At 35.0% G+C, this 144179-nt stretch overlaps 10 protein-coding genes, 2 long non-coding RNA genes and 1 pseudogene across 18 annotated transcripts in view; 6 read left to right on the top strand and 7 right to left on the bottom strand.

Moving 5' to 3' along the window:
• LOC145975816 (uncharacterized) overlaps nucleotides 1-2463 on the bottom strand; it is a 5372-nt pseudogene extending 2909 nt beyond the window's left edge.
• LOC145975926 (uncharacterized) overlaps nucleotides 1-16252 on the top strand; it is a 27401-nt gene extending 11149 nt beyond the window's left edge. The window contains exons 6-8 of the mRNA XM_083106693.1: nucleotides 15472-15707; nucleotides 15791-15953; nucleotides 16040-16252. Of these exons, the coding sequence (XP_082962819.1) occupies nucleotides 15472-15707; nucleotides 15791-15953; nucleotides 16040-16122 (482 nt within the window). The 3' untranslated portion in view covers nucleotides 16123-16252. The remainder of the gene's footprint in view (nucleotides 1-15471; nucleotides 15708-15790; nucleotides 15954-16039) is intronic.
• LOC145975817 (uncharacterized) lies at nucleotides 7953-10386 on the top strand. The gene is made up of 3 exons (XM_083106565.1): nucleotides 7953-8224; nucleotides 8967-10024; nucleotides 10151-10386. The coding sequence occupies exons 1-3, from the start codon at nucleotides 7953-7955 to the stop codon at nucleotides 10384-10386; spliced, it is 1566 nt and encodes a 521-aa protein (XP_082962691.1).
• Nucleotides 16253-16903: 651 nt separating the features above from the next.
• LOC145975927 (uncharacterized) lies at nucleotides 16904-20821 on the bottom strand. Its single transcript, XM_083106695.1, has one exon. It carries the CDS (start codon nucleotides 20819-20821, stop codon nucleotides 16904-16906), a length of 3918 nt encoding a protein of 1305 aa, XP_082962821.1.
• Nucleotides 20822-20851: 30 nt separating this feature from the next.
• On the bottom strand, nucleotides 20852-22066 carry LOC145975928 (uncharacterized). The gene has a single exon (XM_083106696.1). The coding sequence runs from the start codon at nucleotides 22064-22066 to the stop codon at nucleotides 20852-20854; it is 1215 nt and encodes a 404-aa protein (XP_082962822.1).
• A 6214-nt stretch (nucleotides 22067-28280) lies between these two features.
• On the top strand, nucleotides 28281-31067 carry LOC145975929 (uncharacterized). The gene is made up of 3 exons (XM_083106697.1): nucleotides 28281-28431; nucleotides 28555-29862; nucleotides 30820-31067. The coding sequence occupies exons 1-3, from the start codon at nucleotides 28281-28283 to the stop codon at nucleotides 31065-31067; spliced, it is 1707 nt and encodes a 568-aa protein (XP_082962823.1).
• Nucleotides 31068-40758: 9691 nt separating this feature from the next.
• On the top strand, nucleotides 40759-59016 carry LOC145975723 (uncharacterized). The gene is made up of 5 exons (XR_014440071.1): nucleotides 40759-41313; nucleotides 56176-56352; nucleotides 56601-56774; nucleotides 56875-57964; nucleotides 58234-59016. It is a non-coding gene; the product is annotated as an uncharacterized LOC145975723 (long non-coding RNA).
• Nucleotides 51456-53204, bottom strand: LOC145975722 (uncharacterized). The gene has a single exon (XM_083106391.1). It carries the CDS (start codon nucleotides 53202-53204, stop codon nucleotides 51456-51458), a length of 1749 nt encoding a protein of 582 aa, XP_082962517.1.
• A 3039-nt stretch (nucleotides 59017-62055) lies between the features above and the next one.
• On the bottom strand, nucleotides 62056-84796 carry LOC145975328 (UTP--glucose-1-phosphate uridylyltransferase-like). 2 transcript variants are annotated; one of them, XM_083105714.1, is made up of 10 exons: nucleotides 84731-84796; nucleotides 64545-64781; nucleotides 64033-64215; nucleotides 63698-63903; nucleotides 63542-63617; nucleotides 63315-63461; nucleotides 63060-63198; nucleotides 62825-62962; nucleotides 62538-62704; nucleotides 62056-62441 (listed from the first exon to the last, which is right to left on the bottom strand). In XM_083105714.1, exons 1-10 carry the CDS (start codon nucleotides 84779-84781, stop codon nucleotides 62229-62231), a joined length of 1557 nt encoding a protein of 518 aa, XP_082961840.1. In that variant the 5' UTR covers nucleotides 84782-84796; the 3' UTR covers nucleotides 62056-62228. The 2 variants fall into 2 exon arrangements, with proteins under 2 accessions (XP_082961840.1, XP_082961839.1); XM_083105713.1 differs by lacking the exon at nucleotides 84731-84796 and adding an exon at nucleotides 71345-71579.
• On the top strand, nucleotides 81355-83494 carry LOC145975332 (uncharacterized). The gene is made up of 2 exons (XR_014439949.1): nucleotides 81355-81752; nucleotides 82034-83494. It is a non-coding gene; the product is annotated as an uncharacterized LOC145975332 (long non-coding RNA).
• Nucleotides 84797-85626: 830 nt separating the features above from the next.
• LOC145975331 (52 kDa repressor of the inhibitor of the protein kinase-like) lies at nucleotides 85627-97895 on the bottom strand. Of its 5 annotated transcripts, none has more exons than XM_083105722.1 (10): nucleotides 94305-94462; nucleotides 92021-92090; nucleotides 91885-91932; nucleotides 91731-91784; nucleotides 91162-91367; nucleotides 88461-88552; nucleotides 87669-87863; nucleotides 87355-87585; nucleotides 86462-86832; nucleotides 85627-85913 (listed from the first exon to the last, which is right to left on the bottom strand). In XM_083105722.1, the coding sequence occupies exons 1-6, from the start codon at nucleotides 94327-94329 to the stop codon at nucleotides 88548-88550; spliced, it is 408 nt and encodes a 135-aa protein (XP_082961848.1). In that variant the 5' UTR covers nucleotides 94330-94462; the 3' UTR covers nucleotides 85627-85913; nucleotides 86462-86832; nucleotides 87355-87585; nucleotides 87669-87863; nucleotides 88461-88547. The 5 variants fall into 5 exon arrangements, with proteins under 5 accessions (XP_082961848.1, XP_082961846.1, XP_082961847.1 ...); XM_083105720.1 differs by having other exon boundaries at nucleotides 92021-92093; XM_083105721.1 differs by lacking the exons at nucleotides 85627-85913; nucleotides 86462-86832; nucleotides 87355-87585; nucleotides 87669-87863 and having other exon boundaries at nucleotides 88241-88552; nucleotides 92021-92093.
• LOC145975330 (uncharacterized) lies at nucleotides 95001-107555 on the top strand. 2 transcript variants are annotated; one of them, XM_083105716.1, is made up of 9 exons: nucleotides 95003-95525; nucleotides 95692-95921; nucleotides 96040-97851; nucleotides 103549-103778; nucleotides 103979-104256; nucleotides 104334-104453; nucleotides 106414-106523; nucleotides 106617-106808; nucleotides 106884-107555. In XM_083105716.1, the coding sequence occupies exons 6-9, from the start codon at nucleotides 104378-104380 to the stop codon at nucleotides 106899-106901; spliced, it is 396 nt and encodes a 131-aa protein (XP_082961842.1). In that variant the 5' UTR covers nucleotides 95003-95525; nucleotides 95692-95921; nucleotides 96040-97851; nucleotides 103549-103778; nucleotides 103979-104256; nucleotides 104334-104377; the 3' UTR covers nucleotides 106902-107555. The 2 variants fall into 2 exon arrangements, with proteins under 2 accessions (XP_082961841.1, XP_082961842.1); XM_083105715.1 differs by lacking the exons at nucleotides 103549-103778; nucleotides 103979-104256; nucleotides 104334-104453; ... (1 more) ...; nucleotides 106617-106808; nucleotides 106884-107555 and having other exon boundaries at nucleotides 95001-95525; nucleotides 96040-96191; nucleotides 96281-96575.
• A 14189-nt stretch (nucleotides 107556-121744) lies between these two features.
• Nucleotides 121745-125389, bottom strand: LOC145975930 (uncharacterized). Its single transcript, XM_083106699.1, has 3 exons — nucleotides 125383-125389; nucleotides 122104-122489; nucleotides 121745-121876 (listed from the first exon to the last, which is right to left on the bottom strand). Exons 1-3 carry the CDS (start codon nucleotides 125387-125389, stop codon nucleotides 121745-121747), a joined length of 525 nt encoding a protein of 174 aa, XP_082962825.1.
• Nucleotides 125390-144179: the final 18790 nt, after the last annotated feature.

The following is a 144179-nucleotide window of genomic DNA, read 5'->3' on the forward strand; positions in this document are numbered from 1 at the left end:
GTGGGTTCTGACCAGATGTTAGCTCTATAATTGCACATTTGGCATTGAAAGAATAACTGCGTCTTAAACCCACGGCGGCTAGAATTTATGAGTTTCCAATCTTTAAATTGGCACTCTATTCCTCGCGCATGGTTATCAAATGTTCTATGGATTTCACTCCACAGAAAAGAAATGTCGACAATGCATCGGCCTTCAGGCATGCTTTTTTTGATACGATATGCATCCAGAGAGCCATTATCGATAACAAAAGTATTGTTATCTTCAAGTTCGACATTTTCATAACACATACCTGTATTTGAAATTGACTCCAAGCATTGCATTTGGGTACTAACTTCCAAATCCATCGTATCGGGGAAAGATTCCACCGATTTCTGAAAGTTGATGGATTCGTCGCTACCCTTCATGCACCTGAAATCATTTGTGTCTTGGATCTTTAATAGCTTCAATGATTGTCGCCTGCAAAAAGATAAATGGATTAGTACTTATATCGCTACAAAAATCATGAAAAAAGTAAAACCTTTAAAAAATAAGTGCAGTCCTTTAATTATAAAATCTTACATAAATATTACTGTGAAAATTAACTGTGGCACAATAGATCATGTTTAGAATAGAACATAATTTTCAGTAAAGAGCGTACATGCAAATGGTGAGAAATATTTCTTAAATCAATCAGCACACGAATAAACCGCCTCTGGGACAAATATTTTTTAATAACCAGAGCGCACATGCAAACCGCATCTGGTGAGAAATATTTCTTAGATCAACCAGCACAGGAATAAACTGCCTCTGGGATAAATATTTTTTAATAACCAGAGCGCACATGCAAACCGCATCTGGTGAGAAATATTTCTTAGATCAACCAGCACAGGAATAAACTGCCTCTGGGATAAATATTTTTTAAAGCAGCCAGCTCACGAATAGATCGCCTCTGGCACTAACTACTATAAAAAAAATACCTATAGTTATAAATATATATAAATATTTTTGAATAACCAGAGCGCACATGCAAACCGCATCTGGTGAGAAATATTTCTTAGATCAACCAGCATACGAATAAACCGCCTCTGGGAAAAATATTTGTTAGCCAGCTCACGAATAGACCGCCTTTGGCACTAACTACTATAAAAAAATATATACAGGGTGAGCCATTTTAATTAACGCACGCAATTATTTCGGAAACAAAGCATTTTAGAGAAAAATGTTTCAGACAAAAGTTTTATGGTTTCGTGGGGGCCATAAGATGGTATCATTGGTTTGACCTTGAAGAGTTATTTGAAGGTCACATGAAGGTCACCTTCAATTTCTTAAATGGAACCTACTATTTGTCATTGCATATTCTTGTAGCTTATCTCGAGAGCTTTCCAAAACACTATAATTAAGTACCTTTTCGTTAAGTACTTTTTGAGTTATGAGGCTTGAAATAATTTCTTAATTTTACATAAACCGTAAAATATCTTGTAAAATATTCATTTTTCGATTATCTTATCTTAATACTTTTATGTACAAAATAATGAGAGGAATCAATTGGTGTAAAGAAAACACATAGTTGTTTTTAAGAAAAAATATGGAATTGTTAATTGTAAATTATATATTTTTTCTTCAAAACAACTATGTGTTTTCTTTACACCAGTTGATTCCTCTCATTATTTTGTACGTAAAAGTGTTAAGGTAAGATAATCGAAAAATGAATATTTTACAAGATATTTTACGGTTTATGTAAAATTAAGAAATTATTTCAAGCCTCATAACTCAAAAAGTACTTAACGAAAAGGTACTTAATTATAGTGTTTTGGAAAGCTCTCGAGATAAGCTACAAGAATATGCAATGACAAATAGTAGGTTCCATTTAAGAAATTGAAGGTGACCTTCATGTGACCTTCAAATAACTCTTCAAGGTCAAACCAATGATACCATCTTATGGCCCCCTCGAAACCATAAAACTTTTGTCTGAAACATTTTTCTCTAAAATGCTTTGTTTCCGAAATAATTGCGTGCGTTAATTAAAATGGCTCACCCTGTATATAGTTTTACATATAAAGATGAGCAAATGATTGCATTCTTATCTTTTAGAGATAATAATTGTTTCATGATTATTTGAGTATATATATAATTATTTATATTATACGCATGTATATAACATGTATGTAATAAACTGGATAACAGAGAAGAATGAAGGACATAAAAAGAGAGAGAGAGGAAAGAAGAGGGAGTTAGAGAGAAAAAGAGGGCGGGAGAGGGAGAAAGAAAAAGAGAGAGAGAGAGAAAATCTGTGAGATATAATCTGTGTGTGTGTGTGTGCGTGCGTGCATGCGTGCGTGTGTGTGTGTGCGTGCGTGCGTGCGTTGTATATATAATAGTAATTCTCAATTGATATAAAAATACTAACCTTTTAAACCATCCTTTCTTTTTACTAAGTCTCCACGCACTAAAGGGCAAACGTTTTTCATCGTACTTGTGTCCCATTATGTGTGTGTAAACACAAAAAAGTGTTATAGTCTCACAGACTATAATCCGGACATAATTAAAATATTAAACGTTAGCATAAAATATTATTGCTAAATGCGATATCGAGCATTCACCTCATTAAGTCCAAGAACCATCAGCGAATACGCCAATAAACGCGGAAGTGCAACGAAGGATTTCGACACCAAATCATCTTCGCTTGCACTTCAATTTGACCGCACCATGACCCCGGGCCATGTTACTAAGCGGTCCCCCTCTCAAAAAAACCTCCTCAAACAAGAGTTTAAATACGAACTACCGGAGGAGCACGGGACAGTCGAAACACAAGTGTAATCAGTGTTAAGTGCGAACCGATAACGCGTTATAAGAAAATTGTTTTAAAGATTACTATCAAAGACGAAGGACAAGGCGGAAAGACTCAACTAAATCAGCGCAGAAATAAGAAAGGCTCCTGTACAAATTAATGTATATTCTGAAGATTAGAATACAAGGTATTATTAAAACAAAAAGTATTTTAAATCATTGAAGCAGCCGACACCCCGGCTCCTGATCCTCGGCGGCCTGAGATATTTTATATCTCCCGACTGCTCCCCACATCCCGTGCCGCTTCCGGGCACAACATATTGGTGGCAGCGGTGGGATGCACGCCGGAAGAACCGCCAAATTCAGACCACTAACGGCTGGAACAGAAAAGAAAAATACAATTAAAAAAAAAATATATACATCAAAAGGAAGCCTAAGAAAGCAAATACACTAAAACGGATGGACTAAAACAAGCCACCGAACACCTACGGACGACAGAAAGCAGATAAGGAATCACGGTCAAGCAGCTGAAAGCCGAAAGGAGACACCAGCGCTCAAGGACCAGCACCGATCCACAACCTTCGCAGAGGCAACGCATCGCCGACGGACAACGCGTCACCGTGGGACAACGACCCAACATATCAACACGCAGCGTCAGCAATCGAGCAACCCGATACGCGACCATGCGAGTCATCGTACTACTAATGTAAGTCGCAAATTTATAATTAAATGTCGGAACAATTAAAGCGAGTTAGATTCCAAAGCCCGCGATTTTTGAGCGAGCCAGCACGATTGGCAAATAGATTAAGACTTGTAACACCGATACAAGTAGCGGAAGAAGCTGCTCGCGACATCCGAAATAGCGTACGAAAAAATTTAGAAGACTGCTATTCGAGTTCTGAATCGTCCGAAGCACGCGAACTAGACAATAACGATAATTTCGAACAAAACGAACGAAGCGTTAACCGAGTCACTTTTAGAAGAACTTATTCGCCATTATCCGTCGATCTTAGTATTTTCGAGCCAAATCCGGGAAGAAATATGGATAATATCCAACCCGAAGCCGTCGATAGGGAAATCGAACGCTTACGTGCACAAGCCGGACAAGAGGCTGCCGCGAATTACGAAGGCACAGATCACCCGGCCGAAAACACGAGTAATATCTTGTTAACCGAACTCGTACATAGTCTCCGCGAAATGCAAGAAGAGATGAGAAATTTACGCGAACAAATGCACAATTTGCGTACTAATCGGGGAAATTTTAATGAAATACGAGCAAATCCAGATGACGTTCCCCTCGACATAACGTACGGTCGCACTGAACGAGATATAAGACATAGGCGTAGCACCGCTCCGCACTATTTACCGCTGAAAGAAGCACGAACAATGATTCCAGAATTCGATGGAACATCGCGACATAAATTACAAGAATTCTTAAATGCTTGTACATACGCGGTACAAAACATAAATCCCGCGGACGAAGAATCATTAATGCAAGCAATTCTATATACCAAATTAAAAGGCAAAGCTATGCAAGAATTCGAGACGCGAGACATACAAACGTTCGAAGAACTGAAGCAACAACTTGAAACTTGCTACCAGACAAAGCAGAGCACGACACACTTACAAATAGAATTTAATTCTTTAAAGCAGAAATCGAGTGAAACCGCTTACGCTTTCGGGCAACGCGTCGATATATTAGCCATGAAACTATATGAATCCATGGTAGAAGGAGAAGAACGTCCTCCTTCATTCAAAAAAGCGATTCAGGAAACAATTAAAAAACAAGCATTAATAAATTATCAAATCGGATTACGAGATGACTTAAAAATTCTCGTGCGTTCACAAAGATACACCACTCTCCAAGAAGCGATAAACGGCGCGAGCGCGGAAGAAAAGCTGATCGGGCCGACAGCAACCCGAGCATACAGCTTCCCTAACAAAAACAAACACGACATAAAACACACGCGACCTAATCGCGATACAGTTACCCAATGTTATAAATGCGGAAAATCTGGGCATTACGGACGTGATTGCAGAAGTAGCAAATTTACGTTACCAAAACCGGGAGGAAATCCGCGAGTAAATACTTTAAGTAAATTTTGTAAATATTGCAAAAAGACCGGACACACCCGTGAAGAGTGTTGGAATTTGAATGGACGTTCCAAAATAAATAACAATAATAATAATAACAATTCTAACCCGTTTAATAAAACTAAGCGCCAAGAGAACCAGCGTGAGCAAAAGGCTCCGTATAGGCAACGGAAAAAGAGCACTGACTCCGCCAGCAATAGCGAAGAAGAGCAGGAGGAAACAAGAAAGAAGCAACCGCGACCTGCCCTAGAATATCGGGTAACGCATATTAAAGATCTGCCTGCTCCAACCAAAGACGAACTGCTGCAAATAACACTACCAATTCGCGAAGTAAAAAACGGAAAACTCAATATGTTATATGATTCCGGATCGACAATTTCTTTAATCAAATTAAAAAATCTAATAGATAGCGCACCGATCTACGAGGAGAAAATTGCACTTACCGGAATAAGCGGACATAAAGTATATTCACTCGGGAAAATGTACGCTATAATTAAAATTAATAACCATAAAATTAAACACGCTTTTTATATAGTAAAAGACGATGTAGCGATAGAACACGAAGGAATCTTAGGATTAGATTTCCTTAGAGAGCAAACGGCAAAATGCGACTACGAGAAAAATCAAATAACGATAAAGGATAGCATATTAAAATTACATCCGTGTAATAAAATTACTTTGAAGCCACGTAGCGAAACAATTATACGAGCCGTAACCAACCACAATCAGGTAGGAATAGTCCGAACTGAAGAAACAGCACCAGGAGTTTTCATTGGAAGCTGCCTGGTAGAGACAAAAAACCTCTCATGCCCTGTGAGCATAATAAACACAACAGATAAGGTGATTGAAATGCCCACTCCAATAGTCACCCTAGAAGACATGGAGAAAAATAGGAAAGAAATAAACATAATAGAAACAGGAAGGGAAATCAAACATACCATTCCTCGTAAACAACAAATCTGACAATTACTGCGAACGCAACATTTAAACGCAGAAGAGAAGCAGACACTCTTAAAACTCTGCGAAGATTACAGTGACATATTCCACTTAGAGGGAGAGCCACTGACATGCACTGCGACGGTAGAGCATGAAATAAACACACGTGCCAACACCGCGCCGGTGAACGTGAGACCATATCGCTTGCCAGAGAAACATAAAACGGAAGTCAACCGACAAATAAATGAAATGCTGAAAGATGAAATCATACGGACTAGCACAAGTCAATGGAATGCACTATTGCTAGTGGTACCGAAAAAAACAGACGCATCAGGAAAACCAAAGCTGCGAGTAGTAATAGATTTTCGGAAGCTCAACGAATTAACAATAGGCGATTCTTTTCCATTGCCTAATATAACCGATATCTTAGATCAGCTGGGAAATGCGAAATATTTCACCACGCTAGATTTAGCGTCAGGATATCATCAGATCCCAATGGCTGAACGGGATAAAAATAAAACAGCTTTTTCAACTCCCTACGGTCATTATGAGTTTAATCGAATGCCGTTCGGACTAAGGAATGCGCCAGCAACATTTCAAAGATTAATGAACTCCGTCTTAACAGGAATACAAGGACTCAGATGCCTGGTATATCTCGACGATATTGTGATATACGGATCAAGTTTACAAGAACATAATGAACGACTTAAAGAAGTGTTACAAAAATTACGAAAATCTAATCTAAAGTTGCAACCCGATAAATGCGAATTTTTGCGCAAAGAAGTAATTTATCTGGGACATATAATTTCAGAAAATGGAATATCACCCGATCCGTCAAAATTAACCGCAATAAAAGAATTTCCGATCCCAAAAAAGGTCAAGGATGTTCAATCTTTTATAGGGCTAGCGGGATACTATAGGAAATTTATAGAGAATTTCTCGCGAATCGCTAAGCCGCTCACAAAGTTAACCAAGAAAATAGAAAAATTCGAATGGACAACGGAGCAGCAAGCGGCATTCGAAGGACTAAAAGAAAAATTAATGACTGCACCAGTGCTAAAATATCCCGACTTCACAGAAGAATTTATTGTGACCACTGATGCCTCCGACTATGCAATCGGAGCAGTGTTATCACAGGGAAAGGTAGGCAACGACCGACCGATTGCTTACGCCAGCAGAGTACTGACAAAAGCAGAGCAAAACTATAATACAACCGAAAAGGAATTATTAGCTATCGTTTGGGCAGTAAAACATTTCAGACCGTATGTTTACGGAACAAAATTCAAAATAATAACTGATCATAAACCGTTGATATGGTTATTTAACGTAAATGATCCCGGATCGAGATTAATCCGATGGAGATTAAAACTCGAAGAGTATGACTATGAAATTATACATAAGGCCGGACGAGCAAACGCGAATGCCGACGCCTTAAGCCGCAACGCGATACCGGAACCATCCACAGAAAAGGATGACCAAGACATTTTATTAATAGAAACAGAAGAAAGGGAAGAAGAAACCAACACAGATAACATAAAGATATATTCGGAAACAGAGAAAAAACAAATTCTAGCCGAATATCATGATGCACCTATAGGGGGGCATCAAGGAATCGAACGAACAATAAAAAGAATTCGACTTCAACATAATTGGAAAGGTCTAACAAAAGATGTCGAACAATATATAGCAAAATGTGAATCTTGCCAGAAAAACAAATTATCACGGAAAAATAAAGTGCCGTTAATAATTACGGATAGTGGCCCAATAAACCGTTTGAAAAATGCGCATTAGATATAGTCGGACCGCTAACAATTACGACTAACGGAAATAAATATTTATTAACCTTTCAAGATAATTTAACAAAATTTAGCAAGGCAATACCGATTCCGAATCAAGAAGCGAATACAATTAGTAAAGAATTTGTTACAAAAATAATACTTGAATACGGAATAATTCTAACGGATCAAGGAACTAATTTTATGAGCGAGATATTTAAAAATACTTGCAAATTATTAAAAATAAACAAAATTCAAACAACCGCGTATCACCAGGAAAGCAACGGCGCGTTAGAACGATCGCATCGCACATTAGCCGAGTATCTACGACACTATATAAACGAAGATCAAACGGACTGGGACGAATGGATACCATTCGCGATGTTTACTTATAATACAACACCGCATACTGCTACAGGATATACACCCTTCGAATTGGTGTACGGACATCAAGCCGAAATTCCGACAGCATTGACAAAACCGCCTAAACCGACGTATAATTACGACGATTACGCGCAAGAGTTAAAAGAAAGATTGAGAGCAACTAATCAACTCGCGAAAGAACATGTCAAAGAAGAAAAAGAAAAAGCTAAAAAGAACTATGACAAAAACACAAAAGAAGCTCATTTTAAAATAGGAGATAAAGTACTAATGTACGACGAAACGTTACGACGAGGACGATCGAAAAAGCTCGAATCATTATGGACAGGACCATACACGATTATAGAAAAAAATTCAGACGTAAACTATACAATACAAAGAAGAAAAAAAGCAGTACGCATACATATAAACAAATTAAAGCTATTTATAGAAAATTAAAATAGACTCACCGAAGGGGAGGCTGCAAGGGGCGCTCCGGACCTGGTCCAAGTTTGAAAAACGCACGGATCTTGTCACCCCGCCGCTTGGACTCGATTTCATCAAACCGGATGGCGTCAAGACGACGGGCTAACTTCAAATATGCCCACAGCCCGGGCAGCTCCTCAGGGGACGTAGGCATCACCCGCCGCACTACGCGTTCCCCCGTAATCAAATTTACGTGTATAGTTAAGCTGTACGGCTCATTCGAACCGTAAACGCGCGAAAACGCCCTAAAAAGTGGGTCCGAAGGCAAATCATCCCCACGAATATAAATAGGTGACCGATCACGCGGTCGAGGAGACATCACAACACACTTATGATGTACAAATGCGTTAACGCAAGACATTATACAAAAAAAAGAGAAAGAAATCAATCGGAGAAACTTCTCGTCAGGGAGACAGCGAGAGACTGAAGCTCGCAAAAGAGTATAAAATATAGCAGAGCTAGTCAAGGAAAACTAAAATCATTCTTAGAAACAAAAGAATATGACACTCGCAGAGTGCATAATATAATACTTAATATATATTATTACAGAACATTAACAATAGGGATCAACCCCGTTCTCGCTAAGCAAGACGAAACCCGTCTTCCGTTTGAAGTGACAGAATTTGATCGCACTCCAGGAATTTATTACGAGAAGATTGGACACCTACATCAAATCCAGAAGACATGGAAACTCGTCATCAAATTAGATATAACAGAGCTAAATGATAGGACTTGGCAAATAAATAAATATATAAAACAAACAAACGAAATGTGCGATAACATAAGAACCGAAACTAATATAAAACGAACATGTGATAATTTAAAACACATTATCAATAATGATTCTAATACGTTAGCCAAAATAATAACATTAATAAACATCTTATATAAGACGCCAACAAACAAACGAAGAGGCCTCATTGACGGAATAGGTTCAATAACAAAATCCTTATTTGGAATCATGGATGCAAACGACAGACATTTAATAAACGAACAGATACAATTATTACAGAACAACCAACAAGTATTACAACACGCCGCAAAAAACCAAATCAAAGTTTTAAATACTACCATAATTCACTTAAACAAACTAGAAAACATATTAGATTACAACGGTAAATTAATAAATCATTATATTCGGGAATACACTACACGCGAAGAGATCGACGAACACTTTACTGTTATTATAGCAATGATAATAGATTTAGTGAGAGATGCGAAAGACATTTTAGAATATCTGACACATGTTCAGAAAGGCATAATGCATCCCCTGTTAACGCCGATAAACGAAATTATATTTCATTTAAAAGAAGCGGTATTACAATTACCACGAGGTAGCTACTTTCCATTCGATATAAAAATTGACGAATGGCTAACGATCGAGAGTTATATAAAAGTAAGCGCGTACAGCGATAAAACAAATATATACACGATCTTAAAGTTCCCAATAATTACGCAACCAATGTTTGACGTTTTAAATGTAATTCCGTTACCAACACTTAATTATGAAAATAAATTCATGTATACAGAAATAACTAATAAACTAATAGCTACAAATAAAGAAACACGTACATACTTAATTTTAACAAAACAAGATTTAGACGAATGTATTAATAATAATAACATATAGCTATGCGAAAAAAATCAGCCGATCTATCATGTAAGCGAAAATACACCGTGCGAAATCAAAATATATACACAAAGACAAAAGTATCACGAAAATTGTAACATAGGCCATATGATAGCGACCCGCACAATATGGATCACATTACGACAGCCACACTCCTGGCTATATTCAACCGCCTCCGAGCAGCAAATCACGATAACATGTAATACGTATCCTGAATACAAGAGGATAATTAAAAAATCAGGTCGAATTACTCTACACGACAATTGTAAGATGACAACTACAGACATGACGCTACAAACAGAAACAAGCACATACAGTACAATTATAAAAACATTCTGACCAGAATTTAATATAACAGTTTCAAATAAAAGAGATAATGACGACCAACTTAAAAACATAATACATGATCCATTAGAGTTAAAAAATTTAAATAATAACTTAGAAGAAATAAATAACGATTTAAAGAATAACAAAAATAATTTCTTCAAACAAAAACAATTTATTTACCCAATGGCATCCAGCGGAATAACCACCATAATTATTATAATATTAATAATATGGATAATTATCCAAAATAGGAAAAATAAACCTAAACAAACAACTGTTAGAATAGTAGATGAAATCGACAAATATCAAGCATATAGAATGCCTAGACCGATCTTAAAAAGAAGTAGAAGCACACGGTTTTAAAAAATAAAATAAAATAAAATAAAATAAACATGTATATATATGTAGAGGCTAGATGTAAGAAACGATTGTAATCAACATTGTAAAATGGGAAAAGACATTATATTATATTTAAGATTGAAAAATTATAGAAAAACCTCGTTCAACCTCCGTTTTTCTTTTTTAACGGGGGAGGGGTGTTATAGTCTCACAGACTATAATCCGGACATAATTAAAATATTAAACGTTAGCATAAAATATTATTGCTAAATGCGATATCGAGCATTCACCTCATTAAGTCCAAGAACCATCAGCGAATACGCCAATAAACGCGGAAGTGCAACGAAGGATTTCGACACCAAATCATCTTCGCTTGCACTTCAATTTGACCGCACCATGACCCCGGGCCATGTTACTAAGCGGTCCCCCTCTCAAAAAAATCTCCTCAAACAAGGGTTTAAATACGAACCACCGGAGGAGCACGGGACAGTCGAAACACAAGTGTAATCAGTGTTAAGTGCGAACCGATAACGCGTTATAAGAAAATTGTTTTAAAGATTACTATCAAAGACGAAGGACAAGGCGGAAAGACTCAACTAAATCAGCGCAGAAATAAGAAAGGCTCCTGTACAAATTAATGTATATTCTGAAGATTAGAATACAAGGTATTATTAAAACAAAAAGTATTTTAAATCATTGAAGCAGCCGACACCCCGGCTCCTGATCCTCGGCGGCCTGAGATATTTTATATCTCCCGACTGCTCCCCACATCCCGTGCCGCTTCCGGGCACAACAAAAGAAATAAATAAATATAATAACACAATATATATAATCTAATAATATATAATTTTTATTTTTTATTTTCGCTATTATATTTGACACGTTATAATGTTATAACAGTCGAACGGTTCTCGCATATCATTTGCACGTTCTCTACACATCATTGCATGTATGTGTGTGTGTGTGTTTGTTAGTCGACTTATTCGGCGATACATACAGGGTGTCCCATGGGATTGTGTTGAAACCAATCAGCTGTCATTTGCGAATGCATGTAGTTATTGACATGGCTAAAGCTGCGTTGAAAAAAGGAAAGTCTGCAATTTTGAATGGGTATAAATTGAATTGAACAGAATATTTGCATAGTTCTCCATCCTCAAACATTCCATTTATTATTTTGCAAAATTCGACTCGTTTTGCCATAGCGCGTTCGATTAGCAATTGATGCGAGGTTATTTTATACGGATGCATATTCAGGAAATGTTTTGAAATCCTGTGCAACGTTGTTTTCGATATTTTAAGCGCTTGAGCACCTTTCCGAATGGATGCATTTGGATTTTGTTCGAAATAATTCTTAACCTTGTCAATATTTTTTTCTACGGCAATAGATGCAGACGGGCCTGGCAGATCATGTCTACGGTCTTGAATTGTTCCATATTGCATGAAATTATCGATAATTCTGTCAAAAACAACACAAAAATTGATTTTAATGGAGATTTATTGCCGAAAAATGAAGTAATGTAACGCATAAATTTAAATAAATGATCAATTTTTTAACCTCTTAAGTGTCGTTTCGCTTGTAACTTTATGCGTTCCGTACTTAGAACGAAACCCCTTAAAAGCACTGCTATATATTTTTCCTCTAGAAAAGAAGCACTCGATGAGGTAAACCTTTTCTTCCGCAGTTAAATTATTCATTTTGCTCGAACTTGCTTCTACCACAGCCAAAATAAAATTGCGAACCTTCAAATAGTCGATCGTTAACTGTAAGACCCTATCTAAAGTCACGGAGGAGCGTACCAACTCTACAGTTTCAACACAATCCCATGGGACATCCTGTATATAATATTGATATCGCGTGTTTATGAAAATGAAAATTGATGTATATTATCTTGCAAGATATTATAATTCCCATTGTGAAATAAACACAATAAGCGTAACGAGTGGAATATATTTGTCAATCAAATAAAATTTATATTTCAAAATTGTATATTAGATATTGCGAAAAGAGAGAGAGAGAGAGAGAGAGAGAGAGAGAGAAAATGAAAACATTCATTCATTGTAAACATTCATTCATAAATCTATTATAATCAACATAATAGGCAATACTATGTAATGAATAAATATATAAGATTTGACTAGTCATAATATATAGCACATGAGCAATAATTTTTAGGAACTCTAATTTTGAAATTTATAACTATACTTTATATCATAACTATAATTTATACCATCAACTGAACAAGTAACTGAATATTTTGAACTACACATTATTACGTAATAATAAATGGAATTACAATTCTATTGACATTATTATACATTAAAATATTTGTGGTAATGAATAAATAAAAAATAATAGGTTTGTTGAGAAAATAATAACGGAAAAATTATAAAAAAATTTTTTGATTTATTTTTTATTTGGTTTTACGAAAATATATGAATAAAATAATAAAACATACATGGTTTATAATGTTTATATTTTTTTATATTTATTTTTTTTATTTATGTTTGTAACCTTTTTTACTCTTTTCTTTTCATCTCTTCCTGCAATATAGTTTTATTTTTTGTTAATTGCAAATTACATTTTTTTTTTCGAAACAATTTTGTGTTTTCTTTACACCAATTGATTCCTCTCATTATTTTGTACATAAAAGTATTAAGGTAAGATAATCGAAAAATGAATATTTTACTAGATATTTTATGGTTTATGTAAAATTAAGAAATTATTTCAAGCCTTATAACTCGAAAAGTACTTGATGAAAAAATACTTTATTATAGTGTTTTGGAAAGCTCTCGACATAAGCTATAAGAATATGCAATAAAAAATGGATGGTTCCATTTAAGAAATTAAAGGTGTCCTTGACCTCACCTTAACGATGCCATCCAAGGTCAAACCAATGACACCATCTTATGTTCCCCTCAAAACCATACAATTTTTGTCGAAAACGTTGTATATACAGGGTGTCCTAGACCACCCGTACACCCCTTTTCTTTCAAAAACTAAGCATTTTAGAGAAAAACGTTTTCGACAAAAGTTGTATGGTTTCGAGGGGGCCATAAGATGGTACCATTGGTTTGACCTTGAAGAGTCATTTGAAGGCCACGTGAAGGTCACTTCAATTTTTTTAAATGGAACACCCTATATATTTTTGCACATTCTTGTAGCTTATCTCGAGAGCTTTCCAAAACAATATAATTAAGTACCTTTTCGTTAAGTACTTTTTGAGTTATGAGGCTTGAAATAATTTCTTAATTTTACATAAACCGTAAAATATCTTGTAAAATATTTATTTTTCGATTATCTTACCTTAATACTTTTACGTACAAAATAATGAGAGGAATCAATTGGTGTAAAGAAAACACATAGTTGTTTTGAAGAAAAAATATGTAATTTGCAATTAACAATTCCATATTTTTTCTTAAAAACTATGTGTTTTCTTTACACCAATTGATTCCTCTCATTATTTTGTACATAAAAGTATTAAGGTAAGATAATCGAAAAATGAATATTTTACAAGACATTTTACGATTTATGTAAAATTAAGAAATTATTTCAAGCCTCATAACTCAAAAAGTACTTAACGAAAAGGTACTTAATTATAGTGTTTTGGAAAGCTATCGAGATAAGCTACAAGAATGTGCAAAAATATATAGGGTGTTCCATTTAAAAAAATTGAAGTGACCTTCACGTGACCTTCAAATGACTCTTCAAGGTCAAACCAATGGTACCATCTTATGGCCCCCTCGAAACCATACAACTTTTGTTGAAAACGTTTTTCTCTAAAATGCTTAATTTTTGAAAGAAAAGGGGTGTACTGGTGATCTAGGACACCCTGTATATATACAGAGTGAGTCAAAAGTATGTTTTAAAAATTTGTGAGCGTGTTCCTGGATAAAAAGGAAGAACAAATGTTCATATGAACATATGGTCGCAAATGCTTTGTTGTCGAGATAATGGACATAAATCAGCAGTATCAAATAATGCTTTATTTGAACGTTCACAATTTTGTTATTGTTGTTTGGTTTTTTTTGTTTTTTTGTTTTTTTTGTTTCTTTTTTTTGGGTTGGTAGTGTGGTTTGGTTTGGTTTTGGTCATGCGGACGTCGTGCTCAAGCATGTGTTGAAAATGATGGAGGACATGTAGAACATCTCTTATAAACAACAATAACAAAATTGTAAACGTTCAAATAAAGCATCATTTGATACTGCTGATTTATGTCCATTATCTCGACAACAAAGCATTTGCGACCATATGTTCATATGAACATTTGTTCTTCCTTTTTATCCAGGAACACGCTCACAAATTTTTAAAACATACTTTTGACTCACCCCGTATATATATATATATATATATATATATATATATATATATATATATAATTTTAAATGGGTGATCTGTGTGCTTGGCAAAGAATACCAATATATTTTTTTATTTATACGTTTACATATGCGTGTGATAGAGAAGTATAAATATATTATATTGTTTGATTTAAACATGTTAAATGTAATTAAAAATTGTTCTTTGTAATATGCATAAATCATATGTTACAAAAAAACATATTATATACATATTACTATCGGTAATGGCGAAATTAAAATTTAAGAGTAATTAAAATTGTCGATATTATCGACAATTTTAATTACTCTTAAATGAGGGCGCTATCCCGTTGGAGTCCCGTTCGAGAGTCACTTAAGGATCCCTTTAATATTTATTGTATTGATAATACATATGGATGCATACACTTACAAACTTTTTTGCAGACATTTTGTTGCTCCATACAGCAATAAAATCTTTAGAGGTAGAAGTAAAATTGCAAAGTGAGCAAATAATACTAATGCGTAATGCTATGGAACAAACTCTTCAACCTAAAATTGGGAGTATGACTGTCCAAAAATTTACTGAAAAACACAATGTAACTCTCAATTTGCAAAACATACAAGAATTCAATAATTTTGAGCAGAGACTAATTGAGGATGAACAGTTTCGTGCTGATTTTGTTAGTTTTTAAATTTCATTGATTTCAGCTATATTTATATGTGCAATTTTGAAAAATATAATAAAATATATTTTATTTTGTAGAAGGCATCGCTAAAACATCTAACAGAAAGAAGTATTCACAAGACAATTGTGAGGATATTAAAAAAATTTTTGAGTCGACATTTAGCCATGCAACTCACAGCAGTGCGTCAATCTAAAGATAAATACGTTATTAAAGAAACAGTTTTTTATAAAACTCTTTTCGGTTAGTATATAATTTTTTTTACATCAATATTATATCCTAATACATAAAATAATAAATATATTTATAATTTGTATTTTGTATTACAGACTTGTCTTGTGACAATTGCACAGGTGAAAATGGTGAAGCCGTAACAGAAAAGGATTTTAATGAAACATTAGGAAGTGTGTAGTTTCTTGCGTGTAAATCCCGGGAGGTTCCACGGTCGACGCAAGTCGAGGCATAGGCCTCTAAATTTGTGTGGGTGTAGCCACGGCTCCTTGGAGGGTATTTATTAAAGAACTCTCTTTCGTTGGTGTGAATACTTTCTTTATTTTAATACTTATTTCTTGACTTGCCCTAACGTAATGTACAAGGCGGCAGTAAGATTAGCAAAGGCCCCTAACACCGGCTCCGAGAAGCTTATATATCGCGCATCTCCCGAATCTCGAATGTTTGAGAATTTACGAGATCTCACGATCATCTCGTCTCTGTAAAGCGACCACGTTTCACAACAACCATCGACTCGAAGCCGGAGATAACATTATAATAACCTTCGACAACAGATATAAGCATATAAAATCAATAAGAATCTTCAATAGCTCGTTCTAGAGGCTTATAAGGATGATAAATACATGATGAAATATATGAAAGCAAATCGAAAATAATACGAAACACCGCCCGCCTTGGAAGACTGCGTCTTACAATATTAACATATGATAATTGAACAACTATAAACATATACCAAGTAATATAAATAAATACTATATAATGAAGTGTACAATGCAATGACAATGATTGCAGGTCAGCGTAGTACATGGTTCAAATAAATTTAAATTGAGTCGAATAATCATTTTCGTCAATACATATCAACTAATTTAGCTTGCAGTCAATTAAAGAAGTAAACTAAGAAAATTTGTCCTTTGTCTATACTTCGCCAAGTGCGTCAATTTAATATAATGAATTAAATCATGCTAATCTTTTAATGGCAATATCGATAGTTTTGACAGAGGTCTAACAATCGATCCCTTGGCTGTGACCACTGTTGCTGACCGGGCGATGCCATCCGCTCCAGGATGAATCTCGCTTATGCGACCAAGCATCCATTGTAAAGATGGAAGGCCCTGTTGTTTGATTAGCACCATCCGTCCGGTCTCGATTTGTTCACCCTTGCTGATTGCCCATTTTTGCCGCTGCTGCAATTGGTTCAAATACTCGCGGCTCCAGCGACTCCAAAAATGCTGACGGAGTTGCTCGACTCTCTGCCAGCGTATCAATCTATCTTGCTTAATATCGGTAAGGTCGGGACAAGGAAAATCATTCAATGCGCCACCAATCAAAAAATGCCCTGGCGTAAGATAAGCTAAATCATTCGGATCAGAACTCAGCGGTGTCAACGGACGCGAATTGAGTACGGCCTCTATTTCGCACAATACTGTTTGCAACTCTTCGAAAGTCAGGTGCGACCCGCCTACAATGCGCTGCAAGTGATATTTTGCGGACTTCACCGCCGATTCCCACAGCCCGCCAAAATGCGGGGCGCCAGGTGGGATAAAATGCCACGCTATCCGCGAACTACAGCAAAACTGTTTTATTTTGTCTTGTTTCTCAGCCGACCTATAACTTTCACAAAATTCTGACAACTGCCGCGATGCACCCTTAAAATTGGTGCCGTTATCAGAAAATATGGCGACCGGACATCCCCGACGCGAAATAAAACGCTTAAGAGCGGCTAAAAAAGCTTCAGTTGTTAAATCGCTAATTACTTCAAGGTGAATTGCTTTAGTAGCGAAACATACGAATACACCTACATAAGCCTTACTATTTCGAGCATTTCGTCGTTTGCTTTCTCTTATAACAAGAGGTCCAGCGTAATCGACTCCGCAGTTAGAAAAAGGCCGAGAAGGTGTTACTCGAGGTGCCGGTAACACCCCCATTTTCGCCTCTGACATAACCGGTTTGCATTTAAAACAGACGAGGCATTGTCTAATGATCTTTCGCGTGGTTGATCGAAGCGAAAGCGGCCAAAAGTTTTGTCTCACCGCGGCCATAGTGCCTTGTACTCCCGCGTGCAGACTGCGCGCGTGTTCCCGTTCTATTATGAGCTGAATAAGCCGATGGTTTTTTGGGAGCAAAATAGGGTGACGAGCATTATATGACAACTGCGAATTCTCGAGTCTCCCCCCGATGCGAATCAAACCTTGATCATCTAAATAAGGCGACAAAGATATTAAAGCGCTAGCGGATGTAAGAGGATTTCCCTTCCTCAGCTGCTCGATTTTACTCGAAAAAACATTCCCCTGTACCAATTTACAAAGATTATTTAGCGCGACTGAAATTTCCTCATGCGAAACGCGAGTGCCCAACCTCTCACCCGATTGTCGGCGCGATGTGAGGAATCGTCTGCAATAGGCAACGATTCGGCATAGCCTATCTAATTTCGAACATTTGATGATGAGTTCTGCGAAAGGGTTTGCCATTGCCGTGCGAGTAACAGCCGCAACTGTCCGTCGCGTCTCAGGCATCTCTGACTCCGGAATACTCACACCGCTGCTTGGCCACGAGTCTTCGCTGTTCCTCAGGAACGCGGGACCACGCCACCATAACGCGGATTCTCCGATGTCATGCGGGGAAATGCCCCGAGACAGCAAATCTGCGGGATTTTCGGTTGTCGGAACGTACCGCCAATCCGAACCGGAAGTTAACCGCTGTATTTCGCCGACGCGATTCGCTACAAAAATCGACCACTTCCTGGAGCACGAGGAAATCCACTGTAACGTTATTGTCGAATCGGACCATAAAAAATGTCGCACGCTACTTATCTCGATAGACGCCCGCACCTTATCCCATAATCGAGCCAACAATAGCGCGGCACAGAGTTCAAGTCGAGGGATTGAAATAGCCCGGAGAGGAGCGACTCTCGTTTTTGAACACAATAAATCGACATGAAATTCACTGTCGTCGATTTGTCTCCGAATATACAAACAAGCGCCGTATGCTCGCTGACTGGCGTCACAAAAGCCATGTATTTGAAAGGCATGCCTACTCCGACCCCCAATATATCGCGGGATACTCAACCTATTTAATTCGCTTAGCTGTTTTCTAAACGCGGACCATTTTTCGTGCATATCTAACGGAATGGACTCGTCCCAATGCATTTTTAACTGCCAAATCTCTTGCAACAACATTTTCGGAATGACAATAACCGGTCCGATTAATCCCAAAGGATCGAATAATTTTGAAATTTCTGATAGCATTATGCGCTTTGTTATTTCATGTGAGTCAGCCGGTAATTCAATCGCAATTCGAAACGTGTCTATAGCCGGATTCCAAAGTATTCCTAGAATACGTGATACCGGATCTCTGTCAATTGGAACTTCAGCATTATGCTTATTTTGAACGTCGCTTATCAATGCCTTATTATTTGAAGACCATTTGCTAAGTTGAAAACCTCCGCGTCTCAAAATCTCAATGACCTCGCTCTTTAATACCAATGCTTCCTCGATCGTGTCAGCGCCGGTAAGCAGATCGTCAATATAAAAATCACGCGTTATATGTTGCGATCCTAATGGATATTCAGTTGCGTATATTTCCGCCAGATATCGAAGAGTTCTAGTAGCTAAATAGGGAGCGGCCGCCGTGCCGTATGTCAATGTTACTAGTTCAAAAGTTTGCACGTCCGCGACGGCCTCGTCCCGCCAAAGAACGCGCTGCAGTCGCGTTTGTTTGGGATCAATCAGTATCTGGCGATACATTTTTGTGATATCCGCGGAGAACACAAATTGAAAAGTCCGAAATCTTAAAATGATAGAGAATAAATCCTGCTGTACCGTCGGGCCGACCATAAGAGTGTCATTCAATGAAATTCCGTTTGAACCCTTGCACGAAGCATCAAAAACCACCCTTAATTTGGTCGTCTCATTTAAAGGCCTTAATACGCAATGATGCGGCAGATAACATATTGGTAAATTTTTATTGTCATTTGTTTCATCAATCAATTTCATGTGTCCAAGTGACAGGTACTCGCGCATAAATGCTACGTATTGCGACTTCAAATTCAAGTCTCGATTCAAACGCCTTTCCAGACTATGAAATCGTCGCATTGCTGTATCTCGAGTTTCACCGAGCTCCTTTAACTTGTGTTCTATAATCGGAAGCGTAACTATTACTCGACCTTCGAAATCTCTTCTGGTATTATCAACGAAATGCCGCTCGCAAAAACGCTCTTCGCTCGAATATGAATCGGCAGGACGGAAATTTTCCTCGATACGCCAAAATCTTGACAACTGATTCTGCAATTCTGCATCTGTTATTATGACATGAAACACACCCGCTTCTCGCTCGCAGGCCCAATACGCGTCGTTATCTATTCGACCGGTAACAATCCAGCCAAAAAGCGTCTTTTGCAACGTGGGATGTGCCCTCGAGGATTTCAGCCTACCTAGCAGCCTGCAAAGCAATTGCCAAAATAGTTCGGCGCCTATTAGTATGTCGATATCGGAACATCGATAAAATTCTGGATCGGCTAACTGAATGCTCGATGGTATATGTATTTCTTCCCGTTTGATCGGCGAGGTAGGAATACGCTCCGTGATGCGTTCCGTTAAAATACATTCCAAGTTTGCAAAGAAACCGTTTAATCGCGACTGTAATTTTATTTTAACGATCTCATTTGCTTCACTAGTCATGCCATTTATTCCTGAGACCCTAACCTTACCCGGCATAGTCTTTAAATTTAATCGTTCGACGCAAGCTCGCGTTATAAAATTTGCTTGAGAACCGTTATCTAATAGAATTCGGCAAGGTTGTCTTATTCCGTTAGCATCTACTACGTATACAATCGCCGTCGAAAGCAATACATGGGCATTATATGCGGCAGACAATTGAGTCATGACTGTGGCTTCCTTTGTTGTTGCCTGAGATTACTCATTTCCCGTTTTTGCGTTTTCAGAAAGTTCGCTAGATTTCGACTGAAAATGAAGTAAGGAATTGTGCTTGACTCCGCATATTTTACATGCGCCCGCTTTACATTTCCCCGAAACATGATTATTCCCGCGCAAACAATTAGTGCACAGTTTACGTTTCCGAATTTCCGCGAGCCGTCGAGCAACAGGCAATTTAATAAAATCTCGACAGTAATAAATAAGATGCTCTCCATTGCAATATCCACATAAGGGAGAAGTAGTCGCAACGTGAATCGTCATGCTCTTCCCGACGGGTTGAATCATTGAATTATTTCGAATAAGCGATTCTAGCAAATGGCATCTGTGCTCCAAAAATTCCGCGAATTGTTTAAAAGTGGGTAATTCTGCTCCGGTAAGCGACGCCTGCCATTCTCTCCTAGTGATCGGGTCAAATTTAGAAGAAATTAAATATATTAATATGCTATCCCAATGCTCGGTTGGGCAGCGCAAGGCATTCAGCGCTTGTATGTGTTTTGTAGTATTATCCGCCATCCTACGCAATTCAACGGCGTTCTCCTTCGCAACGCTCGGCAGCTCGAATAAAGCACGCAAATGCGTTTGCACTATGGCCCGCTTATTGTCATACCGCTGTCTCAATAAGTTCCAGGCTACTAAATAATTTTGATCTGTCAATTCTAATGATTTAATCACATTAGCTGCCTCGCCCGTTACAGATGCTCTTAAATATTGAAATTTTTGAAATGTACTCAACGACATATTACTATTTATAACCGAATTAAACATCTCATAAAATGGAAACCATTCCTCATATTTTCCTGCAAATTTCGGCAAATCTAATTTTGGCAATCGTATGCTACATGCGGAGGCGGCCATTTCGGCCGGGGATGCAATTGGTGACATCGCGGCACTAGTAGACGGTGTTTGACTAAAGTCCGAAATCCTGCAGCGCAATGCAGCGGTCAATTCATAGAACATCTCCTCAAATGAAGGGCGATCTTCTTCCTCGTCTTCACAAAGAGCTTCCAACTCGGATTGCAAACTATTATATTCCGTCCAATAAGTCGCTAATCTTTCTTTTCTTTCCTCTAAATTCGCGATTGATTCAGGCGTCACATGCGTTACAGAATCTACATATGTCTTAATACGGGTACATGAGGCCTTTATTGATGTGCGTTTTCTTTTAAGTGCCGAGATCTGAGCCGAATGAGCCATAATTTACGCAATATACGACGCGCGCAAACTATGTGATACTCGCAAACTATCTTGCGCAAATACTGAGATAGCGAATAGACAATTTGATTGGTAAAAGAATGATATTCCTACCGTGACCGCCGATTAACTGCTCCACGGATGCTTCCTTGACCCTTTACGGCTGCCAGTCCGCCTCTTCAAAATGTGAAACCGCCGATTGACCGCTGCTATTGACTCTCCAGTGCCTCGCGGTTCAGCTGTTATCGTCCTTATTGCTTTCCCTCGCATCCAAAGGAAGCTCGCGACCGTAAAATGTTGCAGTGGATCCAAATTCTCCCAACTTCTTGTCCAGGATCCGGCTCGAAGGACCAAAATGTGTAGTTTCTTGCGTGTAAATCCCGGGAGGTTCCACGGTCGACGCAAGTCGAGGCATAGGCCTCTAAATTTGTGTGGGTGTAGCCACGGCTCCTTGGAGGGTATTTATTAAAGAACTCTCTTTCGTTGGTGTGAATACTTTCTTTATTTTAATACTTATTTCTTGACTTGCCCTAACGTAATGTACAAGGCGGCAGTAAGATTAGCAAAGGCCCCTAACACCAGCTCCGAGAAGCTTATATATCGCGCATCTCCCGAATCTCGAATGTTTGAGAATTTACGAGATCTCACGATCATCTCGTCTCTGTAAAGCGACCACGTTTCACAACAACCATCGACTCGAAGCCGGAGATAACATTATAATAACCTTCGACAACAGATATAAGCATATAAAATCAATAAGAATCTTCAATAGCTCGTTCTAGAGGCTTATAAGGATGATAAATACATGATGAGATATATGAAAGCAAATCGAAAATAATACGAAACAGGAAGTGTTTTTAATAATGCTAAAGATTGGGAAGGGCAGCGAAACGTACGACGACTATTGGCCAATGCTCATCAAATAAACAATGAAGAAGATAATGCTCATCAAATAAACAATGAAGAAGATAATGCTCATCAAATAAACAATGAAGAAGATAATGAAGCATATGAACACGATGTTATGTAATTCTTATTAAGTCTCAGCCAAAAATATTATCTATCATACATTCTTAATCTTATCGTTTCACATTTATTAAACAATACTGATATTGATTATGCTGCGCGTTTAAGGCTCCTGAACTCTTGTTGATTATGTTGGAAATCGTAACGTCAGAGGCGAGAAATGACACGATGAGAATAATTCCGTGCCACTTCCAAATAAATAAAGATATTTGAATTAAACAACACTTCAGATCGCTTTAACACACTTCTAAAATTTTCCGAAAACTAACCTTTTCCCTTGACAGTTAATAAACAGCCATAAAATAAATGTGATACGAAACCTCATGTCATGCAGGTTTATGAGCAGACGCATAACTAAACTTCACCTTCATTTTATGACTGTTTATTAATTGTCACACACACACACACACACACTTTTGGAACATTCTGGAAGTGCTAAAGCGATCAAAAGTGTTGTTTTATCCAAATATTTTTTATTTAAAAATAGCACGCAATTATTTTCATCATGTCATCTCTCGCTTCTAAAATCACAATCCAATATAGCCGCGGTGAGTAGCCTTAATAGTTAATTATATTCTAAATAACACGAGTATTTAAAATAAATGTTAGACTTCTCAAAAAAATAGAGCGTCTTTTAAATATTTTTAAAACCTTTTTAAAACACTCTTGTTATTTAGGATTATGCTATATTTTATTTTTATTTATATATTTTATGACGCGTAATTTTATAATGTTTAATTTTATTGTGTAATTTTAATAATTTTGTATTGTTTATGTAAACTTCGAAATAACATTTTTAACATAAAACAAACATGTAATTTTTTGTTATATTTATTAAAATTTTAATATGGACTTAATAAAATTTCCTCTGAAAGACCATATTAAGCATTAATTATGTAATTCTAGTCAAAATAAGGCCTTTTTATCAGGGCCCGAAAAACTTTCCTTATAAGGACCCGAAAAACTTTTCTTATAAGGGCCCGAAAAACTTTCCTTATGAGGGCCTTGTAAACAATTTGTTACATGCCGCATGAGGGCCTTATTATTTTACCCTATGAGGCCCCGATTTATATTAAGAGGATGCCGGACCTTCCTGTTTTACCCATAAAATGTAGTAGACCGAAAACTTTTTATTAGTTGCACGGAATAATAAATACTTCTCCACGATTAAAGTACATATAAAAACAAACCGGGAACCTCCGGGTTTTATATCAAAAAACCAAGAAAATTGAAAAATTACAGTTTTTTTATCGGCTTCTAGCGTCAAGTCGTAACAATATTTGCTTAATATAAAAGTTTTGCAGTTTGTATGTGCAAAATAAGATAGCTTCCCGGAAGAGATTGCATGAAGGAATATAAGTGAACTTTCAGAAATGAGTTTAGAAGCCTAATAAAAAAGGTTTCGATTAATTAGACTTTCGTGCATATGTGTGTGTGCGACATCGAGGCACGAGAGTAAAACAGGCCCGTAGATTAGTTGCTCGATATCGAGACAGACAGCGCTAGAATCGGTTTGTGTGACAAGGAGAGACAATCTCGTACCATCCTTCTCTTCCATTTCGCATGTAATAGTATACGTCAGTATACATGTATGCGCACACTAAGGCATTATACTCTTGCGTTTTCTTTCTCGTATTGCGCGTCATAGATACTCGCTGTCGCGCGGCGCCGTAACAATCGTACGCGTAACAAGCTGCGTGAAAACAGCGTTACAACGTGTTACGTGGAAAATATTCTATGTAAGTTATACACAATATATATACACAATATATATATATATATATATATATATATATATATATATATATACACACACGTATACAGATTATATATTTTACTAGATACAGTTTGCATATGCGCTCTAGTTATTAATTAAAAAAATACTTATTAAAAAATATTTATCCCAGAAGCGATTTATTCGTCGGCTGGTTGTTTTTAGAAATATTTCATACCAGATGCGGTTTGCATGTGCGATCTGGTTATTAAAATATTTATTTCAGAGGCGATCTATTCGTGAGCTGATTATTTTTTTTTTAAATCCAGAGGCGATCTAATTCGTGTGCTGGTGTAAAAAAACCTAGAGGCGATTTAATTCGTGTGCTGGTTATTCAAAAAAATCCAGAGGTGATTTATTCGTGGGCTGGTTGTTTTTAAAAATATTTTATACCAGATGCGGTTTGCATGTGCGATCTGGTTATTAAAATATTTATTTCAGAGGCGATCTATTCGTGAGCTGATTATTTTTTTTTAAAATCCAGAGGCGATCTAATTCGTGTGCTGGTGTAAAAAAACCTAGAGGCGATTTAATTCGTGTGCTGGTTATTCAAAAAAATCCAGAGGCGATTTATTTGTGGGCTGGTTGTTTTTAAAAATATTTTATTACCAGATGCGGTTTGCATGTGCGCTCTAGTTATTAAAATATTTATTTCAGAGGCGATATATTCGTGAGCTGATTATTCAAAAGAAAAAAACATCCAGAGGCGATTTAATTCGTGTGCTGGTTATTCGAAAAGTCTTCCAGAGGCGATTTAATTCGTGTGCTGGTTATTCGAAAAGTCTTCCAGAGGCGATTTAATTCGTGTTCTGGTTATTCAAAAAAAATCTAGAGGCGATCTAATTTAATTTGTATGCTGGTTATTTAAAAAAAAATTCGAGAAGCGATCTTAATTTGTGTGCTGGTTACTAAAAATGTTTTACACCAGATACGATTTGCATGTACATTCTGGTAGCGAAATTTAAACGAAATTTAATTCAGAGATCATAAAGATACTGCCTCAACTAAAAGGCATATTTGATAAGAATAAAAATCCAGGTGAGATGAATCATTGGACCGATTTGTACGCGTCATAAGAGATGATTCTTATTTTGAAAGCGTGCTATATTTCGATAATTCTTATATAATTGCAGCATGTCACATAGCGTCAAAAGCTAACAAATTATTGGAGCAAATTATAGTGATTGCTGGCGATTTTTTTTGATGACACCAAGCTTCGAATGTACGATAGCCTACCCGGCTGTACATATGATAAATTGGTGCCTAAAAAAAAATTACTTTCATCGCCGTTGCCTACAAATAATATAATATTTAAAAAGCTTTAACAACCTGATAGCATATGCTGTGAAATTTATGCTGCAGCTTTCGCCACACTACTATAAACTATAGCCTTAGAAGGAAATCCTTGTAAGGAAAAATATTTCAATAATGTGTAAAATGTATGAAGCAACATTTTTTTTTAAATTATAGCAGAAAATTAATTACCTTTTCCAAAATGGTAAATTATTCATATATCATATTTTACATTTATCATATCTGATCACGATATTCTAATGAATATCGTTAGAAAAAGACGCCTCAATCTCGTTTGCATATATCGGAGAGACGAAAAAAATACACATATTATGGTTGCGTCTCACGGGAATGGGCGATGAAGGGGCCCATTATATTATCGATATAAATCTATTATTTCGATGCTTTTGAGACAAAGAATGTAGTGTGAAAATATTTATAAATATTATTTATAAATTTTACGAATATACATTACATCAAACAATTTGCATAATACATTTTATATTGTTAGTTTTTGATTATATCGATTTAACAAACGTCGTACATAAATTGTAACTTGTAGAAAGTTATATGCAAATATCCTTTTTATTGTATGTATACAGAATGTCGCAGAGTACTATATATAAGCGCTTGTGAGGAGCGCAGTAAATTGAACAAAAAGTCCCATAGCATTTTACGATTTTCGTAATAATAATAGAAATATTAAATAAAATCGGAAATATGTATCTGCGTGTGTATGTGTGAGAGAAAAAGAGAGAGAGAGAGAGAGAGAGAGAGAGAAGCATTCAGCCGTTCGAGCTATCGCACGGTCCAGCGTGTTGGACATTTTGTCGGCGCGCGACAAGGGAAGGGACAGCGGGGCACGCCGTTGCCGCTCGTTACACCGTCATCGCCGCGCCGCGCTGTCCCTCCCCTTGCCGCGCACCGACAAAAAGCTCTGACACGCTGGATCATGCGATAACTCGAACGGCCGAATGCTTCTCTCTCTCACACACACAGATACATATTTCCGATTTTATTTAAATTTCTATTATTATTACGAAAATTGTAAAATGTTATGAGATTTTTTTGTTCAATTTACTGCGCTCCTCACAAGCGCTTATATATAATACTCTGCGATATTCTGTATACATACAATAAAAAGGATATTTGCATATAACTTTCTACAAATTACAATTTATGTACGACGTTTGTTAAATCGATATAATCAAAAACTAACAATATAAAATGTATTATGCAAATTGTTTGATGTAATGGCGTATATTCATAAAATTTATAAGTAATATTTATAAATATTTTCACAATATATTTTTATTATATATATAAAGAGACATAGCTAATGAGAGCAATGATAGAATTGTATTTAAATATGTATGCAATAAAGACAGATCTATACTCTAAAATCGTTGCTTGTGCGAGACGATAGAGCAGTAGAAATGCAACATATTTTTTGTTTCAATATAAATACAATTAAACACAATACAAAAAAAGCTTGTATTTCACATTGCTCTTTTTAAAATATGTATGTCTTTCTACTCTAGATAATACTGTCGGTAACATAACTATAAGTGTTGGTAATGTACCGACGTTTTTAGTTATGTTAAAATGAGGGCGCCTACCCGTCGGAGTTCGGCCGCGACTCCGGCATCCTCTTAAGGTCAAATAATCAGGCCCTTATTAGAACCTTATCAACATTTCGACACGGGTATGATCCTTGTAATCCAAATTGGCGTGAAATTAAAGAGAATTTACTTCCGAATCAACAATCGGTAGATAGATCAGATATATGTGCTCGCGTATTTAATATAAAAAAGGATTACTTAATCGATGTTATAGTCAGACAAAAATGTTTTGGTGAAGTCTTGGCATACGTTTATGTAATAGAATTTAAAAAACGTGGATTACTACATATACATTTATTAATTACGTTAAAACAAAATTGTAAAATATCAAAATTCTGAAATAGGTGATAAAATTTCAGCAGAAATTCCTGATCCTAATGAAAATGAGAGTTTACAAAATATTGTAATATAACATATGATTCATGGGCCATGTGGAGATTGGTGTTTAATAAACAATAAATGTTCGAAACACTTTCCAAAACCATTTCGACCTAAAGCAACTATGGATGAAGATGGTTATCCACAATATCGTCGAAGAAATAACGGATTGCTATACGAAAGACGATATGTTGTTGATAATAGATATGTTGTTCCATTTAATCCAACACTCTTACTTTTATTTAATAGTCATATTAATGTTGAAATAGTTTCGAGTATACGATCTGTAAAATATTTGTATAAATATATATATAAGAGTCATGATGCTGCATCTGTAATTATTGGAGAAAATATAAATAAAACAATAATACATGATGAAATTCAAAATTTTATTGAAGCTCGATATGTCGGACCCGTAGAAGCATGTTGGCGCATTCTAAGCAAACTTTTGCAAGAAAAAAGTCACGCTATATTTCGTTTACCGGTTCATTTACCAAACGAACATAATGTGATAATTGATGATAATGTTAATAATAATGCAATAAAATCTGCTATAGGACGTGTAACAATGTTATTAGATTATTTTGAATTAAACGCTCGAGATGAGGAAGCGAAACAATATTTATATAGCGATATTCCATCTCATTATGTATTTAAAAAAGTTACAATTAATGGCAAAACTATTAATCGTTGGGAAAAACGTCAAAAATATTTTAATTGTATCGGTCGTATGTATTCCGTCAGCCCGTCTCAGTTAGAACTATTTCATTTACGTATACTTTTATTACATGTTAAAGGAGCTACAAATTTTCAAGAATTAAGAACAGTTAATAACGAGGTACATCAAACTTTCACCGCTGCATGTTTAGTATTAGGACTCATAGAAGACGATGAAGAATGGTATCGTGCAATGAATGAAGCAAAAGTTTGGATGATGCCAAAACGACTTCGTAATTTGTTTGTACGAATTTTAATTCATTGTCAACCAATTCATCCAAAAAAAATATGGGATGAATTTAAAAAAGATATGTCAGAAGATTATATAAGACGATTTGGACCTATAATAGGAATAAAGAAAGTTTATAATTATATCATTAATTTGCTTCAAAAAGAAGGATCGAATATTGCTAATTTTCCTGAAATGGAACAAATAATAGAGGAAGAAGAAATAAATGACGAAGAACAAATTGTAGAGGATACATCAATAGGTATGCGACAATATGAACAATTAAATATAGAACAAAAAGAAATTGTTGATACTATTTTAGTAGCTACATTAAGTAATGATAATGATAGATATTTTTATATCGATGATCCAGGTGGATCTGGTAAAACTTTCATTTATACGACTTTATATTATCTACTTAAAAATAAAGGAAAAATAGTTAGCACAATGGCATTTACTGGTATTGCTGCGACATTACTTCCAAATGGAAGAACGATACACAAAGTTTTTGCATTACCTGTACCACTTTTTGCTGATTCTACATCGAATATTAAAGTTCAATCTAAAGAAGCTGAAAATTTAAAACTTGTGGATGTTTTCATTATAGACGAAGCTCCTATGGCACCACGTTATGTATTAGAAATAATGGATCGAACATTACACGATATAATGCAAAATGATTTATATTTTGGTGATAAAATTGTTCTTCTTGATGGAGATTTTAGACAACTATTATCTGTGAAAGAAAGAGCTACGCGTTGTGAAATTATAAATTTATCAATAAAATTTAGTATTCTATGGAAACAATTTAAAACATTTTCATTGGCACAAAATATGAGAACTTTACCGCAGGAAAAAGAATTTGCACAATTTTTACTAAATTTAGGTAATGGTTCTTTGTTCGAAAATCATAAAAATCATCCCGGATTAAATTTCTCAGAATATTTCAAATAATATTCTATAATTCGAGAATTCAAATTTAACGGGCGTCAAGAATCTTCTCGAGCTTTCGATTCTTCAGAAAAACATGACCGTTCCCGTTATCTCGCATTTTTTCATCGATCAAGAAACGCTGGTCATAAACATTCGCAATAACGCTGATTGCCAATCAGCTGATAGAAAAAGGTTGCGCGCATGACAATTAAAGAATTGTCTACGTCAGACCTCATCGGCGGCCAATTGTACGTGGCCAATTGTACGTGGTCACCGCTAAAGTACAAAATTTATTGGGTCACGTCGCAACGGGCCCAAGATTCCGCTCGCCTTATAACGGGCACCGCACGCGAACAAGTCGAAGTCTCGCACTTTTCGCTAAACCGCACTTTTCGTTAAACCGTTTTTGTAAAACCGCTATTCTGTTATACGACCGCTTACTCACTCGGACTTCCCCTATCTCTTTTGATAATACCCAAATCGAACCGCTTTATACGACCGCCTACGAATTCAGAAAACGCTCTTGTTTCGCTACACCGCTTGCGATACCGCTCGCGAAAACCGCTCTTACTTTGTTACACCGCTGTTTCGCGAATCGCAATCACTGCACTCAACACTTGTTTTACTCTTGACTCTAATAAACGTCAGTCTTTTTTGTGTGAACGAGGCACACTTTTTTCGCTGAAAGACCTTCCGTCCCTATCGTCGCACTGTCGGATTCCGCTCGCGAACAGTTCTTCAAATGATTATTCAGATAATGTTCATATTCCAGAAAAATGTATAGCAAATGCAAATTCGGATATGGTTAAAGACATATACGGAGATATCATAATACGTAAACAATATAAAACTGTGGCTAATCATGTTATATTATCTGCAAGAAATGTTGATGTTGATAAAATAAACGAAAAAGTAATAAATCTGTTAGATGAGATGACAGAGAAAATTTATACAAGTGTGAATGCTCTTGAAACGACTGGAAATAATGAAGATATACACGAAATAATTCCGATAGAATATCTTAACTCTTAAAATCCAACATGTCTTCCACCTCATGAATTACGCTTAAGAAAATACACTGTTATCATGCTTATTAGAAATCGCAGTATCAATGAAGGTTTATGCAATGGTACTAGATTATTAGTTTTAGATAATAACTTATTACGTTGTGAAATTTTAACAGGTAATAAGATTGGAGAAATTGTTTTTCTTAATCGTATTACTTTATATTGCGAAAATGTGTATCCATTTACTTTTAAAAGAAGATAATTTCCAGTGAAACTAGCATTTGCTATGACTATAAATAAATCACAAGGGCAAACTTTCGATAAAATTGCAATAGATCTTCGAAAAAATATTTTTAGTCATGGACAACTGTATGTCGCCTTTTCACGGGTTCGTTCTTGGGATTCATTAAAAATTTATTTAGAACGTGATAATCTATCTAAAAAAATAAAAAATTATGTTTATAGAGAAATATTGAATAATTAAACAATAAAATAGATTAATGTAAAATGTAACCAAAAACGAAGAAGTAACATGACTATAACTATAATCAAAACTGAATTACAAATATTTTATTCTCATGAAGTAAAACATAGATAAATAATGTTTCAAAATATTCATGGTGCAGTCTTGATTGTAGTCTCTATTATAATGATATAAAAAAAAAATAACAAAGTAAACAAAAATTAAAGAGATTTTTATTTTAAACTTAATTTAATTAAAGATTAATAATTATCTTTCAGTAATATTTTAATTGATAATTTAATTATTAATATACTTACATTTATATACTTAAATATATATATATATTTATACTTGTAGAAGTAAAGTTAAAAATCGAGAAAAAAGGATTAAACTAATAACTTTAAAGGCTTAAATTAAAAAAGATACGGTAGGAGAAAAAGTCTATAATAAATTATGTTTTAATAAATGAAAAGAATTATAAGAGAGAATAAAGATGTTTGAAGAAAAAATTAATAAGATAAAACAGATTTATAAATAATAAAGAACCCGTGTGGAAATTTTATATAGGCTATAACCGGGCCCTATAAAGGTTTCCTAACTTTATTTGAGGCCCGAGTTAGGACACCCATCTTGGCCCAATCTCGAGATGTCACGCTCTTTTATCTAGGGCCTTATTGCTTTCCAAACTTGGGCCAATATAAAAATTTTGGCTTGGGCCAATGTTGGCTTTGTAAGTCGGGCCCATATATATATATTGCGACGTTAATTATTTTTTACAATTCCTCCTCGAGGTGTTAGAGAGGAGGATGCTAAAGGGGGAGCGAAAACGTCGTCAAAAACACAAGGATAGAGATACTCACGCTTGGAGGAACTAAGATGGAGGGTGTTCTCGCGCGAGCCGCGGCGAAGCGAAGGCCGTCTCGAGATCTTGAAGTTGGGCGTCAGATACGGTCTTTCACGTATCAGTTTCGCTAAATGCTAGAATAACGCGAAAAACGCTTGCCTGATTCGCCACGGGCCGACTAGCTCACCTAACGGTAGAGGGGCAGGGTCTGTTGAAAAGGATATTAAATTATTTTATGCGAGGCTTTCGGTAATTACGAAAATCGATAAACACAACGGAATTTAACACTCACGAAAAACGAACATTCAAATAAATTACGCGAGCTTAATATAAAAGAAAATATAACAAATTTATTCAAGAAAAGAAATATAAAAAAAGAATATAAAGTAAATGAAATAACGAATTCAAGAAAGAAATAATAATAACATAAATTAGCAAATCTGAATTAACGAAATATAACTGCGGTTAACATAACTTCGAAAATTTGAAATAACGGAATGTATAACAGATAATTCCTTGATAGCGGTGATAAGAATAACAATGAAAACACACGAAATCGAGACCCTAAGAAAGCTGATATTTGTAGTTCTCCTGGCCCGTTTTTATGGCCGGACTTTGCGAGGCCGAACGGAGTTTCGAAAACGTAACGGAAATTTCGACAATCTCATCGACGACTCATTTTACAAATCTTTTCCCTTTGTTCTTTCACTCGCCCTTTTAATCGACAGCAATATGTTCGAAAAGAGGCTCAATAATTGAGCGAGAGTAATCAAGCAATTTGCGAAGACAGAAAATCTCGCTTGCGACGAGCAAAGTCGATGCGATCGATATTCGATAGCCGTCGGACGCCGCTTACTTTCCTTTCTGCGTAATGCCCTTTACTCACGCGCAGTTCTCGAATTTTGGCAATTTCTCAATTTATCGTAATCGATTATGCACCGCGACACATTCACGCACGACAAATATCTCGCAATAAGCGCAAATCATACAAGTAACAAGCGCGACGAAGACAGCACGGCATTCGCAACGTCACAATACGCACACGGTCACACTCTCACATACACGCTAATTAATAACAAAAATCGCCCGAAGATCGATTGCGGGGATGTCTTACGCGGCTTCGACAACTCTTTTCGACAGCACGGATAGCGAACGCATTCCCCGCGATTTACCGCGCACGTGGTCGATATACGAGAGCCGGTCGCTACGCGTTTTACGACACCCCGAATCCCGGAGAGAGACGAACGGTTCCTTATCGACTACGGCCGACGTTACGATCGTCCTTGATGCCTCGGTCGCTTGTCTCCGGTCGCCCGAAATACACGAAAATCGCGAGCTCGGTACAAAGCCCGAGCGACAACGAGACACGAAAATGACAACGGCGACAAAGCGGCTGGTCCGCGGACGGAATCGCGTACGTGGCTTACAATTATGCGATGGGCAACCTCACCGATACTTTCTTCCGCAGCCAGGGGGATGTTTCTCGGCTTCGTCCTCTTGATCTCGACAACGGCTCACACAAAGATAACGACAACGACAATGAAGAACAAACCGACTGCTTTTGACGAGTGCCCGCACCAGAATGTCTCCCTGGATCTCGCGATCCAGGGTCGATAGCGGCGTCAATCCTGCGCGCAAGGGTGCGCGGAATCGCGGCCAATAGCGCCGTGACACGCGAGATATTAATGCGCCCCGCGACAACGCCGTAACGGGGTCCGTGACGGCCCTGATAATTCGAAAATCAATTTCGGCGATCCTGCTATCGGCGGTCTTCTTTTATGCCGATCGTTCGTCCTCCGTCCTCGGAGGGTAGCGCCGACCGGGCCCCGTGATTCCGGTCCAAGACAGCCGATCCTTGGAGACTTTCCCTCCTTTAATTGCAGGGGGCGAATTCCACCCGCGACTCTGCGCTGTCCTGATCCTTAGGCGCTACCTCCACTCTCGTCTCGAAGGCCGTGAGCACCGTGTCGGTGGTCGCAAAAAGATTCCTCTTCTTTTTCTTCCGGTTGTTTTCCGGCAGGTTGCCCGACGTACAAAATAATAAAACAAAAATTAATTAGTAACGCGAAATATAACAAAGACTCGTCTCTCCGGGGACTTCGATATGGCTCTCGCTATTTCTTTTCTGGCGCGGCCGCTCGGCTCGCGCCCCGTAAAGATTTCCGGGGCGGATGGACGCGCGTCGGGACGGCAACGTCACAATACACACACACACACACACACACACACACACACACACACACACACATATATATATATATATATATATATATATATATATATATATATACGTTACATATGGGCCCGACTTACAAAGCCAACATATACAGGGTTAGGAAAAAGTCTGGATATCCCCGAAAATTTTGGAAACTAAGGGTTATGGAGAAAAACTTTAAATACAAAAGTTGTAGGATATCAAACGGAGCATCTCATGGTAACCTTGACTTTGACCTTGACAGCGACCTTGAGGGTTGTTTCAAGATCAAGTTGTTTTTTTCAAACGGAACCTCTCATTTTTTATTGCATATTCTTATAGCTCATCTCGAGAGCTTTCCAAAACACTATAATTAAGTTAGTTTTCATTAAGTACTTTCCGAGTTATGAGGCTTGAAATAATTTCTTAATTTTACATAAACCGTAAAATATCTTGTAAGATATTCATTTTTCGATTATCTTACTTTAATACTTTTATGTACCAAATAATGAGAGGAATCAATAGGTGTAAGGAAAACACATAATTGTTTCGAAAAAAAAATGTAATTGTTAATTGTAAATTACATTTTTTCTTTCGAAACAATTATGTGTTTTCTTTACACCAATTGATTCCTCTCATTATTTTGTACGTAAAAGTATTAAGGTAAGATAATCGAAAAATGAATATTTTACAAGATATTTTACGGTTTATGTAAAATTAAGAAATTATTTCAAGCCTCATAACTCGGAAAGTACTTAATGAAAACTAACTTAATTATAGTGTTTTGGAAAGCTCTCGACATGAGCTATAAGAATATGCAATAAAAAATGGGGACTCCATTTGAAAAAAACAACTTGACCTTAAAACAACCTCAAGGTCGCTGTCAAGGTCAAAGTCAAGGTTACCATGAGATGCTCCGTTTGATATCCTACAACTTTTGTATTTGAAGTTTTCCTTCATAACCCTTAGTTTCCAAAATTTTCGGGGGTATCCAGACTTTTTCCTAACCCTGTATATATTGTTACGTCCGGGGCGAGAACTTCGAGATATATCGAAGACGCGCACTAAAGAGAACGGCTGTCGCGGATCGCGTTAAATAAATAAACACTTTTAGAGAACACACAGGAACTTTAATGCGAAACACAGAACACACACGAACAACAGATTAATAACACAACGGATTAATAACCCAATAATGGCTCGTATATGAAAACGTGTCCATATAGCTTGACAGCTATCTTTCGACTCAGCTGTTCTTTTCTTTTTAACAACTCTTGACAACCAGATGTTCATCGTTTGTAATGCCGACTTGACGATCACGAACATCAGGGACGTAACAATATATAAAATGTTGTCAAGATAGAATTTGATATTTACAATATTAATGCGTTATAGTTGTAACGATGCAGTAAGGCACTGTTACTACGGCAAATAAATTATCTGTACTTATTTCTAATGCTTGTCGCCTTTTCCCTCACTCCTCACCGCTTTCTCACTCGCTCGCATACTCGTACGCTTACTATCTCATTCATACGCTCGTTTTCTCGCTCACTCGTAGTGCCTGGCGCTTGTTGTCTCGCTCACTCGTCCGTTCGCCGCTTGCTGTCTCGCTTTCTCGCATGGGTATTCGCTCCCTACTTCGCCCGACCATTTGCTGCCTCTCTCACACGCACTCGCTTTACCTAGGCAGCCACCTGGAAGGGGAACATCGGAATGCAGCCGACCGGGTATAAAAGCCGGCCGAGCCGGCTCATCGGGATCAGATCCCATCCTGCGATCCTAGCGAACGCTCCGACCAGATCATTAACTCGAGGTGTCTCTCGATCCAGCCGGGTGTCTCCGGCTTCCTGACCGAGGTGTTTCTCGGGTCCGCTATCGAGGTGTCTCTCGATCCAGCCGGGTGTCTCCGGCTTCCTGACCGAGGTGTTTCTCGGATCCGCTATCGAGGTGTCTCTCGATCCAGCCGGGTGTCTCCGGCTTCCTGACCGAGGTGTTTCTCGGATCCGCTATCGAGGTGTCTCTCGATCCAGCCGGGTGTCTCCGGCTTCCTGACCGAGGTGTTTCTCGGATCCGCTATCGAGGTGTCTCTCGATTCCACCGGGTGTCTCCGGATTCCTGACCGAGGTGTTTCTCGGATCCGCTATCGAGGTGTTTCTCGATTCGACCGGGTGTCTCCGGATTCCAGGGCTGACGTGACACTCAGCTCTTCCGCTTTGTACAGTAGTTTCAGTTGCGCCACAGCCTGTTGCGATATTCCGCCCGCGTTGTACATAGCTTCCCGCCTAGCTTTAATTGTCCGCGCACGCTTGCATGCTGCCTTGTACATAGCTCACCGCCTAGATTTAATCGCGACTAGAATTCCAGACACACTACGATACGAACACGCTCAACCGCACCAACACACACACACACACACACACACACACACCACGCACACAAACATACCACTTGTACATATTGTAAATATTCATAATAATAAAGAGTGTTTCCCGCATTGTTCGCACAAGCTTGATTCTCCTCTTCTCTCGAATCCTGACTAACCGACGAGCCGATCCGGAGCGTCGAGAAAGGCGACCGCGTTACATAGTTTACTCTACAGATGAGAAGTAATTAAATAATAGAGCGTTAAACTGTTACCTATATAAGTAGATTTTTCCTTTTAATTATGTTGATTCTTGCGACTGTATAATTACTAATAATGTATCACATCATGTTGTATTTTTAGTCTTCTTTATAATTTTGTAACTCGAGGCATTTTCAGTTGAACTTATACATATGTCATTCAATATAAAATTCATACAATACGAGATAATTTGAAATAATTGTGATCAACACAGGATATAAATATTTTTTGAGATATGAGAAATATACTGTTTAAAATAAATAATAATAAAATAAATAGTATTTTTAATATTTTTTTATATTAAAATTACTAGAATTATGAAATTTGCTTACTGATTTTATATTTATAATATCAAATTATTTATTGTTTCATTAAAAAAATTTTAGTCAAATAATAAATTTGATGCAATTCTTCAATATAAATGTAAGAGTATCTTCTTTTTAATGCAATTTTATCATAAAAAATTAATTCAAATAGATAAAATTAATTGTAGATATTAATAAAATTAATTGTAATTAATGTATACATTAAAAATTGCATACATCAATTAAACATATAACGTTTATGTTTATTTATTTACCTTTGTATTAAGCTTTTAATTCTTTTGTTTTCTATATTTTGTTCATATCTTGAGAAAAAAATAAGGAAAATATATATACGTACATACATGTAAATTTATAGCAAAGAGAATTAAAAAAAGATAAAATGTATATATATACATACATGTGTTGATTTATAGAACAATAACAATAAGAAAATTATTTATATAGATGAAAAAATATATGTGAAAAAGTTAAAAAATAGTATTGAACATTCGGGTGTACTTTTGTGACTATTTAATCTTTCTAGTATAATATTTTGATTAAACGCACTGAATAATATTGAAAAAGTCCATAATTTTAATTAAAAATTTTATTTCATAGAATAAAAATAAAAGATTAAAATTCCAGATAATTTGTTTTTAATTGAATTATTTTGAAAAATTATATTATACAAATTCAGTTTTTGTACTGATATTGATAAAAAAATTTGACTTGTAAAAATACATATTTGCATTTTTAATTTAATAAATATTAAAGTAAATATCTCAAAAAAAGTGTATTTATGTAGACAAATAAATTTATTACAAAATATATCAAGATCATTCGATAAATAAACAAAAAATAATATGGTTAATTATCAAGTAATTATTTATATATTCATAGTACAATTGATTTCTTCAATATAAATGTCAATTTAAATCCTTTTTATTTATTTTTTTAATATATACATTTGTTCCACATTTGTTCCTATATTTTAATACATCCTCATTCTCATAAATCAGAAATCTTTGGAATGATGTAAACGAATTTGTTTGAACATCAACGACAATATATGTTTGTAGAAAGATTAAACAATTGCATCAATAACGAAGTCAAAGTTTTTCACCTCCAACTTCATATAATTATAATTATAAAATCAAAAGCGAAAGACCTTGACTTTATGCAACTGTTTAATCTTTGCCCAGTTACGCAAACATGTCTGTTCTTTAGCAGAATATAAAGTCGCAATAATTTATGTTGTGCAAACTTATTATTTTAAATTATTATAGGCTTATTATTCTAAATTATTATTATTATAAATTATTATTCTAAATTATTAAAACACTTATTCTCGTGCATCTCAAATAGTGCATCAAAAATAGTAATTCTAAAAACATAATAATCTTTGTACGCATATTTTTAAATCGTAATTAAAACTTTTATCCAATTTCAACTTTATATTCATTAAATGCCAACGTTAGACACATTTGCATAACTAGATAATGGTTAAGTAGTTGCATGCAGCATATTAAAAAGATACGCAAATGAATACTAACAATTGACGCAATTCAATGTTTTAATTTACTTCATTATTTCCTGTCCTCTTTATTGTTTATAGCAAACCTTTCTTTTTCATCAATAGTAATTTTTTTTATTAATTAATTAATCTTTTTTAATATAATATAATCGAAAAAAATATATAAATTTTAATTTATCAATGCGACACTTCAGTCCAAAAAAAAAGCGGTACACTTAAAATTGGGGAAAAAAATCACCAAATTTCAAATGACGATAACTTCGTAAATAATAAAGATAGAAAGGTCTGTAGAAAATGAAAATGAAGCTTTGAATCTCTACTTTAAGAATCGATTTATTTCAATGTTGCGAGATAAATTTATTTAAAATGGCGGATGACAAAGTAAGAGCATGCGAAATTGAAAAATAATGGTCCGAGTTTGCCACGGCACATGGCGTGAATCAAATGTCGCTACTCAATGGGATAAAAAGAATATGATTTGACAAAGTCTCTTCTTCAAAATGCTTTTTTATTCATCTCGATACGATGATTTTTCGCCGAGACATTCGCATTTAAATAAGAAGGCAACTTTTTACTTTAAATGCGAATAATTCTCTAAAAAATCATTGTATCCAGACGAACGAAAAAGCATTTTAAAAAGGAGAGTCTGTTCTATCATATGCGTTTTATCTCATTGAGCTGCAACATCAAATTCTCGCCATGTGCCGTGGCGAACTCGGGCCATTTTTTTTCAATTTTACATGCTCTCGTTTTGTCATCCGCCATTTTCAGAAAAATTGTACAAAATTGCGATATAAAATTTCGAAAACTAGAAATCCGAACCTTTAAAATGCTTTTCGTAAAATCCTGCTAGCTATATTAGGTGCTGAGATATTCAATTTTGAATTTTTGGCAACGCCGAATTGCAAGAATAAAAATTCCGTGGTTCGCTAGTACTGCGGTATCTTAAGACTTCAAACCGTACTCGTGGTTGTGGCATGTAAAATTGAAAAAAAAATGGCCCAAATTCGCCACGATACATGGGGAGAGTTTGATGTCGCAGCTCAATGAACGCATATGATAGTACAATAGAATGCATATGATAGTACAGTCTCCTTTTTAAAATGTTTTTTCTTTCGTCTCGATACAATAATTTCTTGGAGAGTTATTCGCATTTAAAGTAAAAAGCTGCCTTCTTATTCAAATGCGAATGTCTCGGCGAAAAATCATCGTATTGAAATGAATAAAAAAGCATTTTAAAGAAGAGACTCTGTACTATCATATGCTTTTTATCCCATTGAGTTGCGACATTTGACTCACGCCATGAGCCGTGGCAAACTCGGACCATTATTTTTCAATTTCGCATGCTCTTGCTTTGTCATCCGCCATTTAAAATAAATTTATCTCGCAACATTGAAATAAATCGATTCTTAAAGTAGAGATTTCAAGCTTCATTTTCATTTTTTACAGACCTTTCTATCTTTATTATTTACGAAGTTATCGTCATTTGAAATTTGGTGATTTTTTCCCCAATTTTAAGTGTACCGCTTTTTTTTGGACTAAGTGTATAAATGTTGCATGTAATTAATATATATATGCTTTATTTAAAGTTGAAGAAAAAACGAATGAAATAGAAGAAGAGAAGAAAAAAGAATTTTATTTAAAGTTAAGAGGATGCCGGATTACCGACAAAACGATTATTTTTTTCCATACCGAAATTTTTTTATTGATTGCACAGAATTATAATTTCTTCTCCACGATTAAAGTATATATAAAAACAAAGCAGGAACCTACTAGTTTTATGTCAAAAACAAAAAAAATTGAAAAATTACAGTTTTTTTATCAGCTTCTGACGTCAACCCGTAACAAAACTTGCTTAATATAAAAATGTTGCAGTTTATATGTACAAAATAACATAGCTTCCTGTTAGAGATTGCATGAAGGAATATAAATAAACTTTTAGAAATGAGTTTAGAATCGTAGTAAAAATAATTTCGGTACGCAAAATTTTCATGCATATTGTTGAGTGTGAGACTGCGATACAAGAGTAAAACAGAGCAGTAGATTAGTTGCTCGCTATCGCGACAGACGGCGCTATAGTCGGTTTGTGTGACAAGGAGAGTCAATCTCGTACCATCATTCTCTTTCATCTTGCGTGTAATAGTATACTTCAGTATACATGTACGCGCACATTAAAGCATTACATTCTTGTTTTCTTTCTCGAATTCCGCGTCATAGATACTCGCTGTCAGGCAGCGGCGTAACAATCGTACGCGTAACAAGCTGCGGGAAAACAGCGTTACAACGAGTTACGTAGAAAATATTCTGTGTAAGTTATACATATACACAATATATATATATATATATATATGTGTGTGTGTGTGTGTGTGTGTGTGTGTGAGTGTGTGTGAGTGTGTGGGTGTGTGTGAGTGTGTGTATGTATAGACGTATGTATGTACAAAAGTGATGCGAGAATTACGTGAAGAAGCGAGAAGATAATAAGAACGATCAAAATAACAATAAGAGCGAACGAGAAATAACACGAACAACGAGGACTCGAACTCGAGAATCTGATCTTTCTTTCACACTATTATTTTCCTCTCGCTCACATCTATTACTGTCTCGCTCGCTCCTATTATTGTCTCGCTCGCACCTATTACTGTTTCGCTCGCTCCTATTATTATCTCGCTTGCATCTATTATTGTCTCACTCGCTCTCGATTCTTGGGTCCGCTTATCTTTTCGAGCTGTCTATCACGATTGTCAAGTGTGACGGAGAAAGCAAGACTATAAGTAAAGAGCGAGCGAGATGACCTATCATCAAAGAGTTCCGAAGTCTCTTACAATCAGTTTCTTCGCTTCTTCTATCCATTTGCAATTCACGAAAATGTAAACATCTTATAAAATAAAAATTTAAACTTTTATTTTTAATTTCATCGGTTTGAAAATAATTTCAATGAATTAATGAGATTTTTGCGATTAAAATGATATCAAACACGACGTAAATCGGGTAATTTTTAATTAGTCTGATAATACAAGTTTTATAATTATAAATTTAACTAAATTTATGCCACTTATATTGTGTTTGATATTTTAATTTATGCCACTTATATTGTGTTTGATATTTTAATCGTAACATTCTCATTATTCTATTAAAATTACTTTCAAATGAATAAAAAATGCATTTCATTTTCTGACATATATTCGTGAGTATTATAAATAAAGTCTCATGTAAGAGACTTCGCAATGTTCGACATCGAAAACTTTTTCGTTATTTATGATAATTTATAATAATTTATAATATAATAATTTACGACTTTAAATTGCTATAAAATAAAAACTAAAACTTTTATACTTTATTTGATCTTTTTTGATAAAAAGGGATTAATGAAATTTTTGCGTTTAAAATGACATCGAACATAATATATTTCGGATAACTTTTACTTATTGTTATATAAGTAAAAGAATGTATCTAATTGAAAATTATTCGAATAAAATGTTGGGTTGTTTAATGTGATTTTAGTCGTAAAAATCATATTAATTCTAAAATTATATTCAGTAAGATAAATTAAGTAATGTAAAAATTTTAGTTTCAAATACATTTTCAATGTTATTAATTGTGGTGTTCACATGACGTCTCCTGGTCTAAATATGGTCGATATAATTAATATTAAATGATCTATATATTGTGCAGTGAAACAAATTATCTTAATTTATTATACATATTAAAATTATTTATTTATTTATTTCACATATTTAAATGTACCAGAAGATGTCATGTGAACATCACAATTGATAACATTGAAAATGTATTAGAAACTAAAATTTTTACATTACTTAATTTATCTTACTGAACATATTTTAGAATTAATATGGTTTTTACGACTAAAATCACATTAAACAACCCAACATTTTATTCGAATAATTTTCAATTAGATACATTCTTTTACTTATATAACAATAAATAAAAGTTATCCGAATTATATTGTATTCGATGTCATTTTAAACGGAAAAATTTCATTAATCCCTTTTTATCAAAAAAGATCAAATAAAATATAAAAGTTTTAGTTTTTACTTTATGGCAATTTAAAGTCGTAAATTATTATAAATAACGAAAAAGTTTCCGATGTTGAACATTGCGAAGTCTCTTACATGAGACTTTATTTATAATATTCACGAATACATGTTAGAAAATAAAATGCATTTTTTATTCATTTGAAAGTAATTTTAAAAGAATAATGAGAATGTTGCGATTAAAATAATATCAAACACGATATAAATCGCATAAATTTAGTTAAATATATAATTATAAAACTTGTATTATCAGACTAATTAAAAATTATCCGATTTACGTCGTGTTTAATATCATTTCGCAAAAATCGCAAAAATGTCATTAATTCATTAAAATTATTTTCAAACCGATGAAATTAAAAATAAAAGTTTCAATTTTTATTTTATAAGATGTTTACATTTTCATGAATTCGGAATGGATAGAGGAAGCGAAGAAACCGATTGTAAGACTTCGGAACTCTTTGATGATAGGTCATCTCGCTCGCTCTCTACTCATGGTCTTGTTTTCTCCGTCACACTTGACAATCGTGATAGACAGTTCGAAAAGATAAGCGGACCCAAGAATCGAGAGCGAGTGAGACAGTAATAGATGCGAGCGAGACAATAATAGGAGCGAGCGAGACAGTAATAGATGCGAGCGAGAGGAAAATAATAGTGTGAAAGAAAGATCCGATTCTCGAGCTCGAATCCTTGTTGCTATTTCTATCTCGTTCGCTTTTGTTGTTATTTCGCTCGTTCTTATTACCTCGCTTCCTCATGTAACTCTCGCGTCACTTTTATACATACATACGTCCATACATACACACATCCACACTCACATCCACCCACCCACACACACACGCACGCACACACACGCACACACATATATATATATACGTGTGTGTGTATATATATATATATATATATATATATATATATATATATATATATATATATACAGGGTGACCCATTTTAACTTAGGCAGCCAAATAACTCGAAAAATAAGCACACTACGAAAAAATGTTTAGAATCAAAATTTTGTCATTTCGAGGGGGACGTACAATGACGTTAAAATGAGCCCCCCACCCCTCCCCCTGGGCGGTGAGGGGGGGCAAGTTTGAAATCTTAAATGGGAACCCCTATTTTTTATTGCATATTCGGAATCTTTGGCTAAAAACACATACAATTTGTCCGAAACATTTTTCTCGATTCATGATAGATGGCGCTGTAATCGACGAAATTCAATTTCTTCGATTTCTCTTACTGAGAACCCATGCTTACGATTCTGCAATAAATTAACAATAAAAATACCACGTTTTCATTGTTAATACTCGAAATTAGTCTTAAAACAAACTTCTCATTATTTTTTATTACTCATTAATTACTTCTCAAGAAACTGCTTTTAGCGTAACCCAGGAACAACGTCGTGGACGTAGCAGTTTTCTGTTCCCTTCGGGGTGCTTGATTAACGTGAGTCCCCTCGCCTCTCACAATTCGGGGTGCTTGAACGTGTGGTAACCCAGCCAGTGAAGGCAAGGTCGTGTGGTGACCCAGCCAGTGAAGGCAAGGTCGTGTGGTGACCCAACCAGTTAAGGCAAGGTCAAGTAGTGACCCAGCCAGTGAAGGCAAGGTCGTGTGGTGACCCAACCAGTTAAGGCAAGGTCAAGTAGTGACCCAGCCAGTGAAGGCAAGGTCGTGTGGTGACCCAACCAGTTAAGGCAAGGTCAAGTAGTGACCCAGTCAGTGAAGGCAAGGTCGTGTGGTGACCCAACCAGTTAAGGCAAGGTCAAGTAGTGACCCAGCCAGTGAAGGCAAGGTCGTGTGGTGACCCAACCAGTTAAGGCAAAGTCAAGTAGTGATCCAGCCAGTGAAGGCAAGGTCGTGTGGTGACCCAACCAGTTAAGGCAAGATTGCATTGTTATCAGCTCTCTCCGCATGGAGGAGATGCTCAAAGTGTGCACCATTATTTTCTAAGGATAACAGTAATCGACAGCGAAAGTTACGTTGTACATTTTCTAGCATTAAAGGAGTTATAGATTCACAAGCTCTTCTTATTCTTTCCATCATATTCAATCTTGTCGTTGGAGCTTTACTATACACTGCATCTTTAACGTATCCCCATAAAAAGAAATCAAGGGGGTTCAAATCCGGTGATCTCGGAGGCCACAGAACTGGTCCACCCCGCCCTATCCACCGATTTGGGAACCTTTGATTCAAAAACATCCGTACAATACGAGCATAATGAGCAGGAGCACCATCTTGTTGATACCATAAATTTAGTCTAACTGCAAGGGGAACATTCTCTAGGTATGCTGGCAAATCATTTTCGAGGAATTCTAAATACATTGGACTATTAATTGGACGTTCAAAAAAATGAGGTCCAATGACTTGGCCATTGCAAATGCCTACCCATACATATAAACTCCAACGATGTTGATTAAGCACCTCACGATACCAATGTGGATTTTCTGGTGACCAATAGTGGCAATTATGCCTATTGAGACTACCATTGCTGATGAATGTTGCTTCATCACTGAAACAAACATTACTAAAAAAATCTGGATTCTGATCTAACATCTCAAGAGCCCATCTACAAAATTGTACTCTGAGTACGTAGTCGGCCTCACTTAATTCCTGTACCAGAGTAATATGATACGGATGGTAATTGACTGATCGTAACAATCTATGTGCCGTAGTTTGAGGGATTCCCAGTTCTCGTTCTATTTGACGGGTACTAATATGGGGATTTTGATGAACCATAGCCAAAACTGCGAGCAATCTAGGGTCATTATTATTATGAAGTCTATTCCTTCGCCTTTCGCGATGAAGTGGATTATTACGAGATCTCCTTTCAATGTTTATAATTTGTTGATCAGTAGGATGGCGGCGATTTGGGAATCGCTCCGCATAAGTACGGGCAGTAAGTCTGTAATTTCTACCACATTTGCCAAAGGTTATAAGAATATCGACTACTTCTGTAGGCGTATAATTTGCCATTTTACCAGAATTTTATCAGAGTACAAATGTTAAAAAAATACATAAACACTTGTGACTTTGGCACTAAATGGACAAAATTTTGGAGGGATACTTAGAGGAACTCCATCAGATGGAAAGTCCAAAATGTCTCGGTACTTTGGACCATTCAAGTTGCCTAAAGGGCAGGTTACGCTAAAAGCAGTTTCTTGAGAAGTAATTAATGAGTAATAAAAAATAATGAGAAGTTTGTTTTAAGACTAATTTCGAGTATTAACAATGAAAACGTGGTATTTTTATTGTTAATTTATTGCAGAATCGTAAGCATGGGTTCTCAGTAAGAGAAATCGAAGAAATTGAATTTCGTCGATTACAGCGCCATCTATCATGAATCGAGAAAAATGTTTCAGACAAATTGTATGTGTTTTTAGCCAAAGATTCCGAATATGCAATAAAAAATAGGGGTTCCCATTTAAGATTTCAAACTTGCCCCCCCTCACCGCCCAGGGGGAGGGGTGGGGGGGCTCATTTTAACGTCATTGTACGTCCCCCTCGAAATGACAAAATTTTGATTCTAAACATTTTTTCGTAGTGTGCTTATTTTTCGAGTTATTTGGCTGCCTAAGTTAAAATGGGTCACCCTGTATATAGACACACACACACGTACAGATTATATATTTTACCAGATGCGGTTTGCATGTGTGCTCTGGTTATTAAAATATTTATTTCAGAGGCGATCTATTCGTGAGCTGATTATTAAAAAAAAATCCAGAGGCGATCTAATACGTATGCTGGTTTAAAAGAACCCAGAGGCGATTTAATTCGTGTGCTGGTTATTGAAAAAAAATCCAGAGGCGATTTAATTCGTGTGCTGGTTGTTTTTAGAAATATTTCATACCAGATGCGGTTTGCATGTGCGCTCTGGTTATTAAAATATTTATTTCAGAGGCGATCTATTCGTGAGCTGATTATTTAAAAAAAATCCAGAGGCGATCTAATTCGTATGCTGGTTTAAAAGAACCCAGAGGCGATTTAATTCGTGTGCTGGTTATTGAAAAAATATCCAGAGGCGATTTAATTCGTGTGCCGGTTATTCAAAAAAATCCAGAGGCAATTTATTCGTAGGCTGGTTGTTTTTAGAAATATTTCATATCAGATGCGGTTTGCATGTGCGCTTTGGTTATTTAAAATATTTATTTCAGAGGCGATCTATTCGTGAGCTGATTATTGAAAAAAAAATCCAGAGGCGATCTAATTTGTATGTTGGTTATTCAAAAAAAATTCGAAAAGCGATCTTAATTTGTGTGCTGGTTACTTTCAAAAATGTTTTACATCAGATACGATTTGCCTGTGCATTCTGGAAGCGAAATTTAAACGAAATTTAATTCAGAGATCATAAAGACACTGCCTCAACTAAAAGGCATATTTGATAAGAATAAAAATCCAGATAAAATGAATCATTGAACCGATTTTTACACGTTATAAGAGAATTCTTATTTTGAAAGTGTGCTATATTATATAGCGATAATTCTTATATAATTGTAGCATGTCATATAGCGACAAAAGCTAACAAATTATTGAGCAAATTATACTGATCGCTGGCGATTTTTTTGATAACACCAAGCTTCGAATGTACGATAGCTTACCCGGCTGTGTGGTCTATTGGTGCCTAAAAAAAATTACTTTTATTGCCGTTGCCTACAAATAATATAATATTTGAAATGTTTCAACTTGATAGCATATGCTATGAAATTTATGCTGCGGCTTTCCCTACACTACTATAAACTATAGTCTTAGAAGGAAATCCTTGTAAAGAATAATATTTCAATAATGTGAAATGTACAAAGCAACATTTTTTTTAAATTATAGCAGAAAGTAAATTGCCTTTTCCAAAGTGATAAATTATTCATATATCTTACATTTATCATATCTGATCACAATATTCTAATGAATATCGTTAGAAAAAGACGCCTCAGTACAAATATCTCATTTGCATATATCGGAGAGACGAAAAAAATATATATTATGGTTGCGTCTGGAAATGGACGATGAAACCTATTATATTATCGATATAAATCTATCATTTCGATGCTTTTGAAACAAAGAATGTATTATGAAAATATTTATATTATTTATCAATTTTACGACATTACATCAATTTGCATAAAACATTTTATATTGTTAGCTTTTGATTATATCGATTTAACAAACGTCGTGCATAAATTGTAATTTGCAGAAAGTTATATGCAAATATCTTTTTTATTGTATATACAGAATGTCGCAGAGTACTATACATATATAAGCGCTTGTGAGGAGCGCAGTAAATTGAAGAAACAAGTCCCATGGCATTTTACGATTTTCACAATAATAGAAATTATAAAATAAATAAATTATATAATAATATTAAATAAAATCGAACGAATGTGTATCTACGTGTGTGTGTGTATGTGTGTGTGTGTGTGTGTGTGTGTGTGTGTGTGTGTGTGTGTGTGTGTGTGTGTGTGTGTGTGTGTGTGTGTGTGTGTGTGTGTGTGTGTGTGTGTGTGTGTGTGTGTGTGTGAGAGAGAGAGAGAGAGAGAGAAGCGCTCGGCCGTTCGAGCTGTCGCATTATCCAGTGTGTTAGGCATTTTGTCGGCGCGCGGCAAGGGGAGGGACAGCGCGGCGTGGCGATGACGTAACGAATGACAACGGCATGTCCCGCTGTTCTTCCCCTTGTCACGTGCCGACGCACGAAAAGCCTAACACGCTGGACCATGCAATAGCTCGAACGGTCGAGCGTTTCTCTCTCTCTCTCTCTCTCTCTCTCACACACACACATACACACACACACGTAGATACACATTCGTTCGATTTTATTTAATATTATTATATAATTTATTTATTTTATAATTTCTATTATTGCGAAAATCGTAAAATGCTATGGGACTTTTTTCTTCAATTTACTGCGCTCCTCACAAGCGCTTATATATGTATAGTACTCTGCGACACTCTGTATATACAATAAGAAGGATATTTGCATATAACTTTCTACAAATTACAATTTATGCATGACATTTGTTAAATCGATATAATCAAAAGCTAACAATATAAAATGTTTTATGCAAATTGTTTGATGTAATATCGTATTCATAAAATTTATAAGTATATAATATTTATAAATATTTTCACAATATATTTTTATTATATATATAAAGAAACATAGCTAAATGAGAGCAATGATATTAGAATTATGTTTAAATATGTACGCAATAAAGATAGATCTATGCTCTAAAATCGTTGCTTGTGCGAGACGATAGAGCAGTGAAAATGCAACATATTTTTTGTTCCAATAAACACAATGTAAAGAAAAGCTTTCACATTGCTCTTTCTAAAATATGCATGTCTTTTTATTCTAGAAAATACTGTCGGTAACATAACTATAAGTGTTGGTAATGTACCGACACTTTTAGTTATGTTAAAATGAGGGCGCCTACCCGTCGGAGTTCGGCTGCGACTCCGGCATCCTCTTAAGGCTCCGGAGTACTTACCGTGAAACTCTGAGTTGACGGTGGCGACATAAGAGAATGCGGTAGGAATAAGAACTATATGCAACGACTTACCAGTGATCATATGGTAAGTCGTTACATACAGTTCTTTTATAATAATAGGTGCTTTCCATTTATATCAAAACTCAGATAAATCTCACTTTTGTCTTTCTTTAACATGAATGTTGAAGAAAAACAGAAGTGATATTTATCTGAGTTTTAATGTAAATGGAAAGCACCTAATGACAGAGATAATGATGATAATATATAGTTAGTAAATAAATTAACATTAAAAATTTTAAACCAAAAAAAACATATAATATTATAATATTATATATCTTATATTATATATATAATAATATAATATATATATGTAATTAATAAGAATTATATATCTTATATAATACTACAATTTTCGTATTATATGTCATCTTGTTATAAAAAATCAATTTTTTTATTGTGCATTTTATCGCAAGTTGGAAAATAATTTTAATGAGACTTTTGTGATTAAAATGATACCAAACACAATATGAATCGGATAATTTTTAATTACATGAATATTTTTATTATTTATGTAATTAAAAATAATCCGATTTATGTCGTGTTTGGTGTCATTTTAATCGTAAAAATCTCATTACTCCATTACAATTATTTTCGGATCAATAAAATGCGAAATGTAAAAATTGTATTTTCTGCGGAAAGATGAAATATGATACGAAAGACTGGAGATAAAGGAAGGCTCGCGAACGAGACTTCGTAACTCTTTCATGTTGTTCATCTCGCTTCCTCCTTACTTGGTCTCTCCCTCTCTTTCGACGACTCACCAGTCTCGCGAAGATCTTATCTTATCTATAATATAAACATTTTAGAAAATAAAAATTGAAACTTTTATTTCGCATTTTATCGGTTTGAAAATAATTTTAATGGATTAATGAGAATTTTCTGATTACAATGACATCAAACACGACATAAATCGGATGATTTTTAATTAATCAATAATCAAAATATTAATTATTTATGTAATTAAAATTATCCGATTCATATTGTGTTTGGTGTCATTTTAATCATAAAAATCTCATAAAAATTACTTCCAAAAAATGCGCAATGAAAAAATTGTATTTTTTATAGTAAGATGACATATAATACGAAAATTGTAGTATTTTCGACAATTTTACAACATCTTACCACAAATGTTTATTTATCTAAAAACAAATTAATTTGTTTTTAGAGAAATAAATATTTCGTGGTAAAATTACATAAAAAATATAATTGAAAAAAACGAAAAAAATTGGAGAGACGGAAACCGAATCCTACTGGATAGTAGACATCCTACTGTACATACGGATTGCAATCATATCTACCCATTAAAGAATTGATAATTTCAGCTCTAACGGCAAGATATAAATGCACCCATATGTATATATGGGTAATTAGCACGATTCATTCTATATTTTTTCATTTTAGATTTTCACTGCGCTCAACGCAGAATGCAAGTAGATAAGCGGAATTGCACATACATTTCATTTGTCTATGGTTAACTGCGCCCAGCGCAGAATGCATTTTAATATTAATACTCACTGCGCCCAGCGCAGAATGCATTATTTTGACGGTAATCACTGCGCCTAGCGCAGAATGCATTATTTTGACAGTAATCACTGCGCCCAGCGCAGAATGCATTATTTTGACAGTAATCACTGCGCCCAGCGCAGAATGCATTATTTTGACAGTAATCACTGCGCCCAGCGCAGAATGCATTGTCATATATTTATTCCTTTTTCTAATGCAAGCTTATGTGTGTATGTCTTTTTTTCAATATTTCCACGTAAATCTATTTCTTCATCTTTTCTTTTTCCATCATTTTTTGTCTTTTTGCTTCAATTATATAATCTGGGTCACGAATTGCCATATTTCTTTCCAGTCTTGGATCAAGTAATTCTGGTAAAACAGTCTTCATAAAATTGCACCAGTTTATTAACCATATTTTCTGACCAGAAAATATCATCACGTTTAATTTGTTCCATTTTTAATCCAAATGGTGTCCATAATGCGAAGATGCAGTATTCTCGTTGTGTAATATGTAATTGTCCTTGTATTTGATAATAGTAAACGTGACTGCGTTTCATTTCTTTATCTGTTCCATTCTTATATAACGATTGCAGATTCGACATATTTGCTGCAATCGCATCTTCTGGTGTTAAAAATCGTGCTGCAAAAGGACATTTTATTTCTACAATTCCATTATCTCCTATTAATCCATCTGGCGAAGCGCCTAAAAATGGTATTTCTTTATCTATAAATAATCCGCAACGTTTAATGTTAATATTCAGTGCACTTTCGATACTTTTGCGTGCAATATCCTCGTATTTTGTCCCGTGTTCCACTGATTCCACATTTAATTGTTGTGGATATATTATTGATTTAACTCTTGACACGCAAGAAGTACTTTTTCTCATTTTACATATATGTCCAAAGTGAGAAGCGGTTATTATTTTTGTGCGATAATATCGCCAAATGCCGCTTGCTGCTTGTTCTTTAGTTTCTTCTTCTATTGCTACTCGCTTTAATTGCCAATCTCGTAGCATATGCATGTATTGCGCTTTTCTTAATTCAATTTCGGCTGATGTTGCATCAGGTTTATCAGCCTGCGGCCCATAATCTTTGTCACATATTGCACGTTTTACGTAACGTTGCGGTGTTGATCGTTTTCTCATGTCATGTGCACTTGTTTTTTTCTTATCTTCTAAATGCACTGCTATTTCCCCTGGTTTTGTTCCCAGAACATTACTTAAATGACTTATAGGCTTGCCAGTGTTAAATGTGACTGCTGCAGCATTACAACGCGTTTCATACGATCCTCTTAGACCATAATTAACTCTTTTTCCACCAGTACATTTTGCTATTACAGAGTTAAAAGTTTCTACTCTATTACTGTCTTTATTTTGTAATAAACTTTTGGCATTCCAACTTATATATTTTAATGCATTTTGAAGCTTTTCATATAGTCCACATCTTTTTAATTCTGGAATATAATTTTCTTCGTTTTCTTTTTGCGATCCATCGCAGAAATATCCTATTCTTGCACATCCATTATGTTCGCCAAAAACGTGATTTATTATATTATCCACGTCTATTTTGAGAGCTTTAATTTTTTCTTGCATTGTACTCTCCTCCTCCAAACGATATTCTACAGCTTTCGTTACAGCTGTTCTAATTCGAAGTATCCGATTACCAATTACATTTCTTAATTTGCCAAAACGTCCTTTTGTCTTTGTTATTTCCTTTATTTTTGATGCCAAGTTGCGCAATAAATGATTTCGACATTCTATTTTTTCTATAAAAACATTAGGATATGGATTTGCTTGTATTATTTTTTTATATACACTGCTATCTCCGTCTGCTATAAATGTGGAATAAATTAGTCCGCGCTTTTCTATGCTTCTCTTAAATCCTTCTACAATCGCTTCTGCTTCCATGCTTGTTGAACTACAATCTCTACCCCAATTTTTATAACATTTATGATTTACAGGTTCTTTTTTAAGCTTCTCTGCTGTAACACAAACTGCACAATATTTATTTTTTACAGACATGTGCAGTACTTTGCCTGTTCGTGCACCAATTATTGTGCCTACACCTGATAAAGAATTATACCGTCCTGTTCTGTATGAGCTTTTCATCCAGCTTCCGTCACCTTTTACTGCTATATGTGGTATTCCATTTATTATTTCATTGCGTTGTAATGCCAAATCACGTTCTTCATTCGCAGCAGCATTCATGCTTTCTTCTGCAATTTTTGCAAATGCTTCAGCAGCAGTTTCATGGGCCTTTTCATAAGTTTTTTTTGTCATGCACTTAATATTCATAGCAGCGCAACTTTCTTGTAACTGTGTATATCCTGTACCAGTTAGTATTGCGCCAGCCACTGCCCCTATATTTACATGTAGACTTTTGTCAGGGGGCGGCTCACTCCAGACGAAGCTTTCTAAATTGCACATTCGGCATTTGAAAAAGAATTTATTTTTTAGTCCATACGCTCGGGCACCAATAAATATTAAGTCACGAAAACTACATTCTATTCCGCGACTATGTTATCAAATTTTTCATGTAACTGTTCAAAAAGATAGACAAAATCTACGATACATTTTCCTGGCATACTGTTACTTTCTAGGCGGTATGCATCTATATTGTTATCTGTTATTAAAGTGTCACTTTCTTCAGTCTCACTGTCCTCTAATATTTTTCCCAATTCATTATCACTTAATGTATGTGTCGTTATTTCCTTGTCTGTATCTATTTCGAGACCCATTGCAGCTAATTTGCCATGCATAATTACATCATCCTGAAAAGTATGCTTATTTTGATCTACTTGCATTATTTCTTTATTTAATACATTAATTCCTTTATTCAATATATCTATTTTTTTCAATTTTTCTTTTCTCCTATAAATTAATGAGATGAATTGATGAGAATAATGCGCGAATGTCTCAAATCAATAAAACGTTTGCATATGGTTTTTTATAATAATTAAATTGCAATATAATAATTTATATCATAATATAATGTTGCGATATAATTATTAGGTGTTTACCGCAAAAAACTTTTTTTCGTTATGTTATACAGGATGTCCCATTTTAAAGGACCCACTCAAATATCTCAGAAACACTGCGTTAAATCGAAAAATGTTTCAAACAAAAGTTGTGTGGCTTCAAGGGGGCCATAAGATGGTACCATTGGTTTGACCTTGAAGAGTCATTTGAAGGTCACGTGAAGGTCACTTCAATTTTTTTAAATGGAACACCCTATATATTTTTGCACATTCTTGTAGCTTATCTCGAGAGCTTTCCAAAACACTATAATTAAGTACCTTTTCGTTAAGTACTTTTTGAGTTATGAGGCTTGAAATAATTTCTTAATTTTACATAAACCGTAAAATATCTTGTAAAATATTCATTTTTCGATTACCTTACCTTAATAGTTTTATGTACAAAATAATGAGAGGAATCAATTGGTGTAAAGAAAACACATAGTTGTTTCGAAGAAAAAATATGTAATTTGCAATTAACAATTACATTTTTTTTTTCGAAACAATTATGTGTTTTCTTTACACCAATCGATTCCTCTCATTATTTTGTACGTAAAAGTATTAAGGTAAGATAATCGAAAAATGAATATTTTACAAGATATTTTACGGTTTATGTAAAATTAAGAAATTATTTCAAGCCTCATAACTCAAAAAGTACTTAACGAAAAGATACTTAATTATAGTGTTTTGGAAAGTTCTCGAGATAAGCTACAAGAATGTGCAAAAATATATAGGGTGTTCCATTTAAAAAAATTGAAGTGACCTTCACGTGACCTTCAAATGACTCTTCAAGGTCAAACCAATGGTACCATCTTATGGCCCCCTTGAAGCCACACAACTTTTGTTTGAAACATTTTTCGATTTAACGCAGTGTTTCTGAGATATTTGAGTGGGTCCTTTAAAATGGGACACCCTGTGTATATATATATATATATATATATATATATATATAAATTTAATGAGCTTTTTTTATAGTATAGTACTTTAGTATAGAAGTACTGCAGTGTAGCAAAAAGATGAAACGCTCAACCGTTTTTGAGAACATTTATTTATTGCGCCCGGTGCGAGTTTAACAGTTTACGTCTCTCTTGCCAAATATTTATAATAAAAAACAAACTTTTCAACTAAAAAGGAACATTTATTTGTTGTAAATAAATACATTTATTATTTATTTTTTTATTTTATTATAATGACTGCTCATTTCTACCTAAAGTTTGCGCCCGGTGCGGGGGTACCGCCCTAGTTACGGTACTGACAGTACTACATTATAAAAAAAGTTCATCAAAATCCGTGATACCAAGATTAATTACCGTGATTGATGTACACTGGCTTTCATTACTTTGGTTATATGACGAACAGTGTGCACGGTAATTTTTCTATTTTCTTTTCTATTAATAAAATAATGTTACCTTTTATTTATTGACGATTTTCGTCTGCTTAGCCGCTTGCATGATAATCGGTACTTTTTTGTATTGCGCCTCCTTCCATAAATTCGTTCATTATCTTCGTCGCACATTTTCTCACTAATTGCACGCGTTTTCATAATATCAATAATATTATGAAAGTAACGAAAACTTGAGCTGTCTATTAGATCGCTCGATTGTTAAAGTACTTAGCGCACAAAGATGTAATAAGATATCGCGCGCGACGAAAACAAACAACTAGCGAAGAAGGCGGCGAGAAGCGGCGAGTATGTGTGTGTGTATGTGTGCGTGGGCATTCTGGCATCACTGGTGTAAACCAGTCGATGCTTTACTGCGGTGCAAACAACATGTGAGTATGCAATATATACGTAAATAGTAGAATAATAAATATAATAAATAATTATATCCCAGCAAACACAGAATATTGCAGCAACATTGCTGCAATGTTGTAATATTGCCACGACATTGTTGCAATGTTATAATATTGCCGCAATATTGCTGTAATATTCTGTTTGCTGGGATAATAATTATAATTCTTTCAATATTATAATAGAAAATCTTTCAGAGTATATACTGTAATAAAAAATAACGTGAAGCAGTGACGTAATATTTATACACTAATTTTATTTATTATATAAATAGATCCAGCCGACAGAAAAGAGAAATGATGAGAAAAGAAGGCGAGAGGATGAAAGATGAGAGAAGGATGAAGAAAGATGAGGAAGATAGAAGAAGGAATGAACTTGAGAGAAAGAAAGAGGAAGAGAGAAGAGAGAGAAAGAAGAAGAAAGAGAAGGAACAAGAAATAAGAAAAAAAAGGTTTGTGTGTTATTATATATATGTGTGTGTGTGTGTGCGTGCGTGCGTGTGTGTGTGTGTGTGTGCGTGTGCGTGTGCGTGTGCGTGTGCGTGTGCGTGTGCGTGTGCGTGTGCGTGTGCGTGTGCGTGTGCGTGTGTGTGTAACATGTATTGTTTTCTTTTTAGATTATTTTCTTTTTTTTGTTAGAGTATTCTTTAAATTAAAGTCCTGTAAATAAAACATTTAATAAACGACATGATTGAATTAGGAGATTGGAAAAAGAGCGTGGAAGAAAAGATGAAAGAAGAAAGGATGAGGAAGAAAATGAGATGAGTGTAGAAGAAGAGACGACTAATGAAGACGAAGATAAAGAAAATGAAAGAAAAGAGAAGGAAAAGAAGAAGAAAAGAGGAAGAACAAAATTAAAGGAAAGAAATAAAAAGTATGTTAAATTTTAAATATATACAAAAAGTTTTAAAATTATTTCTATTTTGTAAATTTAATTTAATTTTGTAATTGCTACGTTTTCTGTGTACGTATAGTTATTACTCAACAAGAGTGAAAAGAGGAGGATGGAGAGGAGACAGTAGAGGAGACTGGAGAGGAGGATGGAGAGGAAACTGGAGAGGAGACAGTACAGGAGACTGGAGAGGAGGATGGAGAGGTGGAAGATGGAGAGGAGGAAGAGGAGGATGGAGAGGAGGAAGAGGAGGATGGAGAGGACGAGGACGCGTTGGGAGGATGGGTCACTCAGACTCTCGTCCTGGTTCTGGGCCTGTTTTTATTTTTAATTATACTTATTAAAATATTAAAAAATATTAAAAAATATATATACATATAAAAGTTTTATTATAATAATACATAAAATAATAATATTAATAAAATATCTCAGATTTATGAAGTCATATATTTTAATATTAATTATTTTCATTATAATAAATAATATCTTTCCTCTCTCTCTTTCCTATATTCTTCCCTATTCCTATTTCTCTTGCTTGGCATTGTGCAAGGGCCTCATTATGTAGAAATATTTCTACGTTATACATGGTATCGACATATTACCCACACGTTACCCACATGTCAAAATTCTCATGCAGCGCCTCACTGCTATAAATCGGTGAACTATAAGGCGTGAAAAATGGCCTCGTAAGCGAGTAATGACAGCCCAATTTACGTTGCGTCCCATTTCATAATTATTTGCTTTGTGCTAGTGTTGTGGTGTGCAATGTATTAAGGAAACTTATAAAAATGGACGGATACTAAGCTGTATAAGGAATAAACTTTAGAAAGTAACATTTTCCTCTCCTTTCGACAGCTGTCAAATCGCGTGTTTTTTCGCATTTTCAAGGCTTCATTTCGGACTCAATTTACGGCTATTTATAAATTGTGAAAGGAAAGGATTAGTATCCGTCCATTTTTACAGGTGTGCTGAAGAGATTGGTAGTCTTATTTCATTCAAATATGTTTTTATTTAGATGTCAGTCGCAATATAAATATGGGTGTCCTTTCTCGCTTATGACGTCACGATTTCAAGATGGCCGCGGTGACTACTCCGGAGCCTTAAAGCAGAAAAATAGATGAGAGAGAGAGAGAGAAAGAGAGAGGAAGAAAGGAAAAGAAATATAATATCAGGTAATAATAAAGTGTGTTTAATTTTATTATTAATATACTATTGTATTAAGAAATCATGTTTAAAGGTTCGACTCATTAAATTATATATTATAAAAAATTTTAGAAAGACTAGCATTTTAAAATTAACATTTTCTTTGCAGTCATGCTTAAAAAATTTACGTTTTAAAATGTTTCATTTAAGTGAATAAGAGACGAATAGATGAAATAGGCTATTTTGATATTTTTACTTATGCATAAAATAATGAAAGGATATATATACACATATACAGGGTGTCAGTGAAATTTTCGCCTTCACAAAGTAAGGAGGTAGATTGGCTCAAATTAAGAAGGAAGGACTTCTACTGTTTTGTGATATTCGCAATAATTAACGAAAAATTAAATAAAGAATATCGGCCAATCTGCGTGAGTAGAAGCGCGCGGCGACGAGAGTCGTCCCACTGTAATCTTATACTAGGCGCGCGGCGAAGCGGTAGGCGGATCGCTCTCCGAGACATGGTGGCGTGCGATATATCGCAATACCGCGCCAAAAAATGACCCGTCCTTTTAGTGGCGAAAAAATGATGCGCTATCATTTCCACACCACCTTGCGGTAGATAGCATGGTGCGCTTTTTTTATAGTGGTTTTCCCCATAGGCCTATTCCACTCTCAATTTAATGCGAAAATTGTTCAAAATGCCGTTAATTACCGTACGCTGAATGTATCGTAAATGTAAAAAATTGATGATGACAGTACTTTCACAGAAATTGATCCGTGGTTGAAAATCCCTCGATAAAATGTGTTGCACACGTTGGTAATGATACGGGCGTAATCCGTTACACGTAAAGCGTGATGTACCGCGTATCGCGAAAAACCAAATTCATGTGCCACACGACGCATGCTAGTTCCAGGATTTTCATAAAATGCTTCAAGAATCCTTTCTTCATCTCGTACACGAAGACGCACTGCTAGACCGGTTATCCCGATATTATGCATGATACCCAGTTTCACATAAGGCGATTTTTGGCGTCCTTCTGGTATAACAACCAATGTGTTCCAGAGTGTCTTACACATCGATAAAACATACGTACGTATATATGTTTCATCAATGTGTAAGACATTCTGGTACACATTGGTTGCTATACCAAAAGCACGCCAAAAATCGTCTTATATAGTTTTTTCCCCTCTTTTTACAAAATTCTCATTCAATTAAAAATACAATTTCTAAAATCAAATTTATATTGAATTGAAAAAGGAGTAATATCTTAAACTTTATTTTTTAGTTATAACATTACTTGTGTATACATACATATTTATTATTATACATATATTTGTATTTACATATATGTTTCTTTCTTTTTACTTTAGTAAATATCATCATGGGTGATTTAGAAAGTAAAAACTATTGTATATATAACTTATTTCTCAAATCATTCACTAGTGTTGTTTATTTAGCTATGCCTAATGTTAATTCTAAAGAAACACTTTGATCAATAAAATTATTAAAATTGAAAGAGTATTCATTTATTATAATATGCCATATAAACTTCAATTACTTGTATAACATAATACATATTCTATGATTTACTATACTTTAAAGATTAAGTTCTTATGTACAATATATATTTTCAGTAAAATAGTTTTTATAGAAATATATCTTCGATTTTTTCCTAAAATATATGTGTATACAGGGCGATCCCGAAAAACGATCCGTCTATAAAATGACGTATTCCTGACACCATTCTAAGACAATTTTACCTTTACCAAAATTTGATTTGAAGCGTAGTTTTTGAATTATTAAAGGAAGTAGTTAACGTATGACGGGTCGAATACAAGAGGCAGGCAAGGGTGGCGCGATTCACCATCAGACGCGGGTGCTTACGCGGGGCGCCTGCTGCGATCAGCTGGTCGCTATACACATATAGACACACATGCGAACACATACATTCTCTCTCTTTCTGTCTGTCTGTCTGTCTCTCTCTCTCTCATTCGCTCACTCATCTGTAATTTTTTTTTTTTTTTTTACGAGAGAGGGGAAAATGCATTTTATGCATACCCACCGATCGATCCAGTGAGTTATGTGGGACTCGAGTACCAAGTCGAATTACCAACTCGGTACTACCTACCCACTAAGAACCCCTCTCTTTTCACGAATTTCCTTTGACACACTGTCCCTCTGACTTCCCGAGATCTGTTTTCACATAACGTCAAAAAATAGTTATCATTACCTTGTTCGATGACTTTTGATGTATTGCTGTAATTGCTTGAAGGAGAAATGAATTTTCCGATAGATCGTACGTTCTCAAATTTAACGTAGATATCACGTTGCAAAAGACAAGAAATCCACACTAAATTATTAACTGAAAGTTTTTCTTCTTTCATGAACTGTATTCTTTTATAAACTTTAACGTAATCACATTTATTTACTCACTCGATGAGACGAGAAATTTACTAATGACTCTATCACTAATCACTATTAATCACTGTCGAATAATAACTGTTGGCGATTAAAAATCACTCGATGAAAGAAACACGCGCGGACACGTTACTACACGACGCGACGACGCGACAATGCGACGATAATTATTCGGCGACTGCAAGCAGTTTTTTGTCATGGTAGGTTGCGGTAGGTTAATGTACTACTGGCGCTATCGAACGCGATCATGTGTTCGATTGAAGAATGCGGTAAACATAATAAACATTTAACATATTAATATTATTATTATCATGAATGTGTGTGATATCCATACATCGTATGATATCTATTTAAAAATTAATTAGATTAAATAAGTGTTTTTAAAATATTTATTACTTTTACTATTATCATGTAAAATATTAATATTAAATATTTATTTAACTATTATATCTATTTATTTATTTATTTATCTATTTCACCTATTTATTTTTAACTATTTATTATCAATGACCGATTTTCGATCATTGATAATAAATAGTTAAAAATAAATAGGTGAAATAGATAAATAAATAAATAAATAGATAAAATAGTTAAATAAATATTTAATATTAATATTTTACATGATAATAGTAAAAGTAATAAATATTTTAAAAACACTTATTTAATCTAATTAATTTTTAAATAGATATCATACGATGTATGGATATCACACACATTCATGATAATAATAATATTAATATGTTAAATGTTTATTATGTTTACCGCATTCTTCAATCGAACACATGATCGCGTTCGATAGCGCCAGTAGTACCTTAACCTACCGCAACCTACCATGACAAAAAACTGCTTGCAGTCGCCGAGTAATTATCGTCGCATTGTCGCGTCGTCGCGTCGTGTAGTAACGTGTCCGCGCGTGTTTCTTTCATCGAGTGATTTTTAATCGCCAACAGTTATTATTCGACAGTGATTAATAGTGATTAGTGATAGAGTCATTAGTAAATTTCTCGTCTCATCGAGTGAGTAAATAAATGTGATTACGTTAAAGTTTATAAAAGAATACAGTTCATGAAAGAAGAAAAACTTTCAGTTAATAATTTAGTGTGGATTTCTTGTCTTTTGCAACGTGATATCTACGTTAAATTTGAGAACGTACGATCTATCGGAAAATTCATTTCTCCTTCAAGCAATTACAGCAATACATCAAAAGTCATCGAACAAGGTAATGATAACTATTTTTTGACGTTATGTGAAAACAGATCTCGGGAAGTCAGAGGGACAGTGTGTCCAAGGAAATTCGTGAAAAGAGAGGGGTTTTTAGTGGGTAGGGAGTACCGAGTTGGTAATTCGACTTGGTACTCGAGTCCCACATAACTCACTGGATCGACCGGTGGGTATGCATAAAATGCATTTTCCCCTCTCTCGTAAAAAAAAAAAAAAAAAAAAATTACAGGTGAGTGAGCGAATGAGAGAGAGAGAGAGAGAGAGAGAGAGAGAGAGAGACAGACAGACAGACAGAAAGAGAGAGAATGTATGTGTTCGCATGTGTGTCTGTATGTGTATAGCGACCAGCTGATCGCAGCAGGCGCCCCGCGTAAGCACCCGCGTCTGATGATGAATCGCGCCACCCTTGCCTGCCTCTTGTATTCGACCCGTCATACGTTAACTACTTCCTTTAATAATTCAAAAACTACGCTTCAAATCAAATTTTGGTAAAGGAAAAATTGTCTTAGAATGGTGTCAGGAATACGTCATTTTATAGACGGATCGTTTTTCGGGATCGCCCTGTATACAATTGCTTGACTAGTTAATTTAAGATACATGATAGCTAAACATACAGACATACTATTCTCTCAGCCATTTATACAAATTTATTAGTGATCCAATATGCGTAGATTGCCCGATACAATCTTATTTTCTAAAACTGTTCCAGAAGGAAGATCTATACGGTCTCCATGATTGGCAATTATAATAACTGTGCCTTTCAGTGTTACTCCTTTTCCAAAGGTAACATCACCCGACACTGTTAAATGATCCAATTCAAGAAGATCTGGTATTGTCGGAAATCTAGTTAAAAATTCTTTCACCTATAAGTTAAAAAAATATTAATTAACAATAAAATCATAAATATTTAAAATTAAAAGTAAAATTCATAAATTATCAAAAATTAAGTTGATACTGACTTTTGAAAAATGATTATCTCCCAACTTGATAAGAGGTGTTGTGGGGAACATCCTTTGAGGACTCATTACAAGAGATCCATTACGTAAAGTATACAGATTACTCATAACAAGCATGAAATCAGAAGTCTTTTTCACTGGCAGAAATCTACTACGTGGCACGTTAATACCTGTAGTATTAAATACACATCAATTATTTGCTAATAAAATCAATATTTAAATTAGTGATAATTTCTAAAATAAATTATAGAAAGATAATTTGCTTCAAAGTCTATCATCTTTGAATTTACCAATACTCCCTTCAAATGATTTCATAGCAGCTCCTACAGCTGTTTCAAGTTGTATTATATTTAGACCATTTGCAAAAGTTTTGTTGTTTACTATTATCTCCATATTCAACACATTTTTTTCAAGTACTCTTTCAATGGCTAAAGAAATAACACTTGTTAACTACAATTCTATGTTTATTGTCTGTATTAACTACAACTAATGTTTATTGTCTGTATTAAATTAAAGAATACATACCACTAAGTTTAATCCAGAGATTATTGGTATTGAAATATTTAAATGTTTTGATAGATTTAAAGTCATCAATATGATCTTTAGGAACTTGAGCTATTTCAAGAAGACGATGCTTATCCTCATATTTTATGAGTGTACCACCCTATACACATAAAAATATATATGAAATAAAATATACAATTACAATTGTTACTATTTTAAAAAAATTTCGAATAATTTTAATAAAAATTTAAATAATTTTTAAATAATTGAATATACTTTAACATCCGCTCGTGTTTTATCGGTTACTTCCATGAGAAATTCAAGACTGGACGCTGGTGCTTCATTTAATAACAATTTCAAAATTTTTATATTCACTGTGGCACCAAGATTATCTATATTCGAAATAAAACAATATTCACGACCCTAGAAAAGATCAGAGTTTCTTGTAAATGGATGTTGTTATTATTATTATTAAGGAGTATTAAAGAAACAAAATTTCATACCTCTCGAATAAATTTTTTAAGTAAACCAGAATTCTGAAAACTCTCATAAAAATCCCCATGGCCAGGTGGATACCAACTATTAACAGATTTTATTTTATTTAATGTGTAATATTATTAAAAAGTATTAATAATATTATTATATAAAAATCATCTTACGATTCTATATCCTCATCAACTTGACAATGCTTCGCTATTGGAAGTAGAGAATCCCTATTTATACACGGATAACAACTCTGATTAAAAATGTAAATATCTATATCAATTCCCTTGTATTTTCTAATTATGCGTTGCGTGTCATCATCTGTGTTAAACGAATTCATCAATATAAGTGGCACGTTGGCGTTGTACGTTTTATTCAGGTGCTGTTAATGGAGATTATTAATTATTATAATTATATAACTATGTGTGATTAAGAGAAAGAGATAAAGAAATAAATGAATAACATGCATATGTATACATTACAAGTAAATAACGATAACTTATTAAAATACCTCGATTTGTTGAACGGTAAGATCCAAAAAGGTCAGTTCATTTCGCACAGCGATAACGGATTTTGGTCCATGACATCCCATGCTCGTTCCGAGACCGCCGTTTAATTTAACCACAATCAATTTATCTAGTAACGCTTTTATTTCATTATTTTCCGGTGTTGGTAAAGAGTTATAATTTTTGACCTGTAAAAATATACAATTTCGATTCAGTTTATTTCACTAATTAGTAAAAAAAAATATTAATTAAAATAGATTTAAAAAAAAACAAATAATGTTCTTAAAATGTGTTAAAAGATCATTTAAGACGATATCTTTTAATAATAATATGAATAAGCTTTTCTTTTATCTTACAATCCTTAATTTCATTTTCAATTGGCTAAAATTAACAATAGAATTTATTGATTAAAAAGAACTATCAGAATACTATTTAAATTTATTCAAGAGAAAATGAAAGAAGCTACTGGGTACTTTTATAAAATGATTTTTTTTACGTAAAATGATTTTATTCTTACCGCATCTTCCGGTAGTTTTTGAATGTGATCCCATTCTAAGGACGGGCCCTCCTCCTGCAGGAATCGCTCGAATTGATGCTTAAATCCGGCAAATTGCCGGCCCATTAATTCCTTCTTATCATCACGAGCGGTCGCCTGTAGCTTCTCCAATTCACGTTGCAACTCGGCCCGTGCATCTCTCTTCGTACGCTCGCGAAACGCCTGCGTATCTGAAGAGCTGCGTTGATGACCGCGAACCTGAATTAACGAAAATAGACCAAGATTTTTTTAGCTATTCTCCTTATGAAATCCTCCTCCTCCGTTCCGATAAATCGATCGCCGAACAAGTGCAAAAGCGCATGCATGGTGACTTTTTAAAAAAAGCAGCCGTAAAAAAATAGTTACCCAAAAAAAAGAAAAATAAATCGTATATAAAATAGATCGATGTCCTATATCGGTGCGATTATGATCGTCCTCCTTTAAAAGTTCGCTAAAATCTCCGAGATTGTTGGAGTAAAATTCTCGTGTAGAAATGCAAAATCGGCTGCGTGCGTAGTAATAGGCGTTGTAATAAATGAGAAAGCACAAAGATATCTGTCCTTCCTTCTCTTTTTTTTCTTCGGCGTGTAACAAATCGTCGTTTGTCCGAAAATGAGAGCGTGTCGTCGCACACATTCGAGAAATCTCGAAAGACGAATGACAGAAACTTATTGTTAAGCAATTGCGTGTGTTTCGACAAAAAAAATTAATGCCAACGTATACAGTCGCGTGTATTTGCGTCCACATGCTACGAGGACAAATATAATGTATATCTAAAGTGAAAATTAGCATGACAATTCAGTTATGAATAGATTAGTTACGATAGAACGCGTTTATCCTGGAATTAAAAAAATAAATATTTCTCAATATATTCGTTTTTCTCGATTAAAGGGATATCCGACAATGATTGAAATTTAATATCGAACGCCTTCGCGATATTCCTCAATTATTATGTATATCGCTAACAATAAATACAAGGGGGCTCTAAGTAAATAATACATTATATTAATCACAACAAAAAGAAAAAGGCTAAAAAATCTAGAATATAAGTATCTTAATAAATGATAATGTAATTAATGATAGCAGATGTTTGTACGATAATAATCAGAAAAATGTCTATATTTCGATCCGCTTAGGATCTTTCTCAACAATTAAATTTCTTAAATGTCGCTATCATCGCACTTTAGTAATAATCCGAGTTTAATCATGTTTAGCTTCTAAAAATTGTTTTATTCTTGAAAAAAAAAGAAATACGCGAGATAGTATTTCGTAAAAAATCATTTTGACTCAGGGTCGACTGATAACATGGTTAGATATGATAAATTTATTTTTAATTATGGATGAGACTGATAAAAAATGTCGATACTGATGTCGATAATAAAATGTACGAAATAATATAATCGCTTATTTAAAACCTCAACTGTTAAGTTTAAAGCCAAGATAATCTTTCATATTATTTTGCAATGATTTATAACATTCTATGAGTTAAGATCTAATTATTCATAATAAAAAACGCATTATCGTTACACATAAAATCGACATTTTTAGATTATATTAAATCTTCTCATACTTTTACATAAAATAGTCGACAACGAAACAATAACTGATACTTGGATAATACGGTTTCTGTTAACCTTTATGACTCACGATAAGATAATTTTGAGAGGAATGAGTCCATATCATAAGTTCTTCTCGATTCAAATCATAGTTTTCAGAATTTAGCTTATGATATTCTTTCTCAAGAAATTTCTTTTTCGCAAAGATTAATCACAACAGAAAGAAAAAGAATTATAAAAAATTGTAATATAAGTATATCAATAAATGTAATTAATGATAACAGATGTTTACAAGATAATAATCAGAAAAAATATCAGATATTTCGATCCGCTTAGGATCTTCCTCGGTGACAATTAAATTCAAAGTAATATTCATTGTTCCTTCATGATTATTGGTTATAAATAAAAAATATCTCATTATATATGTCAAATACAATTGCATTAGATGAAAAAAGTAGTAAAAAATTTAAAAAAATATTTCTTCAAGATATATATATATATATATATATATATATATATATATATATATATATATGTGTGTGTATATGAAATATCTTGATTCGCATTTCTCATATTCATATTTCTCATATTTTATTCTGTGATGTATATCTTATTATATACAGGGTGTTCGGAAATACAATCGACAAATCAGAGATTGTCGGGGGCACCATAAGAATCATTTTTTGCAAATGAATCTGGGGTCGGAACCGTGTCATTACATCGCTACGGCATACGGAGTGTTCGAAAGAGTCGGGACCTCGAAATATCACAAAAAATAGAAGTTTTACAAAAAATTGTTTCAAACAAAAGTTGTAGGGTGTAAAAAGGTCTATTTACTGGCGCCATGTGTTTGACCTTGGATGGCGTCGTCAAGGTTACGACAAGGCCACCTTGAATTTTTGAAATGGAACCCTCCACTTTTTATTGCATATTCTTGTAGCCCTTCAAAAATTCAAGGTAGCCTTGTCGTGACCTTGGCGACGCCATCCAAGGTCAAACACATGGCGCCAGTAAATAGACCTTTTTACACCCTACAACTTTTGTTTGAAACAATTTTTTGTAAAATCTATTTTTTGTGATATTTCGAGGCCCCGACTCTTTCGAACACTCCGTATGCCGTAGCGATGTAATGACACGTTTCCAACCCCAGGTTCATTTGTAAAAAATGATTCTTATGGTGCCCCCGACAATCTCTGAAAATTTGTCGGTTGAATTTCCGAACATCCTGTATATATATCTGATCTATTCTAACGTAAAGTATTTCCCCCTTCCCTTCTCGTCCTCTTTATTAATCTCTGGCTTCAATCGACTCTAATCTTCCTATTACAGTTCTCACATTTTCTCGAGGACATACACAATTTACAAGTTGGAGACACAGCTGTTGCTCTTGAAAAAGATATGGAAAAAGTGAATAAAAGCGACAATAAATCGTTCAAGAATCAACTAATAATTATATTTCACAGCGTGACGCACTTGAATCGGATTAGCTTAGCATTAGCTTATATAACAATAGATAAAGACGTAAAAACTTAGATAAATCGTTAAGTATTAAAAAAGCTTTCAAATTACTTAGTTTTAGCAGCATCACTATATAATCTTGCATAATAACACAAAAAATATCTTTCAAGATTTTTCGTTTAATACGCAATTAAGAAATTTAAAAATTCGTTTATCGAAGAGATATATCTAAAAATAGTTCTTATCTCACGTACATAATTTACAGAAAATATATAAATGCAAAAATTATACATTAAAAAGTACAAATAGCCGTTTGTCGTTCGATTTCGCTAGAATAAAAATTCTATTTTAATTTTCACTTTTACGAACCAGATTCCATATCAGGGATAACCTGGAAACTGCCGCGGCTTACTTAAGCAACGCTATCTCGGATGCCTTTGAGGCAAACTGCCCCCTGAAACTTATACGGTCCCAGACCAAAGTCCCCTGGTGGAATAAAGAGCTGTCAAAGCTTAGATCCGAGACCAGGAGACTCTTTAACAGGACAAGAAACTCCTGCTTGTCTTCGCACTGGGAAGCCTTTAGGAACGCCCAACGCAGATATAGCAAGGAAATAGTCAGAAGTAAATGCAGTAGCTGGAGAGAGTTCTGCGCAAGCATTGAGAGTGCTCCAGAGGCCTCCAGGCTAAACAGAATACTCAGCTCTGACAATCGCACCCAGTTGGGATGTCTCAAACGTCCCGACACAGGCTACACAGTCAATCTCACTGAATCCATCGAGCACCTTATGGAGACTCATTTCCCTGGTTTTCGAACGGTTGACAATCTTCCTACCGCCCGTGTGAGACACAGGGAAGTTTTTAAACCCAGGGATTGGTCATTAGCGGCGAAGATAGTCCATCCCAAAGGTGTTGAAACCTTCAAGCCCTATAAATCACCTGGACCAGACGAGATTTATCCCGCCTGCTTACAAGAGGGTTTGAGCCTTTTGATAGGCCCCCTAGTTAAAGTGCTTAGAGCCAGCATAGCCCTTAGACGTGCCCCTTGTCTGGAATGGCACCAGAGTCACTTTTATACCCAAACCAGGCAGAAACGGCCATATCTTGGCCAAAGACTTCAGACCTATTAGCCTCACCTCCTTTGTTTTGAAGACACTGGAGAGACTGATAGACAGCCATATTACATATCCCCACAGGACATATCCCCTTACTACTCGACCGCTGGCACTTTCTCAATACGCCTATAGGGCGGGCAGATCTACGGATACTGCCCTTCATCACTTTGTGAGCAAGATTGAGACACAGCTGGCGACTGGAGGGTATGCCCTAGGATTATTTCTGGATATTGAGGGGGCATTTGATACCACCTCATATACAGCGATCAAAGAGGCCATGCACAGGCATCACATCCCCGAAACTCTGATCGACTGGACGCAAAGCATGCTATCGGACAGAGTTTTGACTGTTGACTATGGAGATAAAACTTTGAGTGGTCTCCCGGCCAGAGGTTGCCCGCAGGACAGCGTTCTTTCTCCGCTCTTGTGGTGCCTGGTGGTAGACGAACTTCTAGTCAAATTACAAGAAGCGGGCCTTCTCGTTTGTGGCTATGCGGATGACGTGGCTGCAATCGTGAGAGGCAGCTTTCTCTCAACTCTTAAGGAGCTCATGGATAAAGCACTTAAGATTATTCAAAGCTGGTGTCAAGCCAAAGGTCTCACGGTTAATTCGTCTAAGACCGAGGCCATGATTTTTACCAGAAAATACAAGCCCGAACCTATAGGGCCTTTGAGGCTCTGGGGCAAAGAGCTACCATACACTTCTTCGGCGAAGTACCTGGAGATACATCTTGATCCCAAACTAAGCTGGAAATTTCATCTTGAAGTCAAACGTAAGAAATTTTACACTTCCATGTGGGCATGTAGAAGGGCTGTAGGTAAAACGTGGGGCATTAAACCCAATATTGCCCTCTGGATTTACAAAGCCATTCTACTGCCCCGTCTCACATATGCTGCGGTGGTCTGGTGGCCCAGGGTGGAGAAAGTGGGGGCCAGGAACCTACTCAGAAGCCTACAGGGTTGTTACCTCAGGGCGGCGATGGGGGCCATGAAAACCACCCCTCCAGAGGCGCTTGAGATTGAACTCTGTCTTCCACCCCTGGACCGCTTTATTATCAGCACAGCCAAACTTACTACCTACAGACTAAAGTGTCAGGGTGAGTGGAGAGGACGGCATCTTGGTCATGTCAGGCTATCGTTCCTTCATGAACACCCATTCTCTCTGCTGCAGGATAGAATACCTAGGAAATCCCAGGTCTCTAAGTTCTTCAAAACCCAGATACCTTCTAGGGAAGATTGGAGTAAACCAGAACGAATCTGCCGGCCAAACTGGGACGTCTGGTATACGGATGGCTCGGGGGCGGAAGGACGATTTGGAGCTGGAGTCTATGGCTCAAGGACTAACCACAGGGAATCTTACTCCCTAGGGGAGCTGGCCACGGTTTTCCAAGCTGAGGTTCTAGCAATCCTTGAGTGCGCAGACACCTTAACCTTAGTTAAAGCCACCAATAGAAATATACTCATCTGCTCCGATAGTAGGGCAGCCATTAACGCTCTAGCCAAGACCACCACTGAGTCCTCGGTGGTTTGGGACTGCATGCTAGCGCTCAACAGACTAGACGAATCCAATAGGATCACCTTAGTCTGGGTTCCCGGTCATCAGGGAATTCATGGCAATGAAGTGGCGGACGGCCTGGCAAAACTAGGCATTCTCGAGGTCCCGGCTAGACAAGTCGTTGGCGTCCCCTTTACCATAGGTAAAAGACTCATCAAAGAGTCTCTGAAACGGGAACATCTGGTTTCGTGGGGCCAAGTTCAGGGTTGTCGTCAAGCCAAGTTATTGCTGAATCGATCCCTTTCTAAAAGGACGGATGAACTCCTAACTATGAGCAGAAAGAAGCTCAACATCTCCATTGGCCTGCTCACGGGCCATGTGGCCCTCAAGGCCCACTTATTCAATCTCGGCCTGGCCGAGCGGAAAGACTGCCGGCTATGCGGCGAAGAAAAAGAGGACAGCATTCACATTCTGTGCTACTTCCCCACACTTGCTCTTAGGAGATACACACTCTGGGGTCACATGTTCATTGAACCCAGTGCATTACAAAACGTGAGGGTGGGCGATCTACATAACCTTTTTGTAAGAGCCAAATTGGATCGCCACTTATAACCTCAGACAACCACGGAGTTACAGAAGATCCTTTAGATCTAGGTGACATCAGGGACTGATCTAGCCCCACCCGTTCTTATTACTACTACTACTACTACTACTTCACTTTTACGAAAAAAAGAAAGAAAATATCAGGAGACTTTTGTTTGTTTATATCCTTTCATGCGAATCGCTTTATACAAATAGATATCCTCTGTGAAAATCTAACAAAATGACAAAATTCTCCTTGAATTATATATCTCTTCTCTTCAAGTTTTTTGATAAATAGATAACAAATATACTTATCGAAAACACGTGTCAGCGCGAGAGGGTTTACATTTCATATCGTAATCGAAGTTTCCTTAATAAAGAAATATACATGAAATCGCAATTTTTCGATATCGATTATTTCAAAGATTAAACAAAATTGAATACAAAATTCTTTCGATTCTTTGCAAGTAATCGCGCCCGTAAATTTTGTAGGAAATTTCGATAGAAATTTTCTGCGCAAGCGATATCACATGCGCTATTTGAAAAATATATTTTTATTCTTGTCAAGTTAACTTACTTGTAACAGATACTCCATGAATGGGATCTTCTTAGGGGCCTGTGCGGAACGATTGACGACGAACGAATGTGACGACATCGTAACGCGCGAGATTTTGTCGAAGCGAAGTTATTCGAGAGATCGCGCTTCGCTCGATACACGATTTCAAATAAATATCGCTAGCGCGGAAGTGAATTCCACGGGATTTGGAAAGGATGTGATTATTATCACAGAGTAGATGTGTGATACACACCTAAAAATGTCAATCGTAATCTATAGGCATCGCTCATACACGCACTTTATATCGTCCGACGAAACATATACATGTACGTAAATATATATATACCTTGACATTGACTAAGTCAAAAGAAAATCATATAAACTCCTGTTGCCTTTCCTTATTCCTATTTATTTGAAGCTTGCTCATAAATATACACATGTATGTACTTTTTTCTAACTTAATTATTCTTACTTTTATAGTGCATCAATAACGAAGTCAAAGTTTTTCACCTCCAACTTCATATAATTATAATTATAAAATCAAAAGCGAAAAACCTTGACTTTATGCAACTGTTTAATCTTTGCCCAGTTACGCAAACATGTCTGTTCTTTAGCAGAATATAAAGTCGCAATAATTTATATTGTGCAAACTTATTATTTTAAATTATTATAGGCTTATTATTCTAAATTATTATTATTATAAATTATTATTCTAAATTATTAAAACACTTATTCTCATGCATCTCAAATAGTGCATCAAAAATAGTAATTTTAAAAACATAATAATCTTTGTACGCATATTTTTAAATCGTAATTAAAACTTTTATCCAATTTCAACTTTATATTCATTAAATGCCAACGTTAGACACATTTGCATAACTAGATAAAGGTTAAGCAGTTGCATGCAGCATATTAAAAAGATACGCAAATGAATACTAACAATTGACGCAATTCAATGTTTTAATTTACTTCATTATTTCCTGTCCTCTTTATTGTTTATAGCAAACCTTTCTTTTTCATCAATAATAATTTTTTTTATTAATTAATTAATCTTTTTTAATATAATATAATCGAAAAAAATATATAAATTTTAATTTATCAATGCGACATCTCAGTCCAAAAAAAAAGCGGTACACTTAAAATTGGGGAAAAAATCACCAAATTTCAAATGACGATAACTTCGTAAATAATAAAGATAGAAAGGTCTGTAGAAAATGAAAATGAAGCTTTGAATCTCTACTTTAAGAATCGATTTATTTCAATGTTGCGAGATAAATTTATTTAAAATGGCGGATGACAAAGTAAGAGCATGCGAAATTGAAAAATAATGGTCCGAGTTTGCTACGGCACATGGCGTGAATCAAATGTCGCTACTCAATGGGATAAAAAGCATATGATTTGACAGAGTCTCTTCTTCAAAATGCTTTTTTATTCATCTCGATACGATGATTTTTCGCCGAGACATTCGCATTTAAATAAGAAGGCAACTTTTTACTTTAAATGCGAATAATTCTCCAAAAAATCATTGTATCCAGACGAACGAAAAAGCATTTTAAAAAGGAGAGTCTGTTCTATCATATGCGTTTTATCTCATTGAGCTGCGACATCAAATTCTCGCCATGTGCCGTGGCGAACTCGGGCCATTTTTTTTCAATTTTACATGCTCTCGTTTTGTCATCCGCCATTTTCAGAAAAATTGTCGTACAAAATTGCGATATAAAATTTCGAAAACTAGAAATCCGAACCTTTAAAATGCTTTTCGTAAAATCGTGCTAGCTATATTAGATGCTGAGATACTCAATTTTGAATTTTTGGCAACGCCGAATTGCAAGAATAAAAATTCCGTGGTTCGCTAGTACCGCGGTATCTTAAGACTTCAAACCGTACTCGTGGTTGTGGCATGTAAAATTGAAAAAAAATGGCCCAAATTCGCCACGATGGCGAGAGTTTGATGTCGCAACTCAATGAGATAGAACGCATATGATAGTACAGTCTCCTTTTTAAAATGTTTTTTTTTTCGTCTCGATACAATAATTTCTTGGAGAGTTATTCGTATTTAAAGTAAAAAGCTGCCTTCTTATTCAAATGCGAATGTCTCGGCGAAAAATCATCGTATTGAGATGAATAAAAAAGCATTTTATAGAAGAGACTCTGTACTATCATATGCTTTTTATCCCATTGAGTTGCGAAATTTGACTCACGCCATGAGCCGTGGTAAACTCGGACCATTATTTTTCAATTTCGCATGCTGTTGCTTTGTTATTCGCCATTTAAAATAAATTTATCTCGCAATATTGAAATAAATCGATTCTTAAAGTAGAGATTTCAAGCTTCATTTTCATTTTTTACAGACCTTTCTATCTTTATTATTTACGAAGTTATCGTCATTTGAAATTTAGTGATTTTTCCCCAATTTTAAGTGTACCGCTTTTTTTTGGACTAAGTGTATATACAGGGTGTCCCTGAATGGTCTGTACAAACTTGGTGAATAAGTTCCAGGGACCTAAACAAGCAGAAAATGTCCCATAAACATGGGGTCGGAAACGCTGGCTTCTGGAGTTACGACGGTTCGAAGTTTTCCTGCAATAGCGGGAGAAATTATCACGTCAAATCGCATAGGTGTTACAAAACTGTGTTTATTTATTTCCTCGGTTTTGCCACGGGCATAACAGGACAGTACACTTGCTATAGCAAATGCTCGAAATGGCCTCCGTTAGATTCCAAGGAAGCCTGCGCACGTCGCCGCATTGTCTGGCGAACGGAAGCCATTTCGAGCATTTGCTATAGCAAGTGTACTGTCCTGTTATGTCCGTGGCAAAACCGAGGAAATAAATAAACACAGTTTTGTAACACCTATGCGATTTGACGTGATAATTTCTCCAGCTATTGCAGGAAAACTTCGAACCGTCGTAACTCCAGAAGCAAGCGTTTCCGACCCCATGTTTATGGGACATTTTCTGCTTGTTTAGGTCCCTGGAACTTATTCACCAAGTTTGTACAGACCATTCAGGAACACCCTGTATATATATATATATATATATATATATATATATATATATATAGGGTGGCAGGGAAATTTTGACAGTCCCGAAGTGTGAAGGTAGATTGGCTCAAATTAAGAAGGAAGCTACTATACTATTTTGCGATATTCGCAATAATTAACGAAAAATTAAGTAAAGAAGATCGACCAATGCGCGTGGCTCGAAGCACACGACGGCGAAGGCGGTCTGACTGTAACATAATGGCGGCGCGCGGCGAAGCGGTGATTGGGGAGGAGAGGAGCCTTCGCCACGCGCTTACACACTCATCGCTCCTTCCCTCCCCAATCACCGCTTCGCCGCGCGCCGCCATTATGTTACAGTCAGACCGCCTTCGCCGTTGTGTGCTTCTAGCCACGCGCATTGGCCGATCTTCTTTAATTAATTTTTCGTTAATTATTGCGAATATCGCAAAATAGTATAGTACCTTCCTTCTTAATTTGAGCCAATCTACCTTCTTACTTCGTGAAGGTCAAAAATTGTCTGACACCTTGTGTATATATATATATATATATATATATATATATATATATATACAGGGTGTCCCGAAACTAACGCTTGATATTTTAAAGGCAGATTCTCTGGCCAATTTAAAAACGATTTTTCCTCAGTGAAAATGTCGAGGGAGATCATTATTTTTTGCATATTCCCAATTTTTGTCATCATGTATCTTTCTAACTAAGCCTTAAATTAAAATTCTATTAAAGTAAACTCTACCTAAAATTAACTAAAGAATGTGACTTTATTAATATTTTATTCCCATAAGCCTTTGTTTGCGAAAAACCCTTTATTTTCAATCGTTTATAACTCGAAAACTATTAGTGCCGCGACATTTTCGCTGAGGAAAAATCGTTTTTAAATTGGCCAGAGAATCTGCCTTTAAAATATTAAGCGTTTGTTTCGGGACATCCTGTATATATATATATATATATATATATATATATATATATGTATGTATATATATATATACACACACGATATACATATATACATATACATATATGATATACATATATACATATACATTTTTTGCAGAATGAAAGTCAATCAAGTGATCACATAGATTGGGATAGAATGCTTGTCTTATGGCTAGCTTACAAGAGATTTCCATTTACATTTTTCAATGATGAATTGACGCAAAAATTTTTTTGAATAATAAATCCTAATATAAATATGCCTAAAAGAAATGCTATGAAAGAGAAAGTTATGAACGAATATTACAAAATGAAAGATAATCTTAAAAAAATATTAAATGAAAATGACTGTAAATTTTCTTTTACAATTTATGGTTGGACTGCGCCAAATTTTGAATCATATTATGGAATTACTATACATTTCATAGACAACAATTGGAAGTTTCAGTCATTAGCATTACATTTTGTTCCATTAAATGGGAAACATACTGGAAAAGATATTGCTAATTTTTTTCTTAATATAATTAAAGACTATGGTATACAAAAGAAAGTTCAAGACATAACATTAGATAATGCTGCTGCAAACACAACATTTATTCAAGAACTTAATGAACAATGAAGGTATAGATTTTAATATAGAAGATCAGCATTTTCGATGTTTTGCGCACATTATGAATTTAGCAAGACGTTTTAAAACTAATAAATATCGATATCAAACAATGCCATAATAATCCATATTCAGATTCAAAGGAATATAACGACAGTGAAGATGAACATGAAAATGAGTTAAGTGATGATGAAATGAATGAAAATGCAATCTTTTATCAAATAATAAATAATATTAGAAATACTTGTAAAAAAATACGACGATCTGAACAATTAACTATTCGGTTAAAATTATTTTGTGAAGCTGCCAATATTAAATTTATAAAGCCTGTGTTAAATGTAAAAACACGATGGGATAGCACTTATGCTATACACAGCTATAATATTAAAACCAGCATTGATTATGATGTGGGATAATTGTTCCGACTTGATAAATTTAAAAGTTGATGAAACAGAATGGACTATTTTGGAAAAAATTGTACAGTTTTTGAAACAATTTAAATATGTTCCTAAAATTTTATCAAGTGATTTAAACGTGACATTACCTACCATTGTTTTAGCATTTAATATGCTTGATAAAATTGAATCAATAACATTCAATTTAAATAATAAATTAAATAGAAATACACAAGATGAGATTCTACTTATTGCATTTCAAGCTGGACGGGATAAGTTATTAAAACATTATCGTAAATGCAATTGGATTTATTGCATTTCTTTAATTTTAGATCCAAGACATAAAATTGAAGGGTTTGATGTAACAGCATGGGGCAAAGATCTTAAAGATTGTTCGATTTCAAAATTTGAGGATATTTATAGGAGTAATTATTATTTAGAAAATTCAAATGAAGCAGCCAATATAACTCAACATCAAAATATATTGAAAGATGATCCTAAAGATGAAGATTTAATCGATATAAATGCCGTCTATTTACATAAAAAAACATTTACTGTTTCATGGAAAACAGAAATTAATAACTATTTACAGGCTCCAAGAGAATGTGCAGATATAAATATTTTGGAGTGGTGGAAAAATCAGGTTCATATTTATCCCACATTGTCAAAAATGGCTCGAGACATTTTAAGTTCAACTGCCTCGTCCGTGCCAGTAGAAAGACTTTTCTCAATAGGAACTCTAACTATGTCAAAAAATAGAACCAGATTAAAAGTAAATCTTTAAAAGCACTAATGTGCATCAATTCCTGGGTGAAATGCTCTTTAATGTCTAAAATTTGCGAGTTTGATTTCTAATTTATAAAAATGTTATATTGTATTAATATTAAACGTTTTTAAATTTATTCATATAAATGTTTTTATTGAATAAAATTTTTTTAAATTCGTATATAGTGATTCTTTTTCATTTACAAATATAAATATTTTAGTTTTTTTGAGAATCAATAATCTTGATAAGACTAATAATCTTGACAGTCTTAGTCTTGATATTGTCTTGATAACTAATTAAAAATCTTGTCTTAATCTTGTCTTGAAATTCAAGACAAGACAAGACAATATCAAGACTAATCTTGGTATCTCGTGCAACCCTAATCCCAACAAAATCAAAGATTATTTGGAAAGAAATAGTTGATGTGAAAAAAGTATTTGACGCTTTAATGTGGTTAAAGCGCAACAATGCTTTATATTCCCATATTATGTTGCCAAATAATTACAGTGAATTATGTTTGCCAAAATTAAAAAGTTCAGAGTTCCAAATGGAAGAAGAAAATAATACAGAGACATCGAATGACGAACTTGAGATATTAAATAAATCGGCAGACGAGACGAAAAATGATATGGAAGTTGTATTAGAAAATCAACAACAGAAGGCAATACTAACTCAAGTTACTGATGAAGATTTATTATTTACCTCGCGTACGAATGACGAACTTGAAGTATTAAATAAGTCAGTAGAAGAGGCGCCTTTTTTTACCTTTTTAAAAAAGGTAAAAAAAGAGGCGCCTTTTTTTACCTTTTTAAAAAAAGGTAAAAAAAAGGCGCCTCTTCTACTGACTTATTTAATACTTCAAGTTCGTCATTCGTACGCGAGGTAAATAATAAATCTTCATCAGTAACTTGAGTTAGTATTGCCTTCTGTTGTTGATTTTCTAATACAACTTCCATATCATTTCTTTCCAAATAATCTTTGATTTTGTTGGGATTAGGGTTGCACGAGATACCAAGATTAGTCTTGATATTGTCTTGTCTTGTCTTGAATTTCAAGACAAGATTAAGACAAGATTTTTAATTAGTTATCAAGACAATATCAAGACTAAGACTGTCAAGATTATTAGTCTTGTCAAGATTATTGATTCTCAAAAAAACTAAATTATTTATATTTGTAAATGAAAAAGAATCACTATATACGAATTTAAAAAAATTTTATTCAATAAAAACATTTATATGAATAAATTTAAAAACGTTTAATATTAATACAATATAACATTTTTATAAATTAGAAATCAAACTCGCAAATTTTAGACATTAAAGAGCATTTCACCCAGGAATTGATGCACATTAGTGCTTTTGAAGATTTACTTTTAATCTGGTTCTATTTTTTGACATAGTTAGAGTTCCTATTGAGAAAAGTCTTTCTACTGGCACGGACGAGACAGTTGAACTTAAAACGTCTCGAGCCATTTTTGACAATGTGGGATAAATATGAACCTGATTTTTCCACCACTCCAAAATATTTATATCTGCACATTCCCTTGGAGCCTGTAAATAGTTATTAATTTCTGTTCAATTTTTTTTAGATTTAATCATACATTAGATTGAAGTTAATATAAAACGGTAAAACTCAATTTCTATTATGTGTAATGTTAAAATATACTCTTTAAAATAATATACATTACTAAATTAAAAATTTAGCAAGTTAAATTTGTTACGTCCGGTGAACTCCATGATTCTTTTCTTTCCTCGAAACGATATCGTGGAAGAAAGAAGCCAAAGATCGGCTTGCATTTGGAATGCAAAACGATTCTTCTTAAGAATAATGATAGCGCGTAGAAGAACGCAATCTAATCCGCATTTATAACCATTAAAACCTAACAAATCTAATACGGAGAATGGCCAGTCGAGATAGCCTTAACGAAACTCTAAATGAATCCATGAATTATGCGACGCGAGATTGTTATAAGAGATTTCAACAGCCCCGTATTTATTGGTATAGCTTTACTCTCGAAACCGCTTTATCTTAGGAATTTTTAAAACAAAGATCTGCTGGTCTCCAGAAAGATTGTCAAAACATAAGACAAAACTCTTGAAATTGATAATGCATGTGCGCTCGTTCGACAGGCCACCCTCAAGCGTTTTCCGAATCGCCAAATCATCAAACGATAAGATAATCAGCTCACTCCCACTCTCTACTGGATGGAACTAAGTCTCGAGCCAAAGGGCTCGACCAATTAAAAATCTTAAGAACCCCTCTCCTCCTAAAAATCAGGCTCCTTGACCTTAAGAAGGGAATAATAGAAATTATTTCATTTGCCTAAAAAAGATTCCCACCATCCAGAAGGGAGGAGAAACAAAAACTTTAAAACTCGCGAGCTGAAGTCGCGGACGCGCAGAGTTTTTCTCAATTCCGACGTGCAATTAAAAAAAAAATCTATCAGTCAACGAATTCTCTCTATCCGCATTTTGCTAAGTCTCCCGCTTCTCTCGCGCTATTGAATCATTGGATAAGTAAAGTGAAGTGAGTGAGGTATACAACGTTTGGACCAACCGAGCCTTCCGTTATTAAACGCCAACCAGCCATCTGCGCTTCCAGCTCCGGCCGGGTTAAATTTTTCAACGCACCTCAACGCTCTCTACAAGTAGTAAGTTTAATTTCTCTCTTAATCTTTTATTTCTTTTTCCCATTGATTGTCGATTGCAAAACGATCTTTAAGTAATTAAAGAGTTTCGATTTATAGATCTTTAACGTGATAGGAGTTTAATCAATAATACTCTCGATCAGTTAAAATTCCATACTAACCATCAATAATAATTTCTCCTTAACAATTTGATCCCCCCCCCCTATAACTCCTATTTATTCGCTCTGGATTTCAGAATTGGATTTCGCGAATAATTCTCCTGAGATTCCTATTTATTCGCTCTGGATTTCAGAATTGGAATTCGCGAATAATTCTCCCGAGATTCCTATTTATTCGCTCTGGATTTCAGAATTGGAATTCGCGAATGATTCTCCCGAGATTCCTATTTATTCGCTCTGGATTTCAGAATTGGAATTCGCGAATGATTCTCCCGAGATTCCTATTTATTCGCTCTGGATTTCAGAATTGGAATTCGCGAATATTCATTCTATTTATTCGCTCTGGATTTCAGAATTAGAATTCGCGAATAATTCTCCCGAGATTCCCATTTATTCGCTCTGGATTTCAGAATTGGAATTCGCGAATAAATGGGAATCCTCCTCCGCTCTCCGAAGATTCTGAAGAGTAATTGTTGGATGAGGTAATCTCATTTTAATACGAGCGCCTGTAAACATCTGATGTACAGAGATTCGACCGATGTATGAACACATTTTATACAGGGTGTCCTAGACCACCCGTACACCCCTTTTCTTTCAAAAACTAAGCATTTTAGAGAAAAACGTTTTCGACAAAAATTGTATGGTTTTGAGGGGAACATAAGATGGTGTCATTGGTTTGACCTTGGATGGCATCGTTAAGATGAGGTCAAGGACACCTTTAATTTCTTAAATGGAACTACCTATTTTTTATTACATATTCTTATAGCTTATGTCGAGAGCTTTCCAAAACACTATAATTAAGTACCTTTTCGTTAAGTACTTTTTGAGTTATGAGGCTTGAAATAATTTCTTAATTTTACATAAACCGTAAAATATCTTGTAAAATATTCATTTTTCGATTATCTTACCTTAATACTTTTATGTACAAAATAATGAGAGGAATCAATTGGTGTAAAGAAAACACATAGTTGTTTGTAAGAAAAAATATGGAATTGTTAATTGCAAATTACATATTTTTTCTTTGAAATAACTATGTGTTTTCTTTACACTAATTGATTCCTCTCATTATTTTGTACATAAAAGTATTAAGGTAAGATAATCGAAAAATGAATATTTTATAAGATATTTTACGGTTTATGTAAAATTAAGAAATTATTTCAAGCCTCATAACTCAAAAAGTACTTAACGAAAAGGTACTTAATTGTAGTGTTTTGGAAAGCTCTCGACATAAGCTATAAGAATATGTAATAAAAAATAGGTAGTTCCATTTAAGAAATTAAAGGTGTCCTTGACCTCACCTTAACGATGCCATCCAAGGTCAAACCAATGACACCATCTTATGTTCCCCTCAAAACCATACAATTTTTGTCGAAAACGTTTTTCTCTAAAATGCTTAGTTTTTGAAAGAAAAGGGGTGTACGGGTGGTCTAGGACACTCTGTATATATGTATGTATTATAGCACGATGATTTGGGATTTTGGAGCTCACCGGCTCACTCGTGCGCTAGCGGTCAAACGATTATCACGTGTTTTGACATTGATTGTGAAATATATTCTGTAATAATTATTGTGTGCTCTTTTGCTGCGGTAAAACCTTCCAAGGTTATGAGCCCAGGTTCACGTGTTTTGAGTGCATAATAGATAATTATAAAATAAAGAGACGATTTTAAAAGTGTTAAAAAAAAACTGCTCAATAAAAAAATTAAAATGTGTGCTGCAACCAATTCAACGGGAGCGTTGGAGGTCATCGATAAATTGAAGGATGCTGATGGATATGTACTCTGGAAATTACAAATCCATCTGGAGGCAGCAGATCTTTTGGACGTTATACAAGCAGAACCAACGACTGTACAACGACAAACAGCTGCATGGAAAAAGAAGGATGCCAAGGCGAAACGAATGATAGTAAGCACTTTGGAAAAACAATCTTTAATACATATAGTTACATGTATTACTAGTTTCGAAATGTGGCAAAAATTAAAAAATATTTATGAAAGAGATTCGCAACATTAGAAATGCGCTCTGATGCAAGAATTTTTTGAATATAAAAAACAAAGTGACACTGATATGGTCACGTATGTAACTGAATTAAAAAATCTCGCTTTTAAACTCAAGAGTCTAGGAGAAGAAATAAATGACACTATGGTTATTTCAAAAATATTAACAGCTTTGCCGGAGAATTACAGGTTTTTTGTTAGTGCGTGGGAATCGACACCCTCAATAGAGCGAACAATAACAAATTTAACGGCGAGACTCTTAGCGGAGGAAGCAAGGAATCGACTGGATAAGGAAGAAGTAGTGGCGTTTAAGACAGAAGAGAGAAAATGCTATAAATGCAATATGAGGGGTCATCTAGCGCACGAGTGTAAGAATGCTACTAAAAAAGGTAATGACATAAAATGTTTTAATTGTCATAAATTTGGTCATGTAGCAAAAGATTGCAGAAAAGATTTCAAAATTCTGTAAAATATGTAGAAAAACTAATCACGTGGAGAAAGACTGCTTTTTTAGAAAGAAAAAGGATGACTGCAAAAGAAAAAAATTGCAAAATAGCTTTTTTAAGCACCGATGAAACAGAAGGCTGGATTGTGGACTCAGCAGCGACTTCTCACATGACGAATGACTCATCTGTTTTGAAAGAAGGACAGAAAATATCAACAAAGGTCGGTGTAGCAAGCAAGGAAGGATCTATGATAGCAAAGAAAACAGGAACTATAGATCTTGGAAACTGTGAGTTGAATGATGTATTGTATATACCAGATTTAAGGAGAAATCTTTTATCCGTTAGCAGAATAACAGAAAAGGGAGGAAAAGTTGAATTTTTTGAAGATAAAGTAAAAGTAAAGTAATTTTTTGAAGTTAGTAAAAATAACAGGACTGTATTTAAAGGAAAAAAAAATAATGTAGGATTATATGTCGTTCAAAATATTAAAAATATGGAGAGAGCAATGACGGCTGTAAAAAAATCCTCTGCAAAATTGTAGCATGAAAGATTAGGTCATATAGGCGCAAATAACATGATTAAATTACTAAAATTGTCCGATCCCTGGCGGGCCAACTAGACAAGGTTTCGACGTACTTGACAAATACTAGATGTATTCCGAACAAATTCTTGATTGAATAGACATAACTAGACAGATTTTGGACATATAGACGTCCAAATATAGTCCAGAACCAACATAAAACGTCCAGCTCTTGAATAGGCAGTCTAGATTTTGTCCGTCTAGATTTTGTCGAAGAATAAATGTGTCTAGATTATGGCCAAATTCGGTCCAGGTCATTTAACACTGGATAAAATTCGTCTAAACTTTGTCCAAGACTTTTTAAGAAAATTACTGTCTACACCCTGCACAAAACTGGTTCAGATTGTCCATCATTTTTTGGCAGAAATCTGTCTAGATTTTATCTAAAACTTGTTTAGAAAACTAGCGTCTACATTCTATTCAAAACTGGTTTATATCGTCGAAAACCTTAAGAAAGATGTCTAGATTTTATTCCGGACTTGTCCAAGCTATTGCATTAATGAATGCAGTTCGCTGTGATTCACATGTATGTACACACGCATTTTTACACACACACACACACACGCACGCACACGCACGCACGCACGCACACCAAAGAGAAATTTTGAAAGTTTAAGGAATAAAGAAAGCATTAAAATTCTTAAATATTTTATAATTTTATATTATTATATTTATATTATATTTATATTATTATATTATATAAACAAATAATTAAAAGACAAAAATAGAAATATTTTTTATAATTCAAATTATTTTATTATAAGCTTAATCAATTTGACAATGATTTGCTACTGGCGCTAGATATATTTTATCTTGTACTGTAAGAGATACAGCCGGACATCGAATGTTCTCAATTAATAAAAAATGCAGTTCATCACCCGGCTTTAAGTTTACAATATGCCTTGCTATTTGTATTGACTGTTCTACTTCATGTTCTAGCACAAATGCTCCACAGATCTCCCTGTTCTCGTGATTGAAGTTCACAAATCGTAAAATAGAGCAAAATGTTTCCTCCCAAGTATAAATTATACTATCATTAGAAAGACTATTAGGATTTGTAAATTCTATAGAAGTATAAGGTACACTATTATATAATATTTTATGATATACTGACAAAAATTCGCAATGAATACCCATCCGATTTAACACAATATTTTCCTCTACTAAAGGTTCTCTGGTAATCTGTTTCCCTAAAAAGTAGATATCGCCAACCTGATGTCATTTGTTTTCTTGTACTAGTTAAGAGAGTTTCTAATTGTGATTTTACCGCACCGGATAAGTCAATATTACTGTATAAAGCATGGTGCACTAACCATTGAATTAGGTGGCGATGAATAATTTGCTCAATAGCATTTTGAGATGATGTAACATGCATCCTAATACACTTGTTATTCCATGACTCAAAATTGAAAGTGGAATACACCCATAGAGGGCCCCAGTTGCGAACACAAGTAGTGAAATGAAGAAGAAGATGCACATTGTAATACATATGTTGGATACCAAAATATTCTTCAAATAATGTTACATATTTAAGCAGACAATTTTCAGCCACATTCATTTCATGTCGAGTAATTTCATCTTGAGATAAGAGGAAAGTTCCAAACGAGAGCATAGCTAAGTGGTTTATGTATTTATAAGGGATTAAGCCAGTAAGACATGGTATACTATAATAAAAAAGCCAATTTCGCCATTCTGATCCCTTCCATTGAGCTCTGCGTTTAATATCTTGGGGTTTCCTTGCTATGCCAGTAGGTGTTTTGATAGTCCTCATTCTTGCATTAATAATTCTTATTTTTTCTTCAGCTGAAAGAGCTCCAATACCAGGCTTCAAAAGTAATTCCGTATGATGCTGTGCATTACCTTCATGTACTGCATGCAGATCATCAACAGCTGATTCAGAAAGCAAGCCATAATGATGTAAATTCATCAGTGCTGCTGGACCTTTGACTCCCTTCACAGGTGTACCGATGTGATAAGCAGCTATCATATTTTGCAAAATGCTCTCATTAGTTCGCAATTGTGGGACATTCATCTCAGGATTAGGCAATATAGGATATCGGATTCCTCTATTAACAGAAACTCCCAAAATATCACAAAATGTACAACCAAAATAACCATTATATTGAGTCATGTTTAACAATTTCCATCTTTCTTTTGAGTCAACACAGTGACAAGTAGGAATAAATCTGCTGCGGACAGTATGAACATTATCTGCTTTCCACTCTACTCCCACTGAACTGAGATAGTTGGCTTCTTCCACAAAAGGTTTAAGAAATACATTCATGATTGGGTTTATTGTATCCACCCAGACACCAGCAAGGAAAAGATACTTTTGTCGAAGATTTGGTGGAAGTTCATTAATTCTTATATATATAGGCAAAGCCTCCAATTTTGCACCTTTAGTAATTTTTACACCGTCAAGATTAAAGACATATGTGTAGTCGTACTCTGATCGCACAATACCATTTTGTAATAGTTTATTGTATTCTTGTCCATCAAAAATATCTTGCAAAGAATTAGGATTATGCTTTTTCCTTGATTGACGACACTTTAGTTTATCAGAAATTCCTGGAATAGTAAGGAACTGCTGAAATTGTTTCTTTAAATCTAAGGTAATGAAATATTTAACATTGTTTTTTGTTCTTCTGTTTCCACATTTACAAACAACTTGATAATTTAATTGTTCTCTGAGTCCCAAGTAATTCAAGCATTTGTTACAGTATGCATGATATCGTATCATTGTTGAATCTCTACGTATAGTTTTCCATAACTCTTTTTTTGATTTTGGTAAACATTTTATATCGACAAGAGCATTTTGTGACTGAAGATGGTGAACAATATTTTCATAGGTCCAGCTGTGACGAACACTCAAAGCCAGAGTAAGTACAAGTATATCCCTTACTCGGACATCATTAGACAATTGTAGAGAAGTATCCAATCTTGAGTGATCAAGACTTACAAAGTTGGGTATATTATCAGCATAGTTGTTCTCTTGACCATTGTCTGTTTCATGTTCACTGCATTCAACACTCACATCATCGCACTGAAAAGAAAACAGACATGAAGTTGATGCACAAAGATATATTAATATGCCTTAATATATGAAGTTTCACCAAACATTGACAAATTGAAATGGATATTTAGATATTCTTGCATTATCATTATTGATAAAAAATATATTATAATTTTATATAAAAATATTATTTATATACATATATATATATATATATATATATATATATATATATATGTAAATATATTTATTATTGTATATATAAGTTATTGTTAATGTCATTAATTTGGATAAATACATTAATATATTTTATCTTTTACATTATGTCAAATTGTCAAATACAGTTGTAAGCCATGATATACAAATACTTTGATATAGTATAAAAAAATTGCAAAAATGTAATTTATATGTTACAATATTAATGCGTTTATCTGGAACATGCAAAACAAATTATAACTAGTGCTATAAGGATAATAAAACTCAATAACTATAATTTTTCAGAAAACAAGATGGAAAAAAACTAAAAATTTCAAAAATATAATTCTTTATAATAATATTGCTGTGATAGATATACTCACTTCATTAATGTTGACTTCAGGTTCATCGAATACTTCGTCTACCTCTGAATAAAAGATTCATCGAATACTTCATCTACCTCTGAATTTTGAGTAAAAGATTCATTGAGTACTTCATCTACCTCAGAATCTTGAGTAAAAGATTCATCGAGTACTTCATCTACCTCGGAATCTTGAGTAAAAGATTCATCGTGTACTTCGTTTGCTTTGAAATCTTGAATAAGAGATTTATCTGATACTTTATTTTCTTTGTAATGTTGAATATCTTGCAAACGTCTTTTCTTGTGACGTTTGAAAAACGTTGCTCGACTAATTGTCATTATGACCAATATTATAACTCATAATATTATAACTCATAACTCATGGTTATCTATCTGAAATTTAAAAAATGACTAATCTAATATAGCTTAATTAAAATAAACTCACATGAGTATTGCTTTGCATTGTTTGTTTGTTATACTTTAGACACTTGACACACAATGACACTTGACAGCTATTTGAGAATTATTCTTACCAAAACAGTTCATAAAAATAAATTGATGCACGAGCACTAGTATTTTTCTGCCGACTAAAAATTGCCAGAGCTAACTTAATAAATGTGCGGAAAGATTGCTGAGTGCTCTTAAGTGAAAATTGAATGATAAGGAACGAACGTGCATGAATGAATTGCGTAATATGTCCTGGAGAACGAAAGCTCCTCGGTTCTAGGTGATAATTTTTAAAAATTTTAGGTGAGTTATTAAAATAATAACAAAGTGTGCTGTCTGAAATATCCTTAAATATAATTACATTTTAAATTAACAAAAATAACAAAATGAATAAATTATAAATATTGAAAATCTTATATTAAAAATATATTTCAAAATAGATTTCTGATTTCTAACATTTATACTTACAATTTAAAATTGTATTTGATTAATTCGATTGAATAAAATCAATCGGGGACTTCATGTGGAGTCTTTAAAGCACGAATAAACTGAACGTACTGTCCATTGCCGCATTGAAAAATGTAATCCTGCTGTTGCATTAAGATAGCATCAATTACGCCTTTGATATCAATTGAGAGATTCACAAGAAGAATAACCTTCACTTGCACAGTTTGTAAGAATAAAAATGTAATTGTTATACTAAAAATAAAAAATCTATTTTAGTTACATTTCTTTCGATTAGAATTTTTCAATTTTTTTGTAAATATTTTGATTATTAATACCAGTTTCGATTAATACTGCACCACTTAACCACAGTATATCCAGTAGCGCAACTCTCTGTCGGCACCTTTGATGTCTGTGAAGTCTAAAATGGAGTGCGCATGCGCGAAGTAAGCGAGTAAATCCAGTAACGCCATCTGGACTTTTTTCTCACTCTTTCTCCTTCGCTTCATTTTCTTTCTTTTTTCAACATATTACTAAATGTAAAAGAAGCAAATTTTAGTAAAAATTATATATAATAACAATGTAATACACAAAGATAAATAAAAGAAAAAAGATACAAAATTTATAAAATTATATATAACATAATAAACAATATATGTATAAGTACATTAATAAATAATGAAATATATCATATATAAAAAACATTAATATGTAACTATTAAATAAAGACATATTTAAAACATTTTTAATATTAAGTATAAATGTACTTATTAATAAATATGCATTTTTTATAATGAATATAATTTATTTCACACATACATACATACATGCATATATGTAACATAATTAAAAGGTAAAAAATAAGTACATTATTTTATAATACTAATAATATTATAATAATAATTTTATTTACGCAATTATAAGACTTTTACACTTATTTTACAAAATTATGTGATAAAAATCTATCATCATAAATCTAAACATTTATTATGAGTCGCAAATAGAAAACTTAACTCCTCCTTTTCTTCAACTCTATCAATTATCCATACCTCAGCTACTCGATCCACCTCGGTATGAATTAGATAAAGGAAAAAAAGAAAGAGAAAAGCTCTCTTTGTATAATCACTTACAATTAGAACAATACAGTAACTTCATATTTTCTCCCAATTCTTGAATTATCTTGCTTGTATTCCAGCTATATCACCATGGAAAATGTTTCATCCTACAGAAACAATTTAAAATTATAAATAATTAAAGTATATTCGTACAAATATTTAAACTGTATTATATGTTGCTAAGTTTACACACACACAACATGCAATAAATATAAAGTATATACCTTATTTTCACACAACATGCAATAAATATGGAACTTATTAAATAAAGCGCACACATACGTATATATATATATATACACACACACACACACACACACACACACACACACACACACACACACACACACACACACACGTAATAGTAACAGAATGAAAGAATATATATATATATATATATATATATATATATATATTTATATATTCTTTCATTCTGTTACTATTATTATATAATAGCAATAGAATGAAAGAATCGAATAACAACTAGTGCAACAAAAAGAATTAAGAAAACATGCAGTTATATATTTATATTAAGGTAAACCTATTACACCACAAACTTATTATGCAATTAAAAAACATATTATTACATGCATTCAATTAACATGCTATTCAAAAACATGCTATCAAACTGAAATCTTGATAAATAATAAGTAATATAAATTTATAATACATAAGTTAACACACACACACATATAAATGCACATTATGAAAATAAGATTGTATAAATATAAAAATTATCAAATATAAAAAATTTATAGATGTAAAATATTTACAAGTTTTCTATTTTTTCTACTTATATTTTTGCAACTTTTATTGTGTTCAGATAATGTATAATAAATACGCATACGTAGAAACAGTTTTATCAAAAAAATTACGGGAAAATCTGGACATGGCGGTTCAAAAGAAACAGTTTGCGCAAGTTGAAGTAAATAGCCACCAATATTTTTTTTAAAACAATTATTTTCAAAGTTTTTCACAAATATCTCCTCCAACTTATATATATATGAACAAAAATTATTATTTGCTACATGTAAATTTCCAAATTGATTGTCTTGTTCATGAATATAAGCTCTAAAATGACAATATAAAGTAGTATCATCTAATACAGTCTTATTTTCATTTACATATTTTGTACAAGCATCACATAAATGAATTTCTATACATTTTTTTATCAAATATCCGCATACATATTTAAATGCATTTTCCTCTGACAGATCCATAACATAATAGTCATGATTTGGGATATCTAGAATTTTGAGTGGCGGAGATGAAATAATTTCTGTACATTCATTTATATATGGTGTTCCAATAATATTTAACATTTGGTCCTTATCTTCAATACAATTCTGTATTTCTGAATGTAGCAAAATTTTTGTACTAAAAAGTTTTTTAAAAGCACGCATAAACTGTATAGGTGTCGGATTAAAGCAATTGTCACCTTGTTGTCTTGTAGTGCCAAAAAAATTTTCTAAGCAATCCTGATTTATTCTACGTGTTTGAAGAAAAGGAAAATTACAAGATTTTAATTTATCCCATAATTGCATTATACTTCTAATAGTAATCTGCCAGGATTTAAAGCATTTAACTTTAACATGCAAACCATTGGCATTATAAACATTAATATGTTCTATGAAAAATAGCATTTCTTCTAAATATTTAATTTGTTTTTTACTTCCAGTAAAAACTTTTCCATATTCTTTTGGACTATTTACAGTTGAGGAATTTAATATATCAAATAATTTATCAAAATGATCTATTAAATCTATAGTGCCAACTGCTTCACTTGGAAGAAAACCGCAAGACATTTGTGTGCACATGCCAGCAGCTACTCGATTACTGAATACTTGGACAGCATATTTTACCTTCATTCTTTGAAAATTATTCGGTTCAATATGATATTTAGATAATTTAGGGGCCATTTTCATCCATTGTTTAGAGTCTCTCTTGTAAAATTCTACAATATGAGCCCATGATGCTGTTTTATTATTAAATTTAAAATCATATTTTAATAAATTGTTACGCGTCGCTTTGATTAAGTGAGGAGTATCAAAAATATAAAATATTTTCTCTTCATTTACTAAAAAGGTAGAATTTTGTGTCGAAATGCCCAATTCTCGAGATAGCTGCATAAAATTAGACCCCATATCTGTTACTAATGCATGCACTATAGCACCACAGTTTCGCAATTTTATTATAATATTAAATAATATATCTCTCAGAACGTTGCTTCGACATGTCGTTTCTATAAAACAATAACAAACAGGAATCTTCCAATTTCCTGCTATACTTCGTGCCATTACAACTAATGCACTTTTTGCGGGTTTAGATAATTTTTCATAACCCGTATCTTCGAAACCTATTATTTCATCCCGCGATACATTGTAAAATAAATGAGCCTTTAAACTCATTTCATCTACGCATAATATACAATGTTTTTCAATAGATGCAAGTGATTTTAATTTTAAAGTTAAAGCGTCAAAAATTTTATTATTAATACCCGGTATAATATTCCAGGAATTAGTGAATAATTGAAGCGAACGCACCGAAGGCAAAGCAAATTCTTTTATTAAGTTTTTATAATTGCGCGGGCTGCAAAAATATAAAGATAACGCAAACTTTTTAAAATCTGAATTATATCTTCTTCCATGTTTATTTTTTGTCAAAGCATCGATCTGAGCAGTTAATAATTTTTCAAAATTTCCCGAAAATAACTTACTGCCTAATTTGCGAACAATAATTACGTCGCTTTCTTCTTCTGCCGATGTCCTCTTCTGCTGGATTAATTTCTTTTTTAATCGTCGAACAGTCTGTTGCAATTTCTTGTTTTGCTTCTTTAGTTTCAAAACTCTTGATTCTAGTTTCTTCTCTCGACTATTCTTCGATGAAATTTTTATTGCAGGATGTACATTACTAGACGTGCTCCTGTAACATACCCAATTTATTAAAGATAAACAAAAAAAAGAAAATTTGCTAAAAAAAGTTACTGTTTTACAAATAAACATGACAAGAATATTATAAACAAATAATAGATTACATGAGATCTTTATATTGCAAAGTAAAAAAATTAAAAATATTATAAAATTGAATAATTTAGTATCATTAATATTAAATAATAAAAATCATCAAATTATTATGAAAAATACCATTATGAGGTGAAATAATGTTAATATATAAATTATATTTTAATAATTATTTATTAAAATTCATATTTTAAAAATATTAAACACATACGCACGCCATACACACATACACACATCTTTTATTATTGTATAAAAAAAAACTTACGGTTGAGTTTCAGCATTTATATCCGTAGGCGATAATTTGGAAGATGCCATATGACTGGAAAATATAACATAATTTTATAATTAAAAAATATAACATAATTTTATACTATTCTTATTCAAAGTACAAATGAAAAGTATTTTATAATTATTGTTACCTTTTTTCGTTTTCTTCTTGTGTTAATGCAGATTCTATTTCTATATTTCTATAAAAAAAATGCATGTATATTATATACTAGAAAAATATTGTATGTTATGATAAAACATATAATAATATATTTAGATTTTATTTACCGACATATTTCCTCTTGTTGAATTATATTTTCTTCTCTTTCCTGCATTGCTTCTGCTTCCACTTCTGTTTCTGCTTGTATATTTTTTCAAAAATATTTAAATTTTCAAATTTTAAAAATTATTCTTATAATAAATGCAAAAAATAGCTTATTATATTTTTTTACTATTACTGGATATTGTTTTAATTATATACACATATATATGTATATACATGTGTGTGTGTGTGTGTGTGTGTGTGTGCGCGTGCGTGCGTGCGTGCGTGCGTGCGTGCGTGCGTGCGTGTGCGTGTGCGTGTGCGTGTGCGTGTGCGTGTGCGTGTGCGTGTGCGTGTGCGTGTGCGTGTGCGTGTGCGTGTGCGTGTGTGTGTGTGTGTACAGGGTAGGCCATTTTAATTTACGCACTGAAATATCTCAAAATCCATAAGTTTAAGACAAAAATGTTTGAAACAAAAGTTGTATGGCTTGAAGGGGGCCATCAGATGGTGGCAATGATTTGACCTTGGAGAATCATTTGAAGGTCACGTGAAAGTCATCGTCAATTTCTTAAGTGGAACCCCCTATTTTTTATTACATATTCTTGTAGCTTATCTCGAGAGATTTCCAAAACACTATAATTAAGTCATCTTTCATTCAGTACTTTGTGAGTTATAAGACTTGAAATAATTGCTCAAATTTACATAAACCATAAAATATCTCGTAAAATATTCACTGTTCGATGATCTTACCTCAATACTTTTAGGCACAAAATAATGAGAGGAATCCATTGGTTTAAAAAAATACATAGTTAACATTAAGAAGAGATATGTAACTGTTAATTGCAAATTACACATTTTTTTCTTAAAGATAACTATGTATTTTTTTTTACACCAATGGATTCCTCTCATTATTTTGTGCCTAAAAGTATTGAGGTAAGATCATCGAACAGTGAATATTTTACGAGATATTTTATGGTTTATGTAAATTTGAGAAATTATTTCAACTCTTATAACTCAAAAAGTACTCAATGAAAGATGACTTAATTGTAGTGTTTTGGAAAGCTTTCCAGGTAAGCTACAAGAATATGTAATAAAAAATAGGGGGTTCCATTTAGGAAATTGACGGTGACCTTCACGTGACCTTCAAATGACTCTCCAAGGTCAAATCATTGCCACTATCTGATGGCCTCCTTTAAGCCATACAACTTTGGTTTGAAACATTTGTCTTAAACTTATGGATTTTGAGATATTTCAGTGCGTAGATTAAAATGGCCTACCCTGTATATACAGGGTGACCCATTTTAACTTAGGCAGCCAAATAACTCGAAAAATAAGCAAGATAGAGAAAAATGTTTTAGACAAAAGTTGTATGGTTTCGAGGGGGCCATAAGATGGTATCATTGGTTTGACCTTGAAGAGTCATTTGAAGGTCACGTGAAGGTCACTTCAATTTTTTTAAATGGAACATCCTATATATTTTTGTATATTCTTGTAGCTCATCTCGAGAGCTTTCCAAAACACTATAATTAAGTACATTTTCGTTAAGTACTTTTTGAGTTATGAGGCTTGAAATAATTTCTTAATTTTACATAAACCGTAAAATATCTTGTAAAATATTCATTTTTCGATTACCTTACCTTAATAGTTTTATGTACAAAATAATGAGAGGAATCAATTGGTGTAAAGAAAACACATAGTTGTTTCGAAGAAAAAATATGTAATTTGCAATTAACAATTCCATATTTTTTCTTAAAAACAACTATGTATTTTCTTTAGACCAATTGATTCCTCTCATTATTTTGTACATAAAAGTATTAAGGTAAGATAATCGAAAAATGAATATTTTACAAGATATTTTACGGTTTATGTAAAATTAAGAAATTATTTCAAGCATCATAACTCAAAAAGTACTTAACGGAATGGTACTTAATTATAGTGTTTTGGAAAGCTCTCGAAATAAGCTACAAGAATGTACAAAAATATATAGGGTATTCCATTTAAAAAAATTGAAGTGACCTTCACGTGACCTTCAAATGACTCTTCAAGGTCATACCAATGATACCATCTTATGGCCCCCTCTAAACCATAAAACTTTTGTCTAAAACATTTTTCTCTATCTTGCTTATTTTTCGAGTTATTTGGCTGCCTAAGTTAAAATGGGTCACCCTGTATAAAATTAAAACAATATCCGTAAAATAATATTATATATATATATATATATATATATATATATATAATATTTTAATATATTATCAGGGATTACCTATTAAAAATTATGAAAACTAAACAAAATTATAAATAAAAACTTACTCAAAAAATATAGTTGGTACAGCATCTGGATGTAAACGAAGTTTGCTCTTCTTTATAAACCATTTTTCTTCAAAATGGAGATGGCATAGTGTACAATTGTTGTACGCATAATTTGGACCTTTTGGTTCTAAATCCAGCCTATTGGATGCTTTTATCCATTGCAACCATCTGTAATGTAATAACAATTTGTTAATGTAAAAAGAAGTTATATATAAATAAATTTGAAAATTTGCAAAACTTTATATATAATATTTACAAGCATACATTTAATTTTAAAAGACAAATCAATTTGTTACAAATAATTAAAATAAGAGAATAATATACCTGTCATGTTCCTTCGGAAATCTAAAAAAGTGACGTTTTTCTTGAATGCTGGAATTCATGCATCTTGATACAGCACACCATTGCTTACTTTTTTTATTCATCTTGATATTTTCAACAAACGCCAAAAACAGCAATATCTGAAACAAAGCTAAGATCAAAGTGCTCTTCCTATAAGAAAATAGAAAATCTATATAAATATTTATATAGGTTAACTATTTTCTCTAAGGATAATGCCTCAATCAGCTTTCACTATTTTTTTCGACTTCACTTGCACTTCACATTCACTGTACAACACTATTTTTAAAAGTTTTTTAATGTTGCATTCAAATTGTTTTCTGATACTTTCAAAATGCACACAGGTATTCACAAAACCTTTAAATGCAGAGAGAGAGCGAGAGAGAGTGACCGTAAACAATGAAGGAGAAAGTGAGAGGAAAGTTCAGATGGCGGTACTGTGTTTACTCGCTAACTTCGCGCATGCGCACTCCATTTTGGACTTCACAAATTTTAGGGAGTTGCGCTACTGGGTATACTGTGACTTAACCTAAAACTAGCAAAGCAAAAATCACTGTGTGTCTAGAGTAGGCTATGTAACACAACTGACAAGCTGACTAGCGCAGAAGCGCGATCTTGTTTCTGCGCATCTGATTGGCTTTTCTCGAAAAGCTGTACGTTCATTGGATATCGCGCATCACGTTATCGCGCTGGTTTGCCAAAGTTATAACATAACCATAACGAATAGCCGGCTGGAATTAACGAAGCATCAACGGACACCGGGGAGTCGGCGATTATTATTCCAACATTGTCCGACATCGAAACGATATAGACGTCTCTCTGAAATTCACGGTCGTGTGTTCGCTTACTTTTACGGTTTCAGTTGTAAGCCAGTCGTCATCGGTACTTATTTCCCGATTTTGTGATCGATCTCTCTGTAACGCGTGTCACGTGGCTATTGCCGCGTATACGATTTTGTGCATGAAATACTCAATTATTATATCATATCACGTGTTCTTTATTGTTTCGACGAATTTACGTGATATAATATGTTATGTTTTTATTTAAGCACAATGTCGGGAGGAAGTCATTTTTTTGTATTAGCAAAGAATTTAAAAACGACGAAATGGAAGAAAATTTGGTCGACCGATTTATATAATATTAACGATAAATTAGAATACTGGCCTTTCCATCCTTCTCATCCAAAGGATTTTGCCGAAAAGACAGAATATGGATGTATCGAAGATCACAATACTAGAGGGAAGTTAATGGTGAGGTATTACATTCTTTACATGTCAGGTAAGTAAAATTTTCAACAAATCTGAAAAAGTTTCAAAGTTATGCAAGTGTAACTGTTTCTCATGACAGTATTTGTTTAGTAGCAAAAGCTCATTAATCTGATGATTTTGTTTTTCAGATTTTGAAGATGAGATCGATTGTGCTATGAATCAAGGTCATGTAGACAATGTACGAATTCTCAACCCTAAAAGACGCAAGACACTGACACCATCTGAACACCCTTTGTCAGAATATGTTCGTAAAAAGGAGACTGAAAATGTGAAGAAGATTGTAAATTTTCGTGTCATTTTCAGTGTCATTTTATATGTACAAGTGAATTGTTTTAATCAAAGCTAAATATTTTCTTCTTTAATGTACAGGCTTCCTCTAAAGTTGCAAAAGCTTCAGCTGCAGCTCGTGTTAATACTAATATTGTGACTACATTCATGGCAAATAATTCATCTGAAAGCCATCCACATTCAACAAACTCAGATTATTCTTCCAACAGTGATGTTCAGAATAAAATAAGTATTTGTCGCACATTTATTATATAATATGATACTTATAATATGATATTAAACTTAATATAATATAATATAATATATTAAACTTAATTTAATATAATAATATAATACTTAAACTTAATTAGATATAATAATATAATACTTAAGAGGATGCCGGAATACCGACAAAACGATTATTTTTTTCCATACCGAAATTTTTTTATTGATTGCACAGAATTATAATTCCTTCTCCACGATTAAAGTATATATAAAAACAAAGCAGGAACCTACTAGTTTTATGTCAAAAACAAAAAAAATTGAAAAATTACAGTTTTTTTATCAGCTTCTGACGTCAACCCGTAACAAAACTTGCTTAATATAAAAATGTTGCAGTTTATATGTACAAAATAACATAGTTTCCTGTTAGAGATTGCATGAAGGAATATAAATAAACTTTTAGAAATGAGTTTAGAATCGTAGTAAAAATAATTTCGGTACGAAAAATTTTCATGCATATTGTTGAGTGTGAGACTGCGATACAAGAGTAAAACAGAGCAGTAGATTAGTTGCTCGCTATCGCGACAGACGGCGCTATAGTCGGTTTGCGTGACAAGGAGAGTCAATCTCGTACCATCATTCTCTTTCATCTTGCGTGTAAAGGCTCGTACACACTTGCAACAGAACACCGTAACTGCAACGTCGTCGCATAACACCGACGCAATGTATGGACGATACCCCGTAACCTCGCACCGAACATTCAAGCGTAACATAAATGTTCGCGCGATGAGTTACACCGCGTCCCGTCGCTTGTCGGTATTATTGCGCCACATCAAAAGATGTTACGCAGCGAAGACACGCGTCGTTTGGACGAGCTTCAAACAGATGAACATAACATATAGCACATGCATCGGTGATCTACATCATCATTGTCGCCAGTACATTTGAGTATATACTAGCGTTCAACATGGAATGGAACGAAGAAACCACTCTTCGATTCGTTGACATTTATAAAGGCAATAATTTACTGTGAACTCCAAAAAACCAGAATTATTATAACAAAATAATGAGAAATGATGCTTGGCTTGATATAAACAAGCAAAGAGTCTTACCTCACGACTGCTACGAACATAGTGGGACGCAAAAATGTTCTCGTTCGCGACGACGTGCGGTTCGGGTGATAATTTTTCTCAAACATGTACGCGTAACATTACCCCTACCCGATCTTGTTTATGATTATGTTGCAGTTACGATGTTCTGTTGCAAGTGTGTACGAGCCTTAATAGTATACTTCAGTATACATGTACGCGCACATTAAAGCATTACATTCTTGTTTTCTTTCTCAAATTCCGCGTCATAGATACTCGCTGTCACGCAGCGGCGTAACAATCGTACGCGTAACAAGCTGCGGGAAAACAGCGTTACAACGAGTTACGTAGAAAATATTCTGTGTAAGTTATACATATACACAATATATATATATATATATGTGTGTGTGTGTGTGTGTGTGTGTGTGTGTGTGTGTGTGGGTGTGGGTGTGTGTGTGTGTGTGTGGGTGTGTGTGAGTGTGTGTATGTATAGACGTATGTATGTACAAAAGTGATGCGAAAATTACGTGAAGAAGCGAGAAGATAATAAGAACGATCAAAATAACAATAAGAGCGAACGAGAAATAACACGAGCAACGAGGACTCGAACTCGAGAATCTGATCTTTCTTTCACACTATTATTTTCCTCTCGCTCACATCTATTACTGTTTCGCTCGCTCCTATTATTGTCTCGCTCGCATCTATTTACTGTTTCGCTCGCTCCTATTATTATCTCGCTTGCATCTATTACTGTCTCGCTCGCTCTCGATTCTTGGGTCCGCTTATCTTTTCGAGCTGTCTATCACGATTGTCAAGTGTGACGGAGAAAGCAAGACTATAAGTAGAGAGCGAGCGAGATGACCTATCATCAAAGAGTTCCGAAGTCTCTTACAATCGGTTTCTTCGCATCCTCTATCCATTTGCAATTCACGAAAATGTAAACATCTTATAAAATAAAAATTGAAACTTTTATTTTTAATTTCATCGGTTTGAAAATAATTTCAATGAATTAATGAGATTTTTGCGATTAAAATGATATCAAACACGACGTAAATCGGGTAATTTTTAATTAGTCTGATAATACAAGTTTTATAATTATAAATTTAACTAAATTTATGCCACTTATATTGTGTTTGATATTATTTTAATCGTAACATTCTCATTATTCTATTAAAATTACTTTCAAATGAATAAAAAATGCATTTCATTTTCTGACATATATTCGTGAATATTATAAATAAAGTCTCATGTAAGAGACTTCGCAATGTTCGACATCGGAAACTTTTTCGTTATTTATGATAATTTATAATAATTTATAATATAATAATTTACGACTTTAAATTGCTATAAAATAAAAACTAAAACTTTTATACTTTATTTGATCTTTTTTGATAAAAAGGGATTAATGAAATTTTTGCGTTTAAAATGACATCGAACATAATATATTTCGGATAACTTTTACTTATTGTTATATAAGTAAAAGAATGTATCTAATTGAAAATTATTCGAATAAAATGTTGGGTTGTTTAATGTGATTTTAGTCGTAAAAATCATATTAATTCTAAAATTATATTCAGTAAGATAAATTAAGTAATGTAAAAATTTTAGTTTCAAATACATTTTCAATGTTATTAATTGTGGTGTTCACATGACGTCTCCTGGTCTAAATATGGTCGATATAATTAATATTAAATGATCTATATATTGTGCAGTGAAACAAATTATCTTAATTTATTATACATATTAAAATTATTTATTTATTTATTTCACATATTTAAATGTACCAGAAGATGTCATGTAAACATCACAATTGATAACATTGAAAATGTATTAGAAACTAAAATTTTTACATTACTTAATTTATCTTACTCAACATATTTTAGAATTAATATGGTTTTTACGACTAAAATCACATTAAACAACCCAACATTTTATTCGAATAATTTTCAATTAGATACATTCTTTTACTTATATAACAATAAGTAAAAGTTATCCGAATTATATTGTATTCGATGTCATTTTAAACGGAAAAATTTCATTAATCCCTTTTTATCAAAAAAGATCAAATAAAATATAAAAGTTTTAGTTTTTACTTTATGGCAATTTAAAGTCGTAAATTATTATAAATAACGAAAAAGTTTCCGATGTTGAACATTGCGAAGTCTCTTACATGAGACTTTATTTATAATATTCACGAATACATGTCAGAAAATAAAATGCATTTTTTATTCATTTGAAAGTAATTTTAAAAGAATAATGAGAATGTTGCGATTAAAATAATATCAAACACGATATAAATCGCATAAATTTAGTTAAATATATAATTATAAAACTTGTATTATCAGACTAATTAAAAATTATCCGATTTACGTCGTGTTTAATATCATTTCGCAAAAATCGCAAAAATCTCATTAATTCATTAAAATTATTTTCAAACCGATGAAATTAAAAATAAAAGTTTCAATTTTTATTTTATAAGATGTTTACATTTTCATGAATTCGGAATGGATAGAGGAAGCGAAGAAACCGATTGTAAGAGACTTCGGAACTCTTTGATGATAGGTCATCTCGCTCGCTCTCTACTCATGGTCTTGTTTTCTCCGTCACACTTGACAATCGTGATAGACAGTTCGAAAAGATAAGCGGACCCAAGAATCGAGAGCGAGTGAGACAGTAATAGATGCGAGCGAGACAATAATAGGAGCGAGCGAGACAGTAATAGATGCGAGCGAGAGGAAAATAATAGTGTGAAAGAAAGATCCGATTCTCGAGCTCGAATCCTTGTTGCTATTTCTATCTCGTTCGCTTTTATTGTTATTTCGCTCGTTCTTATTACCCCGCTTCCTCATGTAACTCTCGCGTCACTTTTATACATACATACGTCCATACATACACACATCCACACTCACATCCACCCACCCACACACACACGCACGCACACACACGCACGCACACACACACATATATATACGTATATATATATATATATATATATATATATATATATATATATATATATAGACACACACACACGTACAGATTATATATTTTACCAGATGCGGTTTGCATGTGTGCTCTGGTTATTAAAATATTTATTTCAGAGGCGATCTATTCGTGAGCTGATTATTAAAAAAAAATCCAGAGGCGATTTAATTCGTGTGCTGGTTGTTTTTAGAAATATTTCATACCAGATGCGGTTTGCATGTGCGCTCTGGTTATTAAAATATTTATTTCAGAGGCGATTTATTCGTGAGCTGATTATTAAAAAAAAATCCAGAGGCGATCTAATTCGTGTGCTGGTTGTTTTTAGAAATATTTCATACCAGATGCGGTTTGCATGTGCGCTCTGGTTATTAAAATATTTATTTCAGAGGCGATCTATTCGTGAGCTGATTATTAAAAAAAATCCAGAGGCGATCTAATTCGTGTGCTGGTTATTCAAAAAAAATCCAGAAGCGATTTAATTCGTGTGCTGGTTTAAAAGAATCCAGAGGCGATTTAATTCGTGTGCTGGTTGTTTTTAGAAATATTTCATACCAGATGTGGCTTGCATGTGCGCTCTGGTTATTAAAATATTTATTTCAGAGGCGATCTATTCGTGAGCTGATTATTAAAAAAAAATCCAGAGGCGATCTAATTCGTATGCTGGTTTAAAAGAACCCAGAGGCGATTTAATTCGTGTGCTGGTTATTGAAAAAAAATCCAGAGGCGATTTAATTCGTGTGCTGGTTGTTTTTAGAAATATTTCATACCAGATGCGGTTTGCATGTGCGCTCTGGTTATTAAAATATTTATTTCAGAGGCGATCTATTCGTGAGCTGATTATTTAAAAAAAATCCAGAGGCGATCTAATTCGTATGCTGGTTATTCAAAAAAAATTCGAAAAGCGATCTTAATTTGTGTGCTGGTTACTTTCAAAAATGTTTTACATCAGATACGATTTGCCTGTGCATTCTGGAAGCGAAATTTAAACGAAATTTAATTCAGAGATCATAAAGACACTGCCTCAACTAAAAGGCATATTTGATAAGAATAAAAATCCAGATAAAATGAATCATTGAACCGATTTTTACACGTTATAAGAGAATTCTTATTTTGAAAGTGTGCTATATTATATTGCGATAATTCTTATATAATTGTAGCATGTCATATAGCGACAAAAGCTAACAAATTATTGGAGCAAATTATACTGATCGCTGGCGATTTTTTTTGATGACACCAAGCTTCGAATGTACGATAGCCTACCTGGCTATGTGGTCTTTATTGGTGCCTAAAAAAATTACTTTCATTGCCGTTGCCTACAAATAATAAAATATTTATTTCAGAGGCGATTTAATTCGTGTGCTGGTTATTGAAAAAAAATCCAGAGGCGATTTAATTCGTGTGCCGGTTATTCAAAAAAATCCAGAGGCAATTTATTCGTAGGCTGGTTGTTTTTAGAAATATTTCATATCAGATGCGGTTTGCATGTGCGCTTTGGTTATTTAAAATATTTATTTCAGAGGCGATCTATTCGTGAGCTGATTATTGAAAAAAAAATCCAGAGGCGATCTAATTTGTATGTTGGTTATTCAAAAAAAATTCGAAAAGCGATCTTAATTTGTGTGCTGGTTACTTTCAAAAATGTTTTACATCAGATACGATTTGCCTGTGCATTCTGGAAGCGAAATTTAAACGAAATTTAATTCAGAGATCATAAAGACACTGCCTCAACTAAAAGGCATATTTGATAAGAATAAAAATCCAGATAAAATGAATCATTGAACCGATTTTTACACGTTATAAGAGAATTCTTATTTTGAAAGTGTGCTATATTATATTGCGATAATTCTTATATAATTGTAGCATGTCATATAGCGACAAAAGCTAACAAATTATTGGAGCAAATTATACTGATCGCTGGCGATTTTTTTTGATGACACCAAGCTTCGAATGTACGATAGCCTACCTGGCTATGTGGTCTTTATTGGTGCCTAAAAAAATTACTTTCATTGCCGTTGCCTACAAATAATATAATATTTGAAAAGCTTCGACTTGATAGCATATGCTGTGAAATTTATGCTGCGGCTTTCACTATACTACTATAAACTATAGCCTTAGAAGGAAATCCTTGTAAGGAAAAATATTTCAATAATGTGAAATGTAGAAAGCAACATTTTTTTTAAATTATAGCAGAAAGTAAATTGCCTTTTCCAAAGTGACAAATTATTCATATATCTTACGTTTATCATATCTGATCACGATATTCCAATGAATATCGTTAGAAAAAGACGCCTCAGTACAAATATCTCATTTGCATATATCGGAGAGACGAAAAAAATATATATTATGGTTGCGTCTGGAAATGGACGATGAAACCTATTATATTATCGATATAAATCTATCATTTCGATGCTTTTGAAACAAAGAATGTATTATGAAAATATTTATATTATTTATAAATTTTACGACATTACATCAATTTGCATAAAACATTTTATATTGTTAGCTTTTGATTATATCGATTTAACAAACGTCGTGCATAAATTGTAATTTGCAGAAAGTTATATGCAAATATCTTTTTTATTGTATATACAGAATGTCGTAGAGTACTATACATATATAAGCGCTTGTGAGGAGCGCAGTAAATTGAAGAAACAAGTCCCATAGCATTTTACGATTTTCGCAATAATAGAAATTATAAAATAAATAAATTATATAATAATATTAAATAAAATCGAACGAATGTATATCTACGTGTGTGTTTGTGTGTTTGTGAGAGAGAGAGAGAGAGAGAGAGAGAATATCGTATTCGTAAAATTTATAAGTATATAATATTTATAAATATTGTCACAATATATTTTTATTATATATATAAAGAAACATAGCTAAATGAGAGCAATGATATTAGAATTATGTTTAAATATGTACGCAATAAAGATAGATCTATGCTCTAAAATCGTTGCTTGTGCGAGACGATAGAGCAGTGAAGATGCAACATATTTTTTGTTCCAATAAACACAATGTAAAGAAAAGCTTTCACATTGCTCTTTCTAAAATATGCATGTCTTTTTATTCTAGAAAATACTGTCGGTAACATAACTATAAGTGTTGGTAATGTACCGACACTTTTAGTTATGTTAAAATGAGGGCGCCTACCCGTCGGAGTTCGGCTGCGACTCCGGCATCCTCTTAAACACTTAATTGTATGTTAAGAACCGCATGTCAGAAATCTCTGTAAGCTCGATAAACACCAATTCTAAGAAACTGAGTCAATTACAATGAATGCTGCTTCATCTTTACCAATAATCGTATGTAATATATACAACAGTATAGATCCTAACTGTGAATGATACATATTATCTAATTTTACAGAATTAAATAAAAAATTAATAGCATTATTATATATCTGAAATTATCTTATCTCGATCAAAATTTAAATATTATTTCTGCTTCTGCTAAAGATGTGTGTTTTCTATCAATAATTGCTACAATAAAACGCTATTTTTAGGCAAACTATTTATTTAGATTGGAGAAAAATGTAACACAATTTGTAGCACAGATTATCTCGACAAACAACTACAGATTTCTACATTGCAGCATAAACTTGCCCAACTTACGAAAGACCTTAAAACTGCGAGAGAGGATCTTGTAACAAAAAACTTGAAAATGGAAGAACTTCAGGATCAACTCAAGCAATTATTAGAATCCAATAAACCTACAATAGAAAATAATGATAAGCTAATAAAACAATTGATAAAGTAAATAGAGGACAAAATACTCACAATGGTTGTAGATATGAAATTTACTTTTTGGAATATTCTGTTATTCTAAAGCATTTGATAAATAACGAATTCTGATTGTAGAGCTTCAGAATCAGCTGACGCAACTATTAGAATTCAAGTCAACTATGTTACAAAATAACGAGAAGCTAATCAAAGAGCTGACGAAGGAATTGGGAGATAAAATACTGATAGTAATTACAGGTATAAAATTTCTTTAAAAATATATTTTTTGAAAAATTTAAATATAACTACTTTTTTAACATTTTTCATCAATAATATGTTGTAATTTTATATTTTATATAACATCAGACATTTTAGTTAAATTATAAATTATAAAACTGTTTTATACTATGCAACTTTTTGGTAGCATTAAAAAATAATACATTTTCTGTTTGCAAAAAAATTTTTAATTTAGTATACAATTTGTCTAGATAATCAGGGATGGGAAAGTTACTTTTTAAAAATAACTCGTTACTGTTACTCGTTACCGAGTAAAAAAAGTAACTCGTTATCGTTATTAGTTACTTATTTTTAAAAGTAACTAGTTACCGTTACCGTTACTTCAAAAGTAACAGTTCGTTACTTTTCCCGTTACTTTTAATGTTAAAACAAGATAGAATTAAATAAAAAATTTACTTTGGTAATATTTTTTATTAAAATATTAATATAAAAGCAACAAATTCTTTATTTTAAATTTACAAAACCGTAAAAAAATTAAAGAGATATAGATTTTAAAGCACTTAACATGTAACTTCACATGTAAATAAAAAAATTTTAATTTAAATTTAAATTTATAAATACAGTTAAATTTACATTCTTTTTGTGCTCTCGTCCGATATTACGTCAAACTTAAAAGCTGGCCAATCACATCCATTCCTCAGAAGAATGAAATAACTGTGATTGATGTCATTAATCGCTCCAGAGGTGTCTGTGAAGCTGGCAGGACAATCTATGAATTTCAAAAAAATACTAAGAGTTCTGATAGCATTTTTCATAGTTCTACAGTTCCTGATAAAAATTAAAAAGAGTTCCGCATTCCTTATATTAAAAAATTGAAATCGAAAAAATGTGCTAACTTCGCGAATCTAGCACGACACTCTTCCCTCCAAAGTACCAAAACGCGTTGAATATTATTTTTAGCAAGAGTTCCCGACAGTTCTGCTATAGTTCAGCCTATATATGCAATTTCAGATCGATATTCTAAAAATTAATAATTTTTTATGAATTTTTAATGTTCTTGACCAGCACGACAATTAGTGAAAATGTGTCGTGCTAATAATTTTCCGTATTTTTAATGGCAGTTCTGGACGGTTTTATAAAAGTTCTATTCTTTAGAAACATTTTTACGCAGAGTTTCGACAGTTTACTATTTTATAAATAATTATTTAAAAAATCTCTCTGCTTAAAAAATGTTTCTAAAGAATAGAACTTTTGTAAAACTGTCCAGAACTGCCGTTAAAACTACGGAAAATCATCAGCACGACATATTTTTACTAAGTGTCGTGCTGGTCGAGGACATTAAAAATTCATAAAAAATTATTAATTATTGAAATATCGGTCTGAAATTGCATATATAGGCTGAAGCAGAATTATTGGAAACTCTTGCTAAAAATAATAATATTCAACGCGTTTTGGTTCTTTAGAGGGAAGAGTGTCGTGCTAGATTCGCGAAGTTAGCACGACATTTTTTCGATTTCGATTTTTTAATATAAGGAATGCGGAAATGCTCTATATTATTATTTTAATTTTTATCAAGAACTGTAGAACTATGAAAAGTACTTTTAGTATTTTTTTTAAATTCGTAGATTGTCGTATCAGCTTCACAGACACCTCTCAGAGCAATAAATTTCATCCGAAATATTATCGAATTTTATATAAATGTCGGTCGATGACTAAAAATTGAATATGACAGAAATACAATGTCATAAGTATTTTCAAAATATGAAAAGTACCGGTAAAAGTAACTGTTAAATTCGTTATCGTTACTAAAAAAATGTAACTACGTTATCGTTACAGTTACAGAAAAAAAAATGTAACGCCGTTACCAGTCCGTTACCAAAAAAAAGTAACTATAACGATAACGGCGTTACAAGTAACGCGTTACTTCCCAACCCTGTAGATAATACAGTAGATAATATACAATAGATATTTTATGTTGCAGATGGATTGTCACAAAAAAACAAATCTAGTGTCAATGACAAATATGGTATTTATAAGCAAAGAAATGCAGTAGATCCAGAAGATGAGGAATTTAATGTACCCAAAGGAAAGGTAAGGTGAAATAAAAGCATATTTAGGTTTATAATTAAAGCTTTATCTATATTTTCATTGTCTCTTCTTTTTTGTTTTTTCTGCTTTCTGTAGATATATGTTGGTCATGAACAATTTATAAGTGAGAAGCACGTTAAAAAAATAGAAGAGAATGTATTCCGATTTACAACACGAGTTGATAAACTATGCAATTTAATTTGGGAAAATGAGTCCATAATGTGTATTGTACTGAGAACTGTGAAAATGGGAAACGAGTCTCTCCTGACCAGCTTGAAGCCATTACAAGTATTACTTATTTTTTTTCTATGACATGCTTTCTTTCCTTTAAAATTTAATTCTTTTAATTGTTTTATTTTGCAGACATTCTGCGTAGCATGAAATGGGTTGAAGAAGAAAAATGTGTAATCACCCATGATATCGTAAATCGACAAATACAAAAATATACATCTTATTGTCGCCAGCAAAAAAGGTTCAAAGCTCTACTCATTGAAGAACAAGAAGCAATAAAATGCGAGAAAGCAAGGAAAAGGAAAGAACGAGCGAAAACAAACGATGGTAAAAAGAAATTTGTTATTAAGGAAAGAAAGCGAATAGTTTTGGAAAGCAAACAAGGTCCTCAGAAACAAAAGCTAAATGATAATAAGGAGTTGAATGCAGAAAATGGCAGCGCAACAGAGGATGAGCCTGAACATCAAACCTGTTGTGAATCTCAGAATTCTCAAGAGATAATAAAATCACCTTTCACAGTAAGGGAATCTTTAAGTGAAGTGGAGAGAACAGAAGATGAGACTGATGAGGAGAGCGATCATACTAATTTTGAATCTTGTTACTGACAGTGCAAACGATTACATGTATATGTAGGTTTTATTACTTTTAGTTATTAATATCTATTTCAAATAGATCGTTTTATTTTAATTTAATTTTATTTTTAAAAATGCAATAACGGATTAATAGTACATAGTACTATGTGATATTATATTTTGTTTTATAATGAAAAAACAAAAGACTGACTCATTTGTGATATTGAAGTATTAAGCCATATCTATATATAGATATTTATGACTATGAGTTATAAATTTTTATTTGATATGTTTGGTTAGAATTATTTTTTATTTGTATGTTGATTTAAATATTTTTATTTTTATTAAAATTTGACAATTACACAAATAATTTAAACATTAAATAATTTTAACAAATAAAAAATGTCATGATGAATATTTTTATATATTTTAAATATAATACTTAAAAACAAATAGTGACTATACATGTGTATATTATTGCTATTATTATTATTAGATATTTAAATAATAAATAATAAGTATACACTTTGCCAGACGTTATTGTAATTTACTTCACTTGTAGTAAATTCTGTTTTGCATCAACTCCAAAAAATCAATAAATATCAGAAACCCGTATTTATGCAGTTACGTGAATATCAATGATAGACACAGACACACACACACACACACACACACACAACGCGCGCGCGCGCATTTATGTGTTTTTTTATGTATATTTGTATGTGTGTATGTTTATATATATTTATTTTTCCTACCCAGTAAGCAAAATGTTAACAAATTGCGTGCAAATTGGCAGCAAATTTAATCAAAATTCCACACCAAATCCATAGCCATCTGTGTCCGCATTAAGCTCGTGTTTTGCTAGCAAATCTTGCTGACATAACCTGACAGCAAATTGGTGACAAAACCCGAGCAAAGCTTGCTGACATGTTGACGTCAAATTGTCGGCAAAAACCGAGCAAGATCTACGCGCGCGCAATCTGACAGCATATTGACGGTAGAAACCAAGCATGATCTGCTTTTGACCAAAGTGCAATAAAATTTAATATTACAGAATAAGTTTTATTGGTAAATTATAATTTTCTTTTCATAAATAACTATGAAATGTAATGTTATATCGTAGTTATATCTCACGTAGCAAATTCTCTTTCAACTTAATTAAATTAATAATAAAGTAAATTGTGAAAATAATTAAATTTAATTTATAAAATTGAGACATAATTTATATGATAATTAAACTCTTGCTTTATGCTTCAAATAGGATAATTTTCCATTTATCCTGTTGATTCTAATCAGTTTAATATTCTCATATTAGGCTTGTATGAGATATCAAAAATTAAACCAATAGAAATATACTTTTGATCTTTTATTAATAGCCACTAGCAGGCTTTATATCTACTTCTAACAGAAATTTGATTGCGAGAAAGCGTGCATCGCGTAGCGGAAAGCGAAGGAATTATTGAATCAAGGCATCTAAATACCGATTATGCAGGTTTTGCTCGGTTTCTACCACCAATCTGCCGTCAAATTATGCGCGCAGATCTTGCTCGGTTTTTGCTGCCAATTTGACGTCAAGTAATGCAGCAAGCTTCGTTTGCTTTTTGCCGCCAATTTGTTGTCGGATTTTGTCAGCAAGCTTTGTTCGGTTTTTGCCGCCAATCTGCCAGCTTAATCAGGTAATAACAACTCTTGTAGCAAAATTGTAGCCTTTTTGCTGACAACAATTTTTAGCAAGCACTTGGCGAAATCTGTTCGAGCAGACTTGGCTAACTGGGTAAACATTTTAGTGTGTTCCTCACTTTCAGCGAGATCTTGACAACTCGGACAACGTCTTGATAAATTATATGACCCTTTCAGGAAATAAATTTAATTCTATTTATTGGTTATAAAATGTCCTAATCGCTAGTCTAATAATGAACGGATCAATTAAAATAAAGTATTCGACCAAACTAGCCAGAAATTTTTTGTTTATTAATACAACGTTTCGACCATATAGTTGTGGTCCTTATCAAGTATGTACGATCAGGAGACAGGCATAGACGATAATTCTGTGAACTGCACAAGTCACATTTGCAAAAAACGTTAACTAGATTTGAACTTTAGAGACAAATTGATGTGTCCATGTGGGACTTCGTCAAGAAACTGTTTTTATATACTTGATAAGGACCACAACCATATGGTCGAAACGTTGTATTAATAAACAAAAAATTTCTGGCTAGTTTGGTCGAATACTTTATTTTAATTGATCCGTTCTATTTATTGGTTTTTTAAATTTTAGTAGGCAAAACATATTAGTGCTAAATACATAATCGGTACTGAAATAAAAAATTTATAAGAAATAGAGTTCATCAGTTTGGTTTCTGAAAAAGCTCATATAATTTGTTAGGACGTTGTCCAAACTGAACAATGTTTAGAAACCGATTAGACAGGTTTTAGACAGATTATTTCAGCAATATTTTTGGCAACGTAGACAGTTTTTAGACAATATATAGACAAATATTACTAGACAAAGAAGTCTAAAAATGAGACTAGTGGACGTGTTCCGATGTCCAGAACGCATCTAAAACAAGTCTAAGATTATGTCTACTTTTTGTCTGTAGTCCGTCTAGTTGGCCCGCCAGGGATGGTATTAAATTAAATAGGAAAGAAGAGTTGGAGAACAGCTAACGAATTGTGAAACGTGTATACGAGCAAATTACGTGAGAATGCCATTTGGAGATCAAAGAAAAAGGGCAACACGACCATTGGAAATTATTCACACGGATGTTAGTGGACCAATCACTCCAGAAATGGGATAGAAACAGGTATTTTGTTACCTTTTTAGATGACTATACAAATTTTGTGTCAGTTTACCTTATGGAAGGAAAAGGAGAGGTTTTCGAAAAGCTAAAAGAATACATCATGCAAGCAGAAGTAAAATGGAATAAAAGGATAGCTGAAATACGTTGTGATAACGGTAAAGAATATTGCAGTAAAGAATTGAAAATTTGGTGTAAAAACAAAGGTGTATCAATAAATTATACTCCGCCTTACACTCCTCAATTAAATGGAAAAGCAGAACGATTAAATAAAATATTAATAGAAAGACTGTGCGATTTAAAACTTGCGTAAAACTTTTTTTTTTAATTATATACATTATATAAAAAGTGTTTTGAGAATTAAAAGAATCCTAATTCTCATTAAATATTTTAAAAATCAATTTTCTCTGAATAAATATAAAATGCGTTTTAATTTCTTAGGGAGAACTTATGTATAATATTTCTACTGTATAAAATTGATATTTCACGGCAAATATTATATCAAATTTACAAATTGCTCTTAAGTACTTGGCTAATAGTAATTATTGATTTCATATTTAGTTTTGATATTTTATTTTTTAATATTTTTTTATGAAAATTATTTGTTGAAGTTTTGTTTTTTAGGAAAATGATTTTTTCAGGGAAAATTACTGTAAAAAAATATTTTTAAGGAATTTTTTTATTAAAGATGCATACAAGGTAGAATATTTTTTATGTACTTGGCGTATTTTTTTACCTTTGTAAGGTTTTTTTTAGAGGGATTTCACACCTTTTTGTAAAATTTTATACTCTTTCTGCAAATTATTTTTTGGGGGAAAATATTTGCATATTATCTATAACTCTATAGTTATATAGTATATAATTATATATACAGGGTGTCCCGCAACGTGATGTCCACACTGAAACTGTGTATTCTTTGTGTCATTCTAAGTCAAAAAGTCTTAATACACATATGCCCTAAAGTCGCTTGTTTAAAAGTTATAGCGAAAAAATGCAAAAGTAGTTATTTCTCGCACTAATGCGAGAAAAGCACCTTTATGACTTACTTTATCGCACTAGTAGTGCGGAAATAACAGGCATTACAAAAAATATTGTATGTATGGCATGTGCGGAAGACACATATGTGAGACTACACCCTGTATATACAGGATGGGCCATTATAATGTCCCAAATATCTCCTTTTCTACGCCTTTTACAAAAAATGTTTTGTACAAAAGTTGTATGGTTTCAAGGGGAACATAAGATGGTGTCATTAATTTGACCTTGAATAGTTACTTGAAGGTCACGTGAAGGTCACCTTCAATTTTTTAAATGGAACCGCCTACTTTTTATTGCATATTCTTGCAGCTCATCTCGAGAGCTTTTCAAAACACTATAATTAAGTTAGTTTTCATTAAGTACTTTCCGAGTTATAAGGCTTGAAATCATTTCTTAATTTTACATAAACTATAAAATATCTTGTAAAATATTCATTTTTCGATTATCTTACCTTAATACTTTTATATAGAAAATAATGAAAGGAATCAATTGGTGTAAAGAAAACACATAGTTGTTTCGAAGAAAAAATATGTAATTTGCAATTAACAATTACATATTTTTTCTTAAAAGTAACTGTGTTTTCTTTACACCAATTGATTCCTCTCATTATTTTGTACATAAAAGTATTAAGGTAAGATAATCGAAAAATGAATATTTTACAAGATATTTTATAGTTTATGTAAAATTAAGAAATGATTTCAAGCCTCATAACTCGGAAAGTACTTAATGAAAACTAACTTAATTATAGTGTTTTGAAAAGCTCTCGAGATGAGCTGCAAGAATATGCAATAAAAAGTAGGCGGTTCCATTTAAAAAATTGAAGGTGACCTTCACGTGACCTTCAAGTAACTATTCAAGGTCAAATTATTGACACCATCATATGTCCCCCTTGAAATCATACAACTTTTGTACAAAACATTTTTTATAAAAGGCGTAGGAAAAGAGATATTTGGGACATTATAATGGCCCACCCTGTATATACAGGGTGTAGTCTCACATGTGTGTCTTCCGCACATGCCATACATACAATATTTTTTGTAATGCCTGTTATTTCCGCACTACTAGTGCGATAAAGTAAGTCATAAAGGTGCTTTTCTCGCATTAGTGCGAGAAATAACTACTTTTGCATTTTTTCGCTATAACTTTTAAACAACTTTAGGACATATGTGTATTAAGACTTTTTGACTTAGAATGACACAAAGAAGACACAGTTTCAGTGTGGACATCACGTTGCGGGACACCCTGTATATATATATATATATATATATATATATATATATATATATACATATGTGTGTGTGTGTATGTAGAAATTGACATATTTGACTGCGCAACCATAATTATAGTTACATAGACATTTATTACATTTGCCTGCATAGACAAATATAGTTACGCAGAAATATTTCCTACATGTATAATGATAATTATATATATATGTGTATGTGTGTGTGTGTGTATACAAATTTACATATTGGACTGCACAACCATAATTATAGTTACATAGATATTTATTACATTTGCCTGCGTAGACACAAATATAGTTACGCAGAAATATTCCCTACATATATATATATAATACATGTAGGAAATATTTCTGCGTAACTATATTTGTGTCTACGCAGGCAAATGTAATAAATATCTATGTAACTATAATTATGGTTGCGCAGTCAAATATGTAAATTTCTACACAGACACTATATGTGTGTGTGTGTTTGTGTGTGTGTGTATGCACACATACACACATATATATATATATATATAATTATCATTATACATGTAGGGAATATTTCTGCGTAACTATATTTGTCTATGCAGGCAAATGTAATAAATGTCTATGTAACTATAATTATGGTCGCGCAATCAAATATGTAAATTTCTACACACACACACACACACACACACACATATATATATAATTATAAATTACATAATTATATTCCACAAAATGATAACTGTTCTCTTTATTAAGATTAATATATAATATGTCAAAATATATTATGTCTAAACAGATAATGAAAAAAATTTTACAATATTTTTACTTTTTGATGAATTTTTCTCAATCCACTTGATTGTTGTTAAGTGTCACACACACAAGTCTGTGTTTTTATTATATAATAAATGTACTTGGCGTCCTGACGCTACCGCGTCGCTTGATAATAACCTTTAATATGTCACTTCTCTTCCTTGTTCCGCACTATAGTTTTATTTATTTACTTATTTATTTATTATTATATTTATTTTTATCATTTTTATTTATTTATTATTAATCTGTGTTTAATAACCTAACTGCTTAACGTGTCACTTCTCTTCCTTGTTATACACTATTCCGCACTATACATTAATAATTTCACACAACATATAACTTGTTAAAGCCTTTTTACATATCGTATAACCGTATACGCACGATGTGAACGCCGCTTGAGGGACAAACTCGCTTTGCTTGTGTGCGTGCGAGCATACGTACGTGAGACTGAAAATCCGAGAGAACGTAAAATGTCACAATTTTGATATACGATCATCATTTCTCGGGATTGACTGCACCGATTTTATTCAAACTGGTCGCAATCGAAAGCTTATATTCACATTACATAATAAAAGTGTCGTTATATTTTTGATTACGGTCTTAGTTTCTGAAATATCTTAATCGAAAGTTCACATGACGTGAAATTCCGCAAAAGGTACTTGGTAGCGCCGCGTCGAGAGCAGTGACTCTCAATGTTCGGATCCTGTTTTTATGTACTTGACGCTACCGCGTCGCTTGATTATAGCACGATGATTTGGGATTTTGGAGCTCACCGGCTCACTCGTGCGGTCAAACGATTATCACGTGTTTTGACATTGATTGTGAAATATACATATATTTCAATTTGTAAGATCTGCTGTGACGTCGCATAGTATAACTATAGTATATTTAATTGACTGTTGGAAGCAGAGCGCTTACTAGACCTCCGCGGGATGCAATTTACGCGTCACTATCTGTAATATAAATTGTTAACATCGCGCTGAAGAAGGATCAAAAGATGATCCGAAACGTTCGTTTTTTGTTATTATAATGTGTTTTTTAATAAACTAATATTGAAAAAAGAAAGAAGTGTTGTTGCTTCTCTGCGCTCCAACTACCGCGCGTTAGCTCTTATGCCATTTTCTTTTTAATTTAATATTTTGATTTCTGTAATAATTATTGTGTGCTCTTTTGCTGCGGTAAAACTTTCCAACAGTAATCCATCCCACTAGTTTCCTTTAATTTTTTTCTCAATATATATACGCATAATTATTTCTTCAAAAATCGTGACCGGATATATTCCGAATGAAAGGATTCAACGATAAGTAAATATTAAAGATCGTTTCTCGATAGAGAGCTAATAAAACCGATCGATAATTAATCCGTCTTCGTTAATAACTACCGTATCTAAACCGCGTATACTTAATTTTATTAGTGTCGCCTTGCAACTCGCGATCAAATATAAAGCGTTGGCGGGATCGACGGAACAAACGGTTGAGAGAAGGGCTGGCTCAATCTTTAGCAGAATCCATTAATGGCGATCCCGTAAATCATACAACTACCGATTTAGCCACTAATAACAAATTAAAACCAGACACTAGCACACACCAACCTAATCACCCTCCCTCAGTCTCTGTACCGAATTACTCCACTATCTCCTCCCCAGGGCATTCCTCGTCCTCCTCCTGTACACCTGCCCCGGCCCCCGTCCCGTCGCCTCCTCCGGACCCCCGATCGCCTGCCCTGACTCCTCCAGAAGCATCTCCTACCCTTTTTTTTTTTACATGGGGAAATGCATTTACGCATACTCCCGTCCTTAGGGAAAGGCGGGGATTATGCGGGACTCCGAGGGATAACCTCGACTACCCGCTAAAACCGCATGGTGGCCGCTATCGCGCGCGATTGGAGGGCCACGGGATCGCTTACGCACTCGGCCGCGACCTCCCTGTACGCAAGACCCCTCTTCAGTTAACAGAGAGGGGTCCCTACCAAATGTTGGGGTGTTGTACACCCCAACCCTCGACGAATATGACGACGAGACGCGGCCACGCAATCTCGTCGCCCCTCCAGGGAGGGACCTATAGGGGGGAACGTCTGCGCTCTCAACAGCACGTCTCTCAAGTCCCTAGTCGAGGGGGAGTGAGTCCCCTTCGACCCGCCACTGGAGGAGGTACGGGGAAAGTTAACCCCCGCAGGAGGCACTAAGGAAGCCGGTCATATGCCCTTCTCCTCGCACCTCCCCTCCTTTTGCGGATGGGAGCGGAGAACGGATCATCCTCTCGCCCCCGCTCCGCGGCCTCCTTCCGCGAGATGACATCCTCGCAGAAGGAGACCATGGCGCCCCAGACATCCTCGCTCCCGACCATGGCCTTAACCACAGCCAGGAGCGAGAGATCGTCCCCAATGATGTCTTTGAGGACACGGCGCTGCACATCCCAAGAAGGACATTCCTCCAGGATGTGCTGCGCTGTGTCCCTTACCTCCGCACAGTGGTGGCACTGTGTTGTCGGTTCACGCCTAGCCTTCTCATGCAGGTACTCACCGAAGCAGCCATGCCCGGTGAGTACCTGCACCAATCTAAATGAGAGTCCGCCATGCCGCCGATCCACCCAGTCTTCGAGGACCGGGCGGATGGTCCTGACAGCTCGGAGGCCGGCTCTTGGTATAGCCAGCCTCTCCTTCCACTTTGAAATAGCTAGCTACCGGGCCTGGTGCCTAGCAACTTCCACCGCTCGCGGTGTCGTGACAACACCCCACTGGCGGAGAGCGGTACGCCACTCGTATACGGAGGCGTACGTCTCCGCCAGCAGGTCCCACGGAATGGACCCCGACACCGCTAGTGCCGCCTCGCAGGAGATGGTCCTATACCCCCGTGTGATCCTGATGGCCAGCCTCCGCTGCAGTCCAAGCACCACGGCTGTACTGCGTCGGCTGGCCACCAAATCTTTGGACCACACAGGGGGCCCCATATAGGATCATAGATCCGACCACTTCCATATAGAGGCGGCGGACTCTGTCCTTTGGCCCCACAATGTTGGGCAGTATACTCCCAAAGAAGTTTATAACTGCCCCAATACGGGGGGCCATGCGGCGGAAGTGCTCTCTAAAGCACCAGTGGCAATCAAGGTACAGCCCCAAATATTTCATATAAGGCCGTACCTCGATGCGGACTCCCTCGATGATTATGTGGGGCTGAGGTGGCGGCTTCCGCCGAGGCCTTGTGAAATATATTGCCTCGGTCTTATGAAGCGCCACCATCAACTCCAATGCGCGAATACGGCCGACAACCAGTGCCACTCCTACTCGTGCGAGGCGGGTGGCCTCCTCCCAATTGTCCCCCCGGGCCATAACCAAAGTGTCGTCTGCTATGCAGACACTAAGGCCCGGGAGGAGGGCATCCCGCAACACCCAGTCGTAGCCGAGATTCCACAGGAGTGGTCCTAAGACCGACCCCTGCGGAACTCCGCACTGCGTCTCCTTCTTATGTGGTACTTTGTACCGCGCCCGATATGTCACGGACCTGTCCCGGAGGTAATCCCTGATTACCTCCTGCATATAAAGCGGCACCCGGTAATATCCGAGTGCACGCCTTATACTCTCCCATGGTAGGGTATTAAAGGCGTTGACGATATCAAGAGATACCGCCAACGCCATCCCACCTCGGGAGACAGCCTCATCCGAGAGGGCCCGTACGCGTAAAATCGCGTCCACGGTTGATCGGCCTTTTCGGAATCCGAACTGACAGTCGGCCAGATCGGGGCCCACTAGGGACAGGTGCCGTTTGAGGCGGGCAACGAGCAAACGCTCGAAGAGTTTGCCCGCCTCATCCAGCAGACATATCGGACGGTACGCGGAGGGAGACTCCGCGGGACGCCCCTCTTTTCAGAGGAGGACCAAACCCGCCTCCTTCCATTTGGGGGGGAATCGCCCCGACCGAAGACAGGTTGTAAAAAGCCGCCACAGTCGATTCCCGAGGACACCGAGGGCTAAGACCCAGGCACGGCCAGGGATCCCGTCCGGCCCCGGAGCGGTATTTTTCGCCCGGAGCCTCTTGATTGCCCTGGCCAGCTCCTCCTCAGTGACCCCCAGATCGGCGGTCCAATCTTGTACTTGAACCGCCTGTCTCGGAGGCTGACCCGTTCCTCCCCTATTGGGGAAAAGGGCAGAAACCACATCCTCCAAGATCTGGGGGTGGAGACCCTCTGTGATCGGGGGCCCCCCTGACCACAGACGTTTCCTTACGATCAGGTAAGGGCGCCCCATGGATCGTCATTGAGGGTCTCCAGGAGCTCCGCCCAGGCCTTATCTTTGGCCCTCTTGATGGCGCGCTGCAATGCCTTTTTTGCCTCCTTGTAGGCTTCGTGCAGCGCTGCCGCTTTGGCCTCCGTGTGCCGCCTGCGACGACATCTGGTGTACCGGTGTCGCTCCCTTACGCATGTTGCGCGTAATTGCGCAATCTCGAGCGACCACCATCTCCTACCCCTGCTTCTCCATCTACCCTTGCCTGCGAACCCTCTCCGTCTTCTCCTGCACCCTCGCTAGAATCTCCCTCTCCTTCCCCCATACCCGTTATCACCCTCGATTCAGACCCTCCTTCCCCTTCTGACCCTTCAGAATCCTCTGAGTTTGGTGAGGCTTTTGAAGACTTTGCGAGAGACTTTCCCGACCTTGAGGGGGATTCACACGATCCCAACTTCCCCGCCGATCCCCCGGAACATCCTAAGCAAAAACGGAACTCCTGAACCTCCCCATTCCGACCCTTTAAACTATTTCCTATCCCAGTTCCCCTCCTCGATTTCCCTTGACCCTTTGTCTTCTCCACTTTCTCTTTATAATACACAGGTTTAGATATCAAAATTTAAAATAAAAGGAAATAAATTTGTAAAAATCCAGCTAGGATTAATTTATTAAGGTTAGATTTCCCTCTATTTATCCTAGCTGATGATCCCCGAATTTATGTAACACCCGCAAATATTTCCCCACACACATACACACCCACCATACAACACACATCTTTGACGTAAGAATATTGTATTCTTGTATTTTTTGAAATTATAAGATTCTGTAAATATATTTAACGTTTCATGAAATCAATTCATGAATAAATTCTAATTCATGATAAAATTATTATTTTTTTATTTTTCCTGCCCGCTCTCATTCCCTGAATCCCGAAATCGCATAGGGTCCCGCCCCGTGTAAAAAAGATTAGATTCTCTTACCGAAAAGAGACCGACGAGCGTAAAGGCCTAAGACAGAGTTAAAGGGACCATTCCGGTCACTGACCTGTGCCAGGCTCCTGACAGTGCGCTCGACCCGATCCTTACACACGCCCGAAAAGTGTGTCATCGGGTAACTAGGTTGCGTCCTTCCAGATGGCCCGACCTTTCAAGGACGTAACAAATTATTATCATTGGGTGCGTTCAGAAAACATAACTTATAACTCAACCGTTGAGTGAGCGCTCACTGAGCAACGAATGGTTGACGTATGTCTTCTGAACGATCATTTTTTGGAAAGTATAAATATTGAAAAATTAAAATTATGGCTAGATCTACAATCTAATTCTTGCGTTATTAGATGATGGTGATATAATTGATATAAACAGAAATATTATAGCCCATGCAATAGAAGATTTGCAGGAACCATTACCACATGATTATAACGTGAGAAGACGTGGTATTCGTGAAAAAAACAGGAATTATTATGAAGAAATAATTCCAGCGTATAATGATTACGTTTTTAAGGAACATTTTAGAATGTCTGCAGCGCTATAGAGCTATATAAATTTATCTGTTAGAATATTGTTAGAATAAAGAGATTAAATTAATTATAATGTATTTTAATATTTGTTATAAATACTGTTACAGAGGTTAGAAATTATAATTGGCAATGCGATGGAAAATCCAGATCATTTGGCACCATTAAGAAAAAAAATTCTATTTACCATTTGGCTTTTATCCAAACAAGAAAGTTATTTTGCAGTTGGAGATAGATTTGGTTTTGCTAAAAGTACGGGTCATAGCATAATAACAGATATGGTAAATACGTTGACTCAATTAATGCCTAATCACATAATATGGCCAGAGAGGCAAAGCTGCAGGATCTCATTTATCGTAAGTTTATAATAATTGTAAAATACATACTTAATGCTCACGATGTAAAATAATAACTCTTATATGTAAAATATTTTCAGAATTTTCAACAACGTTCACGTGGATTCCCAGGTGTTGTGGGTGCAATTGATGGATACCATATAATATGTAAGGCACCACCACACAATCCAAATGACTATTACAATAGAAAAGGATCTCATTCAATTATTTTACAAGGTAATCATAAGAAATAAATATGTAATAAATATAAATATAGGTTTATAACAGATTTATATAATAGACTACCCCATCTATTGGCGAAGCAGGGTCCGACATAAGAGTGAGAGAGGAATAATGTGAGATAAAATCTCTTTATCTAATTCCACCCATTTCTCATAGATAAGAGATTTCACCCCACACTACCTCTGACTGTATTGCTCTCTCACTCTTATGTTGAACTCTGCTTCGCCAATGAATGGCGTAGTCTTATTATACAGGGTTTAGCAAAAGTGTGGAAACCCCTTAATATTTCGAAAAATACGCATTTAAAAAAAAAATGTTTCATACAAAAGTTATAGGGTTTTATGTGGCGCATTACACAGCAACATTATTATGACCTCGAATAGCGTTGTCAAGGTTATGTGAAGGTCACCTCCAACTTTTTAAATGGGACACCCTATATGCTTTTGCATATTCTTGTAGCTTATCTCGAGAGCTTTCCAAAACACTATAATTAAGTTAGTTTTCTTTAAGTACTTTCCGAGTTATGAGGCTTCAAATCATTTCTTAATTTTACATAAACCATAAAATATCTTGTAAAATATTCATTTTTCGATTATCTTACCTTAATACTTTTATGTACAAAATAATGAGAGGAATCAATTAGTGTAAAGAAAACACAGTTGTTTTTAAGAAAAAATATGTAATTGTTAATTGCAAATTACATATTTTTTCTTAAAAACAACTATGTTTTTTCTTTACACCAATTGATTCCTCTCATTATTTTGTACATAAAAGTATTAAGGTAAGATAATCGAAAAATGAATATTTCACAAGATATTTTATGGTTTATGTAAAATTAAGAAATGATTTCAAGCCTCATAACTCGGAAAGTACTTAATGAAAACTAACTTAATTATAGTGTTTTGGAAAGCTCTCGAGATAAGCTACAAGAATATGCAAAAGCATATAGGGTGTCCCATTTAAAAAGTTGGAGGTGACCTTCACATAACCTTGACAACGCTATTCGAGGTCATAATAATGTTGCTGTGTAATGCGCCACATAAAACCCTATAACTTTTGTATGAAACATTTTTTTTTTAAATGCGTATTTTTCGAAATATTAAGGGGTTTCCACACTTTTGCTAAACCCTGTATAAGTCTATGGTTTATAATAAATATAATATTATATATATATATATATATATATATATGTAATGTGTGTGTGTGTGTGTGTGTGTGAGAGAGAGAGATAAATTAATAAATAACATTTATTTTTTAGGTCTGTGTGACCATAAAGCATGCTTCATAAATATATATGTTGGATTACCGGGACGCATGCACGATGCACACGTATTTAGACGCAGCAATTTGTATCGGCAACTAACAAACGCAGAAAATCCGTTATTACCAATGGATTTACATCTGATTGAAGATGCAACATATCCTTTGCTATCAAATTTAATGACACCATTTAGAGACACAGGTCACTTAACACGAGAACAAATCACTTATAATACGAAATTAGCACAAATTCGTAGTATAATAGAGAGAGCTTTTGGTCTTTTAAAATGTAAATTTCGTAGACTCTATTATTTAGATATAAGTGATTTTGAATTAGGACAAAAAATGATTGTTGCTTCGTGTGTTTTACATAATTATATGATAAATAGCGGCGAGATTAATGAAGAAGAAATGGAAATAATTGATAATGAAAATATATTAAACCACGATGGAAATGGAAATGAAAATGAAATAGATGATCAAAATGCAGTACAAAAAAGAAATCATATAATGTATTTATTGAGATAAAATAAACATACATTAAAAAATTTATGTATATCTATTTTTATTTATATTAAATACATATAATCACATAAGTATATGAAATAGGAACATATATTTAATGCTATGAAATAGGAACATATATATTTAATACTAAAATTAAAGAAAAGAACTCTTTGGTTTTCAGTCTTTCATTCACTTATTTTTAAATAAATTATATTTTCTATTATTGCACAAAATAAAATAATTATTTATAATTATATTAATAATCTACAATCTACATATATATATATGTATATATATAAACTCAAAAAATATTCTTTTTTAATAAAATAAATAACTTTGGAGAAAATATAAACATAAAAACAGAAAATAAAGATAATTTCAATTTTGAGTCTCCAATTCTCTCCTTTAGCTTATAAAAAACGATTATGGCAAGAAATTGTTGAATCATTACATAATTTAAACAATTAAAAACATTGCATAATTTTATTTTGCTTGTGACAAAAGTAATTCTTTTATCAATTCATTTCTTTCTTTTTGAATTCTATTACTTTCGTTTAAAGATTCTTTTAAATCGTTAATAGCTTGAATCCTTTTTTGCTCTAAGTCCATTTGTTTTTTTTTTGATTATATAAAGAAGATTTATTTGCTTTTGTCGTTAATGGAGTTGAACTACTGGACGTAGACGGTGAAACACAATTATCTGGAAATACCTGTTGAATATTCGTAATCTCAGATAATGGTAAAATTGAAGAAGATTCATTTATAATAGATATATTTGTTGAAAAATTTTCATTTTCCTTTTCTGTGACAGATAATTCTGTAGATTGTTCTGTAGTAGGTACAACTGTTTCTATATTTATAGTTGATTCTAAAGAACTGTTGGGATTAATTGTTTTGTCATTTGCAAAGATTTCCTCAAATGTGTCAAAATATTCCCAAGACACACGTCCACGTCCAGTAGTACTTTTTTTGTTATTCTCTTTTATTGTTTTATAAGACCTTTTCATATTTCGCATTTTACGATCTAAAATGTCTTCGCTTACATTTGTATATCCATGTTCTTTTAATGTTCCTACAATTTCTTGCCATAATCGTTTCTTCTTGACTTTTGGATCACGAAATTGTAATTTTCTTTCTGAATAAGCTGCAAAGAAGAGTTTTGTTGACTTTGTTGACCACGAGAAGCTTTCATCCTGCGTTACATTGTTGTTGTAGAAATTATTCTGCCCTATAATAAAATAAAAAATAAATTATTGCATGTGTTAGAAGAATATCACTTTGTTTAATAAATGTATATATAATTTTTCTTCCTCTATCTGCACAATATAATTATACTTAATATAAAAACATAAATGAGATATATGTACCGCTTGCATTTTCCGTTTCATTTATTGATAGTAATACAGGTGCAGTTGTGTTTTTCGTTAAGTAATCTTCAAAAAATGCTGAGTCTGTAAAATAAATGTATTATTGTATATTAATAAAGAAAAGATTATATACATATACAGGGTGATTCAAAATAACCCCCTTGTTCCTGAAATGACACATTCTTGAATCAATTCTAAGACGATTTTTCCTTTGGCAAAATTTCGTCCGAAGCTTAGTTTTTGAATTATTAAAGGAAGTAGTTAACGTATGACGGGTCGAATATAAGAGGCAGGCGAGGGTGGCGCGATTCACCGTCAGACGCGAGTGCTTACGCGGGGCGCCTGCTGCGATCAGCTGGTCGCTATACACATACAGACACACATGCGAACACATACATTCTCTCTCTGTCTGTCTGTCTGTCTGTCTCTCTCTCTCTCTCATTCGCTCACTCACCTGTAATTTTTTTTTATTTTTTTTACGAGAGAGGGGAAAATGCATTTTATGCATACCCACTGGTCGATCCAGTGAGTTATGTGGGACTCGAGTACCAAGTCGAATTACCAATTCGGTACTCCTTACCCACTAAAAATCCCTCTCTTTTCACGAATTTCCTTTGACACACTGTCCCTCTGACTTCCCGAGATCTGTTTTCACATAACGTTAAAAAATAGTTATTATTACCTTGTTCGATGACTTTTGATGTATTGCTGTAATTGCTTGAAGGAGAAATGAATTTTCCGATAGATCGTACGTTCTCAAATTTAACGTAGATATCACGTTGCAAAAGACAAGAAATCCACACTAAATTATTAACTGAAAGTTTTTCTTCTTTCATGAACTGTATTCTTTTATAAACTTTAACGTAATCACATTTATTTACTCACTCGATAAGACGAGAAATTTACTAATGACTCTATCACTAATCACTATTAATCACTGTCGAATAATAACTGTTGGCGATTAAAAATCACTCGATGAAAGAAACACGCGCGGACACGTTACTACACGACGCGACGACGCGACAATGCGACGATAATTATTCGGCGACTGCAAGCAGTTTTTTGTCATGGTAGGTTGCGGTAGGTTAAGGTACTACTGGCGCTATCGAACGCGATCATGTGTTCGATTGAAGAATGCGGTAAACATAATAAACATTTAACATATTAATATTATTATTATCATGAATGTGTGTGATATCCATACATCGTATGATATCTATTTAAAAATTAATTAGATTGAATAAGTGTTTTTAAAATATTTATTACTTTTACTATTATATTAAATAAATATTTAATATTAATATTTTATATGATAATAGTAAAAGTAATAAATATTTTAAAAACACTTATTCAATCTAATTAATTTTTAAATAGATATCATACGATGTATGGATATCACACACATTCATGATAATAATAATATTAATATGTTAAATGTTTATTATGTTTACCGCATTCTTCAATCGAACACATGATCGCGTTCGATAGCGCCAGTAGTACCTTAACCTACCGCAACCTACCATGACAAAAAACTGCTTGCAGTCGCCGAATAATTATCGTCGCATTGTCGCGTCGTCGCGTCGTGTAGTAACGTGTCCGCGCGTGTTTCTTTCATCGAGTGATTTTTAATCGCCAACAGTTATTATTCGACAGTGATTAATAGTGATTAGTGATAGAGTCATTAGTAAATTTCTCAACTCATCGAGTGAGTAAATAAATGTGATTACGTTAAAGTTTATAAAAGAATACAGTTCATGAAAGAAGAAAAACTTTCAGTTAATAATTTAGTGTGGATTTCTTGTCTTTTGCAACGTGATATCTACGTTAAATTTGAGAACGTACGATTTATCGGAAAATTCATTTATTCTTCAAGCAATTACAGCAATACATCAAAAGTCATCGAACAAGGTAATAATAACTATTTTTTGACGTTATGTGAAAACAGATCTCGGGAAGTCAGAGGGACAGTGTGTCAAAGGAAATTCGTGAAAAGAGAGGGGTTTTTAGTGGGTAGGGAGTACCGAGTTGGTAATTCGACTTGGTACTCGAGTCCCACATAACTCACTGGATCGATCGGTGGGTATGCATAAAATGCATTTTCCCCTCTCTCGTAAAAAAAAAAAATAAAAAATTACAGGTGAGTGAGCGAATGAGAGAGAGAGAGAGAGAGAGAGAGAGAGAGAGAGAGAGAGACAGACAGACAGACAGACAGACAGACAGACAGAGAGAGAATGTACGTGTTCGCATGTGTGTCTGTATGTGTATAGCGACCAGCTGATCGCAGCAGGCGCCCCGCGTAAGCACCCGCGTCTGACGGTGAATCGCGCCACCCTTGCCTGCCTCTTGTATTCGACCCGTCATGCGTTAACTACTTCCTTTAATAATTCAAAAACTAAGCTTCGGACGAATTTTGCCAAAGGAAAAATCGTCTTAGAATTGATTCAAGAATGTGTCATTTCAGGGACAAGGGGGTTATTTTGAATCACCCTGTATAATAAAATGAGAAGAGGTTATATACACATGTATATATAATTAAATAAATACAAACCATTTTTTAATAATTCGTGTACTTTTTTAGTATCCGTTATGCTGTATGTAGCATTATTATAGGTATAAATCAGTTCGTACTTATCACTCATATTATGTTGTAATACTTATGTATTTATTGCACTAATATAAAAACATCACAATCTGCAACGTGTTGTGCTCAGTGAGCGCACTTGAAAACCGCTCAGAAAAATGGCGTCCGCTCACCAAACATGTTGAGTTTCGCTCACTGATCAAAGTGCGTTCACAGAACATTCACTCAACGGTTGTGCAACAGTTGTGTTTTCTGAACGCACCCATTAAGAGGATGTCGGACCGTTCGATTTTACCGACAAAACGATTATTTCTTTCTGCATCAAAATTTTTTCATAGATCGTACGGAATAATAAATCCTCTTCTATGATTAAAGTACATGTAGTAATATACACCGGAGCTATTGATTTTTTGTTAAAAACGAAAGAAAATTAGAAAATTATAGGTTTTTTATCGACTTCTGACGTCAGATCGTAACAATACTTTCTTAATATAAAAGTTTTACAGTTTGTGCGTGCAAAATAGAATCAGTCCGGGCTTGTAATTATATGAAGGAATATAGATGAACTTCTAGAAATAAGTTTAATAGTCGAATAAAAAAAATTTCGGTGCAGAAAATTTTTGTGCATATGTGTTTGTGTGAGATCGAGGCAAAAGAGTAAAACAGACCCGTAAATTAGTTGCCCGATGTCGCGATAGGAGGCGCTACAATCTGTTTGTGTGACAAGGAGAGACAATATCATACCATCCTTCTCTTCCATTTCGCGTGTAATAGTATACGTCAGTATACATGTACGCGCACACTAAGGCATTACACTCCTGTGTTTTCTTTCTCGTATTGCGCGTAATAGATACTCGCTGTCGCGCGGCGTCGTAACAATTGTACGCGTAACAAGCCTCGCGAAAACAGCGTTACAACGTGGAAAATATTCTGTGTAAGTTATAGATATACACAATATATATATATATATATCTGTATATATATATATATATATATATATATATATATACAGATTATATATTTTACCAGATGCGGTTTGCATGTACGCTCTAGTTATTAATTAAAAAATGCTTATTAAAAAATATTTATCCCAGAGGCGATCTATTTGTGAGCTGATTATTGAAAAAGAAATCCAGAGGCGATCTAATTCGTGCGCTGGTTTAAAAAAATCCAGAGGCGATTTAATTCGTGTGCTGGTTACTTTTAGAAATATTTCATACCAGATGCGGTTTGCATGTGCGCTCTGATTATTAAAATATTTATTTCAGAGGCGATCTATTCGTGAGCTGATTATTGAAAAAAATCCAGAAGCGATCTAATTCGTGCGCTGGTTTAAAAAAATCCAGAGGCGATTTAATTTGTGTGCTGGTTATTTCTAGAAATATTTCATACCAGATGGTGATTGCATGTGCGCTCTGGTTATTAAAATATTTATTTCAGAGGCGATCTATTCGTGAGCTGATTATTAAAAAAAATTCCAGAGGCGATCAAATTCGTGTGCTGGTTATTCAAAAAAAAATCCAGAGGCGATTTAATTCGTGTACGGGTTTTTTTTAGAAATGTTTCATACCAGATGCGATTTGCATGTGCGCTCTGGTTATTAAAATATTTATTTCAGAGGCGATCTATTCGTGAGCTGATTATTGAAAAAAATCCAGAGGCGATCTAATTCGTGCGCTGGTTTAAAAAAATCCAGATGCGATTTAATTCGTGTGCTGGTTATTTTTAGAAATATTTCATACCAGATGCGGTTTGCATGTGCGCTCTGGTTATTAAAATATTTATTTCAGAGGCGATCTATTCGTGAGCTGATTATTAAAAAAAATTCCAGAGGCGATCTAATTCGTGTGCTGGTTATTCAAAAAATCCAGAGGCGATCTAATTTGTGTGCTGGTTTAAAAAAAATCCAGAGGCGATTTAATTCGTGTGCTGATTATTCATAAAAAATCCAGAAGCAATTTATTCGTAGGCTGGTTGTTTTTAGAAATATTTCATATCAAATGCGGTTTGCATGTGCGCTTTGGTTATTTAAAATATTTATTTCAGAGGCGATCTATTCGTGAGCTGATTATTAAAAAAAAATCCAGAGGCGATCTAATTCGTATGCTGGTTTAAAAAAAACCCAGAGGTGATTTAATTCTGATGCTGGCTATTCGAAAAGTATTCCAGAGGCGATTTAATTCGTGTGCTGATTATTCAAAAAAATCTAGAGTCGATCTAATTTGTATGTTGATTATTCAAAAAAAATTCGAGAAGCGATCTTAATTTGTGTGCTGGTTACTTTCAAAAATGTTTTACATCAGATACGATTTGCATGTGCATTCTGGAAGCGAAATTTAAACGAAATTTAATTCAGAGATCATAAAGACACTGCCTCAACTAAACGGCATATTTGATAAGAATAAAAATCCAGATAAAATGAATCATTGAACCGATTTTTACACGTTATAAGAGAATTCTTATTTTGAAAGTGTGCTATATTATATTGCGATAATTCTTATATAATTGTAGCATGTCATATAGCGACAAAAGCTAACAAATTATTGGAGCAAATTATACTGATCGCTGGCGATTTTTTTTGATGACACCAAGCTTCGAATGTACGATAGCCTACCTGGCTATGTGGTCTTTATTGGTGCCTAAAAAAATTACTTTCATTGCCGTTGCCTACAAATAATATAATATTTGAAAAGCTTCGACTTGATAGCATATGCTATGAAATTTATGCTGCGGCTTTCACTATACTACTATAAACTATAGCCTTAGAAGGAAATCCTTGTAAGGAAAAATATTTCAATAATGTGAAATGTAGAAAGCAACATTTTTTTTAAATTATAGCAGAAAGTAAATTGCCTTTTCCAAAGTGATAAATTATTCATATATCTTACATTTATCATATCTGATCACGATATTCCAATGAATATCGTTAGAAAAAGACGCCTCAGTACAAATATCTCATTTGCATATATCGGAGAGACGAAAAAAATATATATTATGGTTGCGTCTGGAAATGGACGATGAAACCTATTATATTATCGATATAAATCTATCATTTCGATGCTTTTGAAACAAAGAATGTATTATGAAAATATTTATATTATTTATAAATTTTACGACATTACATCAATTTGCATAAAACATTTTATATTGTTAGCTTTTGATTATATCGATTTAACAAATGTCGTGCATAAATTGTAATTTGTAGATAGTTATATGCAAATATCTTTTTTATTGTATATACAGAATGTCGTAGAGTACTATACATATATAAGCGCTTGTGAGGAGCGCAGTAAATTGAAGAAACAAGTCCCATAGCATTTTACGATTTTCGCAATAATAGAAATTATAAAATAAATAAATTATATAATAATATTAAATAAAATCGAACGAATGTATATCTACGTGTGTGTTTGTGTGTTTGTGAGAGAGAGAGAGAGAGAGAGAGAGAGAAGCGCTCGGCCGTTCGAGCTATCGCATGATCCAGTGTGTTTGACATTTTGTCGGCGCGCGGCAAGGGGAGGGACAGCAGGGCACGCCGCTACTATCGGTTACACCGTCACCGTTGCGCCGCGCTGTCCTTCCCCTTGCCGCGCCCCGACAAAATGTCTATCATGCTAGACCGTGCGATAGCTCGAATGGCCGAGCGTTTCTCTCTCTCTCTCTCTCTCTCTCTCTCTCTTTCTCCCTTTTTCAGACACATACGCAGAGATACATATTCGTCCGATTTTATTTAATATTTCCATTATTGCGAAAATCGTAAAATGCTATGGGATTTTTTTCAATTTACTGCGCTTTCTTCACGAGCGCTTATACATATATAGTACTTTGCGATACTCTGTATGTACAATAAAAAGGATATTTGCATATAACTTTCTACAAATTACAATTTATGCACAAAGTTTGTTAAATCGATATAATCAAAAGCTAACAATATAAAATTATACTAATTGTTTGAGATGTAATATTGTATATTTATAAAACTTATAAGTAATATTTATTATATTTTCATAAAATTTATAAGGAACATTTATTATTTTTTCATTTATTTTTATTATATATATAAGTAGTGTGTCTAGGCTGGTTCTAACCCAGGGGCTCCGAGGGGGGGTGAGGGGCGAGGGGGAACCGCGGGCGGGGGGGTGACGTCACGCGGGGGGTGACGTCACGCGGGGGGGGGGGTGACGTCACGCGGGGGGTGACGTCACGCGGGGGGGTGACGTCACGCGGGGGGGTGACGTCACGCGGGGGTGACGTCACGTGCGGGGGATGATGACGTCACGCGGGGATGATGACGTCACGTGCGGGGGATGATGACGTCACGTGCGGGGGATGATGACGTCACGTGCGGGGGATGATGACGTCACGCGCGGGTAGGGGGGATCCGCGGCGCGACCGGTGGACGAGGGGGTCCGCGCGGGTAGGGGGGATCCGCGGCGCGAGCGATGGACGAGGGGGTCCGCGCGGGTAGGGGGATCCGCGGCGCGAGCGATGGACGAGGGGGTCCGCGGGGGGTAGGGGGGATCCGCGGCGCGAGCGATGGACGAGGGGGTCCGCGCGGGTAGGGGGGATCCGCGGCGCGAGCGATGGACGAGCATCATGTAATAAGGTTCCAGCAACTCCTCTCGTTGCTCTTCTATACTAGGAGGTTCAGATGGTAAAAAATGTATCTTCCATATTTCCATTCGGTCAGTATTATATACTATGATGGACATATTATCTACATCATATCCTTGTCTCTTGAGGGTACGGAACGTATGACAATATTCCTGGTAACAATCCTTGCAGTCTAGGACAGATCTTATCACCGTTACCTCCGTGCCGCAGTGACAGCACCTAAACGGTGTAAACGGTCCCTCGAAGAACCCGTGGAAATAATTATGTTTTAATGCATAATTTCGATAAAATCCGTACCGACAATCCTTGCAGTAGTGTCGGTTTCGACGTTGGTAGGATTCGGTCCAGAAACATTTTGCAATGTGTATTCTCGGGAGATCAGAGTAAAAGCGAGGATCGGACCTCGGTTTGTATGGTTTAGGAATACACATAATTTTGTTCACTTTTCTTCCTCACACACTCTCCACAACTTTGTGACAAGCACAGAACAACGAAAGAAATAATATTCTAATGTCGCAGGCTCCTCTTCATTATATATCTTTTAATATCTTTTGTCTCATTCCAACTAGAGCATCACGTCTCATCTACCTCAGCATTTCTCTACATCTTTAGCGGAGCGTGTTGAGAAAAGTATAACTATTCTTATTCGTATGGAAGGAAAGAATTAAAATCATAGATGGAATAAAAATAATTATTTATTGCACGCATCGTAAAGAATATCATTTACAGCACATGTTAATAATTCGCAATCGATTATTGATTCGCTGTTAAAGACGTCACTATCACGTATCGTTTTTACAGCATCGCATACAGTAGTAATATTGTTACGTCGTAAAACAGTTTCAAATTGTTTAAATTTTTCATTTACGAGATACGTATTCTCACATAACCAATTGTGCATATGATCGATACAATTTTCAAAATTAAATAAATGTAATAATGTCAGTGGTTTCATGTACAAAGAATTGTCAAATAATGTGAGTTTTACAATTTTCGATTGATACATTTCAATCGATAAATCTCCAATCCTTAATGGGAGAGCAGTCGATTGTAGAAATTGTTCGATGTCTGCTTGCTTCTGCATCAACAAATTCCATGTTGAAAAAGGCAACACTATTTGATTACCTCGATTATCACCGAGAATCAGTTCCACGTACGACACAGCTCCAACGCTTATTCCAATGTCCAAATACTTGTACGACGTTGGGGTTAGAGCATATCTTCTTCCAAGTATGCGAGTCGCACGACGAGGCTGAATGCTATAAAAATATATAAATTAGATCAATATTTAAAAAATTAATAAATAAAATTTTTAAACGATCGAAACTTACGTGTCACATTTTTGCTTCTTACACGGTGGAGTTTCACCGTTTCGAATCGGAACGTAAAAATTCATATCGATTTCTTCAGCGAACCTTTCACACGCGCGATTGATGCAATACTGATCGTATTAGAATTAATATCAATTCAAATAGTATCGCAAATTGCGATGTAGAGGGGATTATTGCTGACATGACATTTTAATTTCCTCTAAAATTTTGTCGCGCCGATGTACGGCTGCGATGACATCATCATCCCCAGAACAAAGATTTAGCTGAATGTGCTAAAATCAAGCGCCGATGTACGGCTGCTCCTGATGCAATCACGTCAGATTTTTCAAATGTACGTGACAAAACGTGAAATTTTCAAGGTTAAGATGCGCATCGGAACAAAGATTAACCGTCAAGGTTAAAACGCACATCACCCCTAGACAAAGATTTAGCTGAATGTGCTAAAATCAAGCACCGATGTACGACTGCTCCCGATGCAATCACGTCAGATTTTTCAAATGTATGTGACAAAACGCGAAATTATCAAGGTTAAATTGCAGACGCTACTCCAGGGAATTTTTAAGATGAAATCATTCTAGAATGTTCGATGATATGCACGAGACAGTATACGAGGTGTGTTCAAAAAATAAGGTGACTTTGTAATTTTCTCAAAAAATATTTATTTATTCATCAATATTTATTTTGTCCCCTTCAAAGTAATCCCCCTCAGATATAATACATTTGTGCCAGCCCTTTTTCCAGTCTTCAAAGCACTTCTAAAATGCACTTTTTGGTATGTCCTTGAGTTCTTTCAGCGATGCGGTCTTTATTTCCTCAATCGTGGCAAACCTCCGTCCTTTCATGGGTCGTTTGAGTTTTGGGAACAGAAAGAAGTCGCAGGGGGCCAAGTCCGGTGAATATGGTGGTTGAGGCATGATTATGGTGTTGGTTTTGGCCAAAAAACTACTAACAAGCAACGATGTGTGAGCAGGTGCATTATCGTGATGCAAAAGCCACGAATTGTCTTTCCACAAATTAGGGCGTTTTTTTCGTATTGCATCACGCAAACGGCGCATAACTTCAAGGTAATACTCCTTATTAACCGTACGACCTTGTGGTAAGAACTCGTGATGCACTACGCCGTTGTAATCGAAGAAAACGGTGAGCAAAACTTTCACATTTGACCGAACTTGGCGTGCTTTTTTCGGTCTTGGCTCGTCTGACTGCTTCCATTGGGATGATTGGGCTTTGGTTTCGACGTCATAACCATACACCCATGTTTCGTCACCAGTTATGACCCTTTTGAGCAAGTCTGGATCGTCATTGACGTCATTAAGCATCTCCTGAGAGATGGACATGCGACGACTTTTTTGGTCAAAATTCAGCAGTTTTGGAACAAACTTTGCTGACACACGTTTCATGCCCAAAATATCGGAAAAAATTTCATGGCATGAGCCAACTGATATGCCAACATCTTCAGCAACTTCTCTGATAGTGATTCGACGATTATTCAGAACCATTTCCTTTACTTCTTTAACATTTGCATCTGTTGTTGACGTGCTGGGGCGTCCAGGGCGAGCTTCATCTTCAACATTTTTTCGGCCTTCTTGGAAGAGTTTGTACCACTTATAAACATTTTTTTTACTTAGAGTACACTCACCATATGCCACTGTCAACATTTCAAGCGTTTCGGAGCACTTAATTCCATTTTTTACACAGAATTTGATGCAAATTCTTTGATCCATTTTTTCGACAGCAACAGATCGCCGAACACGCAAAACAGTTCTAACCTTTATGTCTCTCACATACAAACAAAAAATGCTATATAGCTAAATCTGAACATATGTTCGGGACGAGTGTACCAACATAAGAAAAAAAAAAATTAAAAATCGAACGTATCTAACCCGCGAAATTTGAAAAGTCACCTTATTTTTTGAACACACCTCGTATAAATCATGATAAAGAGGCACACCCCGCCAGTAGCTAAAGTACATCCGGAACTATCATTGGGAAGCGCATTTCGCAAGTCTGATACAATATGGAGGAACAAATTTTGCGAGAGCAATCCACTTTGGTGAATTCATTAGAAGACTACATTGTGTGGGAGCAACGATGTGATACGTATATCGAGTCGTTGGAAGAGCAAAGTCGCATCAAGCGACCGCGATTATCGATCGGATATCGACAATCGCTGATTGCTCGGATCGCGCGCCTCGAAGGGTTGAAAAATTCGGTACGTGGACGTTTCGTACACACGGGTGCCGGATGTAGCACGCGTCAAAATGGACTTGCGTGGCGCGAGATTGATGCGGCGTTCGAGAGTCGTATATTGACTGGTGCAGTGATAAATTATAATCACATCGAACCGCGCCAGTTTCTCGATGATGCCAAAGACATTGTGTTGGAACATGTGAAGGATGTTATGAAAAAACATTATAATGTGAAAGTGAACACAATATTTAACGGTGAATTTGTGGCTGGGGATAAACGCGCCAATAAAAGTATAAACACGAAAAACTATGAACTCTTTCGCACATCCGATTTACGCGAGTGGTACGAACGGCGCGTTATCGAACCCACCCTAGCGTCTCTGGAAGAGTTTCAGGAACGCGACAGCGGGTGGGCTTTGTCGCGAATATTAAATTTAACTGTAAATATAAATAAGTATAATCCTATGCGTGCGGGATGTCACATTAAGTTACCGCGGGAGATTATGTTGAAAAGAGCGGTGATTAATGTACAATCAAAGGACAATGCATGTTTCGCGTGGGCAGTGGTCGCCGCACTATACCCCGCCGAAAGAAAGGCGGAACGGGAATCATCGTACCCGCATTACACGACAGTGCTGAATCTCCAGAACATTGAGTTTCCAGTGACTGTGAACCAAATAAAAAATTTTGAACTTGCCAATGACATTTCTATAAATGTGTACAGCATTGAAGACAAGAACAGCATTGTCCCGATGCGTCTTACGGAGCAGAAGCGGGATAAGCATATCAACTTGCTGTACATTGAAGACGACAACAGCGTCGGACATTTCACTTGGATTAAGAATTTATCCCGGCTCGTGAGCTCACAATTGAGCAAAAAGGAGCACAAGAAATATATCTGCGACCGGTAAGTTTAATTTATATTATTTGGATAATTATAAGTTATGTAGCAAATTGTATATAAATCTTTAAAAAATTTTTCTTTTACAGATGCTTACATTACTTTGATTCGGACGCCAAGTTGCAGTCGCATACGGTCGACTGTGGAAAGATGAACGATTGCGCTGTCCGATTGCCGAGCGATAAGGACAAGTGGCTCGAATTCAATAACTTTAATCGGAAGGAGCGGCTTCCATTTGTGGTCTACGCCGACCTGAAATGCGTTTTGGCCAAGATGGATGAAGAGAAAAACGCATATCAACATCACCAAGTATTTAGTATAGCTTACTATGTACATTGTTCGTATGACGAATCTTTATCGGCATATCATTCGCGTCGTAGCGCCGATTGTATAGCTTGGTTCGTCGAAGACCTCAAAAATTTAGCGTTACGTGTAAAAAATATTTTAAAAACAAATGTCCCCATGGTAAATTTGACGTCCGAAGAGTGGGAAAAATTCCATAGCGCCACTCAATGTCATATATGCGAAAAACCGTTCGTGGAAGACGATACACGCGTTCGCGATCATTGCCATCTGACCGGGCGGTACAGAGGTCCAGCACACTCAAATTGCAATTTAAATTATAAAGAATCTTTTTGTATTCCCATAGTTTTTCATAATTTATCAGGTTATGATTCACACTTTATTATCGAGGAAATAGCCACATCGTTCGAAGGGAAAATCGAGTTACTTCCGATAACAAAAGAGAAATATATTTCATTCACAAAAGATGTTTGTATGGATGAAGAATCAAAAAATCATGTAAAATTACGTTTCATCGATTCATTCAAATTTCTCGCATCGAGTCTCGACAAATTGGCATCGTTTTTGGATAAAGACAAACTCAACATTTTAAAATCAGAATATCAAAATTTATCAACAGAAAATTTCAATTTGTTAACGCGGAAAGGTGTATTTCCGTATGAATACATCGACTCGGTAGATAGGTTGCAAGATACGTGTTTACCACCGCGCGAATCATTTTACAGTTCCTTGATCGGTGACACTGTATCCGAGAGCGATTACGCGCACGCCGAGAACATCTGGACGCGATTCTCCATTCGGACGCTAGGCGAATATAGCGACTTGTACCTTAAAATTGATGTCTTGTTATTAGCCGATATTTTCGAAAACTTTCGAGATAAATGTATCGAAAGTTACGGATTCGACACCGCGTATAACTATACTCTCCCCGGATACACGTGGGACGCCATGTTGAAGCATACGAAAATTACGTTCGAGTTGCTTACTGACATCGACATGGTTATGTTCATCGAACGTGGTATACGCGGTGGTCTGAGTCAATGTTCGGGTAGATATGCTCGCGCTAATAACAAGTACATGGAGTCGTACGATCCATCGAAACCAGCATCGTACTTGATGTACTTTGATGTAAATAATTTGTACGGATGGGCAATGTGTCAACCGTTACCTTACGCCGATTTTCGATGGGTCGACGACGTGACCAATTTTGACGTATCATCTATCGCGCTAGATTCGCCTACAGGCTATATCCTCGAAGTGGACCTCGAGTACCCGCAACATCTTCACGATGCGCACACTGACCTACCGTTTTGCCCGACACGCGACAAACCACCTGGCAAGCGAGAATTCAAACTGCTTGCAACGCTATACGATAAGAAGCGTTACGTGATACACTACCGCAACCTGCAGCAGTGTACGCGTCACGGTCTTCGCGTAACAAAAATACATCGAATTTTACAGTTTTCACAATCTCCGTGGCTTCGAAATTACATAAAATTAAATACACATTTTAGAACATTGGCTAAAAATGATTTCGAAAAAAATTTATATAAATTAATGAACAATGCAGTGTTTGGTAAAACGATGGAAAATGTGCGCAATCGTGTCGATGTTAAATTATTAACAAAGTGGGATGGTCGGTATGGCGCAGAGGCAATGATCGCGAAACCAAATTTCCACAGCAGAAGCGTTTTTTCAGAAAACTTAATCGCTGTGGAATTGCGCAAACTCGAGGTGAAATTCTACAAACCGATTTACGTGGATATGTGCATACTCGACATATCCAAGACATGTTTGTACGAGTTTCATCACGAGTATATGACGCCAATGTATCGCGACAAATGCCAGGTAATGTACACCGATACGGACAGTCTCATATATCACATTGAGTGCGCGGATGTGTATGAGAATATGAAGCGCGATATCATCAGATTCGACACGAGCGATTATGCAGTGGATAATGCGTACGGTATACCGCTTGTAAATAAAAAGGTACCGGGCCTGATGAAGGACGAAAACAACGGTACCATAATGACCGAATTCGTCGGGCTCAGAGCAAAAATGTACGCGTTACGAGTGAATGGAAAAAAGGACACGAAGAAAGTTAAAGGTGTCAAGAGTAACGTTGTTGCGAGAACGATAACGTTTGACGACTACACGCGGTGTTTGAAAGAAGAAATTGAAATGACGCGTCAGCAGTCGTGTATACGATCTAAACTGCACCAAGTATACACGATCTGCGAGACGAAAATTGCTCTGAGTCCGTACGACGATAAGCGGTATATCGTACCCGAAACCACCAATACGTTACCGTGGGGACATTATAGAATACCATTGTAAATAAATGTATATTTTATTTATTATTAATTGTATATTTTGTACATAACCATGTATATATTTTTATATTTAATACATTTTATATATTTTTATATTATTAAATATTTATATATTAAATTATTTATATAGTTTATATGTATATTATTTTAATAAATATTTATAATACACTATTTTTATGTATCCAAGAGTTGTATGATTTATCCATTCCCAACCATTTCACGTATACGTCATCACCCTTTTCCCGCAAAATTTTTTCCACGAGATATACGTCGGGATTAGCGACGCGTTGTAATTCGTATTCGTAGAATCCTCCAGCGACGGGATCTCCACGCGAATCTTCGAGTATGAATGTCGCGGGATTAGTTTTCTGCACCTCGACAATCTTAAAAACTTCGGTCGTCCAATTAGGTGTGAAACCTTTTTCAAAGATGGTCTTGTATTTGCTTACGCGTACCGAATCGCCTACTTTAAATTTTGTCGGAGCCGCAATTTTTACGTTGCTATACACCGTATTTAAAAGTTTTTCGGCGATCGCTGGAGTGACGTCGGCAGGTCTCATACCGATGGTGCGATGTTTTCGCGTATTGTACTCTGCAACGAGTCGAGATAGCTCGTCGATCCATTTGTAATTTCCGTTGAGCGTAAACATTTTCCACATATTGTTTTTCAAAGTACGGTTGAATCGTTCCACGACCGAGGCTTTCATAATGGAATACGTCGAGTAATGATTAATGTTGTGTTTCTTCATGAGTTTCTGCACACTCGCGTTGTAAAATTCTTTTCCTCTGTCGGTTTGAAAATTTTTCGGACACCTTTTATCGTCTCCAATAATCTTTGCAATCGTTTCGGACATTTCGTTTCCGCTCTTACTCTTGAGCGGTACGGCCCACGCATACTTGCTCAACACATCGATAACTGTGAGTATGTATTTATGACCCTTGTTGAGTCGAGAATACGAACGCATGTCGACCACGTCCGCCTGCCACAGATCGTCGTATCCGCGTACAATGACGCGTCTTCGTGGAAAATTTCTTCTCGCCGGATCATGTAGTTCCTCGACAAGTTGTCGCTTTTCGGAGGTGTTTATCTTCTTTCGCACGTTTGATCGAGGCATAATTAATATTGCGATATTAGTATCTCTCGTTTACTGTGTCGAGTCAGATGTTGCATATCTCAGCACATTCTTTATCTCGTCCATCATTATTCGTAGCGCCTGCACGTGTGTTTCAAACGTGATAATTTTTTGCTCAATTTCTCCCTGTCGATCTCTCAAAAGTTTATCTACGTATCGTTTGTTGACGGCGTCAGTATCAGTTTCCGGTTGCGCTACACGTTGAATCTTGCGCGACCTTGCGTCAAAGCCGGTAGTAGTCTGACAGAGAGCGTTATCGCGAACGTAGTTTCTCAATAATCCATTCCATTGATAGTACAAATTATTCGACGTTCCGAGCGATAATCCAAATTTATTAATCGACATTTCGGTACCGAGAACTTTGACCGAATGACATGTATCGTTGACGCATAGTTTAATTTATAATAATGCCAGCCTCGCGAAGTTCTTCGATAATTGACAAGATTTCATTGTCGTGAGCATTGTTGCCGGCTCGACGCGAGGCGTCCAGCAATCGCAAACGATCTACCAATTCGTTGGGATCGTTCCAATGCACGTAATCGATCATGTTGTCGCTTAGCGTCATGGTGTGCGGCGCGTCTATACCTCTTCCCACCTTTCTATCGGGGAATAATGGTGCAATTATATATTTGTACTTGTATCCTTTGTTACTTTTAATAGGATTATTAACTTTGTTGTCACGTTTATGCGCATTTGTTGCTTTTAATATACTTTGATATTTATACAAATCGTCTTGAGTGTATTTTTTATGATTGGGAAATTTTCTAAAAATCAAATCGTAGATACCTTCGGATCCCGTATATTTTATTCCATCGATAATTATATTATCTTCCATGTCCACATCGAAACGTTTATCACCGAGCATCATTCCTTCGCTGGTAAATTTAACACCGTAGACGTAATCCATACTCTTATTTTTATCAACACTCATGATAGCTCCTATATATTTTTGCGCTAGTGGACCAAAATGATCTCGGAACGTTTTCTGACCTTCGGACGTTTCTAATTCATGTCGGACCGATGTTACAAACGAATCGGGCGTGGTCTCATAAATTTCTTCGACGGACGGGGATGGTATTGTTTGACGCGGTTGTACTTTTATCGGAGTAGAAACAGTAGCCATATTAGAAAATTGTTTCCTTCGTTTCGATCGATTCGGTGTCGAATATATCGGCGAATCGTTTATCGGCATATTTATCCGTGCTCGCTTTATTCCTTGCTTCGACTCTTTTATTTTTTCCTCGTGCTTCTCTCCAAACGTTAAACTCAATGGTTCAATTTTCGGCGCATCAGATTCCACAGTATTTTCGATAAGCTGTTTTAAAGGTTCGATAATTGACTTAAATTGTCTTTCCAATGCAACGTCTTCCTCCATTTTACCAGTTTTCAAAGCGCGATATTTTTTGCGAATTGATTCGCTCATTTTTGCAATCTCTATCGCAATCTTTTCACGATCGCCGTTCATGATGCTTGATCGATGTGTCGATGACGACTAATCGCTTTACGGTATCGCGAAATCATTAAATCCTCTTCTATATCGTCCATTGATCAACGTGCTGTCTTTATCAATGACTACGAAGCCATATTTGCGTTGCCAACATTTCTGACACAATGCGCGGAAATCGTCGTAAGACATGTCGGTATTTACATGATCGTTGTACACATGTTTCAAGTTTGTGCCGTCTTGTTTAAATAAAATCAAAAGATTCGCATTGTCGCGTATAAGATGCTTAGGTATCTTGGCATACGTTTGACAAAGATAGAAACAGTCGACGCTCGAGTGTCGACTCATTGCAAAGTATTCTCTTATCGTATTATCTTATCTTGCTTGTCACATGCCACGTCATCAAAGATAAAGATGGAATTCGGAAGCGCCTCGCTCGGTGGAATGACATCGCTGTTATTAGAGAATGTGAAATAACCAATTTCGTCTATAGGTGCTAATAAATTTTCCAAGTATCTATATTTCGGTTGTTGAAGCGATTTCGAGTATACGTACGCGTTCTCGAAACGTACACCGTACGGACTTTCTATCAAACTAATCAACACGTTTGTCTTACCGCAGTTTGAAGGGCCGCAAACGATACCGCGTATAGTAGTCGGTAGCATGTTTCCATGCTTGCGTACTTTTTTCTCCGATATTAGTCTATTGTCGAAATTTGATACTTTGATTATCCGCGCTTGTCGCACGAACCGCATGTTTTCTCTTTCAAATCAATTTTGCGAATGATCACGAGGGGGGGAGACCTATTTATAGAGGTGTCTCAACTCGAAACCGTTCAGTATCAAAATGTTTCTCCTTCTGTCGGATGAAAGAGACATTTTCCGGCTTACCGCCGAACAACTGCAGTATATCCCAAAGATTGTTTTATTACAAAATTTTGGTGATTACGTGGAACGATTGTGGGACAAGCTTCCAGAATATATAAAGGCTGATTCGGAGGTTCGACAATATCGTTCGTGCATGCGACATTACAATCAGCCGTGGCAGCGAACGCACATCGACGGTCCGCCACCGTTAATAAAAGATTGCTACGAATGTCAGCGAGAATCGTAAGAGGTAGCGGTCTCTTAAATCGTGCGATAAACGCGCTTCCCATCGAATTACATATTCCCGGTTATCAGTTTTGCGGCCCGGGAACTCGATTAGAGAAACGATTGGCTAGAGGCGATCGAGGCATCAATCCATTGGACGCCGTTTGTCGCGAGCACGACATTGCTTACTCGCGAAGCAACGACCTCGGTCAACGACACGTCGCGGATCGCATACTAGCTGCAAGAGCGCGAGAACGCATTACCGCGAGGGATTCGACTCTTGGCGAAAGAGCAGCCGCTACGACTGTTTGGGCGGCAATGAAGGCAAAGACAAAACTCGGCATGGGGATGAAAAAGCCATCGACGATAAAGAGGAGGAAAAAACGAATACTTCCAGTAGCGAAACGCGGTGGTATTTTACCACTTTTACCGTTGTTGGGAGTTGTCGGTTCTTTGGCCGGCGGTGCGGCGGGAATCGCAAAGGCGGTAAACGATAGCAAAGCGGCGCAACGTCAGCTGGAAGAGTTGCAGCGTCACAATCGCGCTATGGAAGGTCGCGGACTTTATCTCGCTCCGTACAAGCGTGGACAGGGATTCTCAACAAAGTCTAAGAGAAAAAAAAAAACGTCGAAAAAACATTAAAAATGCCTATGGGTGCGACAACTAACGTGCAATTGGAAACGTTTAAACAATTGGCGAAACGTATGCACATACCGTTCTTTAGAGGTGTTTTCATGCGCAATAATTTACCAATAAGCGGTGTACGACGAAACGAGAGCGGTATCGTCAATTTGGATGACGTTGATGGTCCCGGTACTCATTGGGTAGCGTACGCAAAGAGGGGAGATCGTGTCGTATATTTCGACAGTTTTGGAAACCTTCGACCACCCAAGGAACTTGTGCGATATTTCGGACGAGTGAAAATTGAATACAATTATGCATCTTATCAAAGTTACAATCAAAGCATCTGTGGACAGTTGTGTTTAAAATTTCTTCAAACAGTCGACGATCAATTTAAAGCCTGACAATCCATCGTCACGACTCAGTATTCGTTCAACATGTCACTGACACTTACGTTGACTGGCAGAAGCAGCGTTCTCGCTGTAAGCTATTTTCCCGCTATAGATTTGACTGATGCCGATTACGAGCTTGGATTAACGGATTTTGAAACTTATCATACGATTCCAAACGTAAATTTTTCGAATAATAAATTTTACTTTGGCAACGACGACAAGGAAATTACGATTCCCGAAGGATCGTACGAATTGCACGCTATAAATGACTATCTCAAACGTGCAATTTTGCAAGATGAACACCTTTCCAGAGATGTTGAAAACGATTATGATGAGGAATATCCAATAGCGCTTCGCGCCAATCATAGCACGCTAAAGAGCGAAATCAAATGTGCCTACAGAATAAACTTTACCAAACCCGACAATGTAGGATCCTTGCTTGGATTCTCGTCGAATCGTATATTGCAACCTCGCGAGTGGTACGAATCGGACGAACCGGTTAATATTATAAACGTAAATATTATTCGTATAGAATGTAACGTGACTACTGGTGCGTACAGCAATGGCATGCGCGTACACACGATACATGAATTTTCACCGAGCGTACCGCCAGGATATAAGATATCGGAAACGCCGGCACAGATCATTTATCTGCCGATCATCGTACGGAGCATTACGGATTTAACGATACGTATTGTGGATCAAAGAGGTCGATTGCTCGATTTTCGAGGAGAGGAAATTACCGTAAGATTGCATATACGGCGGCGACAAACATAGTATGCTCGTGCTGAACGAAACGGAGCACGCGAGATACAACACTTTTACGAGGGACAATACTATTGCGGTATCGGGTGACAATAATAAGATAGCCATTAAGAAGAAGCTGAGCGCGTTGAATCGTGAATTTTTAAAATCATTGGGATTCATCGTACGAAAAGAATGATTGATATTTTGAATATCGGAGGTGAGCCAGTCTTTGACGATCGCATCGTCAAGATTGAGACTCATACATACAATCCGTACGCCAATACGACGCTTGGATACAGCGACGAGATACGAATACCTATACAACATCAGGATTTGTACACGTTACCGTGCGAAAGTTTTCTTTACATCGAGGGAAGGTTTAATGTGCGTAAAGCGAATGACGAAATGAAGGTTGTATTGGGAAACAATTGCGTCGCATTCATGTTTGATGAGCTTCGATACGAACTCGACAGAGTAGAGATTGATCGCAACAGAAATGTTGGAATAACTTCGACGCTCAAAAATTATGTCTCTCTAACGCACCAAAAAAGTATAAACTTGAAGAACGCTGCGTGGGATTTGACGTACAATGGTGACAAAAATTATTTCAACTATTGCGTACCGCTCAACATGTTGCTGGGATTTTGCGAAGATTATAAACGCGTTGTGATTAACGCTCGTCACGAATTGATTTTGATACGTTCGCGCAACGATAATAATTGTCTATTCGGACACCCATCGTCGGAAGCTGAGATTGAATTACTCAAGATACAGTGGCGTATGCCTCATGTAATATTGAACGAGATTAATAAATTGTCGATGTTGCGAATGTTGGAAAGCGGACGATACTTGAACATGAGTTTCAGATCTTGGGATCTATATGAATTTCCTCTGCTGCATAGCACGACTAAGCATTCATGGACCGTGAAAGCCGCCTCCCAGCTAGAGAAACCACGATATGTGATCTTTGCACTGCAAACTGGTAAAAAGAATTCAGTGTCACAAGATGTTACATTATTCGATGACTGCAAATTGACCAACGTTAAACTCTATTTAAACTCGGAATTTTATCCCTACGATGATTTAAATTTAGATTTTGAAAAAAATAGATTCGCCGTTCTATTCAACATGTACTCTCGTTTTCGCAAATCTTATTATGGATGCGATGATAATGCAACGCTATTAACCATTTCAAAGTTTCTACATTGCGGTCCTCTCGCGGTCATTGATTGCTCGCGACAAAACGAGTCTGTCAAAACTGCTACCGTGGACGTGAGAATAGAGTTTGATTGCAGGGAAAATATACCGGCGAATACTACCGCCTACTGTCTCATCTTGCACGATCGGGTTGTCGAATATAATCCATTGACCAATGTAGTCCGCAAAATTACATAAGTCAGCAAATATCCCCTCCATTGCATATGAAAAATATAAAAGATTGAGATGTTTGACGATCGACATCAGTCTGCGATCGGATCTTGTCATCATGGTTGTGCCAACGTTTGTGGATCTACAAGGATTTATCGTTGGGAAAAATTTTGTCGTGAAGGAAGCTGCTGTTCTGAGAAAGGGATCCGTACTTTCTCATTATATTTTTACATGTCCCGAACCATGGCACATGCTCACAAAATCTGAGAGATGTCAGGTTTTATGGTTGATGAAAAATCACCATGGATTATCGTGGAATGATGGACACGTTTCATATTGGAAATCGAAATGTTTAATTACGACAGCGGTGATGGGTGCAACGGGGGAGGATGATGATGCGTCACCTCTCGTGTGTTAAAGGGCATGAAAAACGGCAATGGCTAGCCGATATACTGGACAATGATGCGAGAAACGATGTGATTATCGAAACTTTGGATGCA

Source organism: Camponotus vicinus, unplaced genomic scaffold (genome assembly GCF_025532165.1).
Source record: "Camponotus vicinus isolate PSW18456_S1 unplaced genomic scaffold, iyCamVici1.0 SCAF_8, whole genome shotgun sequence".
NCBI lineage: Eukaryota > Metazoa > Arthropoda > Insecta > Hymenoptera > Formicidae > Camponotus > Camponotus vicinus.

Bases quoted from the DNA above. Each gene is read 5' to 3' on its own strand.
- LOC145975817 (XM_083106565.1), top strand. From the start codon at position 7,953: ATGTTTACTTATAATACAACACCGCATACTGCTACAGGATATACACCC. The intron at 8,225-8,966 runs GTACGACGAAAC...ATATTATTACAG, and splicing joins ATAGGAGATAAAGTACTAAT to AACATTAACAATAGGGATCA. The intron at 10,025-10,150 runs GTATTAATAATA...ATTGTAACATAG, and splicing joins AAAACAAGATTTAGACGAAT to GCCATATGATAGCGACCCGC.
- LOC145975927 (XM_083106695.1), bottom strand. From the start codon at position 20,821: ATGACTCAATTGTCTGCCGCATATAATGCCCATGTATTGCTTTCGACG.
- LOC145975928 (XM_083106696.1), bottom strand. From the start codon at position 22,066: ATGGCTCATTCGGCTCAGATCTCGGCACTTAAAAGAAAACGCACATCA.
- LOC145975929 (XM_083106697.1), top strand. From the start codon at position 28,281: ATGGATGAAGATGGTTATCCACAATATCGTCGAAGAAATAACGGATTG. The intron at 28,432-28,554 runs GTATACGATCTG...ATTTTATTGAAG, and splicing joins TAATGTTGAAATAGTTTCGA to CTCGATATGTCGGACCCGTA. The intron at 29,863-30,819 runs GTGAAATTATAA...AAAAATGTATAG, and splicing joins GAAAGAAAGAGCTACGCGTT to CAAATGCAAATTCGGATATG.
- LOC145975722 (XM_083106391.1), bottom strand. From the start codon at position 53,204: ATGAAAAGCTCATACAGAACAGGACGGTATAATTCTTTATCAGGTGTA.
- LOC145975328 (XM_083105713.1), bottom strand. From the start codon at position 71,422: ATGTCGTCACATTCGTTCGTCGTCAATCGTTCCGCACAGGCCCCTAAG. The intron at 64,216-64,544 runs GTAAGAATAAAA...ATATTTTTACAG, and splicing joins AAAAACTACCGGAAGATGCG to GTCAAAAATTATAACTCTTT. The intron at 62,442-62,537 runs GTCAGTATCAAC...TTTAACTTATAG, and splicing joins GAGATAATCATTTTTCAAAA to GTGAAAGAATTTTTAACTAG.
- LOC145975331 (XM_083105717.1), bottom strand. From the start codon at position 94,729: ATGAATAAAAAAAGTAAGCAATGGTGTGCTGTATCAAGATGCATGAAT. The intron at 94,473-94,628 runs GTATATTATTCT...ATTACATTACAG, and splicing joins TTTCCGAAGGAACATGACAG to ATGGTTGCAATGGATAAAAG. The intron at 91,933-92,020 runs GTAAATAAAATC...TTTTTTTTATAG, and splicing joins CAACAAGAGGAAATATGTCG to AAATATAGAAATAGAATCTG.
- LOC145975330 (XM_083105715.1), top strand. From the start codon at position 95,696: ATGTCGGGAGGAAGTCATTTTTTTGTATTAGCAAAGAATTTAAAAACG. The intron at 95,922-96,039 runs GTAAGTAAAATT...TTTGTTTTTCAG, and splicing joins TTACATTCTTTACATGTCAG to ATTTTGAAGATGAGATCGAT. The intron at 96,192-96,280 runs GTAAATTTTCGT...TTTAATGTACAG, and splicing joins CTGAAAATGTGAAGAAGATT to GCTTCCTCTAAAGTTGCAAA.
- LOC145975930 (XM_083106699.1), bottom strand. The intron at 121,877-122,103 runs GTACCTACTACA...TAATCAAAAAAA, and splicing joins CTATAAATATAGAAACAGTT to AAACAAATGGACTTAGAGCA.